The sequence below is a fragment of the Haematobia irritans genome, chromosome 1, assembly GCF_050003625.1.
Source record: "Haematobia irritans isolate KBUSLIRL chromosome 1, ASM5000362v1, whole genome shotgun sequence".
Classification (NCBI taxonomy): Eukaryota; Metazoa; Arthropoda; class Insecta; order Diptera; family Muscidae; genus Haematobia; species Haematobia irritans.
Genome location: NC_134397.1, coordinates 250,760,359 through 250,875,314, shown reverse-complemented (window position 1 = coordinate 250,875,314; position 114,956 = coordinate 250,760,359). Strand labels below are relative to the sequence as shown.

Genomic DNA, 114,956 nt, shown 5'->3' with positions numbered 1-114,956 from the left:
AAGTTTTACCACAAATGTGTAAGATTTGTCGAAATGAATGAAAAAATTTCAATAAAATCATTCCATATATGAATTCAAATTAGTTAAATTTTTTCATTCTGTAATATACTGGTATATAAATATAGGAAAATGTTAACTAATATATGGAATGCATTATTCCTAATTTCTACGAAAATCACATCGTTCAAACAAATAAAAATGTCTTTGGCGCTGTACGAAATTCAACTTTCTTCACAATGAGTTCATTTTAACTTAAAGAAGGGGTCACTTTTTCTGGGTGTGGGTTGCGGTAACACTTGCCGATGGCAAGGTATCTTAAAACTTTCTAATACCGTCTTCTAAATTGTAACTTCGTCCATACGTGGTAGGTTAGGTTAGGTTAGGTGGCAGCCTGATGTATCAGGCTCACTTAGACTATTCAGTCCATTGTGATACCACATTGGTGAACTTCTCCATACGTGGTATATATTAAACTAAAAACAAGTAAGGAAAGTCTAAAGTCGGGCGGGGCCGACTATATTATACCCTGCACCTCTTTGTAGATCTAAATTTTCGATACCATATCACAACCGTCAAATGTGTTAGGGGCTATATATAAAGGTTTGTCCCAAATACATACATTTAAATATCACTCGATCTGGACAGAATTTGATAGACTTCTACAAAATCTATAGACTCAAAATTTAAGTCGGCTAATGCACTAGGGTGGAACATAATGTTAGTAAAAAATAAATATGGAAAACATTTAAATCTGAAGCAATTTTAAGTAAACTTCGCAAAAGTTTATTTATGATTTATCGCTCGATATATATGTATTAGAAGTTTAGGAAAATCAGAGTCATTTTTACAACTTTTCGGCTAAGCAGTGGCGATTTTACAAGGAAAATGTTGGTATTTTGACCATTTTTGTCGAAATCAGAAAAACATATATATGGGAGCTATATCTAAATCTTAACCGATTTCAACCAAATTTGGCACCCATAGCTACAATGCTAATTCTACTCCCTGTGCAAAATTTCAACTAAATCGGAGCAAAAAATTGGCCTCTGTGGTTATATTAGTGTAAATCGGGCGAAAGCTATATATGGGAGCTATATCTAAATCTGTACCGATTTCAACCAACTTTGGCACGCATAGCTACAATACTAATTCTGCTCCCTGTGCAACATTTCAATTAAATCGGGGTAAAATATTGGCCACTGTGGTCATATGAGTGTAAATCGGGCGAACGATATATATGGGACCTATATCTAACTCTGAACCGATTTCAATAAAATTTGGCACACTTGAGTACACTACTACTTGTACTCCTAGTGCAGAATTTCAACCAAATTGGGGTAAAACTCTGGCTTCTGGGACCGTATTAGCCCATATCGGGCGAAAGATATATATGGGAGCTATATCTAAATCTGAACCGATTTCAATAAAATTTGGCACACTTGATTATAGTACTAATTGTTTTTCTTGTGCAAAATTTTAAGCAAATTAGGGTAAAACTCTGGCTTCTGGGGCCATATAAGTCCATATCGGGCGAAATATATATGGGAGCTATATCTAAATCTGAACCGATTTCTTCCAAAATCAATAGGGTTCTATTCTGAGCCAAAACACATATTTGTGCCAAATTTGAAGTCGATTGGACTAAAACTGCGACCTAGACATTGATTACAAAAATGTGTTCATGGACAGACGGACATGGCTATATCGACTCAGGAGCCCACCCTGAGCATTTTTGCCAAAGACACATATGCACTAACTTACAATACCCTGTTCCACAGTGTGGCGCAGGGCATAAAAAGGCCGATTGAACACGTATATAATTCAGTTTGACAAAATTTTCTATGGAAATACAATTTTGACAACATTTTCTATAGAAATAAAAGTTTGACAAAATTTTCTATACAAATAAAATTTTAACAAAATTTTCTATAGATATAAATTTTTTTACAAAATTTTCTATAGAAATAAAATTTTGACAAAATTTTCTATAGAAATAAAATTTTGGCAAAATTTTCTATAGAAATAAAATTTTGACAAAATTATCTATAGAAATAAAATTTTGACAAAATTTTCTATAGTAATAAAATGTTGGTAGATTACTTTTGGCTCTAGTGGCAACCATGATTATGAACCGATGTGGACCAATTTTTGTGTGATTGGGGATGGGCTATATATAACTATAGGGCAGATATGGACCAATTTTGGCATAATTGTTAGATACCATATAGTAACACCACGTACTAAGTTTCAACCGGATCGGATGAATTTTGCTCCTCCAAGAGGCTCCGGAGGTTAAATCTGGGGATCGGTTTATATAAGGGCTATATATAATTATGGACCGATATGGACCAATTGTTAAAGACCATATATTAACGTACCAAATTTCAACCGGATCGGATGAAATTTGCTTCTTTTTGAGGCTCCGCAAGCCAAATCTGGGGATCGGTTTATATGGGGGGGATATATAATTATGTACCGATGTGGACCAATTTTTGTATGGTTGTTAAAGACCATATACTAACACCACGCACCAAATTTCAACCGGGTCGGATGAAATTTGCTTCTTTTAGAGGCTCCGCAAGCCAAAACTGGGTATCGGTTTATATGGGGGATATATATATAATTATGTACCGATGTGGACCAATTTTTGCATGGTTTTTAGAGACAATATACCAACATCATGTGCCAAATTTCAACCGGATCGGATGAAATTTGCTTCTCTTAGAGGCTCCGCAAGCCAAATCTGGGGATCGGTTTATATGGGGGGCTATATATAATTATGTACCGATGTGGACCAATTTTTGCATGGATGTTTTAGGTCATAAACTAACAACTCGTACCAAATTTCAACCGGATCGGATGCATTTTGCTTCTCTAAAAGGATTCGCAAGTCAAATCTGGGTATCGGTTTATGTGGGGGGATATATATAATTATGTACCGATGTGGACCAATTTTTGCATGGTTTTTAGAGACAATATACCAACACCATGTACCAAATGTCAGCCAGATCGGATGAAATATGCTTGTCTTAGAGGCTCCGCAAGCCAAATCTGGGGATCCGGTCATATGGGGGCTATACGTAAAAGTGAACCGATATGGCCAATTTGCAATACCATCCGAACTCTGAACGCCGGACGCTTCGGAGAATACACAGATCACCGCTTCAGTGACCTCCCGTCTCCCTCTCATGTTCATTTTGCCCAGAGGGTGTTCCAGGACATCATCAACGCAGCAGCCGCTCGCTTCATACCCGCTGGTCGAATTGCCCAAGCGAGGCACAACTTCCCAGTAGAAGCGGCGGGACTCGCAGACGAGCCTGAAGCCGTTGTACTAACCTAGAACCAGGGAACTGCATTTAGAGATTAGTAATATATTCAACGAGCACAAGATATTACACCCAGAAAAATGTGACCCCTTCCTTAAGTTAAAATGAACTAATTGTGAAGAAAGTTGAACTTCGTATAGCGCCAAAGAATTACGTTGAAATTTGGTAGAATGCATTCCATATATTAGTTAACATTTTCCTATATTTATGTACCCTTATACTACAGAATGAAAAAAAAATTAACTGAATTCAATTCATATACGGAATGATTTTGTTGAACTTTTTTCATTCATAGGGACAAATCTTACATATTTGTGGTAAACCTTTTTACTTCAAACTTAGGACTGCTTACCCTCGTTTTTAAATACAATTTTATTTATTTATATAGGCAATTGTTCTTCAATAAAATACACGTTTTATTAGTATATTAAATATATTTATTAAGAATCAACAGCATCGACTGGCCTTGAAATATTAGTTTATTATTCCACTATTTCCATGCAATGTCAAATGTTCTTGTACCTTTCACTTTTAATAAGTTGCTGCGTAACGATTTTGTCCTCCTTTTACAATTTCAATACCTACAAATATAAAAAATCATAAACCCATTTTTTTCCAAAAGGTTAGTGTCACTGAATGTTACCTGTTAATTGAAGATTTCAAAATGAAGACAAATGAAGGGATTGTTCTGTTTTCTTTCTTTATACACCATCACGAACATACTGTTTTCTCACTAATTTAAAATAACAAATATTTTATATATTTTACTTGTAATAACATTATTTTATTATTTTATTTTGCTATATTATTTTTTAACAATCCCTCCGTATACCATAACAACGCGATTCCAACTAAAAACAACCCACGAGCAAACATATCGATTACATCGATGACAGGTATCGATTACAGGTAGATAAAAAAAATATAGGAAAATTTCCTATATTCTAACAAGTGTGTCTCCTTAAGTTTTAAAAGGATTGAAGACTTCTTAGTACGAATGAACTAAAAAATTTTTCTATGCCAAGTGTTATTCGTAGGTATGATAAGCTTTCTATAATAAAGGAAGTCAAAATGATCATTTTATAGGAAATTTTACTAAATTTGAGGAAACTTGGGTTTAGTTCGGTTTTTGTTTATTTTTATGCTTTGTTATCAGTGAATAAAATTTTCTTTTTCTGTAGTAAATTCTTATAGCCAGAGAAGAAAACAGTATTAGTAAAATTGCATGCCTTATTCTAGTTAATGAACTATTCCTAACTGCTTTCAGTTTAGGATTTTTTTACTGAAGCAAGTAAATTTTATTATTTTAAACAAAAATTTAACTTAATGGAAATAAATAGGCTAAACTAAATTGATAAAAATTTTTTCCTTTAGTTCCGAAGGCACTTTTTTCTGGGTGTATATGAATTATATAGTGGATGTCATTCTTAAGTAGAAGTTTCTACTCAATCCATGTTGGAGGGTACATAAGAATCGGCCTGGACGAACTTACGTCCGTATATACTTGTTGAATACTTATTAGAGAATAAAAGTTCTTTATTAGTTTTAAACTCATACTCCACGAGAAGAGTATAATTCCATACTTTATTCTAGTTTATTCTGCATTCAGTTTTTGAAATTTTTACTGCAATTTTTACATCAAGGAAACTAACGGCCATTTTCATGTAGCTCCGTTAGGCCTTAACTGCCAGCTAACAAAAAGAACAAGTAAGGAAAGTCTAAAGTCGGGCGAGGCCGATTATATTATACCCTGCACCACTTTGTAGATCTAAATTTTCGATACCATACCACATCCGTCAATTGTGTTGGGTGCTATATATAAAAGGTTTGTCCCAAATACATACATTTTAATATCTCTCGATCTGGACAGAATGTGATAGACTACTATATATTCTATAGACTCCAAATTTAATGCACTAGGGTGAAACGCAATGTTAGTAAAAAAAATATGGGAACGATTTGAATCTGAAGCAATTTTAAGGAAACCTCACAAAAGTTTATTTATGATTTATCGCTCGATATATATATGTATTCGAAGTTAAGGAAAATTAGAGTCATTTTTCGACTAAGCAGTGGCGATTTTACAAGGAAAATGTTGGTATTTAGACCATTTTTGTCGAAATCAGAAAAACATATATATGGGAGCTATATCTAAATCTAAACCGATTTCAACCAAATTTGGCACGCATAGCTACAATGCTAATTCTACTCCCTGTGCAAAATTTCAACTAAATCGGAGTTAAAAATTGGCCTCTGTGGTCATATGAGTGTACATCGGGCGAACGATATATATGGGAGCTATATCTAAATCTGAACCGATTTCAATCAAATTTGACACACTTCAGTACACTACTAATTGTACTCCTAGTGCAAAATTTCAACCAAATTGGGGTAAAACTCTGGCTTCTGGGACCGTATTAGTCCATATCGGGCGAAAGATATATATGGGAGCTATATCAAAATCTGAACAGATTTCAATCAAATTAAGTACAATTAACTACACTACTAATTGTGCTCCTAGTGCAAAATGTCAACCAAATTGGGCCAAAACTCTGGCTTCTAGGAACATATTAGTCCATATCGGGCGAAAGATATATATGGGAGCTATATCTATATCTAAATCTGAACCGATTTCAATCAAATTTGGCACACATGACTACACTACTAATTGTACTCCTATTGCAAAATTTCAACCAAATTGGGCCACAACTCTGGCTTCTGGGGCTATATAAGTCCATATCGGGTGAAAGATATATATGGAAGCTATATCTAAATCTGACCCGATTTCAATCAAATTTGGCACACATGGCTATACTACTAATTGTACTCTTAGTGCAAAATTTCAACCAAATTGGGCCACAACTCTGGCTTCTGGGGCCATATAAGTGCATATCGGGCGAAAGATATATATGGGAGCTATATCTAAATCTGAACCGATTTCTCCCAAAATCAACAGGGTTCTATTCTGACCCAAAAAAGGAACACGTGCCAAATTTGAAGGCGATTGGACTATTTGTATTTTGTATCTTGAATGCTAATTAAATATAGTACACATATTTTATATATAGGCCGATTTTGCAAAAGATGATGATAAGTCGATTTCGAATATGACGATAAGTTGACTTCAACTCTTTTGACAATTAATTTCAGCAAATGAAATCCTTGATCTAAAACGAAACTATTAGTTTAGTGATAATTGTCATTGTAAGTGCTAATTAATTTATACGAAAACAAAGAAACAAATGGCACATTAAATTATAACAAATATACACATATGTGCTGTAATGGTCAATAGAAATTTTAATGAAGCAATAAAGGCCACCAAGTTAAAAGACAAGGGAAATACGCCAATAAATAAGGTTTTAATGGTATAACATGAATTCTCATATACTTAACCCTCCATTAAACTTGAAGTACTTAAAATGATCCAATATTGTTTAAATTTTTTGTACTTAATGCAATAACATTTTTTTATAACAAATACTATTCAAATATGATAGTTGAATAGGAACATAGGGAATTTCAGAGTGACTTACCCTGCATACCGAAAGATTAGCCAAAATATGATAGACAACGTCAATCTAAACAAAAATCCATTTACAGAGTACTAGAGCAATAGGGAAACATACGTCATACTTTTGTCATTGTTTCATGATAATGTTGCATACATACTATCAGTGTCATTTGTTTTCAAATTATTATGACAACCAATGCTCGTTTTCTAGATGAGAAATATTTGAGTGGAATTACCGTTACCGTCACCACCACTACCATTGGCTACTTGACAGATGTAGCCGTATGTTGTACAGCATACAACATTGACATTGGAGGGGTCTAGTAAAAGTTATCTATTAAATCACTCATAGAAAAAAGTCTGCTAAAAACAGCAGCCGATGTTTGCTGCTATATTTTTGTACTTCAGGATCTAACGAACAGCAAATTATAAAATTTGTAGGTTATACATTTTTCCTCAAAGCAGGCTGTGCTGAGCACATCATTGTAGTCATGAGCAGACAAAAATTTCCGCCGCATTCTATGGACTTTCCAATAGCACTCATCACCATCTCCCTCGGCAGGCAACAACCAAGAATGGCTAAAAAACGAGGAAACTCGCTTCATTTTTACACTCAAAAAAAAAAATGGAATTATTATGTTTTGAGAAAGTTTTCTTGACTCTAATATTTTTTTGTGTACGTTAGTTAAAAAATGAGAAAAAAAATTATGCACAAATGAAACATAAAGATTTATGAACTTCGTCACTTTTTCCCTCACACTATGAAATTTTCTTTTACAAGTGAAGAAAATAATTATGTCTAATAAATTTTCTTAAATTTGTCGAAAATTATTTAATTATTTTCGTGAGATTGGCGTGACATCTGTCCTTGTAGTACAGTTTAGTAAAAATTTTCTAAAATTAACTTCCTTCCTGCTGGCTTCACTGTTTTTTGATTGTACCGCACAATGGCCACCAGAATCTTTGGATCTCAATGTGTTATGCGCCATAGTGTGGATCAATTCAAGGCGGGACTCCCCCGGGAATGGGCCAAAATACCGAAGATCCACTTTTGCGTAGCATGTGAGGTTTTGTTGGACGTTTCAAGGTCGACAATAAAATACAAAATAGATATATAGCGCTTTACTTTGCATGCCAGTCACCCTTCACTTCACAGAAAAAAATTCACGAACAATTTCCCAATTAAAGTCTTAATTGAGTTTTAAAAAATATTCAAATAAATAAAGGGTGATACGGTCAAAATTTGGTCAATATAAACTTGACGTATTTCTTTCAATTTTGCATTTAAAAAACCTGAACACCCTTCATTTTGAAGGTGTGTGTGTGTAGAATGTTGCTCCTATTTTGATTTTGGAATTCACTCTTCAGTTGTCAAAATGCCGTCCAGCAAGAAGAGCAGCGTATCAAACTTTTGCTCGCGCATCGCGAAAATCCGAGCTACTCGCACGCAAACCTGGCAAAATCGCTAAAAGTTGCCAAATCAACCGTTACAAATGTAATTAAAGTGTTTGGGGAACGTTTGTCGACAGCCAGGAAGTCTGGATCGGGGGGAAATCGAAAACCGGAAGCCGCTGAGACGACAAAGAGAGTTGCCGGTAGTTTCAAGCGAAACCCTAACCTCTCTCTCCGAGATGCCGCAAATAAGCTGGGTGTATCGTCTACAACCGTGCATCGAACCAAAAAACGAGCCGGACTATCGACTTACAAGAAGGTAGTGAAGGTAGTGATCCCGGAGGCTGTACACGACGATACTGACGAAGTTTGACTGCGTGGTAATGGACGACGAAACCTACGTCAAAGCCGACTACAAGCAGTTTCCGGGACAGGAGTTTTATACGGCAAAAAGGAAGGGAAAAGGTAGCAAATATTTTCAAGCACATAAAACTGTCAAGGTTCGCAAAGAAATATCTGGTTTGGCAAGCCATCTGTACCTGTGGCTTGAAAAGCAGCATTTTCATAGCTTCCGGGACTGTCAACCAAGAAATTTACGTGAAAGAGTGTTTGAATAAACGTCTGCTGCCTTTCCTGAAGAAACACGGTTGTTCCGTACTGTTTTGGCCGGATTTGGCATCTTGCCATTACGGTAAAAAGGCCATGGAGTGGTACGCCGCCAACAACATGCAGGTGGTTCCCAAGGACAAGAACCCTCCCAACACGCCAGAGCTCCGCCCAATTGAGAAATACTGGGCTATTGTCAAGCGGAACCTAAAGAAGACCAAAAAACTGCTAAGGACGAGCAGCAGTTCAAGGCAAACTGGCTTTCTGCGGCGAAGAAGGTGGACATGGTGGCTGTACAAAATCTGATGGCAGGTGTCAAGCGTGAGGCCCGGCAATTCGGATTTGGAAAAGCGAAAGCCTAACTGAATATTTTTTCTGAATTTTATACTAATTGAACTTGAAAAAGAAATTTAATTTGATTTTTTAAATAAACGATTTCACCGATGTACACGCGTTTTCCCTTGACCAAATTTTGACCGTATCACCCTTTAGTTAATTGATTCAAAAAACTTTTTATGTTATTGAAATAAAAATCAATCACAAAAATTAATGGTATTAATAGCATTAATAGTATTTTTAATTGACTTTCAATTAATTTTTTAATTGATACTATCATTTCTGTGATTGAAGACATTTCAATAAAAAAATTAATTGGATCAATTAATTTCGTGATTGAATCAGGAAAACGTTTTTTTGTGTATACACTTCAACGACAAATCCACGAACGTGCACTGAAAAAACAGTGAACCCACCAGGAAGAAAACTTTTGATTAATTTTAGAAAATGTTTAGTATTACAAGCGCTGGCATAACGCCGATATTACAAAAATAACTAAATATTTTTCGACAAATTCAAGAAAATTTATTAGACATAAACCTTTTTTTTTCACTTGTTAAAGAAAATTTTGTAGTTTGAAGGAAAAATTTGGAGTAAAAAATTTCAAGAATGTCTTTAGTGACATACGAAGTTCATGATGGAAGCTTTTGTAGTAAAATTTATAAATTTAAAGAAATAATGAACTATTTTGTGAGAAATGCGAATTTAGTAAACATTTATGCTTAATTTGTGTATAATTTTTCCCGTTTTTTTAGTTCATTTATCTAACGTACGCAAAAAACTATTAGATTAAAGGAAACTTTCTCCAAACATAATAATTGTATGAACTAAAATATAATTAAATTGGCTTTAGTGAGTTCACTTTTTTTTGAGTGTGATAATGTGGAGTCCTGAATTCCACAGTCTTTTTTTAACTTTTCTGTAATCAGCAATCCAAAACACCAAAAAATTCATTGGGGTGAAAATAAAAATATGTGGAATAAAACGACTTTCTTTTAATCATTAATTTTTAATTAAAAATATTTTTTTAAATAAAATTCATGTATAATAAAAAAAGGTACATTTCAAAAAAATTTTGTCAGTATCTTTTTTAAGCGGAAAAGCATCCACCACTGACACGAAAATTTCGGTGAATATGGAGAGTAGAACAATTGATTTAAATCCACCTGCGAACACGGGCGTTAGACAAATATTTAATTAAAATGTATATTTAATTAAAAAAAAAATAATTAAAATATTGGACTAATACTAAACATAATACAAATAAATTTTTATTCAATTTTTTAAATACGAACTTCAAGACAGACATAATTTTAGTAAATTCAATCGTTTTAGAAACTTATGAACACAACTATGGAATATTTTGTGGAGAAAAATTAGCTAAATCTAACTAACTTTCATGAACTAAAATAGAGTTAAGTCGGTTATAGAAAAATTTGTTTACTATTTTCTGGGGAATGAAAAGATAATCGCCAGCTATTTTACAGGTCTCTAGAAATTATATTATCCAGATAGGCGAAAAAAGTTAGAATATCCCGAGCTAGACGTATCGAAATAAAAAGACTCTATTGATGATGTAAACGTTTTTAAATGTTGTTCTTTTTTGTAGGCAACGGATTCAGATCACGGTTGCCATTCGTTCTAGAAATAATCTACCAAAATTTGAAGAAAATTTTACCAAAAATCTACCAAATTTAAAAAATCTTTTGTTGAAGTTTTTGTGGTTAGATAAAAAAACATGTTTTTCTCATGAATACCTCCTATTAGCGACAATTTGAGTATATAAATATCCCTTAAATTCTAAATGAGCCGAATTTTAAATATTTTAACGATTTAGTTATGACTACAAAATGGAGATCTTATTCACAATTGATCGAAAATTAAAATTTTTAAAGAAATTTCAATTTGTAAAACTTTTTTTCTGTAGGAAATTTTGTTAAAATTAATTATTAATTATTATTATTATTTCTTTAGAAAATTTTGTCAACATTTTATTTCTTCAGAAAATTTTGTCAAAATTTTATTTCTATAGAAAATTTTTGCCATCATTGTATTTCTATAGAACATTTTGCCATCATTTTATTTCCATAAGAAAATTTGGCAACATTTTATTTCTTTTCTTTTGTCAAAATTTTATTTCTATAAAAAATTTTGTCAAAATTGTATTTCTATAGAAAATTTTCTCAAAATTTTATTTTTTCGAAAATTTTATTTTTATAGAAAATTTTGTCAAAATTTTATTTCTATAGAAAATTTCGTCAAAATTTTATTTCTATAGAAAATTTTGTCAAAATTTTATTTCTAAAGAACATTTTGTCAAAATTTTATTTCTAAAGAACATTTTGTCAAAAATTTATTTCTATCGAAAATTTTATTTCTAAAGAACATTTTGTCAAAATTTTATTTCTATCGACTTTTATTTCTAAAGAACATTTTGTCAAAATTTTATTTCTATAGAAAATTTTGTCAAAATTTTATTTCCATAGAAAATGCTGTCAAAATTTTATTTCTAAGAAAATTTTTTCAAAATTTTATTTCTAAGAAAAATTTGTCAAAATTTTATTTCTGTAGAAAATTGATGGAGAGCAATGTTTTGCAAATTCTACTAAAAAATCAAGAATTCTACCAATCTACCAAACAGTAAAAAATTTACCATTTTTGATAGAATTCTACAAACTGTGGCAACCGTGATTCAGACACATAGAGAAGTTGTTGGAGGTTCAGGCCAGGGATGATAAATGATCTTGACGAAAAAGTACTAAGAATTTACTTTTCGTAACCAAAAGGTGCTAAAATCAAATTAAAAGAATATTTTGCAAAATGTTATTTGTATAGAAAATTTTGTCAACATTTTATTTCTGCGAAAATTTTGTGAAAATTGTATTACTATAGAAAATGTTGTAAAAATATTATTTCTAAGAAAATTTTGTCAAAATTTTATTTCTATACAAAATTTTGTCAAAATTTTATTTCTATACAAAATTTTGTCAAAATTTTATTTCTATAGATAATTTTGTCAAAATGTTATTTCTATAGAAAATTTTTGACAAAATTTTATTTCTCTAGAAAATTTTGTCAAAAATTTATTTCTAAGAAAATTTTGTCAACATTTTATTTCTATCGAAAATTTTATGGCTATAGAAAATTTTGTCAAAATTTTATTTCTATAGAAAATTTTGTCAAATTTTTATTTCCATAGAAAATGCTGTCAAAATTTTATTTCGATAGAAAATTGAGATACCTTTTAGTTGGAGAGCAATGTTTTGCAAATTCTACCATTTTTGGTAGAATTCTACTAACTGTGTCAACCGTAATTCAGACACATAGAGAAGTTGTTGGAGGTTCAGGCATTGCTCAAAATCTTTTTTGGTGATTACAAAAGGCAGGATTCGTAAACAGGACCTTCTGTATATAAGCTGACTATTAGCATTACCTTAGTGAGGGCCCAAGCCTAGCATAATTCTAATTATTAAGAAATTATAAAACTTTTGTTATGGACCCCTATTCTAGACATTGAACAAGAAGTACACATTTCAGCAAATTGTTTTTGTTTTTTTTTATAATTTATTTATACCGCAAAAATCCAACAAAGAACAACAAATACAAAACACAAGATCAAAACCGCCAAAAAACACGACAGCAGCACAATATCGAATGAGAGCAAAACGTTGAAAAAAAAATCCAACATTTTACCGCTTTAACACGGAGTTGCACAGCCTCAGTTTTGTGTTGACAGTCAAACGAAAAACAACGTTCAATTTCAAAACCAACGGATAAACGTAATAACCCAAAAAAAATCTCGAATAACAAATAAATGTGAAGACGAAAACTAGAAAACGCAATGAAATAGTAGAGTAAAATCAAAAGACTTAAGCGATAAACTTGAACTTGGCTGCAAGCCATAGGAGACCGTGCGTTAATAATAACCAACTAAGTCGATTAAATGTGTGTGTGTGTGGTGCAATATTAGAGTGCGTGATTGTCTGTGTGTGTGTATGAGTATATGATCGTTGCACTTTTTTTTTAAATTTTATGCAAACTATCATATATAGTTTTCTTTAACCCTGGACAGTCATCCTTCGTCAAAATGACGACGCGTAATTTCATTTTCGATCTAAAATGCATTTTAGTCGATTGGGAAATGATAAATTTAAGTTATACAAATGCAAATATTTTATGAATTTTTGTTGTATACTAATTAAGAACAAAATGAATAAGAAAATAAATTCAATTTTGGTTCATATTTTTGCTCATAGTGCAAATTATAGCATCTTGAAATAAGCCGTAGTCAAAATGACGAAGGATGACGTTAGTGTACAAAAAATAAGGATGACTGTCCAGGGTTAAATAACAAATGTTTTCGGATTATTTGTCTAAATTTGGGGGAATTTTTTATTCAGCGAAACAAAATAAAACGACATTACAACACATTAGCATTTAAAGATAGTCATCATTTTTGCAAAATAACCAAAATAATTACAAATGTCATATTTCTTAAATAGTGCAGAATAATATTTGTTTTATGTGCAAATTTTTTTTTGGAAGTGTATACAAGAGTAAACAAATTAAGAAAATATCAAAATAGGTACCATTGAAAACCGCAAAGACAGTAGGCCATCACATGCTCAATTAATTGTTGTCATTGAACAAGAGTTTTGTATCTTGACATTATTTTTCATGCAGACATTGTTGCTATATGCTTCGACTGTGTAATTGTTGTTGCTATTGGTTGTTGGTGATTGAATTTTTGTCCCATTTCGATTTCAGTTTCACAATATTATTTTTTTTTATATGAAAAGTAAACCAGCATCAAACCCATTTAACATGTATTTTATTGAATTAAGCAGTTATATGAAATCCAACTTTCACAAATTTGTTTACATTTAAAAGGCCTACCTCATTTTTTCCCAAGGAATAATAAATAAAAAATAAAGAAAACAGAACTACAAAATCCACGTCAATTGTATTTTCTTAATGGCAAATAAAAAATAAATATTTTACGGCGACAAAAGGGTGTGATTTAATTTTTGGACAAAACGCGAAACAAACAAACAAAACAGTTAAATGTATTGTTAATTTCTTATCATCATTATCTTCAAATAGCTGGAACGAGAGAAATATTGAAGGTACGTAAAAAAGCTATTGTTATCTAAATTCATATTATTTGCCTTGCATATAAAAAAAAAAACTATGACTAATTTTGAATTTTATGATCCTGAGTTAAAAAATAGGGACTACACATACAAAAAATACTTTTCTCCGGAATGAACGTTTAGACCATTGAGATATACACGGAAAAAAGAGATTTCTTTTTTTTGAAAAAAAAATTACACAAAAAAAGTTAAAGAGACAATAAATAAATAATAAAATAGTTAAGAGACAATCGTTAAATCGCTTGTTATAAATTCGGGTTATTTTGTTGTTCAAGAAAATTTTTTTTGGAAAAAAAAAATTTAATGGAAAAACATTTTTTTTGAACAACAAAATAACCCGAATTTATAACAAGCGATTTAACGATTGTTTCTAATCTTTTTTAGTTGGTCTTAAAGAAATTTCTTACGCATAAAAGAAAAATTTTTTGTTTAAATTTGTTTCCAAAAAAAAAGAGAAAAAAAGTTTTCTTTTATGCGTAAGAAATTTTTTTAGGACCAAATAAAACAGATTATAGACAACTGTTAAATCGCTTGTTATAAATTCGGGTTATTTTGTTGTTCAAGAATTTTTTTTTTATGTAAAAAAAATTTTAATGAAAAAAAAAAATTGTTGGACAACAAAATAAACCGAATTTATAACAAGCGATTTAACGATTGTCTCTAATCTGTTTTAGTTGGTCCTAAACAAAATGCTTACGCATAAAAGAAAACTTTTTTTCTTTTTTTCTCATTTTTTTTGGAAAAAAATTTTAGACAAAAATGTTAATCTGTTTTAATTGGCCTTAAATCTGTTTTAGTTGGCCTTAAAAAATCTTACGAATAAAATAAAACTTTTTTGTCAAAAATTTTGTTCCCGAAAAAAACAGAAATCTCTTCTTTCAATGTATAAATATATATATTTTTTTGTATTTTTAAATAAATTGTCTAAAAAGTCCTAAAAAAATTTCTTTTGGAAAAAAATTTTAGACAAAAAAAGGTAATCTGTTTTAATTGGCCTTAAATCTGTTTTAGTTGGACTTAAAAAATTTCTTACGCATAAAAGAATTTTTTTGTCTAAAATTTTGCTCCCGAAAAACAGAAATCTCTTCTTTCAGTGTATGCCTATATTTTTGTGGTATTTTTAAAAAAATTGTCTACAGGTGTCATCTGTCATTTAATAGTGTAATGCTGAGGTCATCATGTGGTGTTAGATATGTAAATAAAATGTGTGGGATTGCAAAATTACATAGTTTTAGTTTCGAAATTAAAAGAGGCTATTCTCTGCGGAGACATAGAGAAAACAAGTAAGGAAAGTCTAAAGTCGGGCGGGGCCGACTATATTATACCCTGCACCACTTTGTAGATCTAAATGTTCGATACCATATCACATCCGTCAAATGTTTTGGGGGCTATATATAAAGGTTTGTGCCAAATACATACATTTAAATATCTTTCGATCTGGACAGAATTTGATAGACTTCTACAAAATCTATAGACTCAAAATTTAAGTCGGCTAATGCACTAGGGTGGAACACAATGTTAGTAAAAAAATATGGGAAACATTTAAATCTGAAGCAATTTTAAGGAAACTACGTAAAAGTTTATTTATAATTTATCGCTCGATATATATGTATTAGAAGTTTACGAAAATTAGAGTCATTTTTACAACTTTTCGACTAAGCAGTGGCGATTTTACAAGGAAAATGTTGGTATTTGTCGAAATCCGAAAATCATATATATGGGAGCTATATCTAAATCTGAACCGATTTCAACCAAATTTGGCACGCATTGCTACAATGCTAATTCTACTCCCTGTGCAAAATTTCAACTAAATCGAAGCAAAAAATTGGCCTCTGTGGTCAGATGAGTGTAAATTGGGCGAAAGCTATATATGGGAGCTATATCTAAATCTGAACCGATTTCAACCAAATTTGGCACGCATAGCTACAATACCAATTCTACTCCCTGTGCAAAATTTCAATTAAATCGGAGTAAAAGATAGGCCACTGTGGTCATATGAGTGTAAATCGGGCGAACGATATATATGAGAGATATATCTAATTCTGAACCGATTTCAATAAAATTTGGCACACTTGACTACACTACTAATTGTACTCCTAGTGCAAAATTTCAACCAAATTGGGGTAAAACTCTGGCTTCTAGGACCGTATTAGTCCATATCGGGCGAAAGATATATATGGGAGCTATATCTAAATCTGAACCGATTTCAATAATTTGGCACATTTGACTATAGTACTAATTGTTCTTCTTGTGCAAAATTTTAAGCAAATTAGGGTAAAACTCTGGCTTCTGCGGCCATATAAGTCCATATCAGGCGAAATATATATATGGGAGCTATATCTAAATCTGGACCGATTTCTTCCAAAATCAATAGGGTTCTATTCTGAGCCAAAACACATACGTGTGCCAAATTTGAAGTCGATTGGACTAAAACTGCGACCTAGACTTTGATTACAAAATGTGTTCACGGACATGGCTATATCGACTCAGGAGCCCACCCTGAGCATTTTTGCCAAAGACACCATGTGTCTATCTCGTTTCCTTCTGGGTGTTGCAAACATATGCACTAACTTATAATACCCTGTTCCACAGTGTGGCGCAGGGTACAAAAAGTTTGAAATTTCTTCGATTGATAGCTGAAGCAAATCCTTCCCCGAAAGAAATTGCAAAGTGGGTGATATAATTTTTAGCATAGTGAAATTTTCAAAATCGTGTAAAAATATATGATCCCCGCTGCACGCAAAAAAATAATTCTTTCCTCCCAATCGAAATTTTAGACAAAAAAAGTTCGTTTCTCATTTGATTTTCGTTGAAAGAAAGTGTATTTGAAAGAAAAGTATATACTTTTTGTGATAAACGTTTATTCTTTTCCAGGATGTAAAAACAATTTCATAAAGACTAACTCAAAAATTTTTTTCTGGCTAATTGCATTTTCCCTCACATCTTTCTCACTTCCACGAAGTTTTTTAGTTCTTTTAGCACCATTTTCTGTAATACAAACAATGTAGAAGAAATTATACGATTTTATAATTTTAAAAAAATTTTTTTTTACCTTTCGCCTGGACGGAGAATCGAACCGCGGACCATGCAATTTGTAAGTCAACACACTATCCACTGAGCTATGTAGTCGTTATTGTCATCAATAGACAATTACCCATATAAGTTTATATAGATTAGCTTGCGGCGCCCACAAGCCGATTAAACAAAGTTTATTTAACAGAAAAATACATTTAGTTGGGCACCGTGGAGCAGTGGTTGCTACGTCCGACTTGCATGCCAAGGATCGTGGGTTCGATCCCTGCTTGGACCAAAGTTTTTTTTGTTTTACATATATTCCAGATATTGTCGGAAGATTCCGAAAAAATGTTCAACATTACATTCTACTATATTAAATTTTTACTATGAACTGTAAAATGTGTCTTATTAAAAACCTAAAGTCAGAAAAGAACAGTGTTTGATATAAACGAAATGGACTGTGTTGTTGGTACAAAAATAACTTGTTTTATTGAAAAAATAAAAATTTTGTAACAAACGAATTTTTTTGGTGATAAAAGTGTATACGTTTCGAAGTAATTCAAAAAACTCTAACAAAAGAAAAACGTTTTCGGTACACATTTTCCAAACGTTTTTTTTCTTTGCGTGTGGGGTTTAAACCTGTGCCGTTTGACTTTTTCACTTCCATGGAAGTTCTTTTGAGAAGGTTTTGCAAATTACGATAAGTTTTAAGTTTTTGATGGATTTTTAATTGAAAAAATATACTTATACATAAATATATGCCGAAAATAAAAACAAAATAAAAACGATCGATAACATAAAAAAAATATGTTATTTAATAAAAGAATTGAGATTTGAAGCTGCGTTTTAATTTTTTGTTGATTTTTAATGGAAAAAATATATTTAAACAAATATATGTATATGCCGAAAAAAAAATAAAAACGATGTATAACATAAAAACAATTTTTTTGAAAATTAAAAAAGAGATTTGAAGCAGCGTTCTTTATTTTTTCATTCATAATAGTAAAGGACATCTCAGGAAGTAGTTAGAATGTTATGGCGTGTTGTCATTTTAGGTTCATGTCACAAACATTTGAATAGACTTTTAGATACATCGTGTTCAATGGCGTTTGTGGCTGAGTGGTGTTCTGTTATGGTGCCAAAAGACAGGCATATATGATTGCGGTGTCTGTATGCGCAAGAATTCAAATCGGGAGATCGGGTTATATGGGAACTATACCAAAACATGGTTCATACCCATTTTATGAACCTAAATGGTATCCAGATTTCTAATTTCATATAGAAAATTTAGTAAAAATTTCTGTAGAAAATTTTTCAAAATTTTATTTCTATAGAAAATTTTGTCAACAATTTATTTGGAAAGAAAATTTTGTCAAAATTTTATTTCTATAGAAAATTTTGTCAAAATTTTTTTTTCTATAGAAAATTTTGTCAAAATTTTACTTCTATAGAAAATGTTGTCAAAATTTTATTTCTATAGAAAATTTTGTCAAAATTTTTTTTCTATAGACAATTTTATCAAAATGTTATTTCTATAAAAAAATTTCAGAATCTAGCCAAATTTCAGCCAAATTGGATAAGTTGATATAGCCCATCTTCGAGCAGAAATGCTTGCACAATTAAAAAACGAGTGTGTGGCAAATTTCAGGACGATAAGCCCATTATTGATGGCTGTAGACATATCCACAGAAATGTATTAGTAGTCTCAGCAATTTTATTTCTATATAAATTTTTTGCAAAATTTTATTTCTGAAGAAAATGTTTGTAAAATTTTATTTTATTTGTATAGAAAATTTTGTAAAAATTTTATTTGTAAAGAAAATTTTGTCAAAATTTAATTTCTATATAAAATTTTGTCAACATTTTATTTCTATAGGAAATGTTGTCAAAATTTTATTTCTATAAAAAAAATTTTGTCGAAATTTTTTTCTATAAGAAATTTTGTCGACATTTTATTTCTATAAAAAAAAATTGTCAAATTTTTATTTCTCTAGAAAATTTTGCCAAAATTTAATTTCTATAAAAATTTTTGTCAAAATTTTATTCCTTTAGAAAATTTTGACAAAATTTTATTTCTATAGAAAATTTTGTCAACATTTTATTTCTATAGAAAATTTTGTCAAAATTTTATTTCTATAAAAAAATTTTGTCGAAATTTTATTTCTATAAGAAATTTTGTCGAAATTTTATTTCTATAAAATATTTTGTCAAATTTTTATTTAGAAATAAAATTTTGTCAAAATTTTATTTCTATAGAAAATTTTGTCAAAATTTTATTTCTATAGAAAATTTTGTCAAAATATTTCTATAAAAAATTACACAGAAAAAAATTTCCGTAGTTAAACTAACGCTAAATTTAACTTATTTTTATTGGAAAAAATTTATTTGCTTGTAGTTACATTTTATTATTTTTATTGAAATTTTCCACAGCTTAATGAAATCTTACTTTTTTTAAGTATGTCTCAAAAATTTTATGAACTAAACGTGAGTATAAAGTTCAGTGACCGTTCACATAAGTTCAATATGAACTAAAGCAAAAGAAAATTTTCGTACGATTCCCAAAGATAGTAAGAATGAACTACTGTATGGTTAAAATGGTCATGATTTGGCGCCAATGATTTTCTTCTTGACTTTTAGTTAATTTTTTCTTCTATGAGATGAGGTAATTTCGTGAACTGCAGTTAAAAAGTACAACAGGGCGCTTTGTGGAAATATCAAAATGTGGAGTAAAATTTAATTCAATTTTCGTGCGAAGTAGTTCATTCTTCCTATAAAACAGTTCACTTTTTTTCGGTGTATAGAAAATTTTTCAAAATTTTATTTCTATAGAAAATTTTGTCAACAATTTTATTTCTATAGAAAATTTTTGCAAAATTTTATTTCTATAGAAAATTTTGTCAATTTTTTTCTTGCAAAATTTTATTTCTATCTAAAAAATACTCTGGATTCCCAATTTCAGCCAAATTGGATACGTTTATATAGTCCATCTTCGAGCTGAAATGCTTACACTCACAAAACGAATATGTGGCAAATTTCAGTACGATAGGCCCATTCTTGAAGGGTGTAGACATCCACAGAAATGTATTAGTAGACTCCGCAGAAAAATCAGCAAAAACAGTTTGCTGAAAAAGGGAAAGTAGTTACTGTTTGCGGAAATAGCAAACATTGCCTGACATTTTGTTAACTCGATTACAGTAACAAAAAATTTAAACTGGGGCTATTATAACACAATAAAAACAATATATTAAAAATATGACTTTTTTGGGAGTGTATGATAATATTTTATAATAAATGGGAATATCGTTCGTCAAAAAAATTGTTTGGGAGCAAAGTAATGTTTTGTTTCCGAGCAGGCAATTTAAGTCTAGTTACATTTTTTTTAAATTTCTTTGTGCATGTCAAATTAATGAATTAATTTAAGTATTTTGTTATTATATTTTTTCAATCCCCCCCACCACACACACACACAGATATGCAAAAAGAGTTATAAGTAGTTGTGGTTTACTTTTTGCGGCTACTGCTGTACCATGGACGATGCTCATAATGATCACTTTGCAATGATCACCGTTGTTGGGTGGTACTGATGATGACGGTGTGATTATGGGTTAGTTCCGATAAAGTCCAAATTGCTGATGCAGATGGATCATGAATATGCCAAATTATAAAGACACCTGACAGATTGATCTTCTTACATAATTATATTAACGGCTGATGATGAAGCTGGTGTTGTTTTAAAGTCTGTTGTCAACTTTTTTGTTTTTGTTTGTTTTTATTTGTGTTTATTTTTGTCGGGGATTCATGGGAAATACGCATGGAATTTATATTAATAGAGGTGTTTTTTTTTTCAATACAAGATAAATGATTGCAGAAAAGTTGTATTATTGGAAAGCTATTGCAGAGGTTTTTGGGATCTAAGAAATATGATCAAATCAATTAAATACTAGAATTTTATAGTAGAGTGCAATGGTTAGCATGCCCGCCTTGCATACACAGGGTCGTGGGTTCGATTCCTGCTTCGACCGAACACCAAAAAGTTTTTCAGCGGTGGATTATCCCACCTCAGTAATGGTGGTCACATTTCTGAGGGTTCCAAAGCTTCTCTAAGTGGTTTCACTGCAATGTGGACTCGGCTATAAAAAGGAGGTCCCTTGTCATTGAGCTTAACATAGAATCGGGCAGCACTCAGTAATAAGAGAGAAGTTCACCAATGTGCTATCACAATGAACTGAATAGTCTAAGTGAGCCTGATATATCGGGCTGCCACCTAACCTAAACTAACAAATTACATGTTGAAAAAAAAACTTACCCAGTTCCAAATATTTTGCATTTTTTTAATTACGTTGATATTTATTTCGAGCCAGAAAATTATGAGAAATTATTCTCGGGATTCATATTAATATTAGTGTAAAAATCTTCATTTTATTCGTGTTTCTGTCTATTTGAGAAAGTCCTTCATAAACGTGTTAACCTAAAATGTAAAATTCCAAATTCAAGAATAAATTATGCTATTTATTAAGAATAAAGATTTTTAAATTCCATCAAAAATTATTTTATTAATATTTTTCAGATTTATTAACACCAAGTTCTCCTAAGTTCAATGAATTTTTATACCTTTTGCCACATTGTGGAACTGTGTCCCAGCAAAAAATTTTGGAAGTTATTCTAAAGACACAACTTTAAAAGCACTTCCAAAAATGTTCTGCAAAATATGTTTTTATTTAAACTACACAGGAAGTTCTTTTAATTTAATTTTTTATAACTCGCTTTTTTCATATTATTAAAGGGTAACTTTTATTGTTTCAAATAGGTTAAAAACGGACTAAGATATAATTAAACGGTACAAATTATTTAAATTTTGTCGAAAAAAATGCTAAATCCATTCTAGAAAAATAGTTAATTTTTGAAAATATTTGAGGTCCAATGTTTCAGATAAGCGTTAGAACGTATAAAAAATCATAAAAAATATTAAAAATATTCATTTGGCAAAATATTGCAAAATGTTTTAAATCAAATTCAAAACACTGAATTCGGATCAAACCTTAAGAATATCACAATGGACTGAATAGTCTAAGTGAGCCTGAATCTTTAACCTTTAACCTTAAACCTTAAGAAGTAATTCATATTCAGTGTAACGGCTACTGAAATGGTGGACATCTGTCATCATTGCTTCTGCGCCAATTTTGCACCACTTCCGGATCCTGAAAGAACATTTTCACTACTTTTTTGGTGACGCTTTTTTGCTGGGGTTTTATAAGTTAGTGTATATATTTGCAACACCCATAAGGAGACGAGATAGGCACGTGGTGCCTTTGCGAATAATGCTCAGAGCCGGCCCCTGAGTCGATCTAACCATGTGTTTTTGGGTCAGAATAGAGTCCCATTGATTTTGAAAGAAATCGCTCCAGATTTAGATATAGCTCCGTTAGCTCCGGGCATTTTCGAAGTGAAACTTTGACCCCGGTGGTCATAAGAGTCTAAATCGGGCGAAAGATGTATATGGAAGCTATATCTAAATCTGAGCCGATTTTAACCAAATATGCCACATTTTATGGCATTTTGACAAAATTTTCAATAGAAATAAAATTTTGAGAAAATTTTCTAGAAAAAAAAAATTTGAGAACATTTTCTATAGAAATAAAATTTTGAGAAAAATTTCTAGAAATAAAATTTTGAGAAAATTTTCTAGAAATAAAATTTTGAGAACATTTTCTAGGAATAAAATTTTGAAAAAATTTTCTATAAAAATACAATTTTGAGAAAATTTTCTATAGAAATAAAATTTTGAGAACATTTTCTATAGAAATAAAATTTTGAGAAAATTTTCTATATAAATGGAATTTTGAGAAAATTTTCTATAGAAATGGAATTTTGAGAAAATTTTCTATAGAAATAAAATTCAAGGGTATTTATACACCCAAAAAATTGTCGCTAATAGGAGGAATCATTCATTCATTCGAAGAAAAAAACTTTTGTTTTATACTAACCACAGACATTTGATCAACAACTTCAAAATATTTTTTTTTTTTAATTTGGTAGATTATGGTAAATTCTGAATGTGGTCACGAATTAAGGAGATATGGTCAAAATAAGTTTTTCATATAAAAATTCGAATTTTTTAAGGATTTTCATCGAAATATTGTTTGGTGGGGATGGTCACGAATTAACCTCCTTTTGTCTCTAGGACGCATATTTAAGGAGATTTGGTCAAAAAAGTTTTTTATATAAAAATTCGAATTTTTTGAGGATTTTCATCAAAATTTAAATTTTTGAGTGTGGTCACGAATTACCCTTCTTTTGGCTCTTGGACGCATATTTAAGGAGATATGGTCAAAATCAATTTTTCATATAAAAATTTGGATTTATTAAAGGATTTTCAGCAAAATTTTGATTTTTGAATGTGGTCATGAATTAACATTCTATTGGCTCTAGGACGCATATTCAAGGAGATATGGCCAAAAAAGTTTTTCATATAAAAATTTGAACTTTTTGAGGATTTTCATCAAAATTTAAATTTTTGAGAGTGGTCAAGAATTACCCTTCTTTTGGCTCTAGGACGCATATTTAAGGAGATATCGCCAAAATAAGTTTTTCATATAAACATTCAAACTTTTTGAGGATTTTCATCAAAATTTAAATTTTTGAGTGTGGTCACGAATTACCCTTCTTTTGGCTCTAGGACGCATATTTAAGGAGATGTGGCCAAAAAAAGTTTTTCATATAAAAATTCGAATTTTTTGAGGATCGAAATATTGTTTGATGGGGATGGTCACGAATTACCCTTCTTTTGTCTCTAGGAAGCATATTTAAGACGATATGGTCAATATAAGTTTTTCACATAAAAAATCGAATTTTTTGAAGATTTTGATGGAAGTTTTGATTTTTTAATCCGGTCTCGAAATAAGCTTCGTTTGGCTCTAGGACGCATATTAAAGGAGATATAGATTAATTTTGGAACTAGTGGCACCGTGGTAACACCCCGTCAATCGAACGTGCACATTTTGCACTGGATTTTCCAGTATGCAACACATTTTTCACCAATCGAAATCACTATAAGTTTAATTTAAATTTATATTTCACGCATTCATTAGCGGCGACCTAATGCTTCTAGTAATGATGAAATGAGTTTTATTAATAAAATATTTTCCATGGTCATGTGGCTTAAACGATTTTAGTTTATTTATTTCAATTGCAATACAAAGGTCTACGATTTTTTAATGCCATGATATTTAGATAAAAAAATAGTATTTTGTTTATAAAGCAAAGGCGATTTAATTGATTATAGAATACTGGTCCCTCTATTATATTTCATGCGAAAAATTTGTATATTATTTTTTTAATTTTTTTTTTATATTTTGTATAAAACGCATCTATTATTCGTTACTATTTATTTCTGTTGTGGTCAATGTGAACAATTATTCTCTCTTTACTTTCTTTTTCATCATCAGAGTTTTGCTTTCCTGGCGATTACGCGAATGTTTACTAAAGTAAAACCCAAAGAGAAAAATTGAATGTGTATGTAATAAATTGATTATTATGTATCTTTGTTATTACTCCTGGTATTTTCTTTAAGACCCCTCCCGTTTCCCCTTTGCAACATGCTGAGGGTGCTGTCAATAGGGGGAATTTCATTCACATATTCGATAACTGGTTTGGCACATTGCTCACTGGGCCATTAAACTTCACACAGCTGTTAATGAAGATAATTTTTGAGATGACGTTGGCGATTGTGATAATGATGAACTTGCATAATCACTGACTTACAATTTGGCTCATCGATATTTACTTGGTCAGTAGTTTCATCAAATCGAAATTAAGCTGAAAATGAAGAGGATGTTGTTTTTAGCATTGATTTCAAATGCGTTTTTGTATTAATTGTTAGTGGTATATTGTTGTTTGTTTTAGATTTGATATTTTAGCTGGTTGTTTAAAGAAATGTATTATCGATTGCGTGATTTAATGGTTAATGTTTTTTTTTATTAAATTTCCCATACAATTCAAAGTGAAGTTTGATTAGTGTTTTATTCGTCTATGACGGGAGTTTTCATGGTACTGAGAATAAAAGACTTAAGCAACAAACTTTATAATTTGATATCTTAGGCAACAAACTCGATGACAAACAGTTCTCATTGTTGTTGTTATTATTGTTTTGGTGGAAGTGTAGTGGAGAACTGTTGCCTTTGTGTGCTAATTGCTTACAGGCAAATCATACATGACTTTTAGACTTTAATAAAAATTGATGTTACATATCACACGTGATGTAGAAATGTGTGTATTATTTCTTATAAAAATACATTTCGGTTTCTGCATTTTCGACTTAGATTTTGGTGTAATAGGAAAAGGTTAATTATGTGGTTTATACGTATTAGTCGGTTAATTTTAATTTATGTTGGGGTAGTTGCAAGAATATCTGCGGAATTATCTTACGTTAATAAGTTTACTTCTATTCCAAAATTTTCGAAATATCCCAATAAATGTCAACATAAATAAATTCACTTATATTATATGAGTTAATGAGATGTGTACAAAAACTGTGCTTCATACTTTGAGATTCAAAATAAATAAAATTCATTAATATAAAATAAAATTTATATTCTTGTGTTATTTGGTTTTAATGTACCAGTGCACTGTTTGTAAAATCATGATTATTTTGCTATTCATGCTTATAGAAGTAACTATGCCTCTTGGGAGATCATTTTGAGATCTTTAAAGGAATTTAATTAACATCTTGGCTGATAAGTCCCCGGTCTGACATATAGATGGCGTCGCTAGTATTAAATGCATATACCAACATTTTCCTTGTAAAATCGCCACTGCTTAGTCGAAAAGTTGTAAAAATGACTCCAATTTTCCTAAACTTCTAATACATATAACAGGTTGGCTGATAAGTCCCCGGTCTGACACATAGATGGCGTCGCTAGTATTAAATGCATATTATTTTTATATAGTACCAACCTTCAAATGATTCGTGTCTGAAAGTCAATTAGTTTGTGAGATAGAGCGTCTTTTGTGAAGCAACTTTTGTTATTGTGAAAAAAATGGAAAAAAGGAATTTCGTGTTTTGATAAAATACTGTTTTCTGAAGGGAAAAAATATGGTGGAAGCAAAAACTTAGCTTGATAATGAGTTCCGGACTCTGCCCCAGGGAAATCAACAATAATTGATACGTATGCAAAATACCAATCAAGCGTGGTGAAATGAGCACGCCCGAAAGAGGTGGTTACCGACGAAAACATCAAAAAAATGCACAAAATGATTTTGAATGACCGTAAAATGAAGTTGATCGAGATAGCTGAGGCCTTAAAGATATCAAAGGAACGTGTTGGTCATATCATTCATCTTGGATATGCGGAAGCTCTGTGCAAAATGGGTGCCGCGCGAGCTCACATTTGACCAAAAACAACAACGTGTTGATGATTCTGAGCGGTGTTTGCAGCTGTTAACTCGTACTACACCCAAGTTTTTCCGTCGAGATGTGACAATGGATTAAACATGGCTCCTTCACTACACTCCTGAGTCGGCTGAGTGGACAGCGACCGGTGAACCGTCTCCGAAGCGTGGAAAGACTCAAAAAATTGGAAGGTCGTTATAATCGTTGTATCGCTCTTGAAGGGAACTATGTTGAATAATAAAAACGAATTTTGACAAAAAATGTGTTTTTCTTTGTTAGACCGGGGACTTATCAGCCAACCTGTTACATAAGTAATATCTATAGAATTAATCTCGAAAATCCAAATCTTTGATAATTAGATTTGTCAATTTCCCTAAATAGGTTTAATACTATCATAGACCTTATTTATTTTTAGAATTGCTAGTCTATAAGATTTATTCCATATAACTAAATAACAAAATGAACTATACTCAAAAGGTAAATAAATAAATAATAATGATAAAAAAAATAAAATAAATGGTAAATATATAAATAATGAATTATTTTTTTTTATAATTTAGCAATAATTTTAATTAATTAACATAGGCTTAGTACACTTAAATTAAATCAATAATAATGGATTATAAAATAACATAATATTTGATAAAAAAACAAAATATATTAAAATATTCGGGAAAAACGATTCTTACTTCTTATAGTAAAGACAGCACAGTTGCCACAGTTGGTAGAATGCTATCAAAAATGGTAATTTTTTTACTGTTTGGTATAATGCACCATGGATCAAATGACCAAATTCTGCGGCAAAAAGTCAGTTAATAAACTAATAAGCGAATCTACATTGTGTCAAATGGAAAATAGTACTACAAGTACGTAAAATAATATAAAAACAAGTAAATAAAGTCTAAAGTCAGGCGGAGCCGACTATATTATATCCTTCACCATTACGTAAAAATTGTGTTACCATCTCAACTCCTTCAAATTTGTTGGGAGTTATTATCAAGGTTTATATACCCTGGGATGAAACACAATGTTAGTAAAAAACAAGTAAGTAAAGTCTAAAGTCGGGCGGAACCGACTATATTATACCCTTCACCACTATGTAGACAAACATTTGTGTTACCATCTCAACTACTTAAAATTTGCTGGGAGCTATATAAAAGTTTGCATTTCCAGATACAAATACTTTTAATGGAAACAATTTTTTGTACTTCTACAAAAACTCTAGAATTAAAATTTAAATCGGCTAACGCCCTGGGATGAAACACAATGTTAGTAAAAAATATGGGAAATATGAAGCGAGAGAAATTTTAATGCAATTGTACAAAAGAGATTTATGATTTTTCAGGCGATACATATGTATTCGAGATATAGGACAATTAGAGTAATATTTACAATTTTAGCTACTCACCAGCGGCGATTTTACAAGGATATTGATTAGATCTCGCCAAGATATGTGGTCAACTGTGGGTTGTGATATATTATTTGGTCTAGTTGGGCGACTTGGAGCCTTATTTAAAACTCATCCGTTCTGGCATTGAAATTTTGGCATTGAAGTGTATAGGATATGGCTAAGATATGGGGAAATTATCACAGAATTTTGTGTAAAGTGTGAGAATTTTGGCCATATTTGTATTCTCTGAGGGAACTATCCGTTCAATTGGAGGAAAATCCCATTGAAAATGGGTCTAAAATATGAAACAGTCTACCATATTTCCCCAACTCTGGTGTACGTATATATGGGAGTTATATACAATCTGAACCAATTTTGACTAAATTTGACATGCATAGTTAGAATAATAATTCTGCTATCTATGAGAAATTTCACGTAAATGGGAGTATAACTTTGGCCCCCCTGGTCACATGAGTGCAAATCGGACGGGAGATATATATGGGAGCCATATCTAAATCTGAACCGATTTCAACCAAATTTGCCACAATTTCCTATACTACTAAACGTACTCCTTGTGCGAAATTTGAAGCAAATCACGGCAAAACCCTGGATTTTGAGGCCATATAAGTTCAAATCGGACGAAATATATATATGGGAGCTATATCTAAATCTGAATCGATTTTGACCATATTTGGCACATGCATTAGTATCGTTAAAAGTACCGCTTGTGCAAAATTTGAAGTAAGTCAGGGCAAAACTCTGGCTTTTGAGACCATATAAGTCCAAATCGGACGAAAGATATATATGTGAGCTATATCTAAATCTGAACCGATTTTAACAAAATTTGACACACTTAACGATACTATTAAACGTACCCCTTGTGCAAAATTTGAACTAAATTACGGCAAAACTGTGGCTTTTGAGGCCATATAAGTGCAAATCGGACGAAAGATATATATGGGAGCTATATCTAAATCTGAACCGATTTCAATAAAATTTACCAAGCATTGGCAGAATGTCAATTCTACTCTTTATGCAAAATTTCACGTAAATCGGTAGTAAACTTTGACCTCTGTGGTCATATGAGTCTAAATCGGACGAAAGATATATATGGAAGCTATATCTAAATCTGGACCGATTTGGATGATATTTTGCAAGTTTTTCGAGACTTATAAAATATTCGGATCTACTGAATTTGAAGAACATCGGTTGATAAACACGCCAATTATGACCAGATCGGTGATAAATATATATCAGGCTAACATGTAATATAATATGGCAGCTATATCTAAATCTGAACCGATTTTTTCCAAAACCAATAGCGATTGTCTCTGTCCCAAGAAACGGCCCTATGCCAAATTTGAGGACGATCGGACTTAAATTGCGAGCTGTACTTTGTGCACAAAATTACATATACAGACAGACGGACGGACAGACAGACAGACAGCAGAGATGGTCTGTATCAAACTTTTTTAGGTTTGCGACTGTCGCAAAGTTGTAAACGTCGTAAACGTCACATACGCGTCGTAAATGTAGAAAAAGTAACAAAAGTCGCAAACTGAAAATACTTTAGTCGCGTCGGCTAGGCAGCGAATTCGATGATATTCAAGACGATGGTAGGTGCGAAGAAGTTTCAATTCTTAGGAATGTTCACAATTTTCGGTTTTAGTCCCCACATTTTCCCTATTGCTTTTTGCACGAGTACAGGGTAACCGTGGATTTCCTCGTCCTTTCTTAGCTTTAAGTTCAGTCTCCTGTCCAATATAACTCCAAGGTATTTTACACACTCACTAACGGGAATTTCGATACCACCTAAGAAAATAGGCTTGACCATGGGAAAACTTTCACAAATTTCTGCAGAAACTCACAGCAAATGCTGTCAAACTAAATTAAAAAATTTTCAGGATTTCTTCTATTCAAAATTTGGTTTTCTACAGTAGGTTTACGACTTTTGCGACATACGTATTATACCGTCGCAAACGTATGTCGCAAAAGTCACAGTTTGTGACAGGCCAACCTTGACAGACAGACAGACGGACATCGCTAAATCGATTCAGAATTTAATTCTAAGCCGATCGGTATACTAAAAGATGGGTCTATGACCACTATTTCTTGGCGTTACATACAAATGCACAAACTTATTATACCCTGTACCACAGTAGTGGTGAAGGGTATAATAAAAGAAAACAAACTTTGTAATTCAGTGTTGACCATGTTCACATACAACAAGTATGCAGCATATGCAACTGACTACGTCATCTTTTTCCTTATACGACAACTTACGTGGTATGCGGCTATAGAGAAGAACAAGTTAAGTAACTTTCATTGAAAAGTGTAAGTGCGTTTCCATGGCATTGTTAATGTGGTCATAACACACAGTACGAATATGTATTTTCTTTCAAGCCAAAACACATATAGATCAAACTTATGATATTGTTGTCAAACAAACTGACTCTTTTGTTGGAAGGTGTAGTATACAAAAAAGGCTTGTTCACTGAATTCACTGCATACGCAAGTAAACTCATTGACCAAATTATATGGATGATGGTATGTGGTAGGTAGATGCTGAAGATAAATATTAATGAAATAACACAAAACGGTGTTGTTGTGGTTTAGTATTTTAAAAGATCTATTGTCTGTTAATGAATTGTGAGTGCTGGCAAAAACTCTTAAAATGAAATCGTAAAAATTAGATGCTAGTGTTAAAATTAGAATTTAAATATTTTTAGTGAATATCTTAAATAAAAGACAAATAATCTTTTATGTTGGTGCCAAATTTTTAAGTGGTTTCTCTTGGCTTAATTTTGAAACGTTTTTAAGGTTTATGAGATAAATTCCATTGTTTAATATTTAAAAAAAGGCGTTGACAGGTATAACCGTTAACTAAGGAAGTCATTTTAGAAAATATAATTTCTTAATTATACCCTCAACCATGGGATGGGGGTATATTAACTTTGTCATTCCGTTTGTAACACATCGAAATATTGTTCTAAGACCCCATAAAGTATATATATATATATATATGTATATATATATATATATATATATATATATATATATATATATATATATATATATATATATATATATATATATATATATATATATATATATATATATATATATATATATATATATATATATATATATATATATATATATATATATATATATATATATATATATATATATATATATATATATATATATATATATATATATATATATATATATATATATATTCTGGGTCATGGTGAAATTCTGAGTCGATCTAATCATGGCCGTCCGTCCGTCTTTCAGATTCTGTCTGCTTAAGGATGAGATAGTTTGTTCGGGTGACCATTTTAATTTCTCCAGAACTATGCGTGTCAATACAACTGCATTCGAACTTATTGAGACTAGTTCAAGTGAAATTGAGGATGAAATATTAGGCTTCTCGGTAGATAAGTTTTGTGGACATGATAACATTTCTATAGCTATATTGAAGCATTGCAGCGATATAATTAGTCCACATTTAGTACAGATTTTTAACTGTATGATTCAGACCCAGAAGTACCCTGAAAGGATGTGGGACGGAGGACGCAACAATAAGTGTCGTCAACTACATCTGTAAATTGTTAGATGAAGGAAATAGTGGAGCTGTGGGGATCTTCTTCGACTTGTCAAAAGCTTTTGACATGATTGACCATGGTATTTTGCTACAGAAATTACGTTTTTATGGCATTCGTGGATCTGAACTAAGACTTTTTAGCTCTTTTTTAGAAAACCGTAAGCAATTTGTCCAAATTGGTGATGTAAGAAGTGAGGAGATACCTGTGAAATTTGGTGTGCCATAAGGAAGTATTTTAGGTCCTCTTTTGTTTGTTTTGTATCTCAATGATCTTGCAAACATGAATCTTTTTGGGAAAATTTTTATGTACGCCGACGATATATGCATAATTTATCCATTTAAATCGGAGGTGTCAACCAAGTGTTATATGGAAAGAGATGCAGCTCTAATTTTGGAATATATGCGTCTTAATAAACTGTTTGTGAATGAATCTAAAACAAAGTTGATCCGTTTTAGACCTTTGTTCGCTTCAATTCTCAATTTAGCCTAAATGTTGGAGGAAAGTTGATTGAAGAAGTAAGCTCCATAAAATATTTGGGGTTGCATATGCAGTCTAATTTGTCATGGGATGAACATATTCATACTTTAAACAGAAAGTATCATCTTCACTGGGTCTCTTATACAAATTTAAGCATAAGTTTAAGAATACCAAATTTATTGTTTATCAAAGTTTAATACAGAGTCATTTGAATTACTTGGCAGCTATATATGCTTGCAAAAACACTATAGCTCTACGATCATTGCAGCGACTACAGAATAAATCATTGAAAGTGGTAGTGAATCTAAAATTGGCACATTCAACTTTAGATCTTTATAGAACAATTTTTCCATCTGTGTTACCTATATATGGAGTATACAAATTTCAGACTATAGTATATGTTTACAAATGCCTTCATGACATAGGTCATCACACGTTTCAATTTGTGCGAAATCAAACTGTTTTCAACACCAGAAACAATCGGAGACTGCGGGTTGTGTTTTGCCGAACCGAAACGACAAAGCAACGTATTGAATATTCTGGTATACGATATTATAATAACTTGCCAGATACGATAAGGGAGTGTAGAACAATTTCTACTTTTAAAAAGAAATTAAAAGAGTATTTGTTTGAATTGGTCCATATCGGTCCATAATTATGTGTAGCCCCCATATAAACCGATTCCCATATTTGACCTCCAGAGCCCCTTGGAAGAGCAAAATTCACCCGATCCGCTGGTATATGGCCGCTAACAACCATGCCACAATTGGTCCATATCGGTCTATATATAGCCGATCCCCAAAAATAATCTAAAAAAATTTTATTTCTATAGAAAATTTTGTCAAAATTTTATTACTATACAAAATTTTGTCAAAATTTGATTACTATGTTATACAAAATTTTGTAAAAATTTTATTACTATTATTACTATTGTATCAAACTGAATTATATACGTACTTAATCGGCCTTTTTTTGTTTAATATATACCCGTATTGACTAACTTACAATTGAAAAGACGGTGTTAATAAGTTTTAAGATACCTTGCCACCGGCAAGTGTTACCCAAGTAATTTGATTGTGGATGATAGTCTTTAGTACACGTCAATGGTGGAGGGTACATAAGATTCGGCCTGGTCGAATTTACGGCCGTATATACTTGTTTTTTGTATATATTATTGCCAGACTGGTGGTGGTGTTTAAATTTTATTTCCTGCTTAAAAAAAATATTACTTGGATCCAAAGAAGTTAAAAATTCCCTTAGGGATTGTGGTATTTATTCCGAAGAAAATATGTGGGGCATCAGTAAAATAAAGAAATTTTTATCTTTTATTTTTATCTTAAAAAAAAATTGGGATACATACCTATTTTATTAAAATTTCAATCTCCTTTGGCGATATAACATATTAACAAAACTATGAAAAAATTGACCTAAATTTAACTTAAAAATTATCCCAGCAAAAAAAGTAATGAAAATGTTCTTTTTGGATCCGGAAGTGGTGCAAAATTGACGCAGAAGCGATAAATTTAACATGGGCTTGTCATAGGACGGAAGTTCTCCATTTCAACAGCCGTTGCACTGAATTTGCATCACTTCTTCAGATGTGATCCGAATTCAATGTTTTGGATGTAAATTAAAAAATCTGTGATAAATTGTCAAATAAATAATTTTTATAATTTGTTATCATTTGTTAATGGATTCTAACGCTTGTCAGAAACGTTTGACCTCAAATATTTTCAAAAATTCACAATTTTTTTCAGATTGGATTTAGCATTTTCTTCGACAAAATTTAAATGATTTGTACCATTTTATGAATTTTTACTCTGTTTTTAACCTATTTGAAACAAAAAAAGTTAAAATTACCCATTAAAAGTATGAAAAAACCAAGTTATAAAAAATTGAATTAAAAGAACTTCCTGGGTAGTTAAAATAAAGAACTTCATGGGGAGTGCATCTTCTGGAAGTGCTTTTAAAGTTGTGAAATTTGGATCCCTTCGATAAAGTCATGATTTAAGGCAATTTTTCCTTAAAGTAAAGAGAAAATTTTTTGGTTTAAAGATATTAAAACTACAAGTATATGCTAAGACTTATATTGAAGTTTTTCTATCTTTGGGTTAAAGTTTTTTTTGGAAATTAAGATTTGTATGCCCTGCGCCACATTGTTTGCAACACCCAGAAGGAGACGAGATAGACACATGGTGTCTTTGGCAAAAATGATCAGGGTGGGCTCTTGAGTCGATATAGCGATGTCCGTCTGTCCGTGAACACATTTTTGTAATCAAAGTCTAGGTCGCAGTTTTAGTCCAAATTTGGCACAAGTATGTGTTTTGGCTCAGAATAGATCCCTATTGATTTTGGAAGAAATCGGTTCAGCTTTAGATATAGCTCCCATATATATATTTCGCCCGATATGGACTTATGTGGCCCCAGAATCCAGAGTTTTACCCTAATTTGCTTAAAATTTTGCACAAGAAGAACAATTAGTACTATAGTCAAGTGTGCGAAATTTTATTCAAATCGGTTCAGATTTAGATATAGCTCCCATATATCATTCGCCCGATATGGACTAATATGGTCCTAGAAGCCAGAGTTTTGGTTCAAATTTTGCACACGAAGTACAATTCGTAGTATAGTCATGTTTGCCAAATTTGATTGAAATCGGTTCAGTTTTAGATATAGCTTCCATATATATCTTTCTACCGATATGGACTAATATGTTCCTAGAAGCCAGAGTTTTGGTCCAATTTGGTTGAAATTTTGCACTAGGAGCACAATTAGTAGAGTAGTTAACTGTACTCAATTTGATTGAAATCGGTTCAGATTTAGATATAGCTCCCATATATATCGTTGGCCCGATTTACACTCATATGACCAGAGTGGCCAATCTTTTACTCCGATTTAGTTGAAATTTTGCACAGGGAGTAGAATTAGCATTGTAGCTATGCGTGCCAAATTTGGTTGAAATCGGTTCAGATTTAGATATAGCTCCCATATATAGCTTTCGCCCGATTTACACTCATATGACCACAGAGGCCAATTTTTAACTCAGATTTAGTTGCAATTTTGAACAGGGAGTATAATTAGCATTGTAGCTATGCGTGTCAAATTTAATTGAAATCGGTTCAGATTTAGACATAGCTCCCATATATATGTTTTTCTGATTTCGACAAAAATGGTCAAAATACCAACATTTTCCTTGTAAAATCGCCACTGCTTAGTCGAAAAGTTGTAAAAATGACTCTAATTTTCCTAAACTTCTAATACATATATATCGAGCGATAAATCATAAATAAACTTTTGCGAAGTTTCCTTAAAATTGCTTTAGATTTAAATGTTTCCCATATTTTTTACTAACATTGTGTTCCACCCTAGTGCATTCGCCGACTTAAATTTTGAGTCTATAGATTTTGTAGAAGTCTATCAAATTCTGTCCAGATCGAGTGATATTTAAATGTATGTATTTGGGCAAAACTTTATATATAGCCCCCAACACATTTGACGGATGTGATATAGTATCGAAAATTTAGATCTACAAAGTGGTGCAGGGTATAATATAGTCGGCCCAGCCCGACTTTAGACTTTTCTTACTTGTTTTATATAAATTTTGGATTTTTTAAAATGACATTTACTCGTATTTGCACATGAAGAGCTTTGTTAATATCTCGCACAAAGAGGATGAAAAGTCGGTAATTGATACTTGTAGCCTAATTTTAAGTTTCCAAAGCTAGAGAACATCCAAAAAGATTCTCTATTTAAAAAAAATGCATCTTTAGCTCGAAATCAATATCAAAATCCAAGTGAAGCTTATGAATATACAGTCGAACCTTTGTTTAACGAGTACCCCATCTAGCGAAAATCCAATTTAACGAACGTCCAATTTCCTAACATTGAGTATTTTAAATAACGAACGGCTGAGCCAAATTTACGTTCGATTTAACGAAAACGCTTTTATTCTTATGAAAATTAACAACGAATTTCAGCAATATTTGACGATTGGGAGAATGGTTTATGGTAAATAGGTAAAGTTAGGTTAGATAGCGTGGCAGATCCGCTAGGGGAAATGGATCTACCCCAGAACCGGTAAAGGTGTGAATGTACCAATCCCAGTTCTGATCAAAACGTATGGAAGTGTTCGGCCACTTTAAAACGGGTTGTCCTTGACGAGGTAAATTTACACAGCAGGACACGGCTTGGACACATTCCAAAGGACATGACCTGAGCACGGGTGTATATAGGACGCGTTAGGAAGATTTTACTATGAACACTACCTAAGCCTTGCCCAGCTTGAAACCGGGGACTAGAAACAAATTATGGAATTCGTCTAAGCAGATGAGCACACACCAAGGCGAATATTGACATGGGTGGATATAGACACTCACGGGACAACGAAACTTGGATCCTATTTTCAACCTAACCTAACCGACATATATCAAATTCATCAGTTATGAAGGATTACTTAAAGTAATATTTTTAAGTGCCTTTGTAGTACTTTAATTTTCCCAAATGCTTATGAATGCATATGGTAATAAAAACTACGATTTTCAATAAAAGTTAAATTTTAATATTCGTATTCGATTTAACGAATTTTTCTAAATAAATAATGAAAGGGCCTGGCAATATATCGTTCGTAAAACCGAGCTTCGACTGTACTTTTAATTACAACTTACTTACTTAAAAGGAATTAATATTATGTAAATTTCGTGTATTATGTTTCCGTGTAAATTTTCAAAATAGCCATATAAATGTTAACAGCAGTTTTGTGAAGACTACCTATTGTGTCAGACACACTGATAGTATAAATAAAAAATTAATTGAAAATCAATTAAAAACTTAATTGAATGTCAATTTAAAAAATTAATTGATACTATTAATTTTTGTGATTGACTTTTGTTTCAATTAAAAAATTTGTTGAATCAATTAAAATTTTAATTGAATATTTTTTAAAACTCAATTAAGACTTTAATTGGAAAATTTTTTCGTGATTTTTTCTTCTATGGACTCATTGTATATTCACATAAAATTCTGGTGAACACTGAGGACTCCTTGAATGTTATAAACAATTCTTTAATTTTAATAAAATCGTCTTTAAATTTGAAGGTTTTTTTTTACTGTGAAGCTAAAAAGTATTTAAAAATAGAAGATGTCTATCAAGAATTTATTTTAAAGACGCTTTTAACCTAAAATTTTCATAATTTATTTTATTAAAATTTTGGATAATTTTAGAAAATTTAGATTATTTTTAGAAAGTTTTAACTAAACAGTATTACAAACGCTGACATCACAAAAATAAATATTTTTTTTTCCAAAGAAATTTTATTAGACATAACTAATTTTTTTCGCTTGCTAAAGAAAATTTTGTAATTTCAAAGAAAACATTGGACTTCAAAATGGCCAGAATGTCTCTAGTGACATACGAAGATGGGCGCATTTGTAGTAGAATTTAAAAATATTTAAGATATAATGAACTACTTTGTGAAAAGTATGAATTTAGTAAATCTTTATGCTTCATTTGTGTATAATTTTTTCCGGTGTTTTAGTTCATTTAACTAACGTGCGCAAAAAATATTAGAGTTAAGGGAACTTTCTCGAAACATAATAATTCCATTAACTAAAATAAAGTTAAATTGGGTCCACTTTTTTTGAGTGTAGGAACGATAAATTTCTAACCCTTTGTTAGCTTCCGTTAAAAATGGGTGTGTTGTTTAGAGTTATTAATTTTAAATGTTATGAAATTAACATGAATTAGCTAAGGTCAGGTTTGTGTCTTTAGTCTTTTGTTGTTGGTTTCTTGAAGACATAGCCCGAGCATGATCACGTGAATTTAAGCGGAAGTAGTTTCTATAGAGAATATTTCATATAAAGCTTTATTAAAATATATAGAAAAAGAATAAATTACATTTTAATTTGGTTTCAAATGTGATGTAAAGAGGTGGAATGTTAATAACACAAATCAAGTTAAGTAAAAGCAAGTCGCATTGGGTTATGTTTTATAAAAAAATGTATTCATATGCAAATTTTGTAGGTATCTTCCGTTAGAAATTGGTGTGAATAACTTAGAAATTAACACAGATTATTTGAGGTCACGTTTGCGTCTTCAGTCTTTTGTTATAAAATGTCTAGAACTGCTAAAACGTGATCAACTAAGAGTTTTCTTATAGACTCATATGTTTGGATATAAGTCGATACATATAAAAAAGTTTTCAGTTCTAAATTAAAGCGAAAATTTTTTGATTATATATTTCTAATTATTTTGCACTTGATTCTGGTAGTCCGCACTGAAAAAAATATTGAATCTACCAGGAAGAAAAACTATGGTTAATTTTAGAAAATTTTGATTATTTTTAGAAAACTTTAAACAAACAGCATTACATACGCTGACATCACACCGATATCACAAAATGAAGTAAATATTTTTCGACAAATTCAAGAAAATTTATTACACATAATTAATTTTTTTGCACTTGTTAAAGAACATTTTGTAGTTTGAAGGAAAAATTTGGACCTCAAAATTACAAGAATGTCTTTTGTGCCATACCAAGTTCAAGATTGGCGCATTTGTGGTAACAATTATAAATTTAAAGAAATTATGAACTATTTTGTGAGAGTTATGAATTTAGTAAATCTTTATGCTTCACTTGTGTATATTTTTTCCCGTTTTTAAGTTCATTTAATTAACGTACGCAAAAATTTATTGTGAGCGAAGGAAACTTTATCCAAATATGATAATTATATGAACTAAAATAAAGTTAAATTGGCTTTGGTGATATAGAGGGTTCGCTTTTTTTGTGTGGTTTGGTCATCCTTGAAGTAGCGAATCTTGCCTTCAATCTCTGTCTATGTCAAACTCCGAAAATAAATTAAGCGGTTGCGTAACCGATTATGGTGAATTTAAAGCCGGTCAGTGCTTCCTACCATGTACTTTACTTTACTAGACTCAGCAAGTTTTGTTCTTCAGTCTTTTGTTTTGAATATTGGATATCACCATTCAAAAATTCAAAACAAAAGACTTAAGACACAAACCTGACCTAACAGAAATTACTGTATGTTGCACAAAATTGTGTTAACACTCAAAAAAAGTTTACTTGGATTTTGACCTTCACTTAAGGATTTTGGTATTTACTCTGAGCTAAAGATGCGACTTCTTTAAAAGAAGGACATTTTTAGGGACCTTTGTAGCTTTAAATCTACACTCAACAAAAGTGAACCCTCTATTTCACTAAGGGCAATTTAACACTATTTTAGTTCATGGAATTATTATGTTTGGAGAAAGTTTCCTTCACTCTAATAATTTTTTGCGTACACTCAAAAAAAGTTTACTTGGATCCAAAGATTTTGACTTTCCTTTAAGGATTTTGGTATGGATTCCGAGCCAAAAATGCGGGTTATTTAAACTAAGGAAATTTTTTTGCGTCCTATCTGGCTATATCTATAAAATTAAAATTAGGATACAGATCGCATTTATCGAATTTTCATTCTATTTTTCCGGTATATTAATAAAGCTATTCACGTACAAACAAACGCCAGTTTAAAAATCCAAATTATGACAGATACTTCGAAGTAAAAAATATTTTCTTAATTCCAAAAAAAACTTTTAACCAAAGATTTTAAATCCTCAAAATAAGTCTTAGCCCATATTTGAATAGTTTTTATCTTAAATGTATAGATTCAATATTTCAGTTAATTTAAGGACGATTTCTTTAAATCAAAAATGTGTTTCTTTACTTTAAGGAAAATTAGCCTTAGTTCAAAGACATGCGACTTTAGCGGATGGACGAAATTTGTCCTTAATATTTTGTAAATTGCGCATCCTAAAATTGAGGTTGCGTTATCTTTAATATCACGTAAATATTTTTTTCAGAGTAGGCACACATACTTTACTAGACTCAGTAAGTTTGGTTCTTGAGTCTTTTGTTTTGAATTTAGGATAGAACCATTCTTACCAATCACCATTATAAAATTTAAAACAAAAGACTTAAGACATAAACCCGACCTAACAAAAATTACTGTTTGTTGCACAAAATTGTGTTAACACTTACTTGGATACAAAGATTTTGACCTTCCCTTAAGAATTTTGGTATTGACTCTGAGCTAAAAATGCGGCTTCTTGAAAATAAGGAAACTTTTTGTAGCTTTAAATCTAGGATCCATAAAATTTAAATTTGGATACAGATGACATTTATGAAATTTTCATACTCTTTTTGCGATAAAGCTATTCACATAGAAACAAATGCCAGTTTAAAAATCAAAGTTATAGCAGATAACTCAAAGTAAAAAATGTTTTCTTTTTTTTTAATTAAAAAAAAGAAACTTTAAACCAAAGATACAAAAACCTTAAAATAAGTCTTAGCCTATGTTTGAAGCGTTTTTATCTTAAACCTTAAGATTCAATGTTTCAGTTAATTTCAGGACGATTTCTCAAAAATAATTTCTTAAAGAAAATGTACCTTAGTTCAATTTCCAAAATTTGTTTCCTCAATTGAATAAAAAATAATTTTTGAATCAAAAAATTTTAACTTTCTTTTGATAAAATTTAATTATTTTACAGAAATTTGTCCTTAATATTTTGTAAATTTTAATACTTTAATATAATAACTATAACAAATACAAAACAATTATATTCCTGTTCAATTTAGACAAAATATTGATGGGATATAACAAATTAATACACACACACTTCAATCACAGAAATAATCGTATCAATTAAAAAATTAATTGAAGGTCAATTAAAAAACTAATTGATACTATTAATTTTTGTGATTGATTTTTGTTTCAATTAAAACTTTATGGAATCAATTAAATTTTTAATTGAATGTTTTTTAAAACTCAATTAAAATTTTAATTGGAAACATTTTCGTGAAATTTTTTTACTGTGTAAATAAATTATTTTATCAGAGTAAATGCAAACAAAAATTCCAATGCCTTTAATAGGTTTAACCGACTGATGGGCTCTCACTACTTTCAAATAGCATCGTGAATACCCATCTTCTGATATAATTTTTGGAAGTGGGGATTTTGTGGTAATTTTCCTCCAATTAATGCACCAAAACAAGAAATATTTGCAACGATTTGTTTTAAATTTGTACGAATTTTGGGCCCAGTGCTCAATAAATAATAATTTAATGAAAAACGTTCACTTAAAAAATATTTTAAATTAAAAGTAATTTTAAAAGTATGTGATTGTTGGTCAAAACGACAACACGGTAACATTAGGAATTTTGTAATAATTTACTTTATTCTGGTATCAAATAGGCCATTTTTAAATTCTGTAATACTGCACAATTTTTTTTAATTGAAAGGTCATGAAAAAGATATTTAAAAAATTAATTGAATTCATTCAATTAATTAATTCATCTTGCCTATATATTCCATACGCTAATTAGGAACCTAACTGACGAAAGTTTTTCAGTTAAAGTTAACCGAAGAGAAGATATTTGCACATTACTTTCAGTTAACTGGCAGTTAAAGCCTAACGGAGCTACATGAAAATGGCTGTTAGGCTTTTAGTTTGATTAAAAATTGTTAAAAAAAATATTAATTAAATTTTCAATTAAAACTTTAAAAATGTTCAATTATTGACTTAATTAACTTAATATTTCTATCTTGATTAAACAGATAATTGTATTAATTAATTGAACAAAAATATCAACTTCAATTGACTTTTTAATTGGAAAGATGTTTGTGATATTTTTTCTGCACACAAAAAATATTTTTTGTCTTCAATCACGAAATTAATGGATCCAATTAATTTTTAAGTGAAATGTCTTCAATCATAGAAATGACAGTATGAATTAAAAAATTAATTGAGACTATTAATTTTTGTGATTGATTTTTGTTTCAATTAAAAAATTTGTTGAATCAATAAAATTTTTATTTGATTATTTTTTACAGTTCAATTAAGACATTAATTGGAAAAAATTTCGTAATTTTTTTCCGTGTGTGTACTTAATTAATTGAATACTTCTGTGGAATTTTTTGTCGCATAGTGTAATTTAGGTTAGGTCAGGTTTGTGTCTTAAGTCTTTTGTTTTGAAATTAACAACACATTTTAATCGTGATTTTTTTTAAATAATTGAACAAAAATATCAACTTCAATTAACTTTTTAATTGGAAAGATGTTTGTGATATTTTTTTCTGCACACAAAAAAACATTTTTTTTGTCTTCAATCACGAAATTAATGGATCCAATTATTTTTTAAGTAAAATGTCTTCAATCATAGAAATGACAGTATGAATTAAAAAATTAACTGAGTGTCAATTGAAAAATTAATTGATACTATTAATTTTTGTGATTGATTTTTGTTTCAATTAAAAAATTTGTTGAAATAATTAAATTTTTTATTGAATATTTGTTAAAGTTCAATTAAGACTTTAATTGGAACAATTTCCGTAATTTTTTTTTCTGTGTGTACTTAATTAATTGAATACTGCTGTGGAATTTTATGTCGCATAGTGTAATTTAGGTTAGGTCAGGTTCGTGTCTTAAGTCTTTTGTTTTGAAATGAATAACACATTTTAAGCGTGATTTTTTCGAAGCTATACAAGAATTGTTCTAACAAGTTATTGTATAACATATACGAAGCGCACAATATTAGACTATAAAATATATTTAAATATAATTTGAATACTAAAGATAAAAAACAACAATAAAAACACTGTTTACTATTAGAACATCTATTATTTGGCCATTTTAAAAACAGCAGTTATACCTTGGAAATGTTTTGGTTCAGCCTACCAAATGTTTGAGGAATTAAAAAAGGCGTTAAAAATTCCAAAAAATTGCGCTTACACGAAGGCTACACTTAATTAACTATATGATAACTAGAAAGACACCTTCGGACAGGAAATTATTAAAAATACCTTACCATTGGTCAGAACATTGGGTAAACAATTATCTTTATTTGTAAATATTAAATAATGCATTATATGTTTACGTGAGTAAAGATAAATTGAAGTCTATTAATGTTTGTTTTCTTTTTTTTTCTATCCATCCGTATTCTCTTTCTAGCTTTACAAATGGTTTTAGGCTAAACCTTAGAGTAGTTGACATTCGTCGAAAATAAGACCATGACCGAGGAGATCGTTAAATATAAATTTTCAACAAATGCTTCAAAATAAAATTAACAGTCATTTAGAAGACCATGTAAATGTCAGTTTCAGAAGTATGCTTTATGACCAATCAAGTGCTACATAGATTAAGCCATAGAATTTACTTATCAACGTGAGTACCTGTGGCCACGAACAAATAGCCTAAGCAACGGGGTTTTATTTTGGAAATATGCTGCTAAGCCATGATATGTTATGGCCATAAACAAATTGTTGGTGATTTGTTTCATTTATTTTGACATTACAAACAAACAGACATTCATCAAAATCGTAAAATTGTCGAGTGATTTTGGAAAATTAAGCCTGCCCATCTAGCCCATCTAGCAACACGAAAGCAACCAGACCCAACGAATCATCCATCCATTCATATCAATGCTACCACTACTAAATATGACCCAAGTGCATGAAAATTAAGTAGTTTTAGTTTTTGTTTAAAAAAAAAAAGTGTTAAAATTGAAATTTGCCGGTATTAAGTGATTACACTAAAATAAAATGAGCAAATCTACTCAAGAACATTATAACAGCCATATTAAAATGTTACGTAAACCTTGTGGCAGCAATGGCCCCTCATTAGCTGTTTTAACCTTCGCTTTCGTCAGCTGTATTTTAATCTGCTGTTTTCAAGAATCACCAGCCATAGCCATAGCTCCATCAACTTTTGGCACAGCAATTGCGAGAGCAGGCAAATTATCAAATACCTTAAAGGTAAGTTTGTTCAGAAATTAGGAAACCTTAATGGAATTAATGTCGAGCATATGTTACCGCTACCATAATCATGTAATTAATCTAACAAAAATTATTATTACAAAATTTATTGAGTAAGTTGTATAGAATTAATGGATAAGCAGTTCGTTAAGTTGTTAGCATATTTTTTATCAAATAAAAAAATGCTACAAATCAAGATCACAAAAAAAAAAATTCTTGTATTCCGAAAAACGTCGGATAAAAACCTAATATATCCAAAATATTCCCCTTCTTCCTAATAGACGTTCTAATTGTTTTTCAAAATTAAGACATTGTCTAATGCTATGACCTTTTTATTGGAAGAGGAAGAATTAAAAAATTGATACAATTAACTTTTTAATCAAATTCGAAACTAAGTCAATTAAAAAAAGTGATGAACATTTTTTTTTATTTTATAATTAAAAATGTATTTCAAACAATCATTTTTTATTCCAAATAAAAACTCTAAATGAAATATTGACCTTTTTTAATTAAAAAATTAATTGAGTTTTGCAATCAACATTAATTAAATTTGTAATTGAATCAATTAAAAAATTAATTGAAATTTTCTAATGAAATCAATTATTTTTTTAATCAAGAATTTTTTCTATTCCCAATTAAAACTGTGATTGATACTATTATTTTGGCGATTGAAGACATTTCAATTAAAAAATTAATTGGATCAATTAATTTCGTGATTGAATCAGATTTTTTTTTTTGTGTGTAGAAGCAAGTACACAAAACCCAAATTTAAAAGAGAATTGCTTTTTTTCAGTAAACTATTAATTAATGGCAATTTAATCGATTCGAATAGTATTAGCGTTAATATATATTTAAATACTACACCTATAGATAGGTATAGAACCACACTGAAAAAAGTATAATCGATTCCAAAGATTTTTAATTTTAGTATTGATTCCGAGCTAAGATTCCGAGTTAAGACACAATTCTCTTTTAAAGTTGATTTTTGCGTACTTGATTCTAGGAAAAAAAATAATTTATACGTTTTTCAGCAGTAGCAGCAACTATGTTTCAAGTAAACAACTCCTTTTTTGTTATAGTCAAGATACAAAAATTTAACAAATTTGAAGGATTAATCAAAAATGTTGTCAAAATTTTATTTCTATAGAAATAAATTTTCTATAGAAATATAATTTTGTCAAAATTTTATTTCTATAGAAAATTTTGTCAAAAATTTATTTCTATAAAAAATTTTGTCAAGATTTTATTTCTATAGAAAATTTTGCCGAAATTTTATTTGTATAGAAAATTTTGTAAAAATTTTATTTATATAGAAAATTTTTGTCAAAATTTTATTTCTATAGAAAATTTTGTCAAAATTTTATTTCTATAGAAAGTTTTGTAAAAAACTTTTTTTCTATAGAAAATTTTGTCAAAATTTTATTTCTATAGAAAATTTTATCAAAATTTTATTTCTATAGAAAATTTTGTCAAATTTTTTTTCTATAGAAAATTTTGTCAAAATTTTATTTTTATAGAAAGTTTTGTAAAAACCTTTTTTTCTATAGAAAATTTTGTCAAATTTTTTTTATTTCTATAGATAATGTTGTCAAATTTTATTTCTATAGAAAATTTTGTCAAAATTTTATTTCTATTGAAAATTTTGTCAAAATTTTATTTCTATAGAAAATGTTGTCAAAATGTTATTTCTATAGAAAATTTTGCCAAATTTTATTTCTATAGAAAATTTTGTCAAAATTTTATTTCTATAGAAAATATTGTCAACATTTTATCTCTATAGAAAATTTTCTCAAAATTTTATTTCTATAGAAAATTTTGTCAAAATTTTGTTTCTATAGAAAATTTTGTCAAAACTTTATTCCTATAGAAAATTTTGTTAAAATTTTATTTCTATAGAAAGTTTTGTTAAAATTTTATTTCTATAAAATTTTGTCAAAATTTTATTTCTATAAAATTTTGTCAAAATTTTATTTTTATAGCAAATTCTGTCAAAGTTTTATTTCTGTAGAAAATTTTGTAAAAATTTTATTTCTATAGAAAATTCTGTCAAAATTTTATTTCTATAGACAATTTTGTCAAAATTTTATTTCTATAGACAATTTTGTCAAAATTTTATTTCTATAGAAAATTTTGTCAAAATTTTATTTCTATAGAAAATTTTGTCAAAATTTTATTTATACAAATTTTGTCAACATTATATTTCTATATAAAATTTTGTCAAATTTTTTTTTCTATATAAAATTTTGTCAAAACTTTATTTCTATAGAAAATTTTGTCAAAATTTTATTTCTATAGAAAATTTTGTCAAAATTTTGTTTCTATAGAAAATTTTGTCAAAATTTTATTTCGATAGAAAATTTTGTCAAAATTTTATTTCGATAGAAAATTTTGTCAAAATTTTATTTCGATAGAAAATTTTGTCAAAATTTTATTTCGATAGAAAAATTTGTTAATATTTTATTTCATATTTGTTGTTTTGATCTCAGCTTTAAAACCATTGTGTTGACTAAATTACAAGACTACCTTAACCAACAGAGGAAAATAATTTGTTCTGATGATTGGTTGATAGTTTTGCTGCAAATAGCGGATGCTGATGAGGAATGTGGTAATTCCGAAACGTGCGTCCATCCAACCATCCTGCAGTCTATAGGGATCTGCCCAAATAAATTTGACAAACTTTCTTTTCCTCTGTTAGTTAAGCTACTCCTGTAGTTTAGTCAACACAATGGTTTCAAAGCTGAGATCAAAACAACAAATATGATTGAAGTAAAAAACAAAACACGAATCAAGTAAGAGGAAGCACGCTCAAAATAAACCCAACCAACTGCACTCAAATCGATGATTTGATGGTGGCAAAGGAAAAGAGATGTTTGTATGAATTTATTTCGGCATAAGCCGGCTATATATATAAACCTATAGACAATTTTGTCAAAATTTTATTTCTATAACAAATTTTGCCATTTTTTTCTTTAGAAATTGTATTAAGATTTTATTTCTATCGAAAATGTTGTCAAAATTTTATTTCTATAGAAAATTTTGAGAAAATTTTATTTCTATAGAAAATTTTGTCAAAATTTTATTTCTATAGAAAATTTTGTCAAAATTTTATTTCTATAGAAAATTTTGTCAAAATTTTATTTTTATAGAAAATTTTGTCAAAATTTTATGTCTATAACAAATTTTGCCAATTTTTTTCTTTAGAAATTGTATTAAGATTTTATTTCTATAGAAAATGTTGTCAAAATTTTATTTCTATAGAAAATTTTGAGAAAATTTTATTTCTATAGAAAATTTTGTCAAAATTTTATTTCTATAGAAAATTTTGTCAAAATTTTAGTTCTATAGAAAATTTTGTCAAACTTTCATTGCGATAGAAAATTTTGTTAATATTTTATTTCATATTTGTTGTTTTGATCTCAGCTTTGAAACCATTGTGTTGACTAAATTACAAGAGTAGCTTAACTAACAGAGGAAAAGAATTTGTTCTGATAATTGGCTGATAGTTTTGCTGCAAGTAGAGGATGCTGATAAGGAATGTGGTAATTCCGAAACGTGCCTCCATCCAACCATCTTGCAATCTATAGGGCTTTGCCCAAATAAATTTGACGAACATTCTTTTCCTATGAAGTTTAGTCAACACAATGGTTTTAAAGCTGAGATCAAAACAACAAATATGATTGAAGTAGAAACCACCAATAACAAAAAAAAACACGAATATTTTATTTCTATAAAAAATTTTGTAAAAATTTTATTTCTATAGAAAATTTGGCAAAATTTTATTTCTATAGAAAATTTTGTCAAAATATTATTTCTATAGAAATTTTGTCAAAATGTTATTTCTATAGAAATTTTGTCAAAATTTTATTTCTATAGAAAATGTTGTCAAAATTTTATTTCTATTGAAAATTGTGTCAAAGTTTTATTTCTATAAAAATTTTTGTCAAAATTTTATTTCTACAGAAAATTTTGTCAAAATTTTATTTCTATAGAAAATTTTGTCAAAATTTTATTTCTATAGAAAATTTTGTCAAAATTTTATTTCTATATAAGATGTTGTCAAAATTTTATTTCTATAGAAAATTTTGTCAAAATTGTATTTCTATAGAAAATTTTGTCAAAATGTTATTTCTATAGACAATTTTGTCAAAATTTTATTTCTATAGAAAATTTTGTCAAAATTTTATTTCTATAGAAAATTTTGTCAAAATTTTATTTCTATAGAAAATTTTGTCAAAATTTTATTTCTATAGAAAATTTTGTCAAAATTTTATTTCTATAGACAATTTTGTCAAAATTTTATTTCTATAGAAAATTCTGTAAAAGTTGTATCTCTGTAGAAAATTTTATTTCTATAGAAATTTCGTTGAGAATTTGTTAATTTGTGGATTTACAATTTTTTTTTGTTGAAATATTAAACAAATTCCTACGATTATATTGCTATATTTTCTATTTTAATTCTATTATTTCGGTTTTTTGTTATTTTCTATAAATTCGTTAAATTAAATTGATCAAGCTCAACAATACAATCAATCGCAAATAATATAATGCAATTTGTAGTTTTATTTCTATCTCTATTCTTGTTAATTACATACCTTGAAATTGACCCAGTTTTATGTTTAGCGTAGGTGATCGATATCATTTCAATTCTGGCAATTCTTTAATATGAACATTTTTGGAAAAAAGTTATTGACCTCATTGTATTGTTTTCATGCGTAAAAACGTTGAATTGGCTGTATGTACAAATGTCTTATCATGTACATAATCCGTCATGTTAACAATCGTTAATGTAGCAGATCTGAAATGCTTGAATAAATATACATATATTAACAAAATTAGTATATTGTACGTACTACTAGTATATATAGTTAAAAAAATTCTATGAAAAATTAGATAAAGATATTAAAATTAAGTTCGGATGTCTTCTTCTACATAAATTTTTTTATCGTTATTATAGTGATATTTATTACAGATATTTTTATAAGAAAAATTTCTGTAGATTTAACTTTTTTTAGTTCATATACACCCTCAAAAAAAATCGCTTATGTAACATATACCCCAAACACATTTTGTTTCAAGCATACGAGTATACATATATTTTCAGGATTTGTCCAAACAAAATATTGTTTGTATTGTTTAAACATATTATGTTTCACCTTAGGCATACACTGGTAGAATAAAATTTTAATGAAATTTTCTATTTATATTTTTAAGGCGCCAATTGGTTACTTCCATTCTTTTACTTGCAGCTTACTCTCTAGGTCTCTCTTTCTAAACACATATATGTCTATAGGCTATTTCTAAATTAATATATGTTTGAATTCAAGTATATTATATTTACAAACATTATATGTCCCAAACATAATATGTTCTAACATATTAACATATATGTCCCAAACTTGTTATGCTAGTTTATGAACATTGTATGCTTGCACTTAAAATTATTGTGTTAAAAAATTTGGGTTCCAAACATATGAAAGACACTCCTTTTCTTCCGTGAAATTAGTTGATTTTAGCAGCGTTGCCACAATGAATTTTTATTTTGGACCAACAAAAATTGGACCCGAATTCGTACCAGAGGACCATTTTTATACCCTCCACCATAGGATGGGGGTATATTAACTTTGTCATTCCGTTTGTAACACATCGAAATATTGCTCTAAGACCCCATAAAGTATATATATTCTGGGTCGTCGTGAAATTCTGAGTCGATCTGAGCATGTCCGTCCGTCCGTCTGTTGAAATCACGCTAACTTCCGAACAAATTAAGCTATCGACTTGAAACTTGGCACAAGTAGTTGTTATTGATGTAGGTCGGATGGTATTGCAAATGGGCCATAACGGTCCACTTTTACGTATAGCCCCCATATAAACGGACCCCAAAATTTGGCTTGCGATTGCTCTAAGAGAAGCAAATTTCATTCGATACGACTGAAATTTGGTACATGGTGTTAGTATATGGTCTCCAACAACCATGCAAAAATTGGTCTATATCGGTCCATAATTACATATAGCCCCCATATAAACCGATACCCCGAATTGGCTTGCGGGGCCTCTAAGAGAAGCAAATTTCATCCGATCCGATTGAAATTTGGTACATGGTGTTAGAATATGGTCTCTAACAACCATGCTAAAATTGGTCCATATCGGTCCATTTGACCTCTGGTGCTTTTTGGAGAAGCAAAATTCATCCGATCTGGTTGAAATTTGGTACGTGGTGGTAGTACACCGAAAAAAGTGAACTGTTTTATAGGAAGAATGAACTACCACGCACGAAAATTGCACTAAATTTTACTCCACATTTTGAGATTTCCACAAACCGTTGTTAAAACCAGGAAATGTTAATGCCCTGTTGTACGTTTTAACTGCAGTTCACGAAACTACATCATCTCATAGAAGAAAAAATGAACTAAAAGTAAAGAAGAAGATCATTGGCGCCAAATCATGACCATTTTAACCATACAGTAGTTCTTTCTTACTAATTTTGGGAATCGTACGAAAATTTTCATTTGTTTTAGTTCATATTGAACTTATGTGTACGGTCATTGAACTTTATACTCACGTTTAGTTCATAAAATTTTTGAGACATACTTAAAAAAAGTAAGATTTCATTAAGCTGTGGAAAATTTCGATGAAAATAATAAAATTGAACTACTAGCAAATAAATTTTTTCCAATAAAAATAAGTTAAATTTAGCGTTAGTTTAACAACGGAAATTTTTTTCTGTGTATATGATATTTAACAACCATGCATATCAGTCCATAATCATATATAGCCCCCATATAAACCGATCCCGAGATTTGGTTTTGGAGCCTCTTGGAGTGCTAGTATATGGCCGTTAACAACCATGCCTAACTAGGTCCATATCGGTCTATAGTTATATATAGCCCTCAGATAAATCGATCCCCAATCACACAAAAATTGGTCCATATCAAGTTCACAATTCCGGCTCTTTACGTACCGTGCAAAAGTCCATGTCGACTTACCTATACATAACTTTTTTGTCTAATATATACCACGTATGGACTAACTCACAATTTAGAAAAGGATGTTAATAAGTTTTAAGATACCACAACCCAAGTAATTCGATTGTGGATGACAGTCTTTCGTAGAAGTTTCTACGCAATCCATAGTGGAGGGTGCATAAGATTCGGCCTGGCCGAACTTACGGCCGTATATACTTGTTCCAAATTGAATTAATATAATTTGAATGTTAATTTTTTTCAAAATTTTACTTCGATAGAATTTTTTTATAAACAATTTTGTCAAAATTTAATTTCTTTAGAAAATTTTGGCAAAAGTTTATTTTCACAAAAATTTTATTTCTATAGAAAATTTTGTCAAAATTTTATCTCTATAGAAAATTTTGTCAAAATTTTATCTCTATAGAAAATTTTGTCCAAATTGTATCTCTAATTTTGTCAATATTCTTTTTCTCTAGAAAATTTTGTCAAAGTTTTATTTGTCTAGAAATTTTTATCAAAATTTTATTTCTATAGAAAATTTTGTCAAAATTTTATTTCTATAGAAAATTTTGTCAAAATTTTATTTCTATAGAAAATTTTGTCAAAATTTTATATCTACAGAAAATTTTGTTAAAATTTTATTTCTATAGAAAATTTTGTCAAAATTTTATCTCTATAGAAAATTTTGTCAAAATGTTATCTCTATAGAAAATTTTGTCAAAATTTGGACTGATCATGTAACAATTGCTACGAAATGTTAAAGCTCGAAGAATTATTTACTTGGGACACCTCACGAGAAATGACAAATACAGATTTCTTCAAACCATCATAAAGGGCAAAATAGAACGGAAGAGGCAGGAGCACAGAAAAAAAAGTGTCTCGTTAATTTAAGAAGATTTTTACAATAATTTATTACAAGAATTTTCCAGAATTTTAGTTCATTTTTCGTATCTTCAACGAAAATTAACTACTCGAAAGGAAATTTTACAAATTCTAAGTAGCAATCGTTTAGTTCATGGCCTACAAAATACGATGGAAATTTCCTTAAAAAATTTCTTAACTGGTAGTAAAAAATTCGTTAGTCATGCTATAAAACTACTTGTAAAATGTAAAGTATTTTGTAAATAATAAGTGCAATTTACTATAAAATTTTTTTGTATGATAAAATATTTTTTTACGAAAAATGAACTTGAAAGTGGATAGCAATTTCTTACTGACAATTCCTATAGTTACTAATTGTTGGTAGAAAATTACCCAATGAAATATTTTTAGTTCACATGTAATTAAATTTATAGACATTTTCGTTAAAAAATGGTAGATAAAATTTCATGAAAATTTTGCAAATTTTAAGTTAAACGTTTCATCGTTCATAAACAGGTGTGCCTTTACGAATATTATTCTTAGAGTAAATTGTTAGCAGATGCGATGAACTAATGCATAGTACAGAGATCTTTGTCGGCATAGTGGAATGTGATTAATGTAAAGATGATGTTACTTGAGTTTTGTTGTGTATACATGAGCGTGGGGTTGTTTTTATTTTTGTTCATTTAGTGGTTTGCGTGTGTGTTTGTTATTCGCGGATGGTTTATTTGGCTAGATGAGGTGTTGTTTTCAATAAAGGCACATGTGTTTTTGTTGTTGTAGGAATGTTTTGGCTTTGCTTGGTTTTGTTTGGCATGCTTCAGTTGTATAGTTGGCGTTGGCGTGGGCTGTTGCATCTTTTAAGAAGATATGCAACAAGGGAAAAGGGAATATAAAGGCATGGAATATTTTGGATTTTTGAGACATATATTGGTGTTTGTTTATTAAACCTTTTAAATGAAAGTTATTAATATTTTATCGGTAGTTTAGAAAAAGGTTATTAAGAATATTTAAGAAAAATGTTGAAAATGAAAGTGCATTGAAATTTTTATTATTCAATGTAAAAAAATAATATTCAATTCCAGATGAATTTGGAAAATTTTTGTTATATCTCAGCGTATAGTTTATTTATAAATTGGTAAGTATTTTTTAATATGACTTTCTTTTAAAACTAATAATTTGTATGTATATTATTATTTGTTAATTAATTATTTTTTTTTTGAAACCAGTTTAATGTTTTTCTTTGTTGTAAAAGCAATATTTAATTTCAGAGCAACTCCAGATGGATTCGAACAAATTTAAAAAATAGAGAATTGGTAAGTTTTCTTTTAAAAATTGGCTTTATTTCAACTAGAATATTTACGTTTTTGTGACCTTTTTATCATCAAAATTACAGGTTTTTAATACCTTATTTTAGTATTTCTTAAATCAAATTTTTTGGAAACCAATGTAATAATTTTAATGTAAAAACTAATATGTAATTTCAGAATAACCCCTTAAAAATTTGGACAAATTTTTAGTACACCTTTGCCTGTAATTTAATAGTGAATTGGTAAGGATTCTTTAACTTTCTTTTAACCCTGGACAGTCATCCTTATTTTTTGTACATTAACGTCATCTTTCGTCATTTTGACTACGGCTGATTTCATCGTGAGCGAAAATATGAACCAAACTTGAATTTATTTTCTAATTCAATTTGGTTTTAAGTAGTATAAAACAACAATTCATAAAACGGTCGAATTAGTATAACTTAAATTTACCATTTCGCGATAGACTAAAATGCATTTTAAATCGAAAATGAAATTACGTGTCGTCATTTTGACGAATGATGACTGTCTAGGGTTATCAAGAATATTTGGTTTTTTATGCATATTATTATTTTTTCATTAGATTTTTTGAAAACCTATTTAATAATTTTATTTAATGTAAAAACTAAATATTTAATTTCAGAGTAGCCCAAATAAATTTGGACAACTTTTTATATTTCCCCTCAGCGTACAATTTAATAGAGAATTGGTAAGTTTTATATTAAAACTTTATCTTTCTTTCAACTAGAATATTTATTTTATTATATCCTTCACATCGATAACAACACAGTTTTATGAGTTTATATAGAATACTTCATTTCTCTAATTGTTTCAGGTGCAAATTTTATGAGATACGTTTTCCAAAGAAAAGTTGAATTCCTTACACCATTTGATAAAATGCCCCCAAATATGGTAAGTTACAAGCTAAAATGAAGAATTAAAAATTATATTTCATTACACGATGTTCATTTTTAACAATTTTCATTATTGTTTCCATTTTTTTCCAGCAAGATATGTGAAAAAATTACCTACGATGAATAAAAAAAGGATAAGTCAAAATGTCCAAACAGCGAGTTCAAATGAACTACTCTCTGTTCCACGAGGTCATCATTTTTATTCACAAAAAACATTGTATTAAGAACTTTCATCATAAGTTTTTATAATAAAGTACTTTTGCTTAAAGAAAGTTTAATTTTAATGTATGGACATTTTCATAATAGTAAAACGGTTTGTTGTTCCTTTAATTATTTAATTTCTCTGTACTGTGGAATTATTGATTTAAAAATAGTTTAGTCGTCGACATTTTAAAGAGACTGTTAACCAATTTTTATTGTCGGGTTTCCCACAAAATAAGCACGTAAACCAAAATAATACTGACTTTTTAACTTGGTAGGGGTATATAAATCTTATGGTATTGTAAAAATGAACTAAAATACAATGTTATAGATGAACTAAAATGTAAGAGAATTGTAAACTAGACAAGTTGAAAAAAATCTTAAGGGCTAAATCATGGTCAATATTACTACAGTTTAGTTCATTTTGCAATGGAAAAGGGTTCACTGTTTTTTCAGTGAGAGAACAAAATTGGCTGAAAAACATCCAAGAATGGAGAGGCTACCCGGATTAGCGAAGGAGGATTTCAGCTGCAAGAAATCGAGAGCTATTTATGAAATGAAATTATTTCCATATTTATTAACTTTTTATCCGGATATAAGCGACTATACTTATATCCGGATAACGGATTTGCCAATAAAGAAGAAAAGGAAGAATTAAATTTAAACAACTTCATTTAAGTTTATATTATAATATTTTCAATTAAAATTTATTCCTATCAGACCGTTATTTATAGGCCAATACTTAATCAAATGACAACATAACCTTGACATGGAATTACTCAAAACACTTTCATGAGCAATGTCTAAATAAGGCATATAAGTGACATATCTGATTAGCAATATTTAGTGAGATTACTTTTCTCTTGGCCTCCTATTCAAGTACATATAATGTAAAGCACTACCTTTGATCTTTTTTATCACCGCCACGAGCCGTCTTTAAAACATCTCAATACGTCATGTTTACAGTTAATTTAGAGAAACAAATTTTTTGTTCAAATCAAATTGGACAAAAAATAAACATTTGTCTTTACCTTCGATACACATAATACCATCTTTGGTTTCTCTGCTTTATCGTTGTTAAGTTCACACCTTAAATTGCCAAGACTAGGTATTAAAAAAAAAAACTGAAACTGAAATTTAATTTCAAGTTTAAAGACTTCTTGTTAAGGTTGTCAGAGGGCTAATATGTTTGTGCTAATGGAATTAATGTGGACATTAATTGAATGTATGCAAATTTAAGTACTACCGCAAAATGATCATAGACCGTCTGTCTAATTATGTGGTATAATCGAGTTGACAATGATAGATTGATAGACCGTTTGTTTTTTTCAGATAAACATTAATTGTGATTGTTTTAATGCATAAGATTATACAATGTATTAATGTATGCAAAAAATAAACCGTAATTTTTTTTCATTGTTATGTTGTTGGTTTAGTTTTATTTGTTAGGTTTTGGTTTTTTATACAATTTTTTATACAATATATTGAAAACATTTATTGATTGGTGATAAAAAAAAGAACACTCTTGGTCAATAATTTATTTAGATTTACTAAAAATCTTAACTTTGACCTACTGACCTAAACATGATTTGGGAACATTGAAATATCGTCCAAAAATAAATAGTAACTAGAATTGGATAGAATTTGGATAGAAAATCAATGTTTCGACAGAAAACATCTTATGTACCCTCCACCATGGATTGCGTAAAAGCATCTACTAAAGGTTGTCATCCACAATTGAATTACTTGGATATCTTTCCGATGTCAAGGGATCTTAAAACTTTAAAATAAAATCTTCTAAATTGCAAGTTAGTCCATATAGGGTCTATATTAGACAAAAACAAGAAAAAAACTTTTAATTATATAACAAGTATATACAGCAGTAAGTTCGGCCGAGCCGAATATTAAATACCCATCACAATAAATCAAACTTTCCTTTGAAATATCAGGGGGGTTTGATGACAGATATTCTCCCAAACAGAGCAATTCAACTAGTACACTTCCCGAAGATTAATTTAAAGATTTTACGTAGTCTTCATAGGTTTCAGATTCTGGATTTATAAGAACCATTTTTGTTTGAGTTTTTGTGGAATCATTAACACCTCTTGTAAGTGTGATTAAATAACGCCTTGATTTGATATCTAGAATCTTTAGATTTTCACCCCCATTACTTAAATGATTAAGAGAAGTAAAACCTGGAAATTTTACATACCCTCAAGAAGTAAAATCGGTCTATACCAGTATATTTACAATTTCAGGATAAAAACTACAGTTTCTAGGAGTTAAATCGGAAGATCGGTCTATATGGGGGCTATACTAAAACATTGACCGATACTCACCATTTTCGGCACACCTCTTTAAGGTCCTAAAATACCTCTAGATTTCCAATTTTAGACAAATTGGATAAAAACTACGGTTTATATAAGCCCAAGACCCAAAATCGGGAGATCGGTCTATATGGGGGCTATACTACAACATTGACCAATACTCATCATTTTCGTCACACCTTTTTATGGTCCTAAAATAACTCTAGATTTTCAATTTGAGACATATTGGATAAAAACTACGGTTTCTAGAAGTCCAAGATCCCAAATCGGGAGGTCGGTTTGTATGGGGACTATATCAAAACATGGACCGATAATCAGCATTTTCGGCACACCTCTTTATGGTCCTAAAATACCACTAGATTTCCAATTTCAGACAATGGGATAAAAACTACGGTTTCTAGAAGTCCAAGAAGTAAAATCAGGAAATCGGTCTATATGGGGGCAATATAAAAACATGGACCGATACATGCCAGTTCGGCACATGTATTTGTATTCCTCAGATACCTCTCGATTTCAAATTTAAGGCAAATCGGATTGAAAACACGGTTTCTACACGATGAAAAAGACTGTTTTTCATATGTTTGGCTATAAACATTATATGTTTGGAACACAACTTTTTAAACACAATATTTTTGAGTGCAAGCATATAATGTTCATAAACTAGCATAACATGTTTGGGACATATATGTTAATATGTTAGAACATATTATGTTTGGGACATAAAACGTTTGTAAATATAATATGCTTGGATGCAAACATATATTAATTTAGAAATAGCCTATAAACATATATGTGTTTAGTAGCTTGGAGCGCTATTTAACAGGGAGCGATATTGAATTAAGTTGGTGGTTGTTGCTTGTTATTACAAAATTAACATTTTATTTTTCCTTGGGCAATTGATCAGCTACTTCTTTGATCCTTACAAACTGTGTGGTCCGCTGTTCGAATCCCCGTCCGGCAAAAGGTAAAATTAAAATAAAACAAAAAATCATAAAATTTAATAATTTCTTCTACAATGTTTGTATTACAGAAAAAGGTGCTAAGAACTAAAAAATCTCGTGGAAGTGAGAAAGATGTGGGGGAATATACAATTAGGCAGAAACAAAATTTTGAGCATTCACGTCGAAAACCTATGTTGTTAGCACCTATATTACCTGTTTATTTTCATAATTCATTATGATTGTAAATATATAAATAAATAAATAAAATTTTGAGCACAATATTGTTTGGGAGAATTTTTTTAAGCATATAATATTTTTGGGTGCAAAATGCTTCAAAACATATTATATGTTCACATAATAACATATTGTTTTTTGGAAGACAACATTATTGAATTTGGATGAAAAAATACAAAATGTTTGGAACTTAGACTACCCAAATATATATTGTTTAGACCAATATGCTTTCAAACATATTATATATTGGAAGAGATCAAACATATAAATGTTTGGGCAATACCCAAAAATGTATATGCTTGAAGCAAAATATGTTTGGGAGTATATGTTACAGAAGCGATTTTTTGCGAGGGTGTAGAAGCCCAAGAAGCAAAATCGGGAGGTCGGTCTATATGGAAGCTATACCAAAACATGGACCGATAGACACCATTTTCGGCACACCTATTGGTGGTCCTCTAATACCTCTAGATATCCAATTTCAGGCAAATGGGATAAAAACTACGGTTTCTAAAAGCCAAGACCCCAAATCGGGAGATCGGTCTATATGGGGGCTATACCAAAACATGAACCGATACTCACCATTATTGGCACACCTTTTTATGGTCCTAAAATACCTCTAGATTTTCAATTTGAGACACATTGGATAAAAACTACGGTTTCTAGAAGCCCAAGACCCCAAATCGGGAGATCGGTCTATATGGGGGCTATACCAAAACATACCAAAACCTGTTTATGGTCCTAAAATACCTCTAGATTTTTAATTTGAGGCATATTGGGAAAAAAAATATGGTTTCTAGAAGCCCAAGACCCCAAATCGGGAGGTTGGTTTATATGGGGACTACATCAAAACTTGGACCGATAATCAGCATTTTCGGGACACCTCTTTAAGGTCCTAATATACCTCTAGTTTACAATTTTAGACAAATTGTATAAAAACTACGGTTTCTAGAAGCCCAAGAAGTAAAATCAGGAAATCGGTCTATATGGGCCCATATAAAAACATGGACCGATACATGCCAGTTTCGGCACACGTATTTGTATTCCTCAGATACCTCTAGATTTAAAATTTCAGGCAAATCCGATTGAAAACACGATTTCTAGAAGCCCAAGAAGTAAAATCGGGAGGTCGGTCTATATGGGAGCTATACCAAAACATGGACCGATAGACACCATTTTCGGCACACCTATTTGTGGTCCTCTAATACCTCTAGATATCCAATTTGAGGCAAATCGGATAGAAAATACGGTTTCTAGAAGCCCAAGACCCCAAATCGGGTGGTCGATTTATATGGGGCTATATCAAAACATGGACCGATATAGCCCATCTTTGAACTTGACCTGTCTGCAGACAAAATTTCAGCACGAATTTCTCCCTGATCAAGAATATATATACTTTATTTAGTAGGAAATCGATATTTCGATGTGTTATAAACGGAATGGCAAACTTATTATACCCCCATAATCATTCCATGGTGGTGGGTATAAAAAAGGTAGATTACACTAGTATACAAAATACATTTTTTTCAAATACACATTTGATAAGAGGTAACTTTTCTTATGTATTTTGAGCTGCTGAATTCGAAAATTGAGGTTCAAATTTTTTTATGGAAAAGTTTTTGAGACATTCCGTTATTTTAAGTTTTTCGCTCTTTTTTTTCACTAAATAAATTATATCTCGAGTTATAAATGTCCGATTATATCGTTGTTGGTACTTAAATGAGAGGTATTGAGATGACGAACAATCTGTGATCAAAGGGCAAATTTAAAAAAAAATCATGTTTTACAGTGACCCTTTTCCGTCGGAAAAGTACTAACCATTGATAAAACGTCCCGTTTCTCTTCATAGATAATACTCTAACGTAAGTAATAAGACCAACTAAAAGAAAAACGACCGAAAAATGGAAAAGTTATAAGCAATTGATTGAACAAATTCGATGCCAAATTATATAAAAATGAGCCACTCACCCACACAAAAATGCTACTCGGCCACACAAATATTCATTTTTGTGTGGTTCACATGGGGGCTATATCCTTATCATAGCGTTAGTTTAATTACGGAAATTTTTTCTGTGTATTATAGGAGCAGTCCAGATTCTAATTTTGATGACTGAAAAATCCTGTTAAAAAATGTATGTAGTTTTATACATTTCCGGGTTATTCCTAAATATACACGACATTCACATTTTTTTTTAGATGAATGTTCTCTAAGCTTTTATCTACAAAAAATATGTCAATTATAGTTATTAATGATATTAAACAATACAATATATATTTAATTAAATTTGTATATCACATGAAAAATCTCTGTTGGGAAATAACCATTGTTTTTTGTTTACTACGAGAAAAAAAGGTGATCTATTTTTCATCGAAGGGAAATTCCATTCTACTGATTCTATCAACTGTTTATTTAAATACTAATAACCATTATATTAAGTTAATTTTAATGTATGTCCATAATTAATTTATAGATCTGTTTTAAAGTATTATTTTTGTTTTTTATTACAAAGAAATTTTTTTTTTGAGATATAGAATTTGAAATATGCACAGAAAAAATATCACCAAAATTTTTTCAATTAATGCCTTAATTGAATTTGCAAAAATATTCAATAAAAAAATTAATCAAATAATATAATCATTTTTTTAATCAAAACAAAAATCAATCACAAATACAGAAATTACTTTAATCAATAAAATTTTGTAATTGAGTCAATTATCATTATCATTTCAATGATTGAACATTTTTCAATAATACGAACCCTTTAATTTCGGATTGAACCCAAAAAAAAAAAAATGTTTTTGATGTTTATGATTATGTATTAAAGATTTTGTGGATGCTGCATCATACAATGTTTACTAAGGATAAAGCTTTATTTTATAAATTTTATACATATTGCTATAAAATGTCACACTGAAATTTCGGAAATATTATAATGACATTTAAACAGATTTACTTTTTTAAATATGGGCGGGATTAACGAACAACAACAATCTTGCGTGTTTTATAACATTTTCGAATAGTGATTGCTGTGGCAATTAATGTAAAATTTAGTGGAAACACAAAAACGGACAAATAAACACCACTATTAACATAGCAAAAAAAAAACAAAACAAAGAAATAGAGAAGAAACTAAACAAAAATATATTTTCGATATTAATTCATACCGCAGGTGGATGGGTGAATGTTAACTGCTGTATTTAATAGAACAACTACTGACATAAACGCCAATGCAACGAATTGCATATACCCTTCCTTTCGGATATCATTACACTTCGAATGTACTTTGAAGTTGAATCCCACACATCTTGACCATCGTGAGAATGAGGAGAAGCAAAATCACTGCTTACATTATCCACCACCATATAAGCCTGAGGTATCTTCAGAGAGAGAGGTAGTAGGGCGCCACCGTGGTGCAATGGTTAGCATGCCCGCCTTGCATACACAAAGTCGTGGGTTCGATTCCTGCTTCGACGTAACACCTAAAAGTTTTCCAGCGGTGGATTATCCCACCTCAGTAACGCTGGTGACATTTCTGAGCGTTTCAAAGCTTCTCTAAGTGGTTTCACTGCAATACGGAACGCCGTTCGGACTCGGCTATAAAAAGGAGGTCCCTTGTCATTGAGCTTAACATGGAATCGGGCAGCACTCAGTGATAAGAGAGAAGTTCACCTGTGGCATCACAATGAACTGAATAGTCTAAGTGAGCCCGATACATCGGGCTGTCACCTAACCTATCTTCAGAGAGTTTTGTCAAAATTTTAGTTCTACATACATTTTTTTCTTTTGGAAAATTTTGTAAATTTTTCTTTTATTTTTGTCAACATTTCATTCCTATAGAAAATTTCTATAGAACATTTTATCAAAATTTTATTTCTATACAAAATTTTGTCAATATTTTATTTCGATAGAGAATTTGCCAAAATTTTATTTCTATAGAACATTTTATCAAAATTTTATTTCTATAGAAAATTTTGTCAAAATTTTATTTCTATATAACATTTTGCCCAATTTTTTTTTCTATAGAAAATTTTGCCAAAATTTTATTTCTGTACAAAATTTTTTCAAAAATTTTATTTCTATAGAAAATTTTGTCAAAATGTTATTTCTATAGAAAATTTTGTCAAAATGTTATTTCTATAGAAAATTTTGTCAAAATTTTATTTTCAAAGAAAATGTCGTCGAAATTTTATTTCTATAAAAAATGTGGTCGAAATTTTATTTCTATAGATAGTTTTGTCAAAAATGTATTTTTATTTATCTACAGAAAATTTCTGAAGTACGTGATTACAATACTTCGGTAGTCAAAATTTTATTTCAATAGACAATTTTGTCAATATTTTATTTCTATAGAACATTTTGTCAAACTTTTATTTCTATAGAGAATTTTGTCAACATTTTATTTCTATAGAAAATTTTGTCAATATTTAATTTTTATAGAAAATTTTGTCATTTTTTTTTTTCTATAGGAAATTTTGTCAATATTTTATTTCTATAGAAAATTTTATCAAAATTTCATTTCTATAGAAAATTTTGTCAACATTTTTTATTCTATGAAAATTTTGTCAAAATTGTATTTCTATATAAAAGTATGCCAAAATTTTATTTCTTTACAAAATTTTTTCAAAATTTTATTTCTATAGAAAATTTTGTCAATATTTTATTTCTATAGAAAATTTTGTCAATTTTTTTCTATAGAAAATTGTATCAAATTTTTTTTTCTGTACAAAATTTTGTCAATATTTTATTTTGGTAGAAAATTTTATCGAAATTTTATTTCTATAGAAAATGTTGTCAAAATTTTATTTCTATAGAAAATTTTGTCAATATTTTATTTCTATAGAAAATGTTGTCAACATTTTTTTTCTGTACAAAATTTTGTCAAAATTTTATTTCTATAGAAAATTTTGTCAACATTTTTTATTCTATAGAAAATTTTGTCAAAATTTGATTTCTATATAAAATTTTGCCAAAATGTTTCTTCTATAGAAAATTTTATCAAAATTTTATTTCTATAGAAAATTTTATCAAAATTTTATTTCTATAGAAAATTTTGTCAATATTTGATTTCTATAGAAAATCTTGTCAAAATTTTATTTCTATAGAAACTTTTGTCAAAATTTTATTTCTATAGAAAATGTTGTCAACATTTTATTTCTATAGAAAATTTTGTCAAAATTTTAATTCTTTAGAAAAGTTTATTTCATTAGAAAAGTTAGTCAAAATTTTTTTTCTGTACAAAATTTTGCCAATATTTTGTTTCTATAGAAAATTTTATCAAAATTTAATTTCTATAGAAAATTTTGTCAAAGTTCTGTTTCTATAGAAAATTTTGTCAAAATTTTATTTCTATAGAAAATTTTGTCAAAATTTTATTTTCATAGAAAATGTTGTCGAAATTTTATTTCTATAAAAAAACGTGGTCGAAATTTTATTTCTATAGAAAATTTTGTCAAAAATGTAAAAATACATTTTTGACAAAATTTTATCTACAGAAAATTTCAGAAGGACGTGATTACAATACTTCGGTAGTCTTTGTAAGCGCACGGATGAAAAAGACTGTTTTTCATATGTTTGGCTATAAACATTATATGTTTGGAACACACATTTTTAAACACAATATTTTTGAGTGCAAGCATATACTGTTCATAAACTAGCATAACATGTTTGGGACATATATGTTAATATGTTAGAACATATTATGTTTGGGACATAAAATGTTTGTAAATATAATATGCTTGGATGCAAACATATATTAATTTAGAAATAGCCTATAAACATATATGTGTTTAGTAGCTTGGAGCGCTATTTAACAGGGAGCGATATTGAATTAAGTTGGTGGTTGTTGCTTGTTATTACAAAATTAACATTTTATTTTTCCTTGGGCAATTGATCAGCTATTTCTTTGATCCTTACAAACTGTGTGGTCCGCTGTTCGAATCCCCGTCCGGCAAAAGGTAAAATTAAAATAAAAAAATCATAAAATTGAATAATTTCTTCTACAATGTTTGTATTACAGAAAAAGGTGCTAAGAACTAAAAAATCTCGTGGAAGTGAGAAAGATGTCGGGGAATATACAATTGGGCAGAAACAAAATTTTGAGCATTCAGGTCGAAAACCTATGTTGTTAGCACCTATATTACCTGTTTATTTTCATAATTCATTATGATTGTAACTAAATAAATAAATAAATAAAATTTTGAGCACAATATTGTTTGGGAGAATTTTTTTTAAGCATATAATATTTTTGGGTGCAAAATGCTTCCAAACATATTATATGTTCACATAATAACATATTGTTTTTTGGAAGACAACATTATTGAATTTGGATGCAAAAATACAAAATGTTTGGAAATTAGACTACCCAAACATATATTGTTTAGACCAATATGCTTTCAAACATATTATATATTGGTAGAGATCAAACATATAAATGTTTGGGCAATACCCAAAAATGTAAAGGGTGATTTGTTAAGAGCTTGATAACTTTTTTTTTAAAAAAGACGCATAAAATTTGCAAAATCTCATCGGTTCTTTATTTGAAACGTTAGATTGGTCCATGACATTTACTTTTTGAAGATAATTTCATTTAAATGTTGACCGCGGCTGCGTCTTAGGTGGTCCATTCGGAAAGTCCAATTTTGGGCAACTTTTTCGCGCATTTCGGCCGGAATAGCCCGAATTTCTTCGGAAATGTTGTCTTCCAAAGCTGGAATAGTTGCTGGCTTATTTCTGTAGACTTTAGACTTGACGTAGCCCCACAAAAAATTGTCTAAAGGCGTCAAATCCCATGATCTTGGTGGCCAACTTACCGGTCCATTTCTTGAGATGAATTGTTCTCCGAAGTTTTCCCTCAAAATGGCCATAGAATCGCGAGCTGTGTGGCATGTAGCGCCATCTTGTTGAAACCACATGTCAACCAAGTTCAGTTCTTCCATTTTTGGCAACAAAAAGTTTGTTAGCATCGAACGATAGCGATCGCCATTCACCGTAACGTTGCGTCCAACAGCATCTTTGAAAAAATACGGTCCAATGATTCCACCAGCGTACAAACCACACCAAACAGTGCATTTTTCGGGATGCATGGGCAGTTCTTGAACGGCTTCTGGTTGCTCTTCACTCCAAATGCGGCAATTTTGCTTATTTACGTAGCCATTCAACCAGAAATGAGCCTCATCGCTGAACAAAATTTGTCGATAAAAAAGCGGATTTTCTGCCAACTTTTCTAGGGCCCATTCACTGAAAATTCGACGTTGTGGCAGATCGTAAGTATATTCATGATGAAATGTCAAAGCATACTGAGCATCTTTCTCTTTGACACCATGTCTGAAATCCCACGTGATCTGTCAAATACTAATGCATGAAAATCCTAACCTCAAAAGAATCACCCTTTATATGCTTGAAGCAAAATATGTTTGGGAGTATATGTTACAAAAGCGATTTTTTGTAAGGGTGCGGATATAAAATTAAAAAACAAAAAATATTTAAAATTGAGGAGTTGACCAACAAAATTTTATTTTCTTTAAAATTCAGTCTAAAGGAGCTCTTGACAATAATCATTCAATGGAATTTTTGTTGATATTTATTGAAAAGTTATTTTTCGCTCAAACAAATACATTTTTGTACTTTCTTAAAAATTATATTTTCCACCCATGATATAATAACCCAATCATTGTACATGAATAGTTTAAAAAAAAAATGCAAAGAGGCATCTTTGGCTCGGTAAACTTTTTTTGAGTGTAGCACTTACATTAGAATTCGCCATTGGGCCATTCCCCTATCTTATATAATTTTACTTTACAAGATCACATTGAATTTATATGAACCGATATTAGGACATATTGTTTGATCAAATCAATATACTACATAATAATAGATGTTATAATAAGTAAACAATAGCGGCAACAACACCAAAATCTACAACAAGTATTGAACAAAAAAACAAAAAAATGGCAACACGAATCCACTACCACTACAAGTCTGCAATGAGAGACTCTGTGAAATGCCTGCATTTGCTTTTCCAAAATCAGTTCCAAATGAAAAGCGGCGGAGTTTAAAACGCAAAAGAAAATCGTAGTGGAAAAATTCCAAAAAAAAAATTGCAAATCAATAAACGAAAATTAAAATATTATTAAATTAAGAAAATAGGAAGTTACACATTGTGGAAATTTAGAAAAAAAAAAAATAAATTAAAATATCAAAAATTAACAAAGTTTGTGTGGAATTTTCTTTTTTGTGTATTTGGTAATCAGAAAAAAAGTGTTCAAAGTGCGCATTGCATAAACACTTGATATTACGAATGTTTTCGCGAGGTACAGTGGTTCCAGGGTATAAGAGCATTTGTGTTATTTCTTCAGAGGGTATAAGGCGTGTCCGAAGTCTCAAACAAAAATGAGCGAAAACACAAAAATTATTGTGTCCATCCATATCTAAGGCAGTTTGGTTGCACTTCCTCTGCAAATATTGCAGATAAAACCTTTGTGCAATGCTCACAAAATACACAAAACTTGATATGATCACCGCAACTATTTAATGTTTATTTAGAGATTTATAGAGCGTAAAAATCATGTATTTTTTCTTCGTGAAAAAGTTTTCTAACGGAGACAAAATTATGATGGTAATAAGCTTTTAAAAGGTGTTTTTGTATAACATTGTGCCCATATGCAAAACAATTTATTGACAGTTTATCGAATGAATTTTTCATGGTAAAAGTATGCCTGAAGTTGTCTATAACTTTTTGTATATGGGGGTAAATATTTTAATTGTTATATAATTTGTAGAATTTTTTCTTGAAGATTTTCTACACAGAAAAAAATATCACCAATATTTCTTGAATAAAAATGTTATTTGAATTTTTAAATAAAAAACAAATAAGGAAAGTCTAAAGTCGTGGGGGCAGACTATATTATATCCTGCACCACTTTGTAGATTCACATTTTCGATAACATATCAAATCCGTGAATCCGTTCTGGCTTTTGGGGCCATATTAGTAGATATCGGTCGAAAGATATATATGGAAGCTATATCTAAAACTAAACCGATTTCTTCCAAAATCAAAAGGGTTCTATTCTGACACAAAACACATACTTGTGCCAAATTTGAAGTCGATTGGACTTAAATTGCGACCAAGATTTTGATCACAAAAATGTCTTCACAGACAGACGGACATGGCTATATCGACTCAGGGGCCGGCCCTGAGCGATATTGCCAAAGACACCAAATGTTTATATCGTCTCCTTCTGGGTGTTCAAAAGTGTGACGCAGGGTATAAAAATTAGCGATCGATATGATTTCCTTTATTGAGGAAATTTCAAAACAAAAATATGTTTTTTAAATTAATTTCGAATTTGAACCCAAAAAATATATTTTTCTATGTACTGATAGATGAAGAGTTGTAATGAGAATCAAAATGTATATATTTCGATTTTTTTCAATTTTAAATAGTACAATTTTCCATTTTTTTTTTCAAAATTTGATTTTCGACTTTTGTAAATGTCGACTTTTCGTATTTACGAAGAATGTCGATAAAAATATCGGTTAGCCGGCTTTGGTCACTCATTAGTCGATCTTCATCATTTAAATTCAAGAGTTGATTTTGAAGATTACAAAAAGTCGACTTCAACTTTTTTTTGACAAAAATTCAATTTTCGACTCCTACACTAAAACAAATATTGACCTAATATGAAAGAGTACTCTAGAAAAAAGACAACGGAATTTTCTATAGCCGATTTAACTTTATTTTAGTTCATGAAAATTAGTTGATTTCAGTTCAATTTTACTTATTTTAATTATTTTTTGCTTACTTTAATGACGTAAACTAAAAATGAGAAAAAAGTTGTATTCAAATTAAGTACAGATTTTTGCTAAAATTAAAATAGTTCATACTTTCCTGGTTGAAGTTTGCTGAAACTAAGTTCATAAGTTTCTCAAATGGGTCAATTTTACTTAAGTTGGGTCTGTCTAGAACTTCATAGAGCGCTAAAGACATTTCAACAATCTTTAATTCCAATTTTTTTCTTCCAAAATATGAAATATTATTAAACAACAGAAAAATAATTTTTAGTAATAAATTTTCTTCATTTTGACAAAAATTAATAACTTATTTGTATCATGTTGCATTACTAAAATATCTTAGTTAAAATTTTCTAATATAAACTTACACTGAAAAAACAGTGAACCCACCAGGAAGAAATATTTGGGTTAATTTTAGAAAATTTAGATTATTTTTAGAAATTTTTAACTAAACAGTATTACAAACGATGACATCACGCCGATATCCCAAAAATAAGTAACTATTTTTCGACAAATTCAAGAAAACTTATTAGACATAAATAATTTTGTTTATCAATTGTTAAAGGAAATTTTGGAGTTTGAGGTAAAAAATTGGAGTTCAAAATTGCAAGAATGTCTTTGGTGCCATACAAAGTTCAAGATGGGCACTTTTGTAGTAAAATTTACAAACTTAAATAAATAATGAACTATTTTGTGAGAAGTATGAATTTAGTAAAATTTTATGCTTCATTTGTGTATAACTTTTCCCATTTTATAGTTCATTTAACTAACGTACCCAAAAAATTATTAGAGTAAAGCAAACTTTCTCCAAATATAATAAATTCCATGAACTAAAATAAAGATAAATTGGCTTTAGTGAAATAGAGGGTTCATTTTTTTTATTTGAGTGTAGGTTTTCTACGACAAAAATATTTCTATAAATTTCTTATTTAGATAAGTTAATGATCAAAGTTTAGAAAGCTCGATTTCTTTCGTTACTTAGCATTGAGTACATCAACATAAAATCTTGGAACCACTGTACATAGGTAACGTTAAGCGGAATTGTAAACAAAACGAACATAAAATCGAATAAAAGGTATCGTGTAAATTCGGAAAAATATTATCTCCACGAAATAAATGCGAGTCGGTTCCTTGTTGCGTTTTCTTTCTCAAGCATCTTTCACTAATATTGAGCGTTAGCTTTTACTTGCAACCTAAAATACTCTCACTCTCTTTAGTGTGTTGAGAGTTAAAACTCAAACTATGGCTTGGCGTCGTACACTGGAATTTGTGGCTGCTGTGGCCGCCATAGCTGTATCTATTGCTTTGCTTGCATTTGCAATATCGGTCACTAATTTCAATCATCCGGGAAGAAAACCAAACCAAAACAACACTACTGACCAACAAAGCTATGAACCACAAAAACACCAACTGGGAAATAACTCTGAACAACAATTGTTAATTGGTACAACAGATGTGCCAAATTCATTGGAAGCGGCAACATCGTCGTTGCCATCATCAACTAAATCATTGTTATTTTTCATTACAACACCAACGCCAGCAAAAACCGCTTCAGTGGTGACTCCCACCACCCCATCGACTACTACTGCTACAATTTTACAGTCAGATTCATCTGTTCAACCATTGGACAATGGACATTTTGACTTGACCACCGTTAAATCGCCGCATGTAATACCGGTGACATCGAATAGCATTCATGTCGATAATGATGATGATTGGGATACCTTTGAGTATCCCATTGTTTCTACAACTTCCGCCTCGTTGGATCCTTCAACAATAGAGGTATGATTATATTTATAGATCTACCATAGTATAAAGTGAACTACTTTACGCGCGTAGCATAAAAGCATTCGAGTTGTTTGATGGTTTGTCGTTATTGTTTACTATTTCAATTAGTTTTTATTAAAATAGGCAATTTTTGTATATTTCAGTTACATAATATATGTATGAGTATATAATATAATATGTTGATTTGTAATATCATTGATATTAATGAATATACCTGCAGAAACTAATTTTATGTTATGTCGAGTTTATTGCTTAAGTCTTTCTCTCCTTTGGTGAATACAACGTTCGTTTCCTAAGTCTTTTACTGTATAGTGGTGACTTTTCTTTCTTAGTGATGCAATCAATGAATTAATGTTTAATAAGTTTTTACTTAAATATGACAACAAATGATGGTTTAAAATTTTATTACAACACTGACAAAAATTTTAACAAAATAAAAAAGAAAATATGTTTTATTTTATTGCAAAAAGCGAAATAAATGACATGTTTCTTCAAAATACTTATAAATATATTAAAAATTATGCTATTGTTTGTGTAAGGAATACATGTATTAGAACTGTAAAGACTTTGCTAACCAGGAATCTATTAGAAAAAGGTTTAATAAGGATTGAAGGCATTCAATTAAAATAAAAAAAATGTAGTTGGTACTTTATAACAAGTTTTAAACTTCATTTTAGGTAATCTCACTTCTACCCAGTTAGTTGAAGTTTCAAGAATCTTATGAAAATCTATAATTTTGAACTCTTTTGCAGTTCATGCCAGTAATTAAAATTACCCTACGGGAAATTGGTGTAGATTGCCACTGACGGACATACGATTATCAGACAACATAGTACGAATGGTTTTCCCTTCTGATGCGATTCGTTCCAAAAAGGAAACATATTACCAATATGTTTCCTGCGAGACTGGTTTATGAGTAACTGTCTATGGGGTGCTCCTACTAAATTTTCCCAGGGCGTATCCTTTGGAATGAGTCCAAGACGTGTCGTAAAGTGTAAATTTACCCCACCAATGACAAACCCATTTTAAAGTGACCGGTCCCTTCCATACGTTTTGACCAGAACTGGGACTGGTCCATACACACCAGGGACTAGTTCTGTACTGGTCCTGTGGATGATCCATTTCCCGTAGGGTAGTTACTTAAAGTGAAATTACAAAGATTTTGTCAGTTTTTCGTTCCACTAACGAAAATTTTACTTACACATATTACAAAATATTTTCATGCCATTCAGTTCAATTTTATAAAAATAATATATAAATTACTGGGTTTTTTTTTTTTTTAAATGGTAGTAAAATGACCATGATTTGGCACTTAAGACAGTATTACCGTCATTAAGATAATTTTATTTATTTATTTATATATAATACTAAAATTATGGTAAATATAACATTAGCATAAAATAGAAAAAAAGTATTGGCAACTGAGGTCATCAGCTTTTTTATATTCTATCGGATGTACATTCTAATGTTTTTGTACATATGTCCTTCATATCATAACATTGCTTCGATCGGCTAAATTTTTGTGGAAACAACATTTTGCGGTAGCAAAATGCTGATGGCCTCAGTGCCATCAGCTTTTTTACTGTAGTACACGAAACTTCTACCAATTTTAAAGAAATTTTCCACGATTAAGGTGAATACTAAACTCGAGTTTATTCCACGATAGATTTATATTTGACTGGAACAGTACAAGTAGTTATCGTTGGGCCTTCCAGCATTTAAATGTGAATACATCTTTTATTTCTCGTAACATTGTATGTTACCGTGTTACTGGCAGTGTTTGGTTTGGCTAGGTGGCAGCCCGATGTATCAGGCTCACTTAGACTATTCAGTCCATTGTGATACCACATTGGTGAACTTCTCTCTTATCACTGAGTGCTACCCGATTCCATGTTAAGCTCAATGACAAGGGACCTCCTTTTTATAGCCGAGTCCGAACGGCGTTCCACATTGCAGTGAAACCACTTAGAGAAGCTTTGAAACCCTCAGAAATGTCACCAGCATTACTGGGGTGGGATAATCCACCGCTGAAAAACTTTTTTGGTGTTCGATCGAAGCAGGAATCGAACCCACCAACTTGTGTATGCAATGCGGGCATGCACCACGGTGCGCCAATTGGTTACTTTCATTCTTTTACTTGCAGTATACTCTCTAGGTCTCTCTTTCTAAATACATACATATATGTTTATAGGCTATTTCTAAATTAATATATGTTTGCATCCAAGCATATTATATTTACAACAATTTTATGTCCCGAACACAATATGTTGTAACATAAAATAATATATATGTCCCAAACATGATATGCTAGTTTATGAACATTATATGCTTGCACTTAAAAATATTATGTTAAAAAATTTTAGTTCCAAACATATAATTTTTACACCCAAACATATTAAAAACAATTTTTTTCTTCCGCGCATATGATTATATTTTTTTTAACTGTTAGAAAAAATTATTGCTGATAAACTGTCCAAGAGTTCATGCAATCCATTCATATAATATTTTACATATCGTCTCATTCAAAAAACACTGAGCTTCATATTACATAACATACAAATTTTAATATTTTGAAAATAAAAAATACAAAAAAAAACTATAAAAATTGGCTATTACTACCATCCACCTCATTTTGATTTCATTCCATTTTGCAGGAAACGACAGCATGGAAAACCCTGACATCACATCCAAATTCATTGGTACAACTTCTGCCATCGCGAGCAATGCGTGTTGTTCAAGAAGTTGTTAGATCATTTCGTGTGAGTATTTAAAATTGCAAAAATTCTTATATAAAAAAAAAAATATTTATTAATTGATTAAACTGATAAAAATTACAACATGTTTGAGATATAATTAAAACTAATTGATAAACCACCTTAGTATATTCTATCGGATGTACATTCTAATGTTTTTGTACATATGTCCTTCATATCATAACATTGCTTCGATCGGCTAAATTTTTGTGGAAACAACATTTTGCGGTAAAAAAATTATTCAATTTAAATGACATTACTACACGCGTGTACCTGACCAACAGTCATGGCATTTTGAGGTTATTACGTTGGTATGGTAAATCTAATATGCGGCTGTATAATTTTTAAGTGTATAGTTTCATAGTCTTTTTTTGGTTAACTGACACGAAGTGTTACCAAGTTCGCACAGGAAAATAGAAATCACAAGTCAAACCATGCAAGTTCAAAAAGGCATACAATCTTACTACAAAGCAAAAATGTTAGACTTGAAAGAGCAATGAAGTTGACACTTTAAGTGATTTTCAATCAGATGTTATGCTATTAGCCTCCGCTGATGGCCATTCTCTAATCATTTTCATTGAAAATTGGGATAAATGCAAATTCGACTCAATATATAACACAAGGGCTGTCAAATTGCCAGATTCCAATCCATTGGACTTTTCTATTTGAAAGGTATTCGGCAACCCTAGTGTTGCAAACTGCCAACTGATAGTTCTGTCGGAAAGCTCGACATTTTTGAGGTTATACGTACTCTGAACTTTTTCACATAGGAACGAAATTTGTGTTGTTTACAGAAACTTAAAAGATTCATTTCGCCCAAAAAAATGGAATGAAATGATGTATGATTTTTTGTGCAATTATTTCGACGTGGATAAACTCAACAACAGTGCATCAATGAACAAAATTAAATTTTGTTGATGAAGTTCCGTCAAGGACCAGTGTTTATCGATAGTATGATGAAATCAACCAATTTTGTAGTTCATTCCACGGCGAATTTCCTGACCACTCGAGCCAAAAATAATCTACCAAAATTTGGAAAAAAAAATTACCAAAAAACTACAAGAAAACATTTCATTTTTATAGCAAAAATTTTATTTTTATAGCAAAATTTGCCAAAATTTTATTTCTATAGAATATTTTGTCAACATTTTATTTTTATAGCAAAATTTTGGAAAAATTTTATTTCTATAGAATTTTTTTGGCAAACTTTTATTTCTATAGAAAATTTTGGCAAAATAGAAATAGAAATAGAAAATTTTGGCAAAATTTTATTTCTATAGAAAATTTTGTAAAAATTTTATTTCTATAGAAAATTTTGGCAAAATTTTATTTCTATAGAAATTTTTGGCAACATTTTATTTCCATAGAAATTTTTGGCAACATTTTATTTCAATAGAAAATTTTTGTAAAATTTTATTTTTATAGAAAATTTTGGCAAAATTTTATTTCTATAGAAAAATTTGGCAAACTTGTATTTCTATGGAAAATGTTATTTCTATAAAAAATTTTGGCAAAATTTTTTTTAAGGAAATTTTGGGAAAATTTTACTTCTGTAGGAATTTTTGGAAAATTTGTATTTCTATAGAAAACTTTGGCAAAATATTATTTCTATAGAAAATTTTGCCAAAATTTCATTTCTATGGATAACTTTATTTCTCTGGAAAATTTTGACCAAATATTATTTCTATAAAAAAATTTGCCAAATTTTAATTCTATAGGCATTTTTGGCAAAATTTTATTTCTACGGAAAATTTTATTTCTATAGAAAATTTCGACAAAAATTTATTTCTATAGAAAATTTTGAAAAAAGTTTGTTCTATAGAAATTTTTATTTCTGTAGAAAATTTCGTCAAAATTTAATTTCTATGGAAAATTTCATTTCTATCGAAAATTTTGACCAAATTTTATTTAAAAAAAAAATGGCAAAATTTTATTTCTATAAAAATTTTTGGCAATTTTTTTTTAGAAAATAGAAAATTTTGGCAAAATTTTATTTCTATAGAAAATTTTGTGAAAATTTTACTTCTATAAAAATTTTTGGGCAAAATGTTATTTCTATAGAAAATTTCGCCAAAATTTTATTTCCATAGAAAATTTTTGTTTTTATAGAAAATTGTGGCAAAATTTTATTTCTATAGAAAATGTTGTAAAAATTTTATTTTTAATTTTTGGCAAAATTTTATTTCTACGGAAAATTTTATTTCTATAGAAAATTTCGGCAAAAATTTATTTCTATAGAAAATTTTGAAAAAATTGTGTTCTATAGAAATTTTTGGGAAATTTTTATTTCTATAGAAAATTTCGTCAAAATTTAATTTCTATGGAAAATTTCATTTCTATAGAAAATTTAGACCACATTTTATTAAAAAAAAAATGACAAAATTTTATTTCTGTAGAAATTTTTGCCAAAATTTTATTTCTATAGAAAATTTTGGGAAAATTTTACTTCTATAGAAATTTTTGGCAAATTTTTATTTCTATACTAAATTTTGGCAAAATGTTATTTCTGTAGAAAATTTTGCCAAAATTTTATTTCCATAGAAAATTTTTGTTTTTATAGAAAACTTTGGCAAAAGTTTATTTCTATAGAAAATTTGTAAAAATTTTATTTCTATAGAAATTTTTGGCAAAATTTTATTTCTACGGAAAAATTTATTTCTATAGAAAATTTCGGCAAAAATTTATTTCTAAAGAAAATTTTGAAAAAATTTTGTTCTATACAAATTTTTGGGAAATTTTTATTTCTATAGAAAATTTCGTCAAAATTTAATTTCTATGGAAAATTTCATTTCTATAGAAAATGTTGACCAAATTTTATTTTAAAAAAATGGCAAAATTTTATTTCTATAGAAAATTTTGGGAAAATTTTACTTCTATAGAAATTTTTGGCAAAATTTTATTTCTGTAGAAAATTTTGGCAAAATTTTATTTTAAAAAAATGCAAAATTTTATTTCTATAAAAAATTTTGTTTTTATAGAAAATTTTGGCAAAATTTTATTTCTATAGAAAATTTTGTAAAAATTGTATTTCTATAGAAAATTTTGTTCTATAGAATTTTTTGGCAAATTTTTATTTCAGTACAAAATATTGGCAAAATTTTATTTCTATAGAAAATTTTCATTCGTTTTGTTATTGTTGGTTTTTTTAAGCTGAAATCAAAAACAACAACTATGTTATAGACAATTTTGTCAAAATTTTATTTCTATGGAAAATTTTGCTAAAATGTTATTTTTCGGGAGGTTCAAGTGTAGTTCACGTTGGGTTGAGTGAATTACCCGAATTTATTCTGATTGAATTTTAGAAAAATTTTATTTCTGTAGAAAATTTTGACAAAATTTTATTTCTATAGAAATGTTGGCAAAATTTTATTTGTATCGAAATTTTGCCAACATTTTATTTCTATAGAATATTTTGAAAAAGCTTTGTTTCTATAGAAATTTTTGGCAAATTTTTATTTCTGTAGAAATTTTTGACAATATATTATTTCTATAACAAAATTTGGCAACATTTTATATGTAAAGAAAATTTTGTTTTTATAGAAAATTTTGTCAAAATTTCATTTCTATAGAAAATTTTGTCAAAATGTTATTTCTATGGGAAATGTTGTCATAATTTATTTCTATAAAAAAATTGGAAAAATTTATTTCTATAGAAAATTTTGGCAATTTTTTTTTTTTAATTTTTGGCAATATTTTATTTCTATAGAAACTTTTGGTAAAATTTTATTTATATAGAAAATTTCGGAAAAATTTTATTTCTATAGAAAATTTTGTTATGCGCTCTACGTTTAATATTGAACTCCAGGTTTAATAATTTTTAATTTGGTTTTCCTTTTTCCTCTCAACTGTCGTCTTACTATGATGCTTCATTATTTATTTGGGCCACCTCATAGTAGGAACAAAATAACGCCTGACGAGGAACAAAATAACATTATAAAGTCATTATTCACAAAATCCATAATATTTGGTTATATTCAAAAAATGTTTCTTAACAATCTCATTCGAAGACTTTGTGGCTTTTCTAGTTCACAATTAAAGTAGCTGCTAATTTTGATTAACAGCTACTTAAGCTGTCGCCCAATGACATATAAATGCTACAAAATATTAAATCATCAATAAAACGTCAGTGGGTTGTAAGTGATGACCTTCAATTCAATATTATAATTAATTGTATATTCAAAGCAACGATATCAACTACTAATTTCCACCAACTACAGACATTTACCGAAACCGAAAAACCTTTTGAGACTTTATGTAATATTGCTTAGACAAGTTTTTCACCAGCATTTTCTGACCAGTTTTCATTTCTTTAAGCCAAACACATTGATCGACCCGCCGCCAATTCAAGTCGAATGCATGCTGGTGCAATACTCTACATATTCGTATTGAACTTCAATCATAAACGAAAGCCAAGAAAAGAGAAGAATAACAACAAAAAAAAATATTTAAAAAAAATAGCCGAATGAGTTTAACCAGTGGTTCTCTGAACCATACGGTTTACGGTTAAATCACTTGTTTGGTTTGTATAGATTGTTAACTTTGTATCTTTGAATGAACCGTTTACCAAATTTCAATGGACATCGAAAAGTTGTCTGTTTATGACAGCCATTACAGACATTGACACAGAATTTTATTTGGACAAATCAGTTTGTTGGCCGTCTAAAGTATCTACTTATGGTAGTGAAGTTCGATTTTAAGTAACCGATCCCAACTTCAGAGGTGATCGTGAATTAATACCAATTACTAATGTAAGCTAAGCTAAATTAAAATAAAATTAATTTTTTTTTTAAATTTATATTAATTTATTAATATTTAATTTAATACAAAGAAAAAATCCAATATTTAATTGAAATTACTTCAATCACGGGAATGATAGCAACAATCACCGAATAATTGATCCAATAAAATTCATAATTGATTCAATTATTTTATGTGATTGGTTTATATTTTCATTGAAAAACTAATTATTTAAATCAATTAACATTATTAATATTCTTCTTTCAAAATTTTAATTGAAAAAACTGAGGAAAGTCTTAATTTTGGGTGGGGTCGACTATAGTATGTTATGCCGTGCACCATTCTGTAGATCTATATATAATTGGGAGCTAACAGGTTGGCTGATAAGTCCCCGGTCTGACACATAGATGGCGTCGCTAGTATTAAATGCATATTATTTTTATATAGTACCAACCTTCAAATGATTCGTGTCAAAATTTGACGTCTGTAAGTCAATTAGTTTGTGAGATAGAGCGTCTTTTGTGAAGCAACTTTTCTTATTGTGAAAAAAATGGAAAAAAAGGAATTTCGTGTTTTGATAAAAAAAAACTGTTTTCTGAAGGGAAAAAATACGGTGGAAGCAAAAACTTGGCTTGATAATGAGTTTCCGGACTTTGCCCCAGGGAATTCAACAATAATTGATTGCTTTGCAAAATTCAAGCGTGGTGAAATGAGCACGGAGGACGGTGAACGCAGTGGACGCCAGAAAAAGGTGGTTACCGACGAAAACATCAAAAAAATCCACAAAATGATTTTGAATGACCGTAAAATGAAATTGATCGAGATAGCAGAGGCCTTAAAGATATCAAAGGAATGTGTTGGTCATATCATTCATCAATATTTGGATATGCGGAAGCTCTGTGCAAAATGGTGCCGCGCGAGCTCACATTTGACCAAAAACAACAACGTGTTGATGATTCTGAGCGATGTTTGCAGCTGTTAACTCGTAATACACCCGAGGTTTTCCGTCGATATGTGACAATGGATGAAACATGGCTCCATCACTACATTCCTGAGTCCAATCGACAGTCGGCTGAGTGGACAGCGACCGGTGAACCGTCTCCGAAGCGTGGAAAGACTCAAAAGTCCGCTGGCAAAGTAATGGTCCGTGTTTTTGGGATGCTCATGGAATAATTTTTATCGATTATCTTGAGAAGGGGAAAAACCATCAACAGTGACTATTATATGGCGTTATTGGAGCGTTTGAAGGTCGAAATCGCGGCAAAACGCCCCCATATGAAGAAGAAAAAAGTGGTGGGCTTCGAATTGCTTCGCCACCTACCGTATTCTCCAGATCTGGCCCCCAGCGACTTTTTCTTGTTCTCAGACCTCAAAAGGATGCTCGCAGGGAAAAAATGAAGAGGTCATCGCCGAAACTGAGGCCTATTTTGAGGCAAAACCGAAGGAGTACTACCAAAATGGTATCAAAAATTGGAAGATCGTTATAATCGTTGTATCGCTCTTGAAGGGAACTATGTTGAATAATAAAAACGAATTTTGACAAAAAAATGTGTTTTTCTTTGTTAGACCGGGGACTTATCAGCCAACCTGTTATATATAAAAGTTTATGTTCCCATATACGAGTACAAATGTTTAAATCTGAACCGATTTGGACAACATTTTTTACACTTCTACAAAATCTCTAGACTTAAAATTTAAATCGCCTAATGCCCTAGGGCCGATCAAAATGTAAGTAATAAAGTATGCGAAATGTTTAAATCCTAAGCCATTTTCCAGCGATTTCGCAACGACGGGCGATACATATGTGTTAGAGGTATAGATAAATTTGGGTCAGTTTAAAAAATTTTCCGACTTTGCAGGGGCCATTTTACAACGAAATGGGCTAGATCTAGTCACGATAAATTGAGGCAATATTTTGCAAAATCGGGTAATATTTACAACGTTTTTCCAAACCTGAAGAAGCAGTTGATGTGTTCAGAGTTCATGTTTTGGAGATACCTCAATTCGATTGGCAAAAGTGCTTCGACAATTGGTTCAAACACATGAAAAAGTTTAATATAATAATGGGGAATATTTTTAAAAAATAAAGCGATTTTCAATGATTAACATTTTTTCTGTTCTCTAATCTCAATTTTTTTTCCAATATAAAGACAACACAAATTTGAAGTCGATTGTACTTAAGCAGCGACCTAGACTTTGATTACAAAAATGTTTTCACATACAGACGGACATCACTAGATCAGGGGCGGCCCTGGGTATTATTGCTAAAGACGCCATCTAGCCTTCTTACAAACACCTTCTTATTCGTCCGTTTCAACTTTCTTCATTGTGACCTAATAATTTCTTTCAGTTTGGTAATGAATTTCTCAATATTATATATAGGTGTCCTCATGGACCACCTTGATGATCCCGTCATACTTTGATTTACCATGACAATTAACCGCTATTTTTGATGTCAGAATCCAAGTCAAATTATCAGCAGTAGTCTTATGTCGTTCCGGAACGAACTAGTTCCAATGAACGGTTCACTAAAAGGAACGACTGTCACTAGTTCCATCTCTTTCGTTTTCATCGTTCCTTTTGTAAATTAGTTTTATTTTCAATTTACGCTCCATCGTTCCTCGGATCGCAGTTTGATTTTTTTACTTCTGTTTGAGCTATTTGCCAATTCATTCATTTTGGCGCGTATGTATTTAAATCTATTTAATAGATTCATTAATTCCATCTCAGGCTCTTCACAAACGACAAAAAATCTTAATTTCGTGCAATGAATAATTTTGCACAGAGTATAGTATTATTCAATCCATCCAAAAAGTTTGGCTTCCTGAATTTAGTTACTTCCTTAAATTTTCCATTCCTTTAATTTTTTTCTTACTATATTACTATAAACTATTTGAAGTAATTTCACTCAATTTTCCATATTTTTGTATCTTTCAATTGACCATGAACTTTGTTACACAAAGTAAACATACAATGTAATGTCTGTCTTTAGTAGATGACAGTGATGACAAATATACAAATCCGGAACGAAAATGAACGATGGAACGATTTGAAGGAACTAGTTCCTTTGTACAAAAGGAACGATGAGTCCGAATCACTACGGTGAACGATTTTGCCCAAGACTAATCAGCAGGAAGAACTCCTCCGAGAGCCTTTTAAACCTTCGCAATCTGTTTGGTTTTACTAATACAAATTTCAAAGATATTACAATTAGATAGCAATATGTTATTTCTGCACTGCCATACACCACTAAATTTTATTAACCATATGTTAATGTACAGTTAAATAAATTTATTTCAACGTACACTCTATCCATGCAAGTACACAAAAGTGGTATTCACAAAAATTCTATCGAAGTGTTAAACAAATAAGAACATTCAACTTCTAAATGCACTTCACAAGTAAATTCGAAGTAGTAGTAAAACAAACTATGTCAAGGTAGGTGACACCTTAGTAACTATCTCAGTTGCGAAACGACAATTCTGAACATACCTCTTTTTTGACAGTCAAATTTTTGGCAATTTAATTAAGAATATATGATAATTTCTTGCCAAAATATTGTTTAAATATAAAATCTTCTAAATGAATGAAAATGGCAGATGTGTGTCTAGCTATCATTGAGTTTTGGTCAATTTAGATTTGTACAACGTATTTATTCGAAGGTCATTAAAATTTGATCAAAATACTTATTAATTTTTTTTTGTATACTTTTTTAATTTCAGAAAGATACTCATGTTGTTGTAACAACAAATGCTGGTAAAATACGTGGACGTTTTCAGAAATTCCGTTCAGGTGAACGAGGGGGCTACTACAGTTTTAAGGGTATACGCTATGGACAAGCACCGGTCGGAGAAAGAAGGTAAATTATAAATTAAACTGTAATGAAGAGTCCTTTACAAATATGAAGCTTGCCTTTTATTTGGCGGGATTGGACAACCCTAGTGTTGCCATCTGCCAAATTACAGCTCTATCGTAAAGCTTGACAGTTTTGAGGTTATACGTACTCAGATCGAGCGTTATTTGTGTTATTTACAGTAACTTAAAAAGATTCATCTCACACAAAAAATGAACATTTCGTGAACATTTTGTTCGATTATTTTTTCCAACTTTCCACGTGGATTAACTCAACAACAGTGCATCGATGAACTTAATTCAAATTTTGGCGATGAAACGCTGTCAAGGACGAGTGATTATCGATGGTATGGTGAATTCGTAATTCACTCCAAATGATTTTGAAAGTGAAGGCCGTCCAAAATCAATTGTTGTTCCAGAAGCCATTGATGCTGTGCCCCAAAGGATATTGCAAAATTGTCATGCCACCGTTGGTACAATTTTACCAAAAATTTTAGATTTTTTGACTGTTTGGTAGATTTGAAGAATTCTCGATGTTTTGGTAGATTTTAAAAAATTCTCCCCTCCAACTGAGTAATACTTCAATTTTTCAGAAAAGCAAAATTTTGACCAACAATACCAGCATCGCATATGGAAAGCTAATATATGTCAGGACGCCAGACTAAGATTTCATTACAAAATCTATCAATCGAGCCATTGACCAGCACAAGCCGGTGAATTTTGCAAAATATTCCTCTCCAACTAAGAAGTACTTCAATTTTTTATAGAAATAAAATTTGGAAAAATTTTTCTATAGATATAAAATTTTGACAAAATTTTCTACAGAAATAAAATTTTGACAAAATATTCTTTGGAAATAAAACTTTGACAAAATTTTCTATAGAAATAAAATTTTGACGAAATTACCTATAGAAATAACATTTTCACAAAAGTTTCTATGGAAATAAAAATTCGGCAACATTTTCTATGGAAATATAATTTTGGCAAAATTTTCTTTAGAAATAAAATATTGGCAAAATGTTCTATAGAAATAAAATTTTGACAAAATTTTCTATAGAATTTTTGGCAAACATTTCTATAGAAATAAAATTTTGACGAAATTACCTATAGAAATAAAATTTTGACGAAATTACCTATAGAAATAAAATTTTGACAAAAGTTTCTATAGAAATAAAATGTTGAAAAAATTTGAAATAGAAATAAAATTTTGAGAAAATTATCTACAGAAATAAAATTTTGACAAAATATTCTTTGGAAATAAAACTTTGACAAAATTTTCTATAGAAATAAAATTTTGACGAAATTACCTATAGAAATAACATTTTCACAAAAGTTTCTATGGAAATAAAAATTTGGCAACATTTTCTATGGAAATAAAATTTTGGCAAAATTTTCTTTAGAAATAAAATATTGGCAAAATGTTCTATAGAAATAAAATTTTGACAAAATTTTCTATAGAATTGTTGGCAAACTTTTCTATAGAAATAAAATTTTAACAAAATTTTCTATAGAAATATAATTTTGACAAAATTTTCTATAGAAATAAAATTTTGGCAACATTTTCTATAGAAATAAAATTTTGACAAAATTTTCTATAGAAATAAAATTTTGACAAAATTTTCTATAGAAATAAAATTTTGACAAAATTTTCTATAGAAATAAAATTTTGACAAAATTTTCTATAGAAATATAATTTTGAAAAAATTTACTATAGAAATAAAAAAAAAAATGCCCCGGTAGCGTATAATCAAGAAATTTAATATTACTCATACGTCCACTGTACCACTCGGGAAATATTGCTCACATGAATTTATGTATCATAGCCTTTTGTAATTCTAATAACAAACTTTCATTTGTTAATATTTATTTTTCTGCAGATTCCGAGCAGCCGTACCCGAAAAAAGTTGGTTGGGTATTCGTGATGCATCCCGAGAAGGAAACAGTTGTCCCCACAAGAACATGATTTTAGATACATTCAAAGGCAATGAAGATTGTTTGTTTTTAAATGTTTTCACCGTAAAAATGCCCAAAGGAGAGTAGTAAGTTGTATTTAATAATGAATAAAAAATAAATTATATTAATTCATATAAAATTCCTAAGAGTCTCTAATTAAAATTTGTTGTTTCTAGCAATCCTGAACTACCAGTTATGGTGTGGTTTCATGGCGGTGGTTATTCCTTTGGTTCTGGCAATACATTCCTCTATGGTCCTGACTATTTGGTTGCTGAAAATATTGTTCTAGTTACATTAAATTACCGGCTAGGTCCCTTAGGTTTTCTAACTGCGGGGCCTGATGCTCCAGGCAATCAAGGAGTGAAAGATCAAATTTTAGCCCTAAAATGGGTACGTGATAATATTGCAGCTTTTGGAGGTGATCCAAATCAAATTACAATATTTGGAGAATCAGCCGGTGGTTCATCAGTGCAAATGTTACTTTTGTCACCAATGGCTAAAGGTCTATTCCACCGGGCTATCTCAGAAAGTGGTTCTGCTTTAAATCCTTGGGCTATGGGAGAAAATTCGGGAGCCAGAGCTGCTAGATTAGCTGCAAATTTGGGTTATGTTGGACCAAATAACACCAAAGAGATTTTGGAGTTCCTAAGAAGAGTTCCCCCCATGAAATTGGTAGAGGCTGCTCCCACAACCCTTACCGAAGAAGATTTCCGTAATAATATTGGTTTGCCATTTGTACCAGTCGTTGAAGGTTATTGGAATAAGCCGGGAGAAGAACCGATTTACTATGAAACACCTCTGATTACCGAGAGCCCTCAAGATATGTACGATCAACATAGGTTCCATAAGAATATACCATATATGGCAGGCTATAATACCCATGAAGCTATGTTATTTATTAGACGTAAGTTTGATATTATTCATTTTTTTTTTTTGCATGAAATGACATTGGAAATTTGTTTTGTTTAGGTCTACGCAAAAATCCAAAATTATTGGAAATCATTGAAAATGATTTTACCAGATTAGTGCCAAGAGATCTCAATGTCACCGATGAAAGGGAACGAGTAACTCGAGAAATGCGTCAATTTTATTTAGGCAACAAACAAGTGGGCGTTGAATCTGTGGATGAAATGATAGCGGTAAGTTTACGGATTAAAGTCAGCATTGTGAAAAAAATTAAATTAATTAATATACACACCTAGTTTTGGACTTGTTCGAGAACACGATTTTCTCTTAGGATGAGAATTTCATGTCAATGATATATATGGAACTTCTGAATAGAACACCGTTAAGGTCAAAGTATAAATAGATTACTAAAATGTAGAAAAAATTTTTAGGCTTCATACCGGTCTCTGTCATAAACGTAGTGGACCTATGGTTAGCATGGCGAGTATCAAAAATGTTTTCGTAAGAGGTACTTATATTCCCTTAAGATGCTGATACTCCGTATAAAATCATAGGTTTTAACAAGCCAGCTTTATAGTATTGACAAAAAGAACATTTTCTAGCCAACATGCTCAACATGGCACCATTAACTTATAATGAAACTAATTGCTTATTGGAGGAGACTTTTGGAACAAATTTTCCTATCTAACCGAACTCATCCTACATCTTACAATATTCACTGTTTCCAGCCAAGGTCCGCTGAATTATAATCAAGTAGTTAAATCGCACGCCTCGTTTGTCCACTAATGAACCATAAACTTGGACTAATACCCAACGCTGTGGCCAGTACTTCGATAAATTTCTCTAAATTTGCTCAATGCACATCCTGGAATTTATTCTACATTCTGAGGGAAAACAAATGTTTTTAGATTGGATTTATCATCGAATCAGATCTCGGTTTACATTGTTATACAGGACGAGATGTTCTCCGTACCGGATTGAAGTATAGCATGTCATAAATTTTTTTATCTTGGTGGAGGTATATCTCAGAATGCCGTTTTCGTTTGCTTTTTTTTTTTATTTTTATTTATTTATTCAACAACGTAATATAAAAAGCCGAAACAGGCCAAATAAAACTATATTACATCTCATAATACTGAATAAAAGGAAAAAAAAAAAACTTATGCATACGGCTAGAGAAAAATATAAAATTATTCACTCTACTTAGAATATACTACTGAAATTTTCAAAGCTTAAGGCACATGAAGGGCACATGAACAACAACAAAAATTGCAATAGACAAGTTATAAGTGATATATTAAAGAAAACATTATCGGTTACTGCAATAGAAATTCAATACATCTGACATTAAAAACATTATTAGTAAAAGAAAAATTTCTAAGGGACAACGGAAGATGATTCCAAAGTCTAGAAACTCTTACAACAAATGACCTTTCATAATGCATGGATGAAATACGTGGAATGAGAAGTTGTGGATTCCTCGACGATCTACAGAAATTGAACATGGAGCGGAGAAGAGGAGAACCATGTGATGTCATAACTCTATAAAAACATTGAAGCAACCGGAGATCAACATAGCGCGCAAATGGAAGACCAAGAAAGCTACTAACATAAACTGATACATGAGCATATTTCCTGAGACCATGAACATATCGAACTATTGATTTAACTGCATTTTCTATCCTTGAAAGCTGGAGGCCAGATGTTGCAGATATAATCTCAATGCAGTAATTAACATGGGGCATAAGAAGAGCCATTGCAACTCTCTGGCGAATATATCGAGGCAAATACGCATCTACGCAATATAGTCTACGCAATTTAAACATAACCCTGGAGATGATCCCACCTATGTGAGTGCCAAACTCCAACCTGTGGTCAATGACAACACCCAAGCACCTCATCTCATTAACAAAATTGACAGGAGTTGTACCAATACATATCCTAATATTGTCTCGTCCATGATCATTAAATAGAATGGCATTAGACTTACTAACTTTAATATTAAGTCCATTTCTACTCAGCCAGGCCGCAAGATCCCCCAGAGTCACGTTAACACTAGCCTCTAGCCGTGACATATCGCTACTCCTAAAAAATACATGAATGTCATCAGCATAAGCAAAAAGGTTGCATTCAGATGATACAATCGAATCAGTTACATCGTTCATATACATAATAAATAATAACGGTCCTAGGACAGACCCTTGCGGAACCCCCCCATAAACATGTCGGACCGACGACTCCCTGGACCCAATCGCAACAAACTGTGATCGACCATGCAAATAAGATGATATTAATTTAGCCGCAGTCAGAGAAAACCTAAACTTGTTGCACAATTTATCAACCAGAGTCGCATGGCGAATGGTATCAAATGCTCTTGATAAATCAATACCAACAAGAACACCGACATCAGAGCTATTAAACGTTTCCCTAATTAGATCTGTGAGATGCAACAGATGAGTAGTAGTGCTAAAGCCGCGTCTAAAACCATATTGAAAGGATCCAAGAAGGCGACTGGCATCAATGTATTCCAAAATTTGTTCATTGATAATATGTTCCACTATCTTCGACATAGCCGGTAAAATGCTAATAGGTCTGAGGTTAGATAATTCAAACGAATCACCCTTTTTAGGTACTGGAACAACACGGGCCGTTTTCCACATCTGTGGGTAAGATGAGGAGGTAAAAATACAATTAATAAAGTGAAGTAAATGTCGAGAAATGTAGGGAAAAATAAGACGAAGAAATCTTATTGGAATACAATCCACACCAACCGCTCCGGATCTGACCTTAGCCAACGCTTTCAGTAAATCAACCTCAAATATGCAAGAAAATTGAAACATGTCCCTACCTGAATCAAGATCAGTCGTCATTGGAAGGCCAATGTAGGCAGGCTGAGAATCGCAGAAGTAGTCATTAACACTATTAACATCGATATCAGGTGCAACTACATCATCATTAAGACAGCCAAATGAATGAAGAGTCTTCCAAATCTGTGTACCATCCATCTGACTGAATTTAGCATCGAAGAACTTCCTTCTCTCGTTCCTTATCACAGCTTTGGCACGGTTCCTATACTTTCTATACATGGCCTTGTTCTCCATAGAGGGATTTCGTCGCAATTCAAGATAAGCAATGTCCCTTAAAGACCGAGCTTGTGCTATAGAGTCAGATTTCAACCAACAATCATTGCTGGGAATAGTACGTTTCGTAACAATTGGAACAAATTCAAATAAGTCACGAAGGACCGAATCAATAATAGAAAGTTGGTAATCAACATCACATGTCAGGTATAGTTGGCTGAAGTCATAACTAATCAAATACTGAAAAATACCATTCCAATCAACGTTTCTATAGTCCCTATACTGTATACTGCTGGCACCATGAACTACTGGCAAGTCAATAGATCCAAAAATCATAGAGTGATGTGAAATACCAGGACATTGGCCCTGTGAAGAAAATCTCCATAAATGAGGGACATTAGTCAGGCAAAAATCAATAAGGGATGTCGAGTTATGAGCGACATCATAGTGCGTGGGCAACGAATTGTGAATTATTGAAAACCCCATGCCCCTGCACAAATCTCTTATCGCCAACGAATCCGTGACACGAAATAAATTGCAATTAAAGTCACCTACTACCAAAATATCGGTATACCTTTCAAATATGCTACTATGGCCACTGCGGAATGCCTCAATGTTGCCATGTGGAAGGTATACGACACAAAAGAGGAAGATAGTCGAGCATAGCTGCAGTTCAACACACAAGGACTCACAAGCACCATATTCCGTAGATCGAAAAATAACATTGTATTTCAAACCATCGCGTAAGTAGATAGCTACTCCTCCGCCAACTCTATTTAGACGGTCGTTTCTAATAATCTCATAACCAGGTATAGATAATGATTTGTTCGAAACAGTAGCATTCAGCCATGTTTCAGAGATTGCAAACACGTCAATATTACTACCTACTAACATACTTTTAAGCTCACATAACTTGTTGTTGTACCGGGAGGGACGTATACTTTGAAAGTTCAAATGTGCATATTTAAATTTATCTGATAAGTCAAAAAATGTATCTTTAAAAAATTGTACATCACTTATAACTGGACCAAGATTTAGATTAAGAGTCATAGTATGACAAAAAGGCTGGGGAGCTAATGATATAACTTAGTATGTAAAATTTCAGTGACTAATATGATAAAAAAAAAATGACAATATGTTGAGAGTGAGGATGAATTTTCATAATAAAAACCAAAGAAATTAAAATAAAAAGGTAAAAAAGAAAAAAAAATATATAAATATATAAAATAAAGATCCGATCCGTCAGCTTAATGGGTTCACCTCCCTATGATTCGGGAAGGCTGATTGCAGAATCAGAAAACACAACATTGAGATCAATAAGAAAACCACAAGCTGAATACGTGGTACACACAAAAAAAAAATTTTTGATTTCAATCACGAAAATCGCGGATTCAATCATTTTTTTAATTGAAATGTCTTCAATCACGAAAATGATAGTATCAATCACCCATTTTGATTGAAAACCAACACGATTTTCAATTAAAAATTTAATTGACTTTTGTCACGGAATCAATTAATTGTGTGATTGAATCAATTAAAAACGTGATTGATTTTTAACATAAAATTCAATCACAGTTTTAATTGAATCAATTAAAATTTTAATTAATTTCGCGACAAAAATCAATCAACTATTTGATTCATTCAATTAAATAATTAATTGAAATTGGCTATAAATTTCGATCAAAAAATTTATATATTGCGACCCCAAAATCGTATTTAGTTTTATTTGAAATAAAAGAAAATATGTGTTTCTTATAAAACATATTCAATATTTTATTATTTTTTGAATTATGCAATAGACAAATAAATTTGGTTCTTGTTATTTGTGTTTTGTTCTAACATAACTTACTAATACAATTACTATCAATAACAACTATAGGGTGAAAAAATAAATTATATAAATCATTATCTTCCTTATAATAATAACCATGTTAGCATGTTCCTTCTAATATGTAGATGCGCCTAGATTTCCAATAATTCAGCAGCCTGTAAGCTAAATTAGAATAATTTGAATTTAATTTTGTTCAAAATTCATTTTGTTAAACATTACCTGCATAGAATATCAAGTTCAATTCTTAGTTCCAGGTTACAGATTTATAATCTTCTTTTGTAGTTGTAGTCTTTTAGCATAAAAAGGTGTATTAAGGAGCTCGGTAATTTAATTTTAGTAACAATTCCTTTCCAAAATCCACACATTGAAATCGTCTATTAAAATTTGAACCAATGAAAGACAAAAATAATGGGAAAACAGTGTAGTATTTGGTATTATATTGATGATACTTTGTAAATTCTGGAAATAGAAAAAAATATAAATGGAAAATACATATTTTTATTATTTTCGGATATTTTTCATGTTTTTAAATCCAAAAGAAAGAACTTTTTTACCATTACATAATTCAGCTCATTAGTTTATATGTCAGATATACTGCTCTCTACTTGGGTTCAAACTGAAAAAGGCAGGTAAAGCAAAAATGCAATTTAATGCCAACGCCACTTCCCAACTTCAAGGTGAATCTTCCAACAAACCCATACCGCTCTTGGTTTTAAGAAAACTAAGAGTGAAAAAAATTTATAATTTTAAAAGATCAAGACGGTACCCACTTTTTTGTTGCAAACATATTCTTATATATTTGATAAAATGATGGAGTTGATGGTCAAGTGATTGGTCAATTTCACAAAATAAAATTGGTCGCTAAAAGAAATGAATAAAAAAAAATATATTATTTTAGTCCGTTTAATGTAAACATGCTTCAATGGAAACCCGTATTCACATTTCACAATTTCTTACCTTCAATAAACGTAGATTGTTTTCCATTTTTACAATACCACAAAACACAAACACAGGTAATTTCAAATGCGTTCTCTCATATATTTTTTTCAAACCTTTACCACGTGGTCGTTTGTTGTTGCACACTTTATTTATTTCAACCCTTTGCTATGATTTGTTGTTGCGTTCAAAATATTTATGCACACATATTGAATGCAGACAGAATGTCGCCAATCATGTTTTTCAATTTACGCGAAAAACAAAGAACCAACCGTTCGTTACGAGTTACTTCCACAGACTGATCTCTCCATCATACATTGTTGAATAAATACCCATTCTCTTGTTCTCTTTTCGCTCTTTCCATTGCTCAAAATTATTCAATTTCAATCACAAAGGTGATTGGATCAATCACATGTGTAATTGGAAACGGAAAAAATTTCAATCACGTTTGTAATTGAAAATTATTTCCGAATTGATTAACAAATTGATTGAATCAATTAATATTTTAATTGGAAACGTAACAAATATCAATCATTTTTTTAATTGGTTTTTATTCGGATTTGATTAAATAATTAATTGAATCAATTAACATATTAATTGAATCCGTTTCCAAATTCAATTAAGTGCTTAATTGAAAAAATGTTGGTGATAATTTTTTGTGTGTAGTATCAGATATGGGCAGACCACGCTAAAACATCTCTCACTCCACTGCAGAAGGCATAACTGGCCATCAGCCGGCGATATAACTGTGAATTGTCCGAAAAGGAGTGCAAAGTAATTTATCGTGCATCCAACAATACCAAGACTTATATAGGACGCCGGACTAAGATTTCATTACAAAATCTACCAATAGAGCTACTAGTCAACACAAGTCGGTGAATTTTCCAATGTATGCGAAAATTAGGAGAGAGATTTATAGTGCATATATTACACATTCAAATGAGAGTGTAACCATATTAAATAATCGGATTCATGGAAGTTGTTGTAAACATATTGTCCCATTTTTTTCTTTTTATTTCATTTTACCATTAATATTTTTGTAACGTATTTTATTGCAGTTACTTACCGATCTAATGTTTGTCCATGGTATTAGACGAACCGTACGAAATCATGCCAAATATGGTAATATGCCTGTCTATATGTATCGTTTCTCATTTGATGGAGCCTTGGGATTATATAAACGTATGTTGGGTCTGCAGCGTCCAGGAGTATGTCATGGTGATGAACTGGGCTATTTGTTCAAGTTTGGCTTCTTCAATTTGAGTCTGGATCCTAAATCGATGGAGGTTCTAGTAAAAAATCGTATGGTCAAAATGTGGACGAATTTTGCCAAATATGGGTAATATGACTAAACAAAATGAAAGAAAAATATACCAATTAATAATATTAATTTAATTTTTTTTTTATTTTCAGTAATCCCACACCGCCACATTTAAATGATGATTTACTTACCACACCTTGGATACCAATAAATCCCGATAGCGTTATGGATAATCTCAGCTATATGGATATAACTACAAATCTTCAAATGAAAAATAATCCTGAATTGGAAAGACAACAATTTTGGGATTATATGTATGAACACTACAATGGCAATGCCATGTAAATGTAAAAAAGATAAAGGTGCACTTCACATTGAAAGAATTCATAACATCTATATAATTTATATATTACACAAAACAAAAGCACATTACATCCCCGAGCACTATATGCATATATCAACAAACGAATTTTTTCACTAAAAGAAATATTCTGATATCATTTGCCATCTATAAATATATGATACACAATACTTATTGTAGTTAATTATTAACTACATATGTTTGTTTCACAACATTTAACCTAATATAGAAAATTAATTAGTTATTAGTTATAATCAATTGAAAAGAAATGTGTTATACGATTTATAGATTTCTACAAATAATTAATGCAAGGAAAAACGGAAGCATGGATTACACAATGGAAACCTAAGCATTTAATAAGTTATTTTATATATATTCATAAACCATATATTATGTGTAAATAGTCAAAAATATAAATTTTTATCATAATTTTTAATTATACGTAATTTTTTTTATTGTCACAATTGTTATAATTTTCTTTTTATAAATTAAATTATTATTTTCTGTTTAATATATTCTTATAACATTGTTTTTGTTATCGCTGTTTAATATAAACGTGTTTTTTTTTAATATATAAATAAAGTAAAATAAATTCTAAATCAATATAGACAAAAATATTCAACGATTGTAGCAAAACTCATTGATTTGCTGATTTTTTACTTGATGGCAATGCATATATGGGCGCCGAGTGGTATATGTACATTTGTAGGAGAAATATAGTGTCATCCAGTGACAGTTCAGCTTTTGAAAGAGTCTTTATGCGATTTTTAACTTTATCCAAAATTTCACGTTCTGGTGGTGTTAAAGTTTCGAGTATCTGGAAGAATAATAGAAAGGGTTAAACAAAAAAGAAATAAAATAAAAAAATATATTTAAAACAGTTGGATTCAGACAACTTAAAAAATACTGTAAACCCCATTTTCATGAAGCTAAGTTAGCTAACCAAATTTTAAACCCCACTATGGAACTATCTGTCTCTTGCCAATACATTCCATAGACCAGTTAAGATCTTAACTGCTAGACAATTTTCAGTTAAAACCGTTTCTGTTAATTGGTACTTGAAGCCTAACGGAGCTTCATTAAAATGCCCGCATCATAAAATTTCTATTGGATGATTGAAACAACTTTGCCAGAAATTTCATAAATTAAGAGAGGTTACAGTAGCACGTCAATAAATAACGTAACCTTGCAACCGGTCCCCATAATTCTCAAAATCAACCGATCTGTCAATTTCTTATGAAGTTGTTGGACGTATTTCAATGAATACACTACGAGGGCAGTTCGGAAACTTCTTAGCCTAGCACAAAAAGCGCGGTATAAACAGAAAAATATTAAGTGTTTTGGAAACTTCCATCTCTGTATGAACACATGTTAAATTTTGTTTCGATCTGGCAACTCTTTCATATAGAAACAGGTGTTCAAAAAAGACGTATCCGCAATGCGTGCTGTCATTAATTATTACATAAAGAAGGTTTATCGGGATAAGAAATTCATAATGATATGGTGAATGTGTTAGGTGAAAGTGCTCCTTCATATGCAACAGTAAAAAATTGGGTTTCTGAATTTAAACGTGGTCGTACAAGCATTAAAGATGAACCACGTAGTGGACGTCCAAAAACAGCAACAACAACAGAAATTGTAGCCGAAGTGCATGATATGGTATTAAATGATCGACGAATAAAAGTGCGTGAAATTGCTAATATCATGGGCATCTCAAATGATCGAGTCCATTTAATTTTGCATGAAGAACTACAGATGAGAAAGCTTTCTGCAAGATGGGTGCTGCATTTGTTAACAGTCGATCAAAAACGCATAAGAATGAACATTTCTCAAGCTTGTTTGGATCGATTTAAGCGAAATAAAATGGATTTTAAGCGTCGTTTCATAACTGTTGGTGAGACAAGGATCCAAAATTATACTCCAGAGACAAAAGAACAATCCAAACAATAGACTGAAGTTGGAGGAAGTGCCCCAAATAAGGCAAAAACAATTCAATCGGCTGGTAAGGTTATGGCAACGTTTTTTTGGGACTTCAAAGGTATTTTATTGATTGACTATCTGCAAAAGGGTAAAACAATACATTCAGAGTACTATTGCAACCTTTTGGATCTATTAAGTGTACAAATTCGAGAAAAACCTCCTGGCTTACAACCAGGGCTGTGGAGTCGAGTCAATTTGACAGGAATAGCCGGACAGTTACGAATATTGTTGCTATAGAAGTAAAATGGTGAAACATCGATTTATAAATGGTCTATCAGTTATGGACATTAGAGGCCCAAAAGACCGGCTCAGATGGCACGTTGGCAGAGGTTTAATTTAAAATTACAGCTTCAAGCTTTTTCAAGTAATTATCTCGACGGTATTCGTATTTATTTATGGATCTCAAAATTCTCTAAATTCAAAATTTCTGACAAATGAAAGTTTTAGACAGGGAAAAATTTCTTAAAACAAATCGGAATATGGGTTTATATGTAGGTGCTATATCACAAAATCGTACGTTATGACCCATCTTCGAACTCGACATGCCTGCCAAAAATTCAGAACGTTAGGTTCTACTGCTGTATTGCCTTAAAATTGTATCTTTATCAAGAGTACATATAGGTCAAATATCGATATTTTAATATATTAAAAATGAACAATACAATTGATCAATTCAGTTCACATTCTAGTAAAACCTACTTTTTATATCACCGTGAAATTTCATGCATATAAATACACTTTGAAAAAAAAAAAACCCTAATCTATCTAATTTGTCAAATGTTTCTTTAGTTACAAATATAGGAATTTTTCAAATTTTGTTTCGCCGGAGTTGGAGTCGAGCAAAATTTCTACTATTCCGGCTCCGACTCCACCAAAATCTTCAGACTCCGACTCCGGCTCCGTCTCTACAGCAATGCTTACAACACACAAAAAATAATTGTTCATCAAGACAACGCACCAGCGCACAAGAGTGTTTTAACAATGGCTAAAATCAACGAATTAAAGTTCGAGTTGCTTGACCATCCACCTTATTCTCCTGATTTAGCTCCCAATGACTTTTACTTGTTCCCAAATTTAAAAAAAAAAAATCCTTGCTGGCAAGCGTTTTACCTCAAATGAAGATGCAATTACAGTTGTAAACCACTATTTTGAAGATCTTGAGGAAAACTATTTTAATCAAGGGATAGAATTGCTAGAAAAGCGTTGAACTAAGTGTATTGAAGTTTCAGAAGATTATATTGAAAAATAAAAATATTTTTGAAAAACTAACTATTCTCTTTCATTGATAGGCTAAGAAGTTTCCGAACCGCCCTCGTATTTGCTTCTTTTATGATCTACACTACCCATCTCACGTTCGTGTTTTTCAGACAAAAAACAAACAAAAGCAGCGGAAGACGAACGAAATTCTTTTGGAGATCAATAAGTGGTTTAGAAACAAAAGCAGTACTAGAGTTTATAGGATCTGAAGCAATGTAAAAAAACCTCATATTAAATATGGGCCTTGTGCTCATCCTGGCAACAGGAACGGTCATAAAGAAGCAGTCGGGAAATATTGGAAGAGTTTTCTTTTCTGTTTTATAGTTGTACTACCATGGAAGTCTTTCGAAGAGAGATATGGCAGATGGGGGAGCAACCGTAGTGCAATTGTTAGCATGTCTGTCTTGTATACACGGGGTCGTGGATTGACCAAATACCAAAAGGTTTTTCATCAGTGGATTATACCCTCTCATCAATGCTGGTGACATTTCTGAGAGTTTCAAAGCTTCTCTAAGTGGTTTCACTACAACGTAGAATACAGCACAAAAACACGCTACATGTCATTGCTGCTAATGTTTTTGGAACAATCTGGTTGGTTCAACAGAAGAAAATAATCGAGAAGGTACAGCGGTTAAAACTAGAAGTGCTCATATGTAATAGGTACTTTTAGTTAATTTGGTATCACAATGGACTGAATAGTCTAAGTGAGCCTGAAACTAAATCGGACTGCCACTTTAATCTAACCTAACCTATATGCCATTACATAAAATATCTATCGAGGAACTTAACCAGACCACGATGTATCAAAAACTTCGGAAATAAGTACTACTCAAACAGCTGATTTTTCAAGCCAACAAAATACCTTAAACTGATGTGGGTAATATTTTGGGAAAACAAAAAATATTTAATTGAAATAAATTTTATATTAATCTTGTGCACCCAAACCCATTTTTTGTAAATATTTTGAGACGAGCTTTAACAAATATATTTACCTCTGCTATATATTCTTCTGATTCTCCCCTCTCCTTCATGGTAGCAACAATGCTATCCAATTTCTGGGACTTTTCAATTAAACGTTTATGTTCATTTTTCTCATAATTGGAACGTGTTATATCATTGTACAAAGATTTATAACAAATATCCAATAACATTTTGGTAATCTAGAAATAAACAAAACATATATAGATTGTATTTGAAATATCGTAATAAAATAACAAGCACCACTTCTTACCTGTTTGTTTTTCAAATAGAATAAATAAAATGCTTTGGCTGGACCAGTACCACCCCCACCAGCCTTGCGTATTGTTTTAATTTGTAAAAATTGCTCTTGAAATAGATTATATGACAAGAGTTTAGCTTCTTTGGCAGGTATCATGGCTTCTTTTTGCAATTCTTCTTGCTCGATATACTTTTTCATACGAACCACACGAAATATCCGCGATGCTTTGGAACCAAATCTTTCTGTGATAACATTTTCAATACAAGCCAAAGCTAAAGATTCAAAAGCAGGAGACATGTCTACGACATATTGACCTCCACCCATTTCACCAATTTTTCGTATAAAATGTAAAGAATCATCAGCTGAAATAGAAAGCAAAAATTTTTTAAACATTCATGTTTCATAGAGGATTTTTATTTCGTATACCTATTAAAGCCACATATTGATCCAAATGTCTTAATAAATCTAAATTACTTGAATTTTTCTCCACCAATTGTTTCACTTCAACCACAGTGAAAGGATTGGAATATTGCTGTAATATAAAGACATTTCAATTGTAGAAAAATATTTTGTTTGTTTTTGGATCTACATACTCTTTGCCAAGGATCTGTTCGTTCATACATTTGTTTCAATATAAATTTGAAACATTCTCCTGCACTAGCTCCCAATTTTCGTTCAACGGCAGATATCATTAGACTGTCACGAAAGTCTTGATGGAAGCGTTTAAAATTAAGTTGCCAAAACACACCTAGAAGAAAGAGTAATCGTCTCTAATATTTAATATACTCAAAACCCTAGTATTTATATTACGATTGCATTTCATTTACCAGTATCTCTAAGTTGCGTTGGTTGTAAAGTACCATTATGTACTTTCGACAGTGTAGGTAAATCAATATCAGGTGGGTTAAACAAATCATAATCTTCAATGTGTAACTTTGGCACGGGATCAGGTTCACCAGTTTCAGTGTTCACCAACATGGGTAGTTTTATCAAATAATTATCGCGAATCATTTGGAAGAATGTGTCACGTATGGTTTCGACCTTTTCTGTTATTTCACTATTGGCCATACATTTCAACAAGGTATTTGAAGCAGTTTGGGAACCACTGTAGAGTAGTTCCTCCGCTATGGCTGCACCCACTGATCCGTATTTTGTTTGAATGAGATGGACATATCTGAAATAAATTAAAATATCATTTGAAAAAGATTCTTACTCTTTGAGGAACTAGTACATTACTTACCTGGAGTATCGTAATATATACAATATCTCATCTCGCTTGAGGGAATATTCGGCAACAAAAGCATTACCTTCATTTGTTTGAAAGTTAACTAATTGATATTTTATAAGGATACCAAGGGCAGTCGATGCCTAGAAAATGGTCATGTCTTATCTTATTATTTACAAACTTCAGCCCTGTGTCCTTACCTCACGCCTGGTCAGTTTTGTGGTCTTCACAATATTGCTCAATGTTCTAGCATTTGCTGCAAATAGACAATCACCGACGAGTTGCACAGTTTCACCGAAGCACTGTTTCAATATAACTGAACATAAATTTCCATAATCTATAGACATTTTGCCTCAATTTTCCTTAATATTAATAAACTTTTGTTTGAAATATTTAAACGCGTGGTAATTGTAAACAAACACGCTTTCAAAATTGTAAACAATTTACTGAACAGATGATTGTAAAACTATTTCACACGAAACACCCTGTTGATTGTGAAGCAGTGCGAATACAACACTGAAATTAGGGATGCCATGGGCACACTAATCCCTTCACATTTGACAATTGTTTTTTTATGTGTTTTTGTGATTTATTTATTATCGGTAATCCCTCTTGCATTGCCATCAATGTATATAGGCCGTGAGCAAGCCTTTTCTTACAATTGTTTTGCTACGTATTTTCTCAAGCCTCATATCATTTTAGATGGCGATAAAATCGAACTTCTGAATTTTACTAATCTCCAAAAAAAAAAACTTTTAAAACAAACTAAAATTATTATAACTAGTGTTTTTGTAAAATCTTTTCGGTAGTCGGTTGAATCTGGGATTAAAATCATGAACCTTTGCAAGCAAGGTCGAAGTGTTAACCATTGGCTCCTACTTTTCCGAGATTTGATATCGTTCTTCTCATACGAAATGGAGATTTCAAATGTCAAATAGGGCGATTTCATTTGTAGTGTGAATGTTTTAGGTTCCGTAAAAGATGATCTTTCTTTATTGTTTTTTGTTGACTTCTAATTTTAGTTTCCACTTGTGAAGCACGAAGTTTTTATCCCGAAGATAAATTTAAAGATTCTACCTATGAAGACTAGATCAGATTCTGGATTTATAAGAACCAATATTGTTTGAGTTGTGGTGAAATCATAAACATATCGTGCAAATGATGAAATAACGCCGTGATTTGAAATCTTAAATCTGTAGATTTTTACCGCCATTATTTAAATGATTACGAGTAGTAAAATCTGGAAATTGTAATTTCAGTTTCAAGCCATTTTCATGAGCAGTGCACCTGTTATGTACTGAAAGAAGAGTTTTCTTTTCTGAGGAACGAAATTTTAGACAAGCAAAGTTTTCTTTTGACACTAATTTTAGAGAGTATCGTTGGATCGCTTTTCAAACATTCGTATAAATTTGCTCTAAACGAAAATACTTCATATGAAAGGGGAATTTCGTTTGCCTAAAATTTCATTCCGGAGAAAAATATTTTTTCTTTGGGTGTACGCTCAAGAAGAGAAATGGGTCTATTTCGATGCCTTACCAAATGGACCGAAAAATAAATGCGATACATATTTTTAAGGATCTACAATACCAGTATATTTACATTTTCGAGCAAATCGGTTTCTAGAAGCCCAAGGAGTTAAATCGGAAGATCGGTCTATGTGGGGGCTATACCAAAACATGGGTCGACATACACCATATTCAGCTGACATTTTTGTGGTCAGCCGGATTCTAGAAGAATAATTCCAATTTCAGACAAATTGGGTAAAAACTACGAATACTAGAAGTCCAAGAAGTATAGTCGGGAGATCAATCTATATGGGGGCTATACCCAAACATGGACTGATAAGTACCATTTTCGGCAAACCTTTTTAATGATCCTAAAATACCTCTAGAGTTCCAATTTCAGGCAAATTGGATAAAAACTACGGATTTTAGAAGCCCAAGAGTAAAGTCGGGAGATCGGTCTATATGGGGGCTACACCAAAACATGGACCGATACACCCCATTTGCCACACACCAATTTATGGTCCTAAAATAACTCTAGATTTTCAATTTCAGGCAAATCGGATAGTAAATACAGTTTCTAGAAGCCCAAGAAGTAAAATCGGGAGATCGGTCTATATGGGGGCTATACCAAAAGATGGACCGATACGCCTCATTTTCGCCACACATATTCGTGATCCTAGAATACCTTTATATTTAGAATTTCAGGCAAATTGTATAGTAAATACTGATTCTAGAAGCCCAAGAAGTAAAATCGTGAGATAGGTCTATATGGGGGCTATACCAAAACATGGATCGATACACCCCATTTTCGACACACCTTTTTGTGGTTCTAAAATACCTCTAGATTTGCTATTTTAGGCAATTTGGATACATAGTAAATACAGTTTCTAGAAGCCCAATAAGTAAAATCGGGAGATCGGTCTATATGGGGGCTATACCAAAAGATGGACCGATACGCCCCATTTTCGCCACACCTATTCATGGAAAATCGGATAGTAAATACAGTTTCTAGAAGCCCAAGAAGTAAAATCGGGAGATAGGCATATATGGGGGCTATACCAAAACATGGACCGATATGGTCCTAAATTACCTCTAGATTTCCAATTCCAGGGAAATTTGATAAAAACTGCGGCTTTTATAAGCCCAAGACCCCAAATCGTGAGGTCGGTTTATATGGGTTCTATATGAAAACTTGGACAAATAAAGCCCACCTTCGAACTTGACCTGCCAGCAAACAAAAAAACGAACCTGTGCCGAATTTCAGTACGATAGCGCCATTATTGAAGGCTGTAGAGTGATTACAACAGACAGACGGATATGCATATATCGTCTTAGAATTTCTCCCTGATCAAGAATATATATACTTTATATAGTAGGAAATCGATATTTCGATGTGTTACAAACGGAAGGACAAACTTATTACACCCCCATTACCATTCTATGGAGGTGGGTATAAAAATGGAATAGTTCTTTCCTCTGCATTGGATTTTTTTTATTAAAAATGACTGTAATTGACTGTAAAAAACAAGCCACAGTATAATTAAATTTGCAAGTTTTGTAAGTTCATATTACGATCGAAAATATATGTACAAATAAATTTGCTTTTGCTTTTAATATACTTTAAATATTTAGCATACTTTTAGGATGAAAAATAGATATTTACTGTTAGTTATCAGTTTAAAAACCATTGCTATTCGTAATACAATTAAATATACAATTATACGTCTAGTATACTTTTAGGAGGGTCAATATGTAATGAACCGTTTGAACAGCATGGTTGATTTAGCCATGTTGTTATTTATGGACGAACATTTATTTCTAAGCACTCAATCAATAAAATTGGTAGGTAGATACATATGAAAGGGAACCCATCTTCATTAATTCTATATTTATGTAATATATATTGTCTAAATCAGTGATGAACACCCATAACAGGGTAACATTTAGGCTCGATACTCACGAAATCACGAGTCCACAATTGTAGAAAAATGTCTTAACGTAGCTGAGTAAAACAAGTGAGTAAAGTAGAAAGTCGGGCGGGGCCGACTATATCATACCCTAAACCACCCCTACTGAATTAGTAAATATAAGCATTTGTGGGGTATCATTGGTATAGGTTTTGGAGAACATAAAGGGGGGTACAAGTTTATGGGTGTCTTGTCACAATCTGAGCAGAAATGTCTAATATTAGGAGCTATAGTTTATTTTGCACCAAAAGAGTTAGTATGCCACTAATATTGAGTCCATTATTACAAAAGAGGAAATCGGTCAATTAGTTGTGGGTAATAAATCCAAATTTCTGCAAATAGGGCAATAGATTTATCAGGGCTGTGGAGCCGGAGTCGGAGTCGGAGTCTTGGAGTCGGAGTCTGAAGATTTTGCTGGAGTAGGAGTCGGAGTCGTAAAAATTTTGCTCGACTCCGACTCCGGCTAAACCAAATTTTTTAAAACACTTCACATTTTGGTAACTAAGCAAGTTTTTACGCAAATTAGTTTCCATTGCGTTATTCATTCGATCAATGTACAGCATGATTGTAAATGAAAATCAACTTCCAATTACGTCTATCTTTTTATGTTTCCTAGAATGTTAGACTAGCAGATGGGCTGGATCGATCCATTTTAATGCCCATATCAATTTATTTGAAATATTTCGTACAATCGAAATTATTTTTTTTTAATTTTATTTTAAGGCCATAAACATATGTGGAATATTGACAGAAAATTTTTTCAAAGTTGTTTTTTATAGAAAATTTTGTAAAATGTTATTTCTATAAAAAGTTTTGTCAAAATTTTATTTCTATAGCAAATTTTGTCAAATTTTTATTTCTATAAAAATTTATTCAAAATTTTATTACTAGAAATATTTTTTTCTATAGAAAATTTAGTCAAAATTTTATTTCTATAGAAAATTGAGTCAAAAGTTTGTTTCTATAGAATATTTTGCAAAATTTTATTTCTATAGAAAACTTTGCAAAATTTTGTTTGTTACACAAAAATTTTTTCACAATTTTATTTCTATTGATAATTTTATTTCTATAAAAATTTAAGTCAAAATTTTATTTCTATAGAAAATTTTGCCATAATTTTATAGTAGTAGATTTTTTTATTAGAAAATTTGGTCAAAATTTTATTTCTATAGAAAATTTTGTCAAAATTTTATTTCTATAGAAAATTTAGTCAAAATTTTGTTTCTGTAAAATATTTTGCAGAATTTTATTTACTACACAAAAGTTTTTCTAAAATTGTATTTTTATTGATAATTTTTCAAAATTTTATTTCTATAAGAAAAAATTGTCAAATTTTATTTCTATAGCAAATTTTCTCAAAATTTTTTTCTTACTGATGCTCACTGATACTCACTGCTATAAAAAATGTATTCAAAATTTTATTACTATAGAAAATTTAGTCAAAATTTTGGTTTCTATAGAATATTTTGCAAAATTTTATTTCAAAGAAAATTTTGCAAAATTTTGTTTGCTACACAATTTTTTTTAATTGTATTTCTATTGATAATTTTTTCAAACCTTTATTTCTATAAAAAATTTTGCCAAATTTTATTTCTATAAAAATTATATTCAAAATTTTATTTCTATATATTAAAGTGGCAGCCCGATTAAAATTCAGGCTCACTTAGACTATTCAGTCCATTGTGATAGGTTAGGCGCTAGATCGACTCAGGATGTGATTCTGAGTCGATCGGTATATATTTTATGGGGTCTAAACTCAATATTTCTGGTAGGCACATTTTTTGGCCGATCAAACTTATTATACCCTGACCACTATGTGGTTTAGGGTATAATTAAATTTGCTTTTGCTTTTAATATACTTTAACTATTTAGCATACTTTTAGGATGAAAATAGATATTTACTGTTAGTTATTAGTTTAAAAACATTCCCTTTCGTAATACGATTATAAATGTCTAGTATACTTTTAGGAGGATAAATATGTAATGAACCGCATGTTGTTATTTATGGACTAACATTTATTTCTATTTATTTATGGACTAACATTTATTTCTCAATCAATAAAATTGGTTAGTAGATACATATGAAAGGGAACCCATCTTCATTATTTCTATATTTATGTAATATATATTGCTTAAATCAGTGATGAACACCGATAACGGGTAACATTTAGGCTCGATACTCACGAAATCACGAGCCCACTTTTGTAGAAAATTCCCCACCAAATTTTATTACTTTTTAAAAATCCGATTTTTCATCCATGTCTCATACATATATAGATATGATGATGATAGAGTGTCATATTTCAAAATATAGAAATATATTTAGACAAGCGTATATTTAGCGGAAATTACTATATACTATGCCCTATCATGCATAACTCATATTTCTTAGTAGAGCAAACTCTAATTAATATATAGGTAATTTTTAATTGAATATAATTTGTACATTCTGATAAAAGTGTACACGTTATAGAATTTCGATCGAGATCGAGCTTCTTTACATTAAATTCCATGGGGAATATGATAACTGTTGTACAGTTACAGAGTAAACTATGTATAAATGAAAGCATATTAATTTCCGTTCAATTAATAGACAATTTCAATTGATTGTAATTAAACAAATACAATACAAAAAAGAAAAAACAATCAAGCCCATGCAGCAAAAAACACGTGCTTTTAATGGAAACTAACTAGATTTTTTTTAACTAAAAAGGCAGTAGTTGACGCCTATTAGGAATTATTTTACACGAATATTCATTTAAATGTGAAGCAGGGCATATAAATCACATGTATGCATAATTTAATATAATCTGAAAAAAAAAATACGATTGCATATAACCTTGAATTTATAGTGAATTTATAGCAATAGGTTTATTTCAACAATTTTTAAACAAATAAGAAATGCAATAATTCCGGCAATTTACATAAAGAAATTACAACTAAATTATGTATTTCCTTAGAATGTAAATTGAGAAATGTTCCTATTTTCTTCAATATTTGATTGTACGTGCCCTACGGGGTCGAATTCACTGTGGTTTTTTTTTTATCAGCACATTCAACACGGAAAAAGACACGTTTTAGTTTAATCTATCTGCGAGATCACGGTTAACAATTTGGCAAATTACACTGTAACCTCAAATGCGCAGAATATAAAAAACTTTGAAGGATATAAAAATACAAAGGACTTTATATTTAGCAATAAAAATGATTAAAACTCTTTACAGCTTGAAATGGGGAGGATAAGACAGTAAATCCACTCCAATTTCTAACACCGCTGAAGAGTAATGTACTTTTAGACAGCCAGTAACGAAATGAAAGTTTCTCAGTGGTAAATCAACCCAAGAAGCCTCGAATTTTATTCTCGCACAATAAAGCAACAACTAACGAAAAACTCAGCCATTCTTAGGTAGGTTTTTTTACATTGATATGTATATATATACATAACTATATATTTAATTGTTTAAAAACGCACACACACAAACTGTATTCGAAAATGTCTCAGTCATTCTCTAAAAGTAATAAAGAATCACACAAACAACAACTTGTTTGGTGAGTTATTCCATTTACTGATGTATCAGCAAAGAAGAGACGACAATGCGCAGACTTTATCTTCGATTTTTTATTGAGACGAGAATTTTTAAAAGGCAGAGGTGGGAATAGTGAATTGTACACTCTAAGAAATTTGCTAGTTATAAGAGCAAACAAAAAAATCCAAAATGACACAAGCTCGTAACATTCCCCGTAAACTCGTAAGTCCCCGGTCTAACAAAGAAAAACACATTTTTTTTTGTCAAAATTCGTTTTTATTATTCAACATAGTTCCCTTCAAGAGCGATACAACGATTATAACGACCTTCCAATTTTTTGATACCATTTTGGTAGTACTCCTCCGGTTTTGCCTCAATATAGGCCTCAGTTTCGGCGATCACCTCTTCATTGTAGCCAAATTTTTTCCCTGCGAGCATCCTTTTGAGGTCTGAGAACAAGAAAAAGTCGTTGGTTGGGTCCAGATCTGGGGAATACGGTGGGTGGGGAAGCAATTCGAAGCCCAATTCATGAATTTTTGCCATCGTTCTCAATGACTTGTGGCACGGTGCGTTGTCTTGGTGGAACAACACTTTTTCTTCTTCATATGGGGCCGTTTTGCCACGATGTCGACCTTCAAACGCTCCAATAACGCCATATAATAGTCACTGTTGATGGTTTTTCCCTTCTCAAGATAATCGATAAAAATTATTCCATCCGCAGGCCATTACTTTGCCAGCGGACTTTTGAGTCTTTCCACGCTTCGGAGACGGTTCACCGATCACTGTCCACTCAGCCGACTGTCGATTGGACTCAGGAGTGTAGTGATGGTGCCATGTTTCATCCATTGTCACATATCGACGGAAAAACTCGGGTGTATTACGAGTTAACAGCTACAAACACCGCTCAGAATCAACAACACGTTGTTGTTTTTGATCAAATGTGAGCTCGCGCGACACCCATTTTGCACAGAGCTTCCGCATATCCAAATATTGATGAATGATATGACCAACACGTTCCTTTGATATCTTTAAGGCCTCTGCTATCTCGATCAACTTCATTTTATGGTCATTCAAAATAATTTTGTGGATTTTTTTTTATGTTTTCCTCGGTAACCACCTTTTTCTGGCGTCCACTGCGTTCACCGTCCTCCGTGCTCATTTCACCACGCTTGAATTTTGCAAAGCAATCAATTATTGTTGATTTCCCTGGGGCAAAGTCCGGAAACTCATTATCAAGCCAATTTTGTGCTTCCACCATACTTTTTCCCTTCAGAAAACAGTATTTTATCAAAACACGAAATTCCTTTTTTCCATTTTTTTCACAATAACAAAAGTTGCTTCACAAAATACGCTCTATCTCACAAAATAATTGACTTACAGACGTCAAATTTTGACACGAATCATTTGAAGGTTGGTACTATATAAAAATAATATGCATTTAATACAGACCGGGGACTTATCAGCCAACCTGTTAGGTCGGATGATATTGCAAATGGGCAATATCGGACCACTTTTACGTATAGCCCCCATATAAACAGACCCCCAGGTTTGGCTTGCGGATCCTCCAACAGAATCAAATTTCATTCGGTGGAACATGGTGTAAGTCCACATCGGTCTATAATTATATATAGCCCCCATATAAACCGATCCCCAGATTTGGCTTGCGGTGCCTCTAAGAGAAACAAATTTCATCGATTCGGTTGAAATTTGGTACGTGGTGTTAGTATATAATCTCTAACAACCATGCAAAAATTGCTCCACTCGGTTCATAATTATATATAGCCCCCATATAAACCGATCCCCAGATTTGACCTCCGGAGCCTCGTGGAAGTGCAAAATTCATCCGATTAAGTTGAAATTTGGTACGTGTTGTAAATATATGGCCTTAAACACCCATGCAAAAATTGGTCGAAATCGGTCCATAATTATATATAGTCCCCACATAAACCGATCCCCAGATTTGGCTTGCGGAGCCTCTAAGAGAAGCAAATTTCATCCGATGCGGTTGAAATTTGGTACGCGATGTTAGTATATGGTCTCTAACAACCATGCGGGAATTGGTCCATAATTATATATAGCCCCCATATAAACCGATCCCCAGATTTGACCTCCGGTGCCTTTTGGAGAAGTAAAATTCATCCGATCTAATTGAAATTTGGTACGTGGTGTTAGTATATGGTCTCTAACAACCATGCAGGTATTGGTCCATAAACCGATTCCGAGAGTTGGTTTTGGAGCCTCTTGGAGGAGGAAATTTCATCCGATTCAGTTGAAATTTGGTACACTGTGCTAGTATATGGCCGTTAACAACCATGCCTAGCTAGGTTCATATCTGTCTATAGTTATATATAGCCCTCAGATAAATCGATCCCCAATCACACAAAAATTATCGGGTTCTCGAACGGAGCTAATATCTTCTCTCTGGTTAACTTTAACTGAAACAATTTCAGCCGTTCAGTTTTTCACTGACATATTCCCTATGTATATAAGCAAGGTGACAGATGTATTCATAGTGCGGTTTAAAAGTTCGTTATTTGACGAAGCACTAATGTACCTTTATAAAAATCGGGGTTATTCAGTTAAGAATGCAATTGAAAATAGTTACGTTTTTAATGAAAAAATTAATTGAGTTTTGCAATCAACATCAATTAAATTTTTAATTGAATCCAATACAAAAATTATTGAAATTTGCTAATTAAATCAATTAAATTATTAATCAAGTATTAATGTACAATTAAAATTGTGATTGATACTATCATTTTCGTGATTGAGGTCATTTAAATTAAAAATTTAATTGGACCTATTAATTTCTTGATTGAATCAGAATTTTTTTTATTAATTGGGTTTTACAAAATATTCAATTAAAATTTTAATTGATTAAACAAATTTTTTAATTGAAACAAAAATCAATCACAAAAATTAATAGTATAAATTAATTTTTTAATTGATACTACCATTTCTGTGATTGAAGACATTTCAATTAAAATTTTAATTGGATCAATTAATTTCCTGATTGAATCAGAAAAACATTTTTTTGTGTATAGGTATATTTTTGTACACTTGTGTTAATCCTTTTGTACTTATTCGTTTTAAGTGACTTCTTGAAAATATCAAGGCATCCAAATTTTTATCAGATAAACTCGATCATGTCATATTGTCGACGGAATTTTTTTCATTGCGTTTTATTTTATACGGAACGAATTCCATTTCACATGAACTCATTGTTCAAAGGAGAACCTGGTGTTTTATTTCGTTTTTTGATGAATTGTGAAATTATTGTTTATTAACTCAAATTGTCGGGTATGAAATTTAAGGCCATTTGTATTGAATGAAGAATCCAATTTATTATTAATCAATCTTAAAAAGCCACAAATTTAACAAATTGGGATTATTTTTTCGAGATCCCGAAAAATCACGGGATTCAAAATAAAAAATCCCGGGATTTCGGGACGGGATTTATCCCGGGTGACAGCCCTACACCGAAAAAAGTAAACTGTTTTATAGGAAGAATGAACTACCCCGCACTGAAATTGAACTAAATTGTAGTCCATATATCGAGATTTCCAAAAAGCGAGATTCGTTTTATAATTTTCATCTATTATGAATAGTTGCCGTCTCATAACCACATTTTCTTACAGAAATTGTTTTCTTATGTGAGATTTGCTTATATTAGTCAAATACAAAAACCATAGATTATAGAAGATGACCCCATAGACAATAGAATATGTCTCTTTAAAAAAATGTGTCAGTTCCAAAAATTAATTTTCTGATATTTCGTTTTGATTTTTTCGTAATGAGTCAGTTCCAAACATTTATTTTCCGGCATTTGCTTTTGTGTTGTTCGTAAAGAGCAAAGCTGCTCAAAATTTAATTTCGTATATTTGCAGTTTTCGTCCCAATTTTTTGTGCAAATATTAACTTTAAATATTTTAATTTATTTATTAATCGTCTGGTGCGTCATATACATATGTTCTAATTTTGTGTTAAATTGGAAATCTGTAAAAAGGGAAACGAAAGAGAGCGTGTGTTCTTATTTTCTTCGTTCATTCTTAATCTTTGGAACTGCCAAACATCGTTTGACACCGACGGATCATCTTCTATAATCTATGGTTTTTGGTCACATACTGCATTCGTCCACAGAGCCGAAAATACAACGATTTTTTAAATTATATTTTTCTTTAGAGAATCGTTAGCAGAGGGGCTACAAATGCACACTTCATACATTGTGGTATGAATAATTTTAATTTTTTATTTAGAAGTAAGTTTATATATGTATGTCGAACAAAGGGCAATTTTATTTCTATAAGATTAGATTATTTAAGAACATGAAAGAGGAAATTGGTAAATAAAATGATATTAATAAATTTCTTTGAGTGTAAAAATAGAATTTTTGATACAAACGAAAACACTATTAAATTTCACAATCCATCCCTGACGTCAGCTGCTTCTTGGTCATTACGGATAAAGACAAAAAGAGTTCACTTGGTCTTTAAGGTATTTGTTTTATACGTAAGTGATCTCTTTACCTGGCTCTATTTCTCTTGAATGTAGGTTTTGTTTGTATGGGTATATGTGTATAAGGGTAAAAATTCAGCTGGACTGTCAAATGTAAAGTCTACAATAAACTCTTTGAATTGAGTTACATTCGTAGAGATAGTAAAATTGTAATACTAAAATTATTAATTATTGTGAATTATGAATTGAATCCATGTGGGGAGTTAATATTATGAATTGTACATATTTTAAATCGCGAAATGTAATTTTGTGATTACCATATTTGCTCTTTACTAACAACACAAAGTCAAATGCCGGAAAATTTAAAGTTTGGAACTGACTTTATACGAAAAAGTAAGGTTTAAGGTTTGTTTGGAAGAAAAATATATGTAGACTTTTTGTGTTAAACGTTGTCTCTTTTACTGGATGGGAAAACCATAAAGAGTGACTCAAAAAATAGTTTTTTAAAATATTTATAGCTAACTAGTCAAATCCGACCCGCTTCGTTGCGCCTTCCGAATCATATTTGTAAGATCATTTTGCGTTAACTTAGTCAACCATATCCCAGAAAAAATTTCCCTAGTTAAACTAACTAAATTTAACTTATTTTTGTTGGAAAAAAATTAATTGCTAGTAGTTAAATATCTCAAACATTTTATGAAAAGTTCAATAACCGTATACGTAAGTTTAATATGATCTAAAGAAAAGGAGCATTTTTCTACGATTCCACAAAATAGTAAGAATGAACTACTGTATGGTTAAACAAGTAAGTAAAGTCTAAAGTCGGGCGGGCCGACTATATTATACCCTTCACCACCATGTACACCAACATTTCTGTTACAATCTCAACTACTTCAAATTTGCGGGGAGCTATATAAAGGTTTGCATTTCCAGATACAAATACTTATAATGGAGACAATTTTTTGTACTTCTTCTAACGCCCTGGAATGAAACACAATGTTAATAAACAATATAGGAAATATGAAGCGAGAGAAATTTTGATGCAATTGTACAAAAGAGCATTAGCGATTTATCAGGCGATACTTATGTATTCGAGATATAGGACAATTTGAGTAACATTTACAATTTTTGCTACTCAGCAGTGACGATTTTACAAGGATATTGGTTAGATCTTGCCAAGATGTGTGGTCAAGTGTGGATTGTGATATATTATTTGGTCAAGTCGGGCGACTTGGAGCCTTATTTAAAACTCAAGCGTTCTGTGGAAAGTCTGGCATTACAGTGTGTAGGATATGACTAAGATACACGCTGAGAAGGAATATGATCACCTCAAACATGTTTCAAGAGCAAAATGTTATTTTTGTATGGTGACCATGTAACATGTTTGTCACTAAAATGTTATTTTCTCGTCAAATATAACCTGCTTGCCGAAATCAAATACATGATTTCCGAGAAAATAACATGGCTGCGAAAACCATGTTACATGGTCACCACCCAAAAATAACATTTTGCTCTTAAAACATGTTTGAGGTGATCATATTCCTTCTCTGGGTGTATGGGGAAATCATCACAGAATTTTGTGTAAAGTGTGGGAATTTGGCCATATTTGTATAAACCGGAAGAATGAATATATGGAGGCTTTATCTAATTCTGAACCAAATTAGATCAAACTTGACACACTTAAATATCTTATTAAATATATTCTCCGTGGAAACTATGCAGTTAATTGGAGGAAAAATGGGTCTAAAATAAAAATAGTCTACCATATTTTCCCAACTCTGGTGTACATATAATGGGAGCTATATATAATCTGAACCGATTTCGACTAAATTTGACATCCATAGTTAGAATAATAATCCTGTTATCTCTGCAAAGTTTCACGTAAATGGGAGTTTAACTTTGGCCCCCGTGGTCATTTGAGTATAAGTCGGGCGAAAGATATATATGGGAGCTATATCTAAATCTGAACCGATTTAGCTGATATTTTATAAGTTTTTCGAGACTCATAAAATATTCAGATGTACTGAATTTGAAGAACATCGGTTGATAAACACGCCAATTATGACTAGATCGGGGATAAATATATATGGCAGCTATATCTAAATCTGAACCGATTTTTTCCAAAATCAATAGCGATTGTCTTTGTCCCAAAAAAGACCTTATGCCAAATTTAAGGACGATCGGACTTAAACTGCGACCTGTACTTTGCACACAAAATTACATATACAGACAGACGGACTGACAGACAGACGGACATCGCTAAATCGACTCAGAATTTAATTCTAAGACGATCGGTATACTAAACTATGGGTGTCAGACTTTTCCTTCTTGGCGTTACATACAAATGCACAAACTTATTATACCCTGTACCACAGTAGTGGTGAAGGGTATAAATAGTCATGATTTGGCGCCAATGATTTTTTCTTTTAGTTCATTTTTATACCCTTCACCACTACTGTGGTACAGGATATAATAAGTTTGTGCATTTGTATGTAACACCAAGAAGGAGTAATCATAGACCAACCTTTTAGTATACGGATCGGCTTAGAATTAAATTCTGAGTCGATTTAGCGATGTCCGTCTGTCTGTCTGTCCGTCTGTCTGTCTGTCTGTTGATGTATTTTTGTGTGCAAAGTACAGCTCGCAGTTTTAGTCCGATTGTCCTAAAATTTGGTATAGGGTCCTGTTTCGGCTCAAAGACGATCCCTATTGATTTTGGAAAAAATCGGTACAGATTTAGATATAGCTGCCATATATATTTTTCACCGATCTGGTCATAATTGGCGTGTATATCAACCGATCTTCCTCAAATTCCGTACATCCGAATATTTTATGAGTCTCGAAAAACTTGCAAAATATCAGCAAAATCGGTTCAGATTTAGATATAGCTCCCATATATAGCTTTCGCCCGATTTACACTCATTTGCCCACAGAGGCCCATTTTTTGCTCCGATTTAGTTGAAATTTTGCATAGGGAACAGAATTAGCGTTGTAACTATGCGTGCCAAATTTGCTTGAAATCGGTTCAGATTTACATATAGCTCCCATATATAGCTTTCGCCCGATTTACACTCATATGACCACAGAGGCCAATTTTTAACTCCGATTTAGTTGAAATTTTGCACAGGAAGTAGAATTAGCATTGTAGCTATGCGTGCTAAATTTGGTTGAAATCGTTTCAGATTTAGATATAGCTCCCATATATATGTTTTTCTGATTTCGACAAAAATGGTCAAAATACCAACATTTTCCTTGTAAAATCGCCACTGCTTAGTCGAAAAGTTGTAAAAATGACTCTAATTTTCCTAAACTTCTAATACATATATATCGAGCGATAAATCATAAATAAACTTTTTCGAAGTTTCCTTAAAATTGCTTCAGATTTAAACGTTTCCCATATTTTTTTTTTTTACTAAAATTGTGTTCCACCCTAGTGCATTAGCCGACTTAAATTTTGAATCTATAGATTTTGTAGAAGTCTATCAAATTCTTCCAGATCGAGTGATATTTAAATTTATGTATTTGGGACAAACCTTTATATATAGCCCCCAACACATTTGACGGATGTGATATGGTATCGAAAATTTAGATCTACAAAGTGGTGCAGGGTATAATATAGTCGGCCCCGCCCGACTTTAGACTTTCCTTACTGGTTTATTCTATAAGAGTGTACTTTCGTGAAGTGCAGTTAAAAAGTACAACAGGGCATTAAATTTTCCTGGTTTTTACTTTGCTTTGTGGAAATCTCAAAATGTGGTGTATAATTTAGTTCAATTTTCGCGCAGGTAGTTCATTCCTCTATAAAACAGTTTACATTTTTTCGGTGTAGGGGGATGAGATAAAAAGATAATCCCTTGAAAATAATTGATATGAATACTTTTAAAGATTGCGGACAGGAGAGTTTGACATAAAAACTGAAGAAATCCTTTTCACAAACGTGTCCTACACATTTCAAAGAAATCGGACAATTCGTTTTTTCTTTAATTACAGAAATACGGTGAATATGCAAAAATGGTCCCTTTCCACAATTTTTGAAATTATTTTCTGTATTCAAGTCGTTGGACCATTCTCCACATTTGCTGTGAATTTCAAGCGGATGCATCCTTCTCCTCAACATACCGGAAAAATAAGCACCCTATATTCATTTCATAGACGACCCAACGCCCTCAAATTTTCCTGAAAATTTGAAGAATACCTGGAAACTTTTCAAGTTTGAAAATGTGGGGCAAGAAGAAGAAGAAGGTCCTCCCTCCTTCCAAATACCCAAAAATCAGAACACCATATTGAACGCCCTTTGTAAATTTCAAGTAAATATGCAAATTTTAGTTCTTTCAATATATTAAAAACGTCGTGGAAAGAAGAGGTCTCCCTCGACCAACTATCGTAAACTGATGTGGCGTATCTTTGAGGAGATGCCACCATCCCTGAAAATATCAAGCAAATCAGAGAACATAAGCCAATTTTTAAAAAGCAAGGCAAGGGGGAGATCCCTTTTTCCGTCCAAATACACATAAGCCGTATCCGAGCTTACAAACAAACAATACAGTACCGGACAAAATTATTCACATTTACGAGTATGTTCAATCCTCATTACTTTTGATAAAAGCCGATAGCCGAGTAATATATTCATCGAAATTTTGTGTTTATTTATGATTTATATATATCTAAAAGCTTTTTGGTATGTGTTATAAATATAAAAGAAAAAAACAAATTTTTAATTCATGACAAGTTTTTAAGGAGACACAAGTATTCACACAGCTGTAAAATTATATATGAATTTTTTTTTTCGAAAAATTTAGTACTATTTTTCTTCGCAACTTTTTCCAATCTTCTTGGCATTGAATGTGATAGTTTTTTGTGACATCGGACCCAATTTTTTACCATTCTTGTAACAGGAACTTTTTTGGTTGAGTTTTGCTCAATATTTGACGATTTCCACCATGTCTGCCCAATTCGTCCCATATATAGGATTCACGTCTGGAGATTGTGGAGGAGTCGGAAGAATTTGCGGAACATGATGGACTGTCCACATTCGTACGTCGTGGGCAGTATGTTTGGGATCATTGTCTTGTTGAAAGTAAAAAACTTTCTAAATTTTACCTTCTATGAACACCAAGTTTCCCACACCATGACCCCTCCTCCACCATGCTTGACCACATTGTTTTGTTTTTCTAACTCGGTATTTGGTCGTCTCCATATACGAATTCCTCCATCTGACTGAAAAAGATTTCATGTTTTGTCCGGCACTGTATTTGTTGGGCGAACATCCACTTAAACCTAAAGATTCACGAAATGAAAAAAAAAAATAAATTTCGTTTAAGTTTATGCCAACACGTTCGAGTAAGAGGAGAACACAATCATATATTAACAGATTTGTCCCCCAACCTGTTTATACGACCTGTAAGGTGCTCTTTATCTTAAATACTAAATTATCTTCGCATTGCCACAATCCGATTGTTTCCTAAATTTTTAGAAAAAAAAACAAAATTTTATTTCGAAAAAGAATTACCAATGCAATATTTGCATTATTTTTAGGTGTGGTTTGGCTTACATTCTTTCGTGCTAAACTAAGTAATCACAAAAGAAAAATTGTCCATATGCATATTAATATGCTAATATACATATTTGTATAAAACAAATATTTTATTAAACATGTATTAATTCTAGATTCCTTAGAATTTTACTGCAAAAGATTTTTTACAGATTTTTGTGGTTTGATCCAAATACATCAAGTACAGAAAACGCAAAGCCAGGTGTGCAGACTGGTAGCCAGCCAAATACAGATATGTGATGTCTTTTAATTAACCGAAATTCAATATAAATAAAAAACAAATCGTATTCAATGCCCAATGGCGCTGATACCTGTGGATATCAAAGTCCAAAATGAAAAGTAAGCAGCCATTCTTGAAAATTGCCAAAAATTTTCAAATGCTTTTCCAATGCAAAGACGAAAACCAGAAATTTTCAAAGACGCTTTTTGGTCATATCAAGAGGTAGACGTACAGTGTGTAACTGGTAGGCAAATAGTATTGTATGGTGCACAAAAATAATATAATAATTTTTGTCAAATGGAGAATGAAGCCGCCGAGTCGCTGACCATTTATTGCCAGTCAACGCCGCCTCCGAATATGTCGACTCGACCCAAATTAATCAACAATATTAATTTAAATCAAAAAAAATATTTTTTTTTCAAAATTTTGAACCTATACCATTTTCCGTCAAGGGATTAGAATAGATGTTAATTTGGGTTTCCCATAATAAATAGACGTAAACAAGTATTCGTATTCAAAGATGGAAAATTCAGTACTATAGTACTTTATCAATACCTTTTCACACTGGTCAGTACCGTAGTACCCTCGCGAACGATTTAGTACCTTTTGTGTAGACAGCCGATATCAGATTTATGGTACAATAGTTTTGACCAAATATTTTAATATTTTGAGAAAGTCTTTAATAAACTTAGGTGCTAATAGTATTTTGAGATTCTATATTACACTTCCATACGAACACTTTCTAGATAAAATAAATAAATAAAATAAAATAATGCCAACCATTAGGTTAGGTTAGGTTAGGTGGCAGCCCGATGTATCAGGCTCACATAGACTATTCAGTCCATTGTGATACCACATTGGTGAACTTCTCTCTTATCACTGAGTGCTACCCGATTCCATGTTAAGCTCAATTACAAGGGACCTCCTTTTTATAGCCGAGTCCGAACGGCGTTCCACATTGTAGTGAAACCACTTAGAGAAGCTTTGAAACCCTCAGAAATGTCACCAGCATTACTGAGGTGGGATAATCCACCGCTGAAAAACT

At 30.8% G+C, this 114,956-nt stretch overlaps 2 protein-coding genes across 6 annotated transcripts; one reads left to right on the top strand and one right to left on the bottom strand.

The window, feature by feature from the left end:
• Nucleotides 1-14,058: 14,058 nt before the first annotated feature.
• On the top strand, nt 14,059-91,622 carry LOC142220108 (esterase B1). Of its 5 annotated transcripts, none has more exons than XM_075289073.1 (9): nt 14,059-14,300; nt 43,211-44,013; nt 71,990-72,094; nt 80,548-80,684; nt 82,555-82,716; nt 82,807-83,534; nt 83,600-83,769; nt 90,442-90,722; nt 90,797-91,622. In XM_075289073.1, exons 2-9 carry the CDS (start codon nt 43,801-43,803, stop codon nt 90,987-90,989), a joined length of 1,989 nt encoding a protein of 662 aa, XP_075145188.1. In that variant the 5' UTR covers nt 14,059-14,300; nt 43,211-43,800; the 3' UTR covers nt 90,990-91,622. The 5 variants fall into 5 exon arrangements, with proteins under 5 accessions (XP_075145188.1, XP_075145198.1, XP_075145171.1 ...); XM_075289056.1 differs by lacking the exons at nt 14,059-14,300; nt 43,211-44,013 and adding exons at nt 65,787-65,999; nt 68,765-69,329; XM_075289048.1 differs by lacking the exons at nt 14,059-14,300; nt 43,211-44,013 and adding exons at nt 65,787-65,999; nt 68,701-69,329.
• Nucleotides 91,419-97,132, bottom strand: Polr3C (RNA polymerase III subunit C). The gene is made up of 8 exons (XM_075289096.1): nt 96,887-97,132; nt 96,702-96,829; nt 96,289-96,635; nt 96,055-96,209; nt 95,888-95,993; nt 95,474-95,823; nt 95,235-95,402; nt 91,419-91,822 (listed from the first exon to the last, which is right to left on the bottom strand). Exons 1-8 carry the CDS (start codon nt 97,031-97,033, stop codon nt 91,643-91,645), a joined length of 1,581 nt encoding a protein of 526 aa, XP_075145211.1. The 5' UTR covers nt 97,034-97,132; the 3' UTR covers nt 91,419-91,642.
• Nucleotides 97,133-114,956: the final 17,824 nt, after the last annotated feature.

What these genes read in the sequence shown, in the direction of transcription:
- LOC142220108 (XM_075289056.1), top strand. Translation starts at nt 68,790, where the DNA reads ATGGCTTGGCGTCGTACACTGGAATTTGTGGCTGCTGTGGCCGCCATA. An exon ending in TGGATCCTTCAACAATAGAG is followed by an intron (nt 69,330 to 71,989) that starts GTATGATTATAT and finishes TCCATTTTGCAG; the next exon opens with GAAACGACAGCATGGAAAAC. An exon ending in AGCTATGTTATTTATTAGAC is followed by an intron (nt 83,535 to 83,599) that starts GTAAGTTTGATA and finishes TGTTTTGTTTAG; the next exon opens with GTCTACGCAAAAATCCAAAA.
- Polr3C (XM_075289096.1), bottom strand. Translation starts at nt 97,033, where the DNA reads ATGTCTATAGATTATGGAAATTTATGTTCAGTTATATTGAAACAGTGC. An exon ending in CAAAACTGACCAGGCGTGAG is followed by an intron (nt 96,830 to 96,886) that starts GTAAGGACACAG and finishes ACCATTTTCTAG; the next exon opens with GCATCGACTGCCCTTGGTAT. An exon ending in TCTATTTGAAAAACAAACAG is followed by an intron (nt 95,403 to 95,473) that starts GTAAGAAGTGGT and finishes GTTTATTTCTAG; the next exon opens with ATTACCAAAATGTTATTGGA.